The 144,179-nt window shown below is 42.2% G+C and overlaps 2 protein-coding genes and 1 long non-coding RNA gene across 5 annotated transcripts; 1 reads left to right on the top strand and 2 right to left on the bottom strand.

Annotated features, from left to right (window-relative positions):
• Positions 1-43,093: 43,093 nt before the first annotated feature.
• Positions 43,094-51,965, bottom strand: LOC114013330 (uncharacterized). Of its 2 annotated transcripts, XM_055791241.1 has the most exons (5): positions 51,709-51,965; positions 50,675-50,822; positions 49,023-49,114; positions 47,491-48,826; positions 45,800-46,099 (listed from the first exon to the last, which is right to left on the bottom strand). In XM_055791241.1, exons 1-4 carry the CDS (start codon positions 51,846-51,848, stop codon positions 48,589-48,591), a joined length of 618 nt encoding a protein of 205 aa, XP_055647216.1. In that variant the 5' UTR covers positions 51,849-51,965; the 3' UTR covers positions 45,800-46,099; positions 47,491-48,588. The 2 variants fall into 2 exon arrangements, 1 of the variants encoding a protein (XP_055647216.1); XR_008744826.1 differs by lacking the exon at positions 45,800-46,099 and adding an exon at positions 43,094-44,675 and having other exon boundaries at positions 47,491-51,965.
• A 2,936-nt stretch (positions 51,966-54,901) lies between these two features.
• On the bottom strand, positions 54,902-59,985 carry LOC114013313 (uncharacterized). The gene is made up of 3 exons (XR_003556225.2): positions 59,761-59,985; positions 57,993-58,053; positions 54,902-55,024 (listed from the first exon to the last, which is right to left on the bottom strand). It is a non-coding gene; the product is annotated as an uncharacterized LOC114013313 (long non-coding RNA).
• A 15,689-nt stretch (positions 59,986-75,674) lies between these two features.
• Positions 75,675-135,316, top strand: SLC1A1 (solute carrier family 1 member 1). Of its 2 annotated transcripts, none has more exons than XM_027792749.2 (12): positions 75,675-75,743; positions 91,551-91,691; positions 113,138-113,230; positions 115,159-115,273; positions 117,529-117,571; positions 119,343-119,450; positions 120,605-120,789; positions 122,831-122,938; positions 128,712-128,834; positions 129,368-129,562; positions 130,041-130,175; positions 133,182-135,316. In XM_027792749.2, exons 2-12 carry the CDS (start codon positions 91,565-91,567, stop codon positions 133,426-133,428), a joined length of 1,479 nt encoding a protein of 492 aa, XP_027648550.1. In that variant the 5' UTR covers positions 75,675-75,743; positions 91,551-91,564; the 3' UTR covers positions 133,429-135,316. The 2 variants fall into 2 exon arrangements, with proteins under 2 accessions (XP_027648550.1, XP_055647085.1); XM_055791110.1 differs by lacking the exon at positions 75,675-75,743 and adding an exon at positions 76,002-76,247.
• The last annotated feature ends 8,863 nt before the right edge of the window (positions 135,317-144,179 follow it).

Raw genomic sequence — 144,179 nt, 5'->3', positions numbered from 1 at the left:
ACTACTTTAGAAAAGTACTAATATAATCAAGAAAAGATTACACATGACAAATGCATTAGCTTTACTCAACAAAAGCACCTTTAGTTTGATCAACAGAAGAGTATTTCTACATAGCTTACACAGACCTACCAGCCCTATAAAATCCAGGTCAATATACAACTTGTGTTGTTAGTAGGTTGGTGTGCTTTTCTGTTCTCTTCCAGTAATATTATATCTTACAGTAAGTAACAGTGTTCTCAGCTATCGTCTCAATTTTATCATTAGCTGATGCTGGGTTTATTTTACACTTGAAGGCAGGCCTCTGGATCTGTAATTTCCTTCCTCATGCTAGTAAACTGTATTTTCAAATATAATGACCTGGAAGTCCAAACAAACAACCTTTTTTATGAAAGCAGAAACAATTTTTCTACAACTTCCTGTAGTCTCCTTCCTGATTCTATCATGAAAATGTGTAACGCTAACATGCAAATCAGTGCTTCCTTTCTCCAAAATATCAAAGCACCTTGGAGAGCGTAACTTTTCCCATTTTTAAAAAATTATTGTTATGTGGTATTTTCAATATTACTTACTTGTTCATGAGCAGCCTTTCATTAATTAGATTTGTTTAGTGTCAACTTCCATCATGATGTCAGGGGTTGTCAAGCATTGGAACAGACTGCCCAGGGAAGTGGTTGAGTCACCGTCCCTGGAGATACTTGAAAGACATGTGAATGCAGCACTTAGGGACATGGTTTAGTGGTGGATTTGGCAGTGCTAGGTTAACAGTTGGGCCTGATGATCTTTTTCAACCTAGATGATTCTATGGTTCTATGACCTTCTCATATCAGAGTGGCCAAACTGATTCAAACCAAAACAACAGATTACCTAGAGGTGCATTAAAGTATATATATAACCAACTAAATGCCAACTGGACATGTATTATATTCTAAAATTCTAACTGACTTTTGCATCAGTACATACATAGCTCCCAATTATAGCTACCTGTAATAGTAAAAAGACATGATAAACTTCTAACCAAAGTGATCTTGGAAACTGTAGGAATACAGCAATAAATACAACAGCTTATTTAGAAATAAGCTTAGAAATCCTGAACAGGATTGAAGCTTAATGTGCTATGTTAAAACACAAAAATAACACAAAAAAGGATACTACCCTGAGACTGAATGGCTGTGCTGACAAATTACTTTGTTCTGCCAAAGGAACACAAGCACTTGCCACCTTTTTATAAAATATTTCTGTCCATCAGTGAGATACTGTAGTGACCTTTTCATGCTCCCATGGATGTTAGAGGAAATAAAATTACATCCACTGCTTCTAAAGTCTCTTTTTTGTAAGCTAACATTACTCAAAGCTCTATGAATCTGCATTTATCAACAACAGCATGACAACATGATTACTTAAAATCCATAACAATGATTCATAAATTCACTTTCAGAAAGTCATGTAGTAAAACTAAAATTCAAGGGTCTGAAGCCCTGGAAAAATCCAAACATTAATCCTTCAGAAAGCAAAACAAAAGAGGAATTCACAAATCTGTGCCTGCAGCACAATACGCCATATACTCTACTTTTATGGTCCAGATTTGAAAAGTAATCAGAGTTGGTTTACCGCTTCACCCACTGAATTAAGTAGTAAGATACATTTCAACTTCAATAAAACCTGAATTACTCCACAGCAGAGATCAGTTTAAGGAATCGTAGTAAATCCAGCACAGAAGAGGCTTTCACAAAAGTAGTTATCAGACACTGGCACTTTGCACATAGGGTAGCAAGCAGTATCCCAAGCCAATGGGCCCAACTGAAAGACAATGAACCGAACAGTCCCTCCTTTCTATTCTTCCACTGGAGACACTTCACCTCTACAACAACTACCATACACCACAGAAAGCCAACATGAACCGTAACACCCTCTCTTGGGACTTGTGTGCTCAAGGCTATTGAGTGCCTTCCCTCATCACCATGGCCAGGGACAGCCAAGCCTCAATCCATGTTCCCCTCCACGATCTCCTTGGCACAAGTCCAGGAAAGCATTTACCTCCTACTAGGGCTGAGCTATTCACAAGGCCACCCAAAGCAGCTATCTCCCCTTTAAGCTCTGCTCTTCCCAGCCAGTCCTTCCCTCCTTTTGTGGCCATGGTATTTGGAGCATCACCTGTCAGTGGCACCATGGTGAAATACTCAGAAGTCACTCTCTCCGCTATCACACCCCTGATGAGTCAATCTGAGTGGACACAAGGACTTCCATAGAGAGGGAGAAAAGACAGCCAGCAAGAGCCACAGGGATGCCTCACCTCAACCTCACTGACCACTCACTGTCTACACAAATGGGGCGCTGGATGCTCGGGAGGTTTTTGTGTCTCACAACTGCTTGTGACAAGGACACACCCTAACACAGGTGTAAGCCACCTACTCAACAACTCAGTTTCTAAAAAGCACACACATACATATAGGAAGTGTTGGTATTACAGCTTTTTTACCGTTATCTGGCTATAGCTCACAGACCAAAGCATGCTAATAAATTTTTCTTTGGAAAGGAAAATGACACAAAGATTTAACTAGGAAAAAAAAATTGATAGCCGAGAGCTCAAAGCTAGGCTTGGAGCAATATGCACATTAAGGATCACTGCTGCAATAAAGGAAGACAATGTGCCTTCAAACCAAAACTACAAAATAAGCTTTCCACTCACTTTATAGAGAATCTCTTCCCCACCCTCCATCACAGCCAGCATCTCAGAAGTCATGCACTAGTGAGAATAATAAATTCCTTGCATTAGCATCCACTGCTTTGGTCATTTGTATCCATTTCTTGACAATAGTACTCTTGGACTACCACAGGGGGCTTAATTCCAAACTGCAGTACTCTGAAAATATCACATTTTTCTTAGGCCCAGGTGGCCAGCCAAGGAAAACTAGACAAGGGTCACACAATCTGAGAGTTTCTAGTTCTCAAACACCAGCAGAATGCCTTGTTAATACAACATCAACAAGCAAGGCAAATGAAAGCTAAAGGAGGTCCTCTACAGCACTGTGAGATAATCAGTCCCCAAACATGACTGAGTTTCTCAGAGCTAGTGTAATGAAGTATACTAATTACTTATTACTTGCATCACTATAATTCCTAGGAAGATTAGTCACAGAAAGGAATGCCTTTGTGTGAGGGACTGTACAAACACAGGGCAGAGCATAATCACTGATACTGCTGCAACTGCTATAAAAAGAGCAGCTGTTATCAGTGGACAGGATGATGTATATCCTAGTACAGTTGGGACCAAGCATTTTTACCATTCTGCCAGAAAAACCTCAGGTTTTTATTATGGTAATTAAGATCTCCTAGGCTTTTTCTGTATCAGGACTGTAAGTGTCAGAGCTGTGCTACTGCAAGCAATTGCTGTAACAGAACAGCATGAGCTTTCCAGGAGCAATGTTACTGTTGTTAGACCTAGCTACAAAGTTCAGACAAGCTGCTTGAAAAACCCAGTACCAATCTGGCTGCACAGAGGAACAGTCAGAGGCATGCTTTCTGTTATGCTGTCACCAGTAACGAAAAGCTCCTGCAAACCTTGCCTTGTGCACCTTTTACTCACACTGTTGTCCTGCTAGCTTTGCTTGTAATGACTTTGGTCTTTCCAGGAGCACAGCCACAATTGCTAACGTTGCAGCATCAGCAACAGGGAGAGCTTCAGTGCATGCAGAACACGGGAACCCCCCAACATCGTCCCCAAGAGAGGTGGGGGCAATGCAGAGGCAGAGGGCCAGCACGGGCACCTGCCCTGTCCTGGTGCCCTCGCTGTGACTGCTGCTTGTGGGGCACTGTGGGCACCCACCACACTGCAGGGCTGGCAGCCTGGGAGATACCCACCGCCACCCTTCATCACACCATGGCTTGTGCCACAGACCTCGCAGCTGAAGCACCAGCAGCTTCCACCAGGACCAAAGGCTAACAGGGGTCTCAGGAGCGGTGGGCACCGCTGAAAGCCATGAACTTCAAGCCTATTACGTTTAAGAGACTGGAGTTACCAGCAAAACACACAGGCCCGTGAATGGGGCAGAGCTGTCACCTCCCTGGACACAAGTCCGGGTTTTGTGCCCGCAGGGACACTGCCTGGATGATGACAGCAAGCCCCGGGCAAGACACTGCTCGGGACGGGGGCCATGGGCCTGTGTGGGGCAGCCCCACCGGCCGCGCATCGCTCTGGCCGGCACCCCCGGCCGGCCCCGGGCCCGCCGCCCGCGCTGCCCGCTGCCCTCCCGCTGCCCCCCGCGCTCCCGCCGCCGGAGGGGCGGCCGGCGGCAGAGGCTCGCCGCTCGGCAGCCTCGTCCTGCGGGTACCTATCTCCGCATATTCATCAGCGGGATGACAGATCTCCCGGGCGGGTGTCTGCCCCGTCCTCCCAGCCAGCGCTGCGTCCTCATCTCCGCGTCGGGCGCGTCGGCGAGGTGAGTAACTGCGAAGCGACTTCGCCGCAGGACGGTTTGTTTTGCTCTTGCTTCGCCTCCCTCCCCTCCCGCTCCGCGCGGAGGCCGGGACCCGCCGACTCACCCTCTCCCCGCCCGGGCCGGCGGCGGGGGGCGCGGTGCAGCGGAGCGGCGGCGGGGCCCAGCCACCCCTCGCACGCCCGGGCGGCCGGAACGGGCTGCGCGGCACTCACCTCCGCCTCCCCCGCCGCCGCCCCCGGGCCGGGGCTGCACCGCCGGCCGCGAGCAGCTCCGCGCAGAGCCCTGCCGGGCCGCGCCGGGCCGGCCCGTGCCCCGCGGCTGTCATGTGCCCGCCGGCCCCGCCGTTAACCCTTGCCGCGGCCGGCCGCGGTGGCCCGCAGCGGTCGCAGCTGCGCTGGGCTCCCCTCTCCCCGCGGAGCGGAGCGGCGCTGGCTCCGCCGGGCGGGGGGCGCGGGGAGGTGCGGCCGCCAGCGCGCCCCGTGGCCCTGCCTTGCCCCGCGGGGCGGGGGGGGCGCTGCGGGGGACGGCCGCGTCGGGGCTGGGGGACGCGGCGGCTCTGCGGGCGGTAGAGGTGGACCCGGCGGGGTGGCTTTGCAGGGGCTCGTGGAAGACGCTGGGGGGGAAGCTGGGGGGCTGCACCGGCGCTGTAGGGGCTGGGGGTTGCCGAGAGGCTGGAGGTGGTCGCACGGGGGACCGCGGAGGGGCGGCGGGGGGAGCTGCGGGGCGTGCGCGAGCGCTGGAGAGGGGACGTGTGGGAGCGCCCCAGGGACGGCGGGCGGGCTGGAGGGAGCCTGGGGGCTTCGTGCGGGCGTTGTGGGGAATTGCGGGGGGGCTGTATGGGGGCCTACATGGGGCCTGGAAACTGTGTGGTAGGGCAGAGGAGCAGGTAAACACTGCGGGTAGTACCTTGGGGTGGGGAAGAGGGTGAAAGGGCTTGATGCCTGGTGTCACTTTCCCATGTGCTTCTCAGAAACCTGGTGGTGAAGGCAGGACCTCTTCTCAGTTATAAGGTGAGGATCCTGCTTGCAAATACCAGAGGACTAGAAGTGGAATAAAGAAAAATTGAAAGGAAAATATTCAGGCACATCTGCTGCCTCCATCCCCAGGGATATTTAGCTCCCAGGCTGATGATCAGCCTCTTGCAGAGACAGTTGCTGCCCAGAGGTATGTGCCGTGAAGAGTACCCGTCACTCAGGAGGAGTCTCCTACCCATTGAGAGGCATGGCCCAGTAACTGAAATGTTGGTTGTTTCAGTTCCCATGGGTTTTATTCCCTGCTGCTGTAACTGGGGAACTGGGAGTCTAAATGAGTTGAAGACAAGCAGCTGAAAAGCCACGCACAGACAGCAGCGGCTTGCCCCGTTAGTCTAATGGGCACGAACATGCAAACCTCATGGCAGGGCACCCTGTCAGCAGAGAGGTCTCCATGCAGGAGAGCCCACCCGCATGCATGGGCACTGGAAGAACGCAGCAGGCTCAGGCCCTTCATGCAAAGCAAGATCAGCCCAGCACTCAGAAAATACGTTAACTGCAGTTTTCTAAGAATGAGAGTGGCGCTGTGGCTGTTGTGATTGCTCCTCCCAAGGAGAAGGGGAGTCTGTGTCCCTGCTGCACTGCGAGGGCCTTTAGGTGGAGGGTTGTGGAGGGGGGACATGTCATGGTGTGCCCAGATCACTGGGCTCCTCAAGGCCAGCCTTGATCTCCTTAGCAGAATAAGCTCTTCTGAGTTAAAGCTTCTTTGCCGTTCACTCATACTACCTCAATTTAATGTGACTGTGAAGTTGGTAAAAGAACACTGTATGTTCTTTACCCACCCAGAAAACATAGTGGAGATGTTGAGGCTTCAGGCTTTCTTGCAGAGTTACACTGCTTTCCAGGCTTTTTGTTTCTGTGTGTATGGATGTTGAGGCAGTGAGTCACTTCTAAATAAAATTACTATAGTTAGCCTATTTAGAACAAAAGTATTTTTAAGCTGTGCCTCACTTTAAAAAGCATATTAGAACTGATAACGGAAGAATGGGTCTTTACCATTTGAAAGCACAGAATTTCCTTGTGAGCCCAATGACTTAAGGTATCCATTGTGTTTACTGTCTTTTTATTGGTACCACATGTCAGAATTTTCTATGCAACTACATATTTTAATTGGAACTCATCACTAAAAATTTCAAGGATTATCCCTGGACTGACATAGTAGCTACTGTAATGATAGTGGTAGATTTACTCATACTGCAAATGAGAATACAGGTTTAGCCAACAAAAAGGCTCGTTAAAAAAAAAGGAAATTGTCAAAGTACTCATTGTAATTCAAATCTACCAAAGCAACTAAATAGCTTGCTTTAAATAAATTGGTTTACATAAACACTGTCAATATTGTCAGAAAATGAATTTGACAGCCATTAAAAAAATACATTTTCTTTATTGAGTCATATCAAAAGCAGATTGCCTCAGTTCTTCAACTGAAACAAGTGATGGATCCTAGCTAGCAATGTACCACCTTGAAAAACACATGGTCTAAAACACAAGGTAAAGGCAGCCTTTAAACACAGGATAAGAGTCTTTGCTGGTGTGATTCAAGTCCACTGAGAAATATCTTGAGGAGGGGACAAAAAGGACAATCCAGATCTCTTGTTTCCAAAGTCAACATTAGACACTGCAACTCACATCTAAAGATCATCCTTTATTTTTTGATGTGCTGAAGAATCAAGTGAAGTTTATACAAAATAAACCAGGTAAGACTAGTAAGTATATTAATAGTGACTACATATAAAGTTTTCTTAGTGGGTAACACCATTGCATGTTCATACCCATCAGTCTAGGCCCATACTTATTCCACACATCATCCATTTTGATGATGAAAAGGCTATGCCTTAGTCCTTCAGAAAGGACTCTATTACATCAAACTTGGTTTTCTCTATTGTAAATTTTCTTCCCTATAGTTAAGAGCATGTATCTAATGGAGGTAGTGGATTCAGAAAAGGACTCATTAAAGTTCACTGTGTCAGAATCCACAGGAACATCAGTGAAGTTACTCTGTCACCCAGCCAAGTCCTGAGGGTAAGAATTGCTTGTTGTCACTTCAGTCCCAACTACATTTTCTGAGTTCAGTAATATCTTTTGGTTGTCTCTTGAGGAAACGTACAGTTACATGCTATATGAAGGTACCGTGAGCCTTAAATCAAGCCTTCACAGAAGCATTTTTACACAAAATTTTTTGAGGAAAAAAGTGCTCTCATTTTTCTGTGTCCCCCCCGCCCCTCATAGACTGCTGGAATAACACAGTCTTCAAAAGTTCTAGCCCAGTCTCTTTCTAGCCTGATTTGGGTTGCATTGTGCAGTCAGGTTTGTTGTCCAAAAGAGTGTTACTACCAGGCATACTGGAAAAGACATCTGCTCATATAATCCTTGTTTCCTTTGTCCTATAAAAAGACCATCTTTCAGGGTGAGCCCTGGAAGGAGATGCTGAGTGGCTAAAGATGACTGAAAAGAGCTTATTCAATGGGGAGAGAGAAACTGCATGAAGAGAGTCCTCATTTTGTTTGCTGGTATTTTTGGAGGGCTATTTGAACAAGGGAATGACTCTGGCCAGTGAAGCATGATTTATGGAAAGTCAAATTATTTCCTTGAGGGCCTGAGGAAAATCATTGTAGCAGAGGGAACAGAGAACAAGGAACATGACAACCTGAGGATACGGCTGGTTTTAGTTTTCCTCATCTCTCTCTTCTGTGTACCAGCAGCTGTACTGAGTTCTTAGGAGAGAAAACTAAGCAGAAAGAATATAACACAGATTAATTTTGTTGCATTTCTGTAGCAAGACTGATAGAATGTTTTGGACCCCAGTGCTTTGGAAACAGTGTCAGTCAGGCTAACTGGAGGACAAGATCACCTCTGAAAACCAGGAGAATCCAAGAGAGTAGCTACAGTACAATTATACTTGGTTAGAGAAAACTAACAGAACTAGAACTGTTTGCTTCTTGATGCCTCAGACAGACTAGAATGAATCTAAGTTTGAACATTCACTGCTCAGATGCAAACAGATCCACAGAAGCTTTTTCAATGTTTGTAGGGCAACTGAGAAAAAAAATCTCACCAACTAACAATTTCAGTCTAATTCTTTAATTTTTCCTCAGATCTTCCATTTCATATCTATTCTATTTCCATAGTTACTGTGTAACTCAAAACAGTATTTTTGGTAGTTGAGGGGACATGACAAAAAAAGTAATCACTTTTGCATCTTGAATAATATAATGTATAACAGGTATCTTGCGCTGACACTAATATATTTGAATATCATAATATTGGGGTTTCCTGGTTTAGCTGTAAAAGCAAATCTTGCACCTCCCCCATCTTAGCTTAGGCTGACTCCCTGGCAAGAAGGAGCTCTGCCAGCATTCTCTGTTTCCCGTCATCCATGGTCCAGCATCTCAGGGCTGATACCCCTTTCTATTTAGTAGGAAGATGCAGCAGAGCGGGTGGGATCTGGAGATCAGAGGTCTGGAGGAACAAGTTGTGTATCGTGGGCATCAGTTCTGAGCCCAGTTCGTTTTTCTTCGTCTTTCCAAACACAAGTCAAAGGTTGTATTCACCCACTCCTCATATGAGACCAAGGAGGGCTGTCTGACACCACCATGACACAGCAGGGCCACTGAGCTTTGTTTTCTATGTAATTCTATTTCCCATTTCTATATCTGTATTTCATAAATAACACTTTTCTAGTGAGTTTTACTTGCTACACAGGAGACAAGGCAACATATTTCTCTTCCCCTATGCAATACACCAACACTATGAAAGGCATACTGCTAAGATTTCCAAGGCTCCTAACAGCATCTAGAGATCCTTGCAACAAATCAGTTCCTATCCCTGTAGCTCCAGCAACTTGTCCTGCACTGTGATGTGAAGAGATGTATGAAGACGGTTCTATTAACATTTTTGAATGTAAGCTGGCAGGTGGAAAGAAAGTTGTCTGTGGAATAAATACTAAAAAATATATGCATTCTACTTACCTCCTCAAAGAAACAGAGTTGTATTCTTATACAGACGAAACTGGCACTGGTAAACAGGATTCATTTAACTAAAATGTAGTCCAAATATATATGGTATGAACATAGGTGCAGAACTGTTTCAGGACAATGCAGTCACTTTGTGTAACAGCATCTGGTGATACTGTGCAACTGTTTAAAGTCAGAAACTAAAATTATAGGTGAAAATTAATTGCAGGGGAGTTCTAAGTTCCTACAATGTGCCTGAAGAAGCTGGAACTGGTTCTGATGCATAAATTTTCCAACTCTCAAAATAATGTAATCAGGGAAAAGACTTGATAGCAGCAATGCAGTTTAGCTAACACAGTCAGATATTGGTAGTTAACTGACACTTTTCACTAGGTATTTCTTACAATAGTTCCGTTCACAAGGTGTGAACATCACATACATCAACAAATAGGTGAAGAGAACAGAGAGACCACATTTGCCTGGGAACCTCCGTCCTCATGCCTGAACAGAATTTGAAGTCAAATTAAGTTTGATGTGGACCAAATTATAGTAAACCAAGCCTAATTTCCATTCAGAGAGTATAAAAGATTTCAGTATCAAGAGCTGGTATGACATATATTCCATTCCCTATTATCTATTGGCACTGCTACAAGTAGCATGATAGGTAGGATGCTAACTGAGGGTGAAGTAAGAAGCAAAGAAGGAAATTTCCCACGGTCCACCTAGAAACCTTAGAAGAAAATGCTGTGATAAAGTGGAGCTACTGTTTGTTTGTCCTGCAGTAAGATCTTCTGATATTAATAATGATTTCTTTTGTAGGCCCCAGCAATTTAAGATTGAACAGCTGATAAGTGCAATGTTGAAACTCACTTTTCTTGTTTGGAGAGTAAGCATTTTATTAATCACTTTTGTGGCATGTACATACCACTGCAGTTTTTATCCAACTCTTGTTTCTGTGCCTGCTCACTTCCACGCTGATTTTTCATGTTGAATTATACTTCATACCCTGTAATAGATACCTACACGTATGTAGTTAGCTTTCATCAGTACAGTGCCTTAGGATTTTTCCACACAAGGAAATAATGTAGTTCAGAAAATACTGGTGGAAAGCACCTTAAAAAGTAGGTCCTTCATCAATCAGAGGAACAATTCACTCCAAGCCTGCAACACCCACATATATGGCTACTGATGGAGAGATCTGTTCCCTTTTTCCAGGTAATGGGCTTCCTGTGGCCATACTATACATGCAACAGCAACAGCTTCATGGACATGCTTTCCCCAAACCCTTTTTTAAATTACTTGTCATCTTTGGGAAGAGGCACACTGACTGCTGGAGGTAGCCCCAGATTTTCAGAAGTCTGCCCGCTGGCAGCAGGAGAAAGTTGTTATGATCCTTTCACACTGTCTAAGATATGTACAGTCTGACCGTGCCCATGTAGCATAGGTTTTGCCTGAAGCCCTAGAGGGAGAACAAGAGTGGGCTGTCATGTCAGGGAACTGATTTGAGATGACCAGTCACCTTTCCTGTGTTTAAATACAGTAGGAGAGGAACACAATGATGTGTCATCCAATCTGGTAGATGAAAAATCTAAAAGGTGTAAAATTAAACTTTTTGGTGGTTTAGGAGCAGAGAGAGGTTAGCCTCATTATAAATAAATATTGTTTCTCAGGCTTGTCCAAACAAAGCTAAAACCCAAGTAAAAGGTGTCTTCACTTTGTACTTTCTACCATGTCTTTAAGAAAATTACCCAGACTCCCTTATTTTCATTGTTTAGTATGTGTCCACCATGGGAAGATGTGCAATTTAAAAATAACGTGAATAATTTGATGCTACCTTTTTTTTGTTCCATTTTACATGCAATTGATTCCGATGGATTGGAAGACTAACTTTTTCCTAGGATCATGTCTTTCACTGCCAGAATTTGCTTCTCTCATGTCTTCTGCTTCTGCATGGTTGAATATACTTCCTGTATTTTTTATTTATATAATAAAGACTTCTGTAGTCTTTATTGAAGTTAAACCAAGTACTAGATATGGGGCTTATCACACAGTATTCTCAGAAGTTTCTGTTTAGACATATGATAGAAATTAGAAAGATGTCTACATGCTAGCCAAGTCTCAAAATACTGACTTTCCTGACTGTTCTTACAACAGTACACACTCATGTGCCCAGCACTATTTATATAACTGTGTAAACATACCTTAATATTTAATTAGCTCTATGAGTATAAGAATCTTAAAGTACAGGGATACAGTGGTTTAGAAACCCAGATCCTAAGTCTTGCCTTGATCTTTGCTTGATAAAGCAACACCAACAACTTACCTCTTGTCATCCATTTGTAGAATGGATATTAAACCAGCTGTGGTGATCTAATATTACAATCTTTACTTAATTCCATTTTCATTTTGTATTGTAAGTTGAAATAGTGTACATTGCATAAAAACCATGTAGCTGTTGCTAATTCCCTATTATACTACTTTGTTCTTGTTAAAAGGACCCTAAACAGAAAAGAGTAAACAGGTCACATGCTCCACTCTTGCTAGGGATATGATGTGTCTCAGAAGTGACCAACAATCCACAAATGCACCTAAATTTATTAGTAAGCTATGGATTATTTAGTGTGACATCAGTAAATTTGGTATGTTTAAAATTTAATACTGTAGTATTCTGCACTGCAGAATTGCAGAAACATAGTTTCTGTAAAAACAGTGAAATAGATGTGTCGTCTTTTACAATAATTTCAAAAGTGCAAGAAACTTTCAGAAATCCATTATTTCCAAATTTTGGGTTTTTTTCAATTGCAAAGGCTTTCAGCTTAACTGTGGTTCAGCACATTTGCATTACAGCAAATACTGGAGATTAGATCCCACTATTCTAGTTTATATTTTCAGACTTCTACACCTATGTTCAGCCTATAACTCTGAGAAGCCATGGTGGAAAGTACTTCACAAGACTTCTAGGCAACAGCATGAAACCACATGTTCATGCAATGAACTTGAAAATTTATCTTAGTCACTTCAACTTTTGAATGCTTCCTGCTGCATTTTTACTTACTATTTCTTACACTACACGAAATTCTGGTTTATGATATGTCTATGCAATTCACTAACTTCTGTGAGCATGACAGTACAAATCCATAAGCATAAGTTATTTAGCTACATTTCTATCCATTTTCTCCATATTGCTAAAAACATATTCTTATCCCTCTAATATGCTGCTTTTTTATGTACTTAATTTATTCTGTAAGGACACTTGAAGCTCACTTTTAAAATCTCTTCATTCAAAGTTACTAGTTTTCTGTGCTCTGTAACTGAAGGGGTTTGCACTTCCTCTGGCATTCATAGATTTAAGATGGATCTGACTTGGAAAAATGACATTGTCAGAAAAATTCTACAATATAAGGATTAGAAAAACAAATCTGGTGAACTTTAGCTTTAGAAGAAAACTCTTCCAAGCTCTCCAGAGAAGTGCTGTGATACTTAATGAGATATCTGACCTTTTCTGTTCTAGGTTCCCATTTATACCTGTAAGGAAGACAAGAATCAGAATGCATGCAAATTATTTCTTGTGCAGCTGAATTCAGACTGCCTGTTGTTTCTGGGTAAGATGCAAAGTGTAATACATGCTAAAATGTTTTTTTATTTCTAACAATTCTGACAACACACAATGTTGCATAGCCTGGGGACACATAAATTGTGGAAAGACTTGACCACAGAGAAACAGGAAGTTTAAATACTAATAATCTTTAAAAACCATAGTGTCACCTTTTTCTTTCCTATTAGCATCTGAGAGCTCTGGCTCAAGCTATTTTTTTTCAAGAAGAGGTACTGTATCTCTAGAGGGAATATATACACACATATACACATATATACATTCAAGAATCCAATCAAAATTATTCATATTGGTATCTAATGCAAGCCTATACCCATTCAAATAAAGCAATAGTGCATGTCGCTAACAACTGGCAATACTTGTGAACATTTTTGTTGCAATGCATTGCTAAAGTGCTGGGGTTTTTTCTTGGAATTTTCACAGCACTGCATGTTACTATTACTGGGAAATGTTTCTGAGACCTGAAGAAGTAATAGAATTGGTTTGGATTTCAATACAAAAATTGGAAAATATTTAAAATTAAACAAGTTTTAAATGTTTAGCTGGATTGCAGCCATGATTTTCTGTGCCTCACAAAGTAAAGATGCTAGCAAAGAAGGAAAATAAAGAAATATAGGCTAGCTAGAAAGCATGGGTGAACTGAAGGGCTTTTCTCAATCTAATGATTTTACAGAGCATTTCTGTTTATGTACTAGCATAAATCAAAACCTGACTTCTCAAGTAGATGCTCATTAACTTTCATTGCTGTGTCATGAAGGGTTCAGGCTGGTTCGGGCTCCTCACTCCATGGAATATATTTGCCCAGGTAGGACTGTCCTACAGGACCTGATATTATTGGGAAGGAAAGACAGTAAGAAAAGGGCACCCAAACATGAGAATGAGGCACTGGGTCTTCCATACTGAGAGTTTGGCATCACATTTTTTCACTCAGGTCTTACCGGAATTCTTGAATAACTGTACCTTCAAAGACCATACCACTTCAGGGCTTAATAGAATGACATTTTACTCTCTCTTTGCTTTGGATGAGTTATTTTGGAAGTTGGCCAACTATTAAACTTCAATGATGAATCTTTTTAAAATTACAGATTGAACTGATAGATTAGTAATATAAACCACATGGTAAAAAAATCCCAGCCACCTCTGTCTTCAATGCCCGTATTGTAATCACAGGTCCTAAGATAATTTCTGTTACATAGCATAATAAGATCATTAGGTGATTTCTCAAGTTCCTATGATTATACAGCTCAAGACGGAGCAGCTGTTACATGATAGCTTCACTCTGAGATTGATCTGCTTCTTACTCTACACCCATTACTGCATGGACCACAGAAGATGGTGACAGCTCAAATAACAGGTGTAAAATCAGTGGATTTATTTTTGCCTGATATTCAAGCATGGCAGACTCTGGAATCACCCTTTGTTATTATAAAGTGGCTATATTCAAGTGTCTTTTTTCAACATTCTGCATTTCACTGTACATTTATTTTTTTTCTATGCTTTAAAGCAAATCAAAAACCAAGAGGGTTTATTATTTAGAATCATAGAATCATAGGATGGTTTTGGTTGGAAGGGACCTTTAATGATCATGTAGTCCAACTCCCCTGCCATGGGTAGGGACATCTTCCACTAGGTTGGGTTGTAAAACCAGACCTTGGACACTTCCAGTGGCAGGGCATCCATAACATCTCTGGGCAACCTGTTGCTGTGTCTCACTATCCTCATCATAAAAAAATGGGTTTTTTATATCCAATTTAAATCTACACCCTTTCAGTTTAAAACCATTGCCCCTTGCCATATTACAGCAGCCCTTGGTACATTGTCTCTTTGCATTTTTCTTACAAGGCTCCTTTATACATTGAAAGGCAACAATGAGGTGTCCCAGAACCTTCTCTTCAGGTGGAACAGCCCCAACACTCTTAGTGTTTCTTCACGGGAGAGGTGTTCCATCCCTCTGACTGATTTTGCGGCCCTCCTCTGGACCAGCTCCACGTCCATGTCTTTCCTGTGCTGAGGACCCCAGAGCTGGGCACTCTACTCGAGGTGGGGTCTCACAGAGTGGAGCAGAGGGGGACAGTCACATCCCTCAGCCTACTGGCCACACTTCTTTTGATGCAGACCAGGATACAGTTGGCTCTCTGGACTTCAAGCACACACTGCAAGCTCATGTCCAGTTTTTCACCTACTCTACCCCCAAGTCCTCCTCTGCAGGGCTGCTCTCAATCCCTTCATCCCCCAGCCTGAATTGATACTGGGGATTGCTCCAACCCAGGTGCAGGACCTTGCACTTGGCCTTGTTGAACCTCATGAGATTCACATGAGCCCACTTTTCAAACCTGTTGAGGTTCCTCTGGATGGCGTCCCTTCCCTCAGGCATGTCAAACCACACCACTCAGCTTGGTGCCATCTGCCAGCTTGCTGAGGGTGTACTTGATCCCACCGCCTATGTCATTGATGAAGATACTAAGCAGTACTGGTCCCAATACAGACCCCTAAGGGACACCACTTGTCACTGATCTCCATCTGGACATTGAGCCATTGACTACTACCCTCTAGATGCAACCATCCAACTAATTCCTCATCCACCAAACAATTCACCCATCAAATCCATTTCTCCAATTTAGAGAGAAGGACATTGTTGGGGACCATGTCAAAGGCCTTACAGAAGTCAAGACAGATGACATCATAGCTCTTCCCTTGTCCACTGATGTAGTCACTTCATTATTGAAGGTCACTAGGCTGGTCAGGGAAGGCTTGCCCTTGGTGAAGCCATGCTGGCTGTCTCAAATCACCTGCGTGTCCTCCATGTGCCTTAACTAGCTTCTAGGAAGATCTGTTCCATGGTCTTCCCAGGCATAGGGATGAGGCTGACAGATTGGTAGTTCCAGGGTCCTCCTTTCTACCCATATTAAAAATGAGTGCAATGTAGCTACCAGGGACTTCACCTGACTGCCATGACTCTTCCAGTATAATGGAGAGTGGCTTGGTAACTACATCGGTCAGTTCCCTCAGGACTCTGGGATGCATCTTGTTGGGGCCCATGGACTTTTGTATGTTCAGGTTCCTCTGGTGGTCTTGAATCTGATCTTGTCTTACAGTGGGAGGGACTTTGCTCCCCCAGTTCCTGTCTTGTGTGGGAAGACAGGTTGCCAGTGAGGACTGAGGCAATAAAACTATTGAGTACCCTAGCCACCTTCTTGTCTGTTGTTACCAGTTTGCCAGTTGTGCTCATTGGGGCTATACTTTCTTTGACATTCAGCTCCCTCGTGGGAGGATACAGAGAAGGCAGAGCCAAAGTATTTTCAGAAGTGCACATTAGAAGATGAAAAGCAAGAGACACGAGCTGGAGCGTGGGAAGTTCGGACTAGAAATAAGTGAAAAGTTTTTCACCATGAGTGTGGTCAAACTCTCAGGAACAGAGAAGTTGCGGAGTCTGTCCGCTTGTACAAGGTTGTGAATAACTTGGTGTACTTGACCATGGAGGGTAGACAGGGTGATGTCCAGAGGTGCTGACCAGCTTCAGCCACTGTGGTTCTTTGAAATGGCTTCTACACAAGATCACGCCAGGAAATCAACACTGATTTTTTTAATTTGCTGCTCTTTAGCACAAACCAACAAAAAGAAATACCTATGCAGTTTCTAACTCTAGATTCTGAGAACAGAAGTGCTGCACTGGCAAGTACCATGTGCCTCATGCTTGTGAAACGAAAAAACTTCAGGCAACACTGAGAGTTCAAAGGCTATAAATAACTAAAAGAAAAAACGTTGCATACTTTTCCAGTTGTAATTATCATGAGCAGGCACTCAATTTCAATGAAGATATCCTCAAGATATACTGAATTAGGAAATGCGTATTGAACTGAGACATCTATATCAATCTTGCTTTTACCTCCAACTATGTACCTTAAAAGGTAAGTCATATCAGTGCTGAAAACCCCTAGAGCTATTAGGTGTATTTAAATGCTTTTTCTGTTGAGATCACATCAATTAATGGCAATACAGCTGGTGAAAGGATGATCTGTATTTACAGGATAAAAGCCTGGCTGAGCCTGGCTGTATTTACAGCCTCTCTCAGCAACCTTAAGGTCAGTACTGCGGTCTTTGCCTTGAAAGCTACCAAGGAGCAGGTCTTCAGCAGTCACCTATAACATGAGCAGGAACAGAAAAAGCTAGGTTTTTTGCATCAGCACTTATCTTGCAATTTCACATCATCATGATTCACAAAGTAAATTGCTATTCCCACAGCCATTTGGGTGATCATAGGAACAGGGCGCACACAAGAAAGAAGGGCTTCCTGCAGCACATAGAATCACAGAATGGCCAGGGCTGAAAGGGACATCTGGGAGATCTAGTCCAACCGCCTGCTAAAGCAGGTTCATCTAGAGCAGGTTGCACAGAGTTGCGTTCAGACGGGTTTTGAATGTCACCAGAGAAGGAGACTCCACAACCACTCCAGGCAGCCTGTTCCAGTGCTTGGTCATCCTCAAAGTAAACAATTTTTTCCTCATATTCACATGGAACTTCCTGTGTTGCAGTTTGTGCTGGTTGCCCTTTGTCCTGTTGCTTGATACTACTGAAAAGAGCCTGGCCCCATCCTCTTGACAATTTCTCTTAAGATATCTGTAGACATTGATAAGGGCCCCTCTCAGTCTTCTCTGCTCCAGGCTAAAGAGGAAAGGCTCTCTCAGCCTTCCCTCATAAGGGAGATGCTCCAGTCCCCTCATTGTCTTTGTAGCCCTAACACAGGAAACTGGTGCCTGAATCTTGTTGAAGACCATGTATCTGTTCTTGAATCAAACCCTGTCTCTCCGCCTCCACAGACAAGCATGGCAACACCAGCACTGTCCACCCAACAATCTGGATTTCACAGCCTACCATGTTTTCCTTTCTGCCCAGCACCAACTGGGCATTATCAACACATCCCAAAGACCTGCATAATCAAATAGCTCTAATCTCCTCATCAGCCATCAAGGCAGAAGCCCACAACGACATCCACTGAACACAGCCTACTTGCATGGCTTGTACATGAACAGAGTTGCTTCATGCCATTTTGTTCCTTTCCAGCCCCTGTACAGGACACTATCTGGTCCCTGCCCAAGCACATCCCTATCAATTCTCCCACTGGCAGCAGAAGGTGCTGCACCCAGCTGCACCACCGCTGAACAGGCAATAAGCTCTTCACACAGCTGTTGCTCACCTACATTGACACCTACAGGCCAGCTGAATAGTGGGGCTTTTTATCTGAATAAAATACAGGCCCATGCCTCCCATACTTTCTCACGAGTTAGTCAGGGCTCCACATACAAGGGCTTACTGGTTGGAGGGATGTTCCAGGTTGTACATGAAAGAAGTGACTCAGGAACAGCCAGACTCTGGAAGACATTGGCAGGGATGCCACAAGGACTAGTGAAATAGAGGCAGGACAATGTGCCACAACAAAAGATGCTCTATACGGTACATGGTGTTGGCATTGACTAGGGTGACGTGGAAGACTTCAGGGGCTTCAAAAGTGAACACCAATTTCAACATAATGCATACTCATTGGGCTGCAGGTATGATTGGTGAAAAAAAGTGTGGACAGAGAAATGCGTCCAGGGCCATAACCTGTTAGCACAATTCACTTAATAGTGCAAGAGGTGGAATTCAGAGATCCAATCACTTTCACAAGTAATCTTTTAGTTTGTTTGCACACGACTGATTTTTAAAAGCTATTCCTTTCAGAGCTCCCGGGGTTTTTTTTGGTGGAAATAAAATGTTCTCTTATCAATAAAATGAAGTTACTCAGCAGACTGGGAAAACAACTTGGATCTCTGAGCATAATTTTCCACATTAGAACAACAGATCCACTAATATGTTATTCTACCTTAGCTGACAAACAAAAATATTAAGTTTCTAGTTTTAGTTCCTTTGACATTCAAATAGCCTGCAAGTAGGAATGCTTCACAAACAGCTTATGGTGACCATCATATCTGAGACTGGGCAATGCCTTACTCAAAGTTCCCACTGTGGAATAAACACTCGGCTGATCCTGCAGGAATTTTTCACATTAGGTTCATATCCTCTTTTCTGAGTGGTTGCCTACAACCCTGGGAAGACCAGAAGCCCTACCTGGCCAAGTATCTGAGGTCTGTCCCCTAGCCATGCCCTAATCACATTTATACGGTGCACCTGTATATGTTTCAAAACAGTGTTTTCACTTCCCTGCTGCTTCAAGCTACCTGTGAGACAGCAGTAAAGCCTTCCCTAAATGCTGTTAACTTTTCTTGAGCATCATTGTTCCTAGAGATAATCTCACACTTAATGCTCAATTTCACAGCAGATCTGTATAAAAATCTTTGTAACTTGTCAAACATTTAATATAAAAATTTTCTGTTATATGTTTTAGGCTTTATTCTTTTTTTATTATTTTGTATGGAGACTGCACTGATTTAATGGCTTTAAGGCTAGGCTGTCTTTGTGTGAACAGGTTGGAGGTGGTGTTAAATTTTCTTTACTCAGAAACTGAATTACATCTTAGATGTGGCATAAATGGGGATCCCTGCATGGACAAATAGTGACAACACGCAGTGGCAGAAGTTTGAGATATCTGAGATGGGAAAGACACTCCTGGCAGGTGAAACAGTCCCTTTGATAGAGTAGAATGGGGAAGGTGTCCAGCCTGGAGACTCATCTGTACTGCAGCAGCTGACCTGATACTCAGTATGCCTCTGTCAGAATTCTGTTGTGTCATTTTAATTTGATGCTGTTCCCTTCATAGATTTAAGAAAGGAAAAAAAAAAAAAAGAGGAAGAAAAGAAGACAAAACTTTATATAAACCAAGTGTTGAACAGTTGGGGAGGAAGGTGTTTCCTTGTCAAGCTAGAGGAGGAGGAAAGTAACAGGAGAGGATGCCAGAATCTACCATTTAGCTCGAGATTTCTCAGGTAAACCCTCAGAGACACTCCTTTAGTTACGTAAAAAGTAACAGGAACCCAGGTATTCCTGACTCATTGCTAGCTCCTAGCTCTCCCATCCAAAAGGAAACACCTAGTACCTGGTGCTGTTCCATTGCCCTGCCAGGCAGTGTTCCCAGCCCTGCCTCTTCAGAGGGGCAAAGAGCAGCTAACCACTGCAGCAGTTGCTTTTGCAGCTGTGAAGTTGCCAGCAGGCCTCACTGACTAAACAGATTTGGAAAGTAATCTGTTAGTTTTCAGCTGCTCTGACACTGTAAACATCCTGAGGTAAATTCAAAAATCCTTCGTACGTGGTTTACTGGCATTTCTTCCCTTGCGAATGGCACAGTGTGACAGGCGTAAGCAGTCAGTATAAGTGCTTAAATCTGTATGTGGGGTAACATATACTATTTATCGTTCTCAGTGTTACGTCTTTGTAGACCTTCAGCTTCTGCAGCTTTGGAGAGCTGCTGTCAGGCAAGGAGGAGCTGAAGGGAGCCATAAGGGTGTGGTGTGGCCCCATGGAAGCCCCAGCAGCTTCTAATGAGCATGATCTCTTGACCCAGAGTGCCTCAAGCCTTGGTTGCAATGGCCTGTTAATTAGGCAGGGCTAAGTGCCCTTTTAGCTCGTGCTTAGTTGAGGCTTAGACCACAGGTCCCAGGGTACAACCAATAGGCACAGCAGTTTGTAAAGAAGAGGGCCTAGGCTGAGTTTGTACCACAGCAACAGCCTCAAGACATGGTACCGACATGCCACAGAGCGCTTTCCCCAGCAGGTGTTGGAGTAGTTGTCCCTGTTAGGGTAGAAGCTTTGACGCAGGCTGAGCTCTGGACGGCAGGTGGAGTGCGTCTCTATGATGCCAGGTGAGATGGTTCTCTTCCTGCAGGAGGTATGCTGTCTTGGAAGATCTGTGCTGCCAACAGGAGGAGTTACAGGAGGAAGTGAGCAGGCTGCACAGCATCAGGGAAGAGGAAAGGGAGATAGAATCTTCTCTGAGACTCAACAGCTTGAAGAACCACAACCCCTAGCTGCAGTAGAGAAGCTGGCAGTCTTCACCCCTAATATTAAAGTAAGTGCAATCTCTGGAGAAGGGAAAGGATGGAAGCTGGTGACATCTGGCACAAAAAGGAAGGCTTCTACCTCACCTAAGAGCTTGCAACTACAAAAGAGGTTAACCACACTCAAAGATGAAGAGGAGCCTCAAGTGCCTTGAAGCAAAGGATCTGGCCCACCTGACCCTAAATCATGAAATACCACTAGATATTTGTATTGGGTGACTCCTTGCTGCAGGGGACAGAGGCACCCATCTGTTGACATGACCTGTCAACTAGAAAGGTTTGCTACCTGCCAGGGGCCAGGACCCAGGATCTTGTGTAGGGACAGCTAAAGCTTGTCTGACTCTCTGACTACTGCTCCCTGTTGATCTTCCATGGAGGCACAAATGATATCACTAGGGGAAACTTGAACAGTATCAAAAATGACTACAGAGCTCTGGGGTCCCAGGTGGTAAAAGGAAGAAGAGGAAGAAGGCACTAAGGGTACATGTCAATAATTGGCTGTGGAACTGGTGTTGGCGACATGCTTTGGGGCTCTACAACCTGCAACCCTGTTTGCAGATGATTCTCTGCTGGGGATAGACAGGATCCACATCGCTAAACAGGGCAAAGCTATTTTTGCCAATAGAGTGACGGACTTCATAAGAAAGGCTTTAAAATCAACAAAATGGAGCATAAGTGGGGTCACATCCAGCATTTGCATATAACCAAGTAACTGCGGACATGCACAATTATGGAGTAATCCCCCAAACCCCTTCTAGGAAGTGAACATGCTGGGATGCCTCTCTAAAGTGCATACTAATGCATGCAGTGTGGGGAATAAACACAATCAATTAGAGATCCATGTGCAGTGGCAGGGCTATGATTTTGTTGGGATGACAGAGACATGGTAGGATGGCTTCCATGACTGGAGTGTTGCAATGAAGGGATATCAGGTCTTTAGGAAGCACGGGAAGAAAAGATGAGAGGCAGTTGCCCTTTACATGGGAGAGCAGCTGGACTGCATGGAACTCTACCTGGGGGATAGATAAGAAGCCAACTGAGAGCTTATGGGTAAGGATATAAGAGTAAAAGTAAAGATGATGTTATACTCTGTGTCTACTACCCACCACCTGACTAGGAAGACCATGTGGATGAGGCCCTCTACAGACAAATGGGAGCAGCTTCACATCTGCAGGCTCTGGTCCTCATGGGAGACTTCTACCACCCTGATATCTGCTGGAAGGACAACACAGCAGTACATGAGCAATCCTGGAGGTTCCTGCAGTGCATTGATGATAAATTCCTCTTCCAAGTAACAGAGAAGCCAACAAGGAGAGGTGCTCTGCAGAACCTCATACCCACTGACAGCTTGTTGGGAATGTGAAAATCAAAGGCAGCTTTGGCTGCAGTGACCATGAGATGGTGGAGTTCAGGAACCTGAGGGGAGGAAGAAGGGTAAAAAAGCAAGCTCACAAGCCTGGACTTAGAAGAGAAGACTTCAGCTTCTTCAAAGATCTTCTTGGAAGAGTCCCATGGGATAAGGTCCTGGAGGGCGGAGGTTTCCAAGAAAGCTGGTTAATACTTGAGTGTCACCTCCTCCAAGCTCAAGAGTGGTCCATCCCAATTAATAGGAAGTCAGGCAAAAATACTGGGAGGTCTCTGTGGATGAACAAGGAGCTCCTGACCAAACTCAGGCACAAAAATGTAGCATACAGAGGGTGAAAGCAAGGACAGGTAGCCTGGGAGGAATATATTCTCCCAGAGAGACACATTCTCCGACCATGCAGGAATGAAGTTAGAAAAGCTAAAGTCCAATGAAATTGAATCTGGCTGGAAATGTGAAAGAGTGTAGAGGAATGAAGCTGGGTTAATTAGCATTGATAATGTACAACTGTGGTTTGGCTTCAGGGGCGGTGGGTTGGCCGATGTAGATAAGGTGCAGGTGTGGCTGGTTAAGTTAAGTCGTTGAGAGCCAATGAAGAGACAGAAGCCAAGGAAGAAGCAAGAACACATGTCTTGGATGAGATGAGGAGAAGGCAGCAGAGGGGCTGTATGAAGAGTGTGTTGGTATGAGATGGTAAAAGACCTTGCTGTAGCTTGATAGTTTGGAGAGTGCTGAGACAAAAGAGTAAGAAGAGCTCCTGTAAGTATATAGGTGACAAAAGGAAGACTCTGGAAAATATGGGCTTATTGATGAGTGAGACAGGACTGGTTACACAGGACATGGAAAAGGCTGAGGTACTGAATGCCTTTTTTGCCTCAGTCTTTACTAGCAAGACCGTCCTTCAGGAATCCCAGAGACCAAGGAAAAGATGTGGAGCAAAGAAGATGTACCCTTGGTGGAAGAGGATCAGGTCAGGCAATACTTAGGCAACCTGAAATATACCAAAGTCCATGAGCCCTGATGGGATGCACCCATGAGTATGGAGGTAGCTATCAGATGTTGTTGTGAGGCCATTCTCAATTATCATTGAAGATGATCTGGAAGAGCAAGAAGAAGGACCAGGGGACCTAAGGCTGGTCACTCTAACCTCGATCACTGGGATGGTGATCGAACAGCTAATCCTTGAAACTTTTTCTAGGCACACGAATAATGAGAAAATCATCAGGAGTAGTTAGCACAGCTTCACCAAAGGGAAGTCATGCTTGAACAACTTGATAAACTTCTATAATGTAATGACTGGCCTGGGAGGTGAGAGTAGTGGGTATTGTCTACCTGGACTATAGAAAAGGCATTTAACACTGTCTGCTATAGAGAAGCTGTTAATGTGTGGTGTGGATGGGTAGATTGAAAACTGGCTGAATGGCTGGTGTCAGAGGCTGGGTACTAGTAGGCCAAGTTTAGTTGAAGGCCAGTAACTAGTGGTGTACCCCAAGGGTCAGTAGTGGGTCCACTTCTGTTTAAGATCTTCATTAATGTTCTGGTTGACAGGGCAGAGTGTACCCTCAGCAAGTTTGCTGATGATGCAGAACTGATACACCAGAGATTGTGCTGTCCTCCTGAGGGACCTCAACAGGTAGGAGAAATGGGCTGACAAAAGCCTCATTAAATTCATCAAGGAATGAAGGGCAAAGTCCTGCACCTCAGGGGGAAAAAAACCCAACAGGAACCAGCACATGCTGGTGTTCATGTTCAACACCAAACTGAACATGAGTCAGCAACGTGCCCTTGCAGCAAAGGCAGTGAATGGTATCCTGCACTGTGATAGGAGGAATGCTGCCAGCAGGTCGAGGGAGGTGATCCTTGTCCTCTCCTCAGTGCTGGTGAGGCCACACCTGGACTGATGTGTCGAGTTCTGGGCTCCCCAGTACAAGAGAGACATGGACATATGCCAGTGAAGGGCCAGGAAGGTGTTGAAGGGACTGGAGCATCTCTGCTGTGAGGAAAGGCTGAGAGAGCTGGGACAGCTCAGACTAGGGAAGAGAAGGCTCAGGGAGGACCTCATCCATATATATCAATACCCGAGGGAGGGTGCAAAGAAGGCAGAGCCAGGCTTTTCTCAGTGGTGCCCAGTGACAGGACCAGAGGCAATGGGCACAAAATGAAACACCCGAGGTGCCCTCTGAACATCAGGAAACGCTTTTTTACCATTAGGGTGACTGAGCCCTGGCACAAGTTGCCCAGAGAGGTTGTAGAGCCTCCCACATTGCACATATGCAAGAGCCATATGGACACAGTCCTGGGCAACTGGCTGTAGGTGGCCTTGCTGGAGCAGAGGCATTGGACCAGGTGACCTGCAGAGGTCCCATCCAACCTCAGTCATTCTGTGAGATTCATAGGCCAAATCAGTAATATGTCTTTATAACAGAAATGACAAATAACTTCCATTTCTTTTTCAAACTTAGGCCTCACATGATGATAAAAGGCCTAATGCTGAAAATGTCTCTAGCCTCTTTAACCAGTTTAAAGTGCCATAAGAGGGAGCAGCATCAGGCCAGTGAGCAATCCTTATTAGGTGATTTTGCCATTGCTTTCAACGGGGCTAGTATTTAGGTAAACATCTCTGAGAGTCTATTTTGTAATTTACTTCTGCTATCAGACCTAGATCAGATTGCTCAAAACATGAGCAGTTCAGACATGTAGTATTCTGTGCACAAACTATAAGATATAGAATCCCTGATTCTAACACTATTTTTTTTTTTTTTTTTCCTTGTGGTCATGCAAAAGCTTTTGTGCAAATGTTTATCTTAATCCTTCTCTGGATTTCTGGTGTTCCCAGAGCAGGGTCAAGTACTCACTCATCATACTGTTTCTGTATATTATATGTTCTCTCACTAGTAAGCCTAGAGTATTTCAGCCCTATATACACCGATGCTTTCTTTAATGTTAGGATGTTACTGGTACCAGCACAGACTGCTATTCCCACCAACACTGATCAGTTAATTGAGCGCTTGGGCTGTGGCTTGGTAGGGGACACTTCAGAGGTCCTCCTCATTAAAATTTCAGCACCTAACTGAAATCCAAGACTACACTGATGTTGCAGGCATTGCAGTTCATGTATTGCTAAGCATAATGCCTCTGGGGAGCTCTTAAAAACACTTCTCAAAAATACATTGTTTGCCCTTGTATTAACTCACAGAGTCAGGTTTCCTTGGTCAGTATTCCTGGGAGCTGCACCTTACTTCCCATTGCCATTCCTAGCCCTCCCACATGTCACTCAAAACATATAGAATGCCAGTGGAAATTGGCTGGAACAACAATAAAAAAACCCCTTAACCACTTTTCCTGAAAGGGCCAGATAAAGCTACCCATGTCACTATGACCATGCTAGGCAGCCAGAAAGTTATTTCTCTTGACAGTTTGGCCTGCTTAACTTACAGTGACACTTCCTTTCTTGTTAGCGATCAGGATAATGTATTTTGGTTTAAGATGGCAAGCAAAAAACTCAGTTTTTTACAGGCTTCATCAGCTGATTTCTCTGTACTGTACTAATGCTGATAGTTCTGGTATACAGTGCGAGTCTGATGTTAACTTTTGGGGAGCACAAAATATCCAAGTCATTTTACTGTAGCCAGATCACACACAAGATAGGATGCTTAGGACTGTGACATTTGCAGTCTCCTTGGTTTGGCAGCTACATAAATAGCTCTCCATCTATTCCATAGCTTTATTAACCAGTCCTCTTCATCAATAAATGTTTAGCTTTCCAGGTATGAATAATGAACTTTCTGGTACACATTACTTAGAGCTATAACTGGTTTGAATTTTTTTCCTCCTTTCTATCTATGGCTGGGGTATGAGATTTCTTTTGACTCTTAACTTACACAGAGCTATAACAAACCAAAGGAAATTTAGCAGCATAACAGGCAGAGAAAAAATTTATTTTCCCAGTATCTGCTGTCTATTAATAAATAACTGGCAGCCAGAAGGATGAAAAGTTTTGCCTAGACTGAGGATGTAAAGGTGTGAAACTCATTTAGTAATCCCCTGCATCAAGTGATCTATCCTTGAAGTTAGTTTGGTAGCATCTCCTAGCAGTCTGAAAAACAGGAAATCTAGCAGAACATCAGTAGTAACTTCAGGTGCCTGTAAGCATTTGGAATGCCACAAGCTGCCAGACTGCTGACTTGACACAGCTGCCTTCCAAACCAAATGCAGTTCCTATTGATTTAGATGGGAGCTGAATGAAGGCAGTGCTGAGGCGGTCATCACTGTTCAGCTGATAACCAAAAGAAGATAATCTTTTGGTTATCTTCTAAACAAAACACAGAGATCTACACAAGCCTACCAGCAATCGCGTGGCCCATGTTAGTATGTTAATAAGCTTATACTAAAATGCTGGCAAGTTTTCTGTCCAGGGACATAAAAAGTATAAGACCTTGCCAGTTTTCACATAATTAGTACCTTTTTGTTACACAGCTTTTATACTGTATCTAGACAGTCCAGCCTGGAGGCCAAGTAAACCCCAAACTACGGAAGAGACAAATCTGAGGTTCCAATTTTGATTATTTTCCACTAAACACAAGCACATCCCTGTTGTTTATTCTATAATAAAAGCAAAACAAAAACAAAAATATGGAGAACACTGTAGGGTGCTTGCCAATATATAGACGCCAGAAATCAGCTGTGACGATTCACAGGCAATAACAAAGCATACCGAGACACTTAGCTAGGTCTTTTTCTTTCCAGTGACCTAAACCAATTTTACTTGTCTACTTTTGTTAAAATATGTACTATCTCACCAGTCTGAAGTTACATACTCCACTTTTATCAATTGCAGAATACCATCACACAGCAATAATCATGTCTCTGCAGAGCAAGGACAGCAAAAGCAACAGGTGTGATTTACCATGAGTCAACTTACCACAAGATGTCACCAGTGTCAAATATAAGAAAGTGTAAGACGACACAGACTTCTTCAGCAACTGTATTTGCAAAGCTGATTTACAAAATACACATCCTGTCAAAATCATCATTATTGTAAGAATCAGGCCTGTTAAAGGAAGAATTTTTATATACGTACAAGTGACTGATGGTACACCAATGTATATTTTTTTTCTAATTCTTTTTTCAATCTTTCTACTGTTGCCTGTTTACTAGGCCAAAATGATTATAAATGTGGTGTTTATTATTTATGCATCCTGCTGAGTACATTCACATGGTGTCAATAATACCGTTGCTGTGAATAACTAGAATAACTAAAAAATCCACTAGGAATGGAAGTTCAAGACATTCAGGCGCATGAGAGGCGCATTTGTTAGCTGAGGGGAAACAGATACCCATCTACCTCCCAAGTTTAAGTAGAAACGTTCTCTTAACTGCATTTTAGATCTGAAAATTTACTTTGGCAATACTGTGAAGTGAAACGATTAATTTTTTTCTAGAATTAATTTGGAAAGGGCAAAGCATATTCCTAGAACAATTTTTAGGGATGAAGGGTGAAATATTTTTCAGTGGTGGATTATGGTACATCCCATTAAGGTAACCATTGCCTATTCACAGTGGTCATCCAAATCAAATTAAATGCTGTTCTCCTGAGGCGTTTGCTGGTAAACACTGCATTCAGTATCACTCAAATTTATTTGGAAAGCACAGTGTTGCAAGGCTGTGGAAAATTTGTCATAGTCCTGAGGTGCTCAGCATGATCACTATATCTCAAGGCTTGCATCTTTATAGGGAGGAGGCATCAGCCACCAAATGTTGCCTCTCAAACTGGCAGTCTTGGTCTTTTTGCAAACCAGCAAGGCAGGGCACATAAGTGTCATGAACAGGGAAAGCCGCAGGAGTGCCTCTTTTCTTTGACATTTGTCTTTTCTGTCCCATGACCTGGTTTGGAGTTGTCTTTAAAATCTCTTTTCCAAATGCCCCAGATACAGTTAAATTGCACAGGGTGCAGTCAGACTGTTTGTTGCTTCCATGTGGCAGCTTGATGAAAATCTAATTCTCTCACCCTTTCCTGATGTCCTAATTACAGCAACATTGTTTGTTCCATAAGATCCCCTATTAGGTATGTTTCCTCCCTTATCATCTACTAAGGAGATATTCAGACGTAAGTTTTACTGACTGAAATTGTCACAGAGGGCCATAATATACTGTGAATACTAGCAATACTGGAATTAATTGGTTTTGTATGAATAATGGGGTGGAAGTATAAGCAACATGAAAGCCCACTTGTAGCTTCGAAGCATAAGTATTCAGCTCTGCGCTGTTCAGCTAGGCACTAATGATAAAATACCTGGGTAGTGTACAGTGGATGTACTGTGGAGCAGTATGTATTCAATTGTAGTGAAACTCTCTTAAACTCACTTTTCCATATGCTTCACCTTGTTGTTGTACATATGATAGCACAAAGCACAAGCCTTTCACCGGTGCTGCCAGTTTTGTTATGAAGTAATAATCTAATTTTGGAGAATGTAAAGTGACAGTGTAAAGAGAGCTTTTGCTGACATCAGTGACAGACACAGAGAAGAATGCAAAACTTGCAAAACTCTCAGGTCTAGTCCCTGCAGCCTATTACTTACAGCAGTTCTTGGCATTGGCTTAAGCAGTCACCAATCTCTCCCTCTGTCTTTTCTTCTTACCTGAGAGGGAGTCTTTTTACAAACTCATCTTCTTAAAACAAACTGCATACTGCTTGGATGAATATACATTGGCAGGAATATTCTCCATTTTCTGCAGGTAAAACTGTTAAATAAACATATAATATTGACATGAGAGGTGTTTTTTCCTTTTTATTTGCATTATACTTGTTTTTGAATTTATTCTGCCAACAGGATTTACTAATGTATTAAATAGAAATATTCAAAGTTCTTGTTGCTTGTTTAGGATGAAGCTAAATGTGAGGATTCAGAGAGTTGTTCCAGTGTTCTTATTCACATGGTGGAGCTGCCAAATGGACATTTGATAAGGTAAACACCTTATCAATAGCATATACTCATCAGTCTCATTCTGTGCCCAGTCTTTCTCCTAGCTTCTGACCTCAGAAGGTAAAATGTTAATGCATTATAATATGCAGTGAGAATGATTTATCTGTGCAGTGCACCGAGGAAAGAATACTGGAAGGAAATAACTGAAATATAAGGCCAAAGTACCAAGAAATTCAATAACTGGATGTTAACATCAACATATACTTGTGAAAAAAGAAAAAGGAAATCCCATCCACATACTGTACAATAAACTTCAAAGAAGGAAGGATTTGCAGGTACTGTACCATTTCTTGTCACTTTGACTAAAAGAAAGCACCCAGCCATAAGTTGTTGAAAGAGTAGATTCTGCAGTAATCTCTGATCTTCTTGAAGGAAGAAGAAAGATGCAGAGGACTGTGAAATCAAGCTACTAAGAAGTTGATGTTGTATGAAGGACAGAATGAAAAATTTTGCTCTTTCTTGCAGAGGAAGAAGCCACCCAAATTTTGCAAGTCAGTGCCAAGAATCACCAGATATTTTAGAAGTTCCAAGAGCTCACCAGTCACCATTGCTGATTTGCAGGATTTAAAATTGGATTTTAAATGCCTGACTTGCCTCATGTGTGTCATAGAAGTATGCGTGATCTCATCAAACCTGTTGTTCTGCTTTTCTATATCTAGGTATCTGTAGGAGCTCATTTCTCAGCACTGCAGATAGCTAGACCAAGGTCAAATCATGGGGCCTTCATTGACTCAGCATTTCTAGATGACTGGCCTGATCTCAGCTAGCAAAGCTGTGAGGATACTTATTCAGCACTACTGCTATGATGGGTGAATGCCAACAAAGAGGTCTTTGTGAGCCAATTTGCTGAGCACCATCAATTTACTACTTGAAAGTCAAAGGGATTTGAGATGTGCCTGGTTATTGTCTCAAAAACAGTGCCAGTCTCTGGTGCTATGTCAAGAAAAAAAAGATGTAATGTTGTTATTGGACTGACATATAACATGGTTACATGCCCCTAAATTCATGGACAAAGTGATACAGTGTGATTGCTATGAAGTTCATTACTTCCTTCTCTGATGTAAGGGAGGATGCAGCACCAACTTCTTTCCTATTGGTTTCTTTAAATTTGAGTTGAAGAAGTTGTTCAGACTTGAGTTGATGTTTCTTTCAACCTTGAGTTGGTCCATTATTTCCATTATGCTCACTTTCCTAGGGGTTTTGAGCTTTTTGGTTGTTTTGGGGTGGTTTTTTTTTTTAAAAAAAAAAAAAAAAAAAGTCATTCTGAGAGAAACGCTGTTTAGGAGTTACACAGATTTCCTTACAACAACCAGGCTGAAGAGTGGCAAAACACTCAATGTATTCCAAGCAACTGTCCAAACTAGTTCATTGTTACATTAGATTCATGTGACCCAGATATTTCTGCTTTCCACACATATTTTCTTTGCTTGGTATACAAGAATTTAGTTTACAGTTGCTGCTTGAATCTAAACCAGTTTATTGGTTTTGTTTTTAACCCTTTATCACTTCCTAAAATATGTCTTCAAGATGAAATACTGACCTAACAGTACTGTGAGTAGCCAATATTCATTCTGAACATTGTGCGCTTTGTCAGTGAATTTGTTTCTGAGCATTGGCTCTGTGAAAGATTCTAAGATCTATTAAGAGGATTTCCAGAGTAATGTCATAGTAGGAAAGATTTCCTTTTTTTGTAGGCTTGTTTGGGGTTTTCTTTTTTTAAGCGATGTATGCTATGTTTGGAGACACTGCTTGACATCTTGCATTTTAAGGCATTTACATCAGCAGAGTTTGACGCATTATCCCTCTAATCTGCCAGTGGTTTGTACCTGCATCGTGTTAGTAAAGTGAAGAAGACATAACGAAGATGAAAGGTTGTGGAGTTACAGTCAATCTCTTTACAATTCCCTTCTTCCTCTTATATTTCTTTCAAATGGGGGCAAATTCCATGTAATAAATGCATTGTGTTTAAATAATAGCCCTTAACTTAAACTGTACCTATTTGTCTCCATTACAGAGTTGTTCTATATGAAAAGTCATCATCACAGTCATTTTAGTGGCGGACATCTCCATTTTTCTTTGCTGTCATATAAAAATAGGGGAAATAGGGTAAACTGCTCCCAGATGGATATAAACAGGACCCTGTCCCCAGCACTGATCCATCAAATGACTTGAAAGGGGAGGTTCTTGTTCCGCCAGCAACTTCAGCAGGCAAACCAATAAGTTAGAATTCCAGGAATGCAAATATTGTTGTTCTACGTCTACTTTGAAGTCTTTTTCTTCTTCCATACTTTAAGCATATACAGTCATCTCAATAACCCTCAGTCTTTTCAAAACTCTCCCTCTGGAGGGTTTTGATTCTTATCATCCTCCTTGTAAAGCACTTTGAAAAGTTATTTCCAATGGGGCTGTGCACATCTTTCCATGAAGAGTGTTCTCAAAAGGCACTTGAACATTACAGCTCAAATGGAGATTCGGCTGTACACATTTCTGCCACCAAAAGGGGATGTCCCTGTCTCTCCATTTGGGTGACATGCTGATTTATAATCATCATCATCATATGACTATGCTGATCCTCAAATGTAATGGTTAAGTATTGAGATATTTCTCCTGATTTTAGAGCTACATGAACCACTCCAAGGTGATCAAAAGGCCAAAAGCCAGAGAAGCATCACTGAAGCAGGAAGTGTATGTGAAAAAAGTCAGGAGCCTCCAGTACCAGTAATCTTCATATCTAACTGAAGATCCTGCAGTACATGACTGGCAAGAAGACATAATACAGACGCCTGGTTTCATAGTAAGATATAGAGCAAAGCCTTGCATGAGTCAAGGGCCAGGGACCAGGGCTCTTGGCTATGGAGAGTACTTTGAGTCTTTCATCCTACATGTCTCTATGCCATGTCTCCAGTGTGGGGTCGTCTGCTACTTGCCTGAGGTCTGGAGGTTAATCTTTCCATCCTGAGCCTGGAATTCTCATTTGGAACTGAGTTCATGGGGGACTGGGCTGAAGTGGATGCAAAGATAGCAAATCCACCTGTACTGCAATCACTGTCACAGACTAACTGTTCACTAGGAAGAGGTTTTTTGGCAGTCACATGTACTAGTCAGAGCTCAGTGGCTTTCTCATTTCATATGGGATCACTGCAGGCTACAGTCCTATTGCTTTTCCTTATTGTTGTCATGTGCATGTTCTTCTGAAATTGACATTTTATTCTGCTTTTCCATTATTGCAGAAAGTGTTGCATCTTGCAGAACCATACAAAGCCCCAAGTCTGCCACAATAACTCTGCATGACCAGCCTCTAAAGCCAGATGTGGGGGCCTCCTGGTTCAGCTTACTTTGCACATAATGGGATTGCACCAGAGGCCCCTTGGTGGCCTCTTGGAAGAGGTCTGTAGTCCTCAGCTATGTTCTAACATGTTTGTATCCCTCCACCTATTCATAGCCCTCTGCTCTCTTGATGTCTCCTCACCCCAGACATGTAGTGCTTGTTATGGTGCCTGGTAAAGTTGAGAGGCATGAATCCTCCTTTTACTTTTCCACAATTACTTTCCATTCACATTTGTACTTTAATTATTCATTTCATTAGCTATTATTAAAGAACATTTTATCCATTTTATTACTATGCTTTATGGTTATATGCACATAAAAGGTCTTTACCTTTATAAATATATATACACATACCTTTATAGAGGTGTATATGTATAGAATAGTGTATCTAAGTATAAGTAAAATATATATTTATACTATTTTGTACACTATATATGCTTGTACTATTTTGTACACTCCATTATATAGATACATTTTTACATATGTGTAGATATGCCTTGGGTGCTCATGTGTCTCAGTAAGGATGTGGGTGCACAGCAGCCCCTTGGTACCTAGTCATGGCTAATCTGGAAAGACCAAAGGCCCAGGCTTTACTAGACAGCATGATGTTATATGGCATGGAATAGGCTAACTTTAGTTTGATGTCCCAGCTGCATGCCCTCCCAAACTCTTGACTATTCACTCAGGGACATGCAAAGAGAAAACGCTCTGCGTTGACCATGGGATAGACATGGTGGAGGCCCAGAGGCTAAAGCCTTATGCCACCTTCCTTCCATACATTGATGGCATACCATCAGTGCCCTGCTTGCAAGGGGATCCTGCCCAGCCCTCTTCTCCCAGGGTGCAACCAGCTTCCCCCCTCTATAGGGCATAACCATCCCAAGGTTTCTCTTCTTGCTTATGGTCTGGCCATGCCCCTGGTTTATCGACTAGAGATGCCTCAGCCCAGGCATCACCACCATGTGAGTAACACATGCCTCTGGTGTGGATGTGCTCAGCTGTGTTCTGCAGTGGGTCCACTGGAGCTGGTGGGACTGGCTGTGTCTGGCAGGGGGGCAGCCCTGGCCTCAGCCCACAGAGGGTCCCTCGGCAGTCCCCCTGCTGCCAGCACCTGGATGTGGACACCCAATACACTGAGCGAGGGTGTCTGGAGCAGCGCAGGTGCTGGGCGGGGACAGGCAGCAGCCTTGGTGGAGGGACCGCAGCAGATGGAGGAGCCAGGACAGGAACATCTGCACAGGCCTTCCGAGGCTTGTCTTCTGGCCAGGGCTTCTCTTCGCTTGCATGGTTTCTGAATTTCAGTGGCATGAAACTGGCTCCTGAATTTTGCTCACATTGTTCCTGAATTTTATTTGGTCTTCTGAATAGAAACTTAAAAGGAGTTCATTTATGACCTGGGTTTGGGTATTACCTTAATTTCCACAGTGCTAATGGCAAAGCTTCTGTCCATTTCAGTTGAGATCTCTGCAAATTTTTGCCCATTTACTCTTTGGATTACAGTTCATTCTGTCTACCTGTACCAAGGATTGGGGGTGGTAAGATGTGTGCAGTTTTTCTCAAATTCCTTAAGCTTTTTACACGTTTTCTTATATTGCAGCTGTAAATTATGTTCCTTTATCCCAGTTTATTTTTACAGGCACTCAAAACCATGGTATGATACCTTTCATTAAAGCTTTAACCGCCACTTGAGCAATTGCTTTTCAGGTAGGGAATGCCTCTACCCAATGGGATAATTTATCAGTAATAACCAGTAGGTGCTTTTGTCTGTCTTTGGACATGTATCTGTGAAGTCATTTTATAGTTGCTGGAATGACATCCACGCCCAAGGGTACCCTCCTCATCCATCCCCCCACCCTCCATTTTTGGTTTGGGGTTTTTTTGCCTGTGTTTTAGACTTTGCTTTATATTCTGCACATATCTAGCATACTTTTGTGACTTTGCTTGGGTTGATCCACATGCCACCTATGATTGAGACCTGATTTTCTAGATAAGATTGTCCTCCATGTGTCTGACAGAGAAGTTCTCTGACCAAAGGTATCAACATAGGCCTGGGGAGAAAAAGTTTTCCCTCTCATGTCCAGATTCCATTTACTTGCTTTGCTCCCAACCTTCAATTTCTTCTGTGGGTAAGGTTTCATGTTCTCTTTTTGATTCTTCTTCATTTATGGTCACTGTCATTTCTTCTTGTATTTTTAGTTGGACCTGTAAGGTTTATAAGGCTGTAGTCTTAGCCCCACCATTGTTGAGACTGTTTTCTTCAGGCAGATCAGAAGTATTTCACTGGTGGGCTTTGTGGTATAATATTGCTACTTTTTTTGAGTTTTCCAGAGCATGCAGAAGGTCCAAAATTTGTTCTTGTTGTGCTGGTTTGTATCCTGCTTACACTAGAAAGCCTCTTTCTTTCCAGATAAGTCCTGTTGCAAACACCACTCCTAGAGCCTATTTGGAGCTCTACATAGATATCAGTGGTTTGATTTTCTGCCAAAACAAGTGCTTGAGTTAATGCTATTAATTCTGGAGCTTTTGCCGTGAGGTGTCCTGGAAGAGCTCTTGCTTCTGGCACCATAAAATGCATGGCAACAGCATATTCTGTAACTTGTCATCCCTTTCCATATAGAATGATCTATTGCAGAATAACACCATGTTCGGGTTATCTAGGGACTGTTCCTTTGCATTTGGCAGCAGTGTTGCTTTCAATTCCAAAATCTTAATTCAATTTCTAGGCAGTCATTAAGGGATCCCTGTCCTGGCTGTAGTGTTTCTGGCAGTTAACACATCACACTGTTCTAAGGTAATATTTGTTTCAGTTAGTAGTATCAATTCATAATGGTGCAGACATTGACAGGTAAATAAGTGATCCCTCTGATTTAATACAGCCTTTGCTACATGGGGTGCCATTAGTTGTTACTGGGTGCTCCAGGACAGTTTTTCATGCTTTCTCAATCAACAAAACTGCTGCAGCAACAAGCCAGAGTGCATGAAATCCTGACTTGAATTACAGGGTCTAGTTGTGCTGAGTATGCTATGGCTTGGAGATGTTGGGCTGTTTTCTGGGTGCCATGTCATTGGCTACTCCTTTCTGTTCATGTAAATATAATAGAAAGTATTTTTTGTAATCTGGCAGGGCTAATGAGGCAGCTTCCATGACTGCTTATTTTAGATCTTTACAAGCTTTTGGGGTTTCCGGAGTCCGTACAGTTTGGTCTGCCTCTTCATCTTTAGGTTATGTTGTCAGGGGTTTTGCTTTTTCCCCAAACCCAGGTACCTAACCTCATCTATTAAATTCACCTGCACCTCAGAATGCTCTGATCTGTCTCTTTATTTGAGGCAAAGGTATCTTTTGTATTGCCTGTATTCATTCTGATGATATCCTTTCCCCAGGCTGAATTATTAATGTACTTGTTACTGCCACAGCTGCATCCTGGTAAGGGAGACTTCATGACCCTTTTCTGCTAAGGCAAATACCGTCTTGGTGTCCCATAAACAAACATTACAGTCTTTGCTTGCAATTAACAAATTATCTACATACTGTATTAATACAGCGTCATTCAACAGCATTATTGCCTGTAAGTCCTGCTTTTATATTAGTGAAAAGAGTGTGGGAGAACCAGTGAATCCCTGCAGCAGTCTTGTCCAGGTATATTGTTGTCCTTTCCAGGTGAAGGCAAAAAGGAGCTGTGATTCTTCGTGAAGAGGTATACTAAAAAATGCAGCAGTTAAATCTAAAACTGTAAAACAGTTTGCTTCAGAAAGTATTTTGGTGAGTACCTGTATTGGATACGGTACCACGGGGCACAGGAGATCTGCTCTTTTGTTTAGTGTTCCTGGATCCTGTACAAACCAGTACACAGGTTTTCCATCTGGCCTTAGCTTTGGTCTTTTAACAGCTAATACTGGAGTGTTGCATGGGGATATGCATCTAACTAAAATTCCATTTTCCATTAGGTCGTTAATTACAGGTTCAATCCCTTGTTCAGCTTCTCAAGGAAGGGGTATTGTTGTACTGATGGCCAATCATAATGTTTTACCAAAACTTTTACAGGCATAGCTGATTTTGATAGTCCAGCCTCAATTCCAGCTGTAGCTCATTCTCACTTAGGGACATCTTTCAGTTCTTCGGATATTGGTTGGAACTTCTCAGCCATGATTATCTGACCAATTACTTCTGGCAGTTCCAGCAGTACTCCCTGGTTTTTAAAGATAACTTCTGTCTGTAATTTTTCCACTAAATCCCTTCACAGTAAATTAATTGCACTGCTTTCCATTATCAGAAACTGATGGTATAATAAATATGGACCTACTTCTACTAGTAAAGACTGTTATCCCCAATGTCATGAGGGGGACCTCAATTCCCTGCACTTGTGATTTCTCTTGACCTAATTCATCCAGATGCTGATTTAGCATACAGCAGGTCACACCCATGTCTATCAAAAATTCTGAAGTGTGATTACTGACTTTTGTCATTATTTGAACACAATCTCCTACCCGCTGGTTTGCATGCTGCAAGGGTTACAGGCTCTCCCACCATCAGTCACTGCTGAGAGTCATACTGAGGGAATTCTGCCAATTCCTCAGCATTTTTGCTGCTTGCTGGTTTCCAAACAGGAGGATTCCAAGTCCTCTGGTTGGTTGTGGCTGAACTAGACATCTCTCTTCCAGTGGCCTGGTTACTTACAGTAATGAATTTGCTGTTACCACACCCCTCCTCGGTCCTGTCCTCTCATACTCATTCCTCTTTCTCCCCTTACTAGAGTACTTCCCAATGATACCATCAACATACTTACTTCTTGCTTTCTTCTTTTCTTTCTTTTCTTTTTTTGACCTGCTGCCATACACATAGACTGACAGATACGCTATCTTCTGTAGATCCCCCCCTGCCATCCCAGAGTATGCTTTACAAAGTATTGAGGAGTGTCTAGGGCTGTCTGTTGAATGAATACACTCACGGCCAATTTTTCCTTACAATCATCCTCATTCTTTCCTTCATATTGCAACCATGCTCGCCACAAGTGATTCCAAAGTCGCTTGGGTGTTCACCTGATCTTTACCTCACTTCCTGAACTCCTTCTCAGTTAACACCAGTTTGTCCAGCAGCCTTTATTGTGAGAACCAGATAATGGCAAGCTGTTTCACATACAGCTTGGTCATTTGCATGGTTATAATCCCAGTTAGGTTTTGCTTCTGGCCATGTCTGTCTGTTTCCATCACAACTTGCTTATTCTTCATCTTTTTCCAGTATCCACTCTTTGTCTCCAACCAAAATATTTGCTGGTACAGCACTCAAACATCCCTCCGACAGAAGTGATGTCCCTCTATTATTGCAGACAATAGTTGGTCAGCCTTTTCCAGGTCTCATACTTGGGGCATCTGTTGTGCCCATTGAGCCAAATCTCCTGGAGCCCATGGCCAATAGACATGGGCATGTTATGGAGCAGGTGGTTGCCGTCCTTCTGCCACAAGCATTCCTGCAGCCAGATTAGCCATCACCAGCATGGGAGCTTTCAAAGCAGAGTGTGATTTTCAGGTGGAAGCAGTGAGTACAGCATAGGCACCTGAGAAGCAGGAGGAGCAGGCACAGGGGCAGAGTGAAGCAGAGCAGGGGCAGAGTTTAGACTCGAATATCCCAGCATTTGCTGTGCTAGCATCTGCCTTATCTTAGCTGAATCCCAGCATCCCTTGATCATTTAAAAGCCCAGTTACCCCAGACAAACCAGTAGTCCATTTGCTGAGGTTTCCAGTCCTGCAAGCGTTGACACAGGAAGGTCAACTTACTCATATCACATGAACCTTCCAGGGGCCACTGCTTAGAGGGTGTACCCTCCCGAGTCCCAGCTAGCCACTCATCCTGACAGAATACTATGGCTCAAATTTTGCTGCATCCTGGAGTACAAACAATTTCGCACCAGTTTTCCAGAATCTCCACCAGCCACTAACCCCGTTTTATCTTACCTATTGACACCGCCCCACACACACACCCCCAACTTATTCTGCACCTAGTTTTAGTACCTCTCTGATTAATGTGAATCCTGCAAGGACAATCAGGTGAACTCACCCAGTACCAGCTGTGTCATATGCAGTAGCCATGCTCACCAGGTTGGGAACCTGCACAGTCTCACCTGGGTCACCAAACTGTTACCAAAATGGATTTGCTTGCATTTTTCTTTTCTTCCAGGTCGTGCATGGGTACTGGGAAAAAAAAAACAGACAGCAGAAGTATGCACTAGCTAAACCTTCTTTTTATTACAAAAAAAGTTCCTCTCAGCTGGGAGACAAGGACCCCATGTTACAACTCTTGATTCTTCATATGCAGTTTTCAGAATATTTACATATTCGTTTTTACAATTTACATAATCAATTGGCTTTGGCCATGATACCACCATGAGTTACCATTCACTTTTTACTATTTCTACATGTGAACCCCCTGTGCAAGCACTCTAAATGCATATTTATTAGCTGAGGTTGCATGATTTTGTTGCAACTTTGCCACTTTCAGCTGGTTTGGTCTGGTTTCTTCTAGCAGCAAAACCACTTGTATAGGCAAGGTCACTCTCCATCAAATTCTCTCACACATGCCTTCCAACCATCTTTACATTTGAGCTGTTGTCTGTATCTTACATAACACTGGCCCCAGAGCCAACATGGACACACACAGATGTAGGAAGCGCAGCCAGGAAGATTCTTTCAGACAGGTCCCTTCTGTTTTGGACAGGCTACTGCAGAAGCTCCTGTAACCCATGGGCTTCCTGACCATGTCCAAGTCACTACAGAACCAGTGGTCTCCCAGCCGTGCTTCTCCTTCTGTGCTTGCCCAAAACCGCTTGCCTGGTCTGCAAGCCTGTGAGGGGAGGCTTATGTCTGCCCAACTTAGCTGGCATGATCAGAACATGCACGAGAAAGACAGACGGGCAGAGACAGCAGGAACAAACAGCCTGTGCAACTGTAAGGGTAGGTTGGAGAAGGTCCTTCTCTCTCCTGGAAATGAGTGCCAGGTTGTAAGCCCATGCAGGGACAGCCCAGCTCCTGGGATGGTCTACAATGGGTTCTCCAGTAGCCCCTTGCTCCGAGGTGTGTTGGGAGATGCAGAGACAGCGACAGACAGACAGGGCCAGACATTCCCGGATGGCTTGGGAAGAATAGCTGAGCTGAAGTGAGGCTGGCATTGGTGCTCAGCACAGAAGAGAGGGGAAATGGGGCATAGCTGTGGGGCATTAAGCACGCCCAGAAACCAGGAAACTAAGGAAAATGTCAGCATTTGGAGCCTAGTCATCTCTCTGTCTATTCCCAATGTTCTCAGCAAACCTTTTGACAGTTTGGTATGGGAAGAGACTCTGTGACTACGGGGATCATTAGAAATCTTAGTCAAATAACTTTTTCAGTGACATGAATTACATCTGGTTGCCTGCCTGGGCATGCAACACTACTGTGGCAGAAAGATGGGACATAAGCTTGGAGGAGAGCTTTGTTTCTCCCCAAGTTGAGGAGAACAAAGTGTCCTGCAAGAGCACAAGGGGAACTGAGAGCCCTCTGAAGCAGAGGCCTCACACACTCAGTCACAGGAGAGCTCGGCCCTTGTTCTGCTGGGCACCTTCAGCCCCATGCTGCTGTGGCTGCAGGGTCCTGGTGAGTCTCAGCTGTGGAAGAGGAGCCTCAGGGGGATGTTGGAGAAGGATTGGGGTGGCAAATTTGGAGAAGGGCTATCACTCCCCTATCCCCAAAGAGCACCAGGCCTTCAGAGGGGGCAGGTTGGTGCTATGGGGGCCAGGGATGGGGGGAGCTGGTGTAAGAAGTGGCTGTGCCACTCTTACTCTGCTGCTTCTTCTGCCCTGTCTTGCCATGGTGGGGATGTCTCCTGGCTAGCTTCCCAAAGCCCATCTTCTGGCCAGGGCCTTGTCTCATGTGGCATGGAGGCAGTGCAAAACTGGGCTCCCATCTTTTTTCCTCCCATAGGTGCAGCCCCTGTCAGGAGGCCAAGGACACCAGTCAATGGGGGGCCATCATACTGTTGTGCCAGAGAAAATGGGAGTGGTGGCCTTGCCGAGCCACACGGTACTGTGAGCCACCACTTCCAGGCTGGGAGGAGCACACAGTGGCTGTGTGCTCATAGCAGATGCCCATGCCCCACTGTAATACTTTTGGAGCTCTGCCCTGAGTGGCCTCCTGGGGCAGACAACACTCCTGCAGCAGAAGGAAAGGGCATCATAAGCCTGCATAAGAGCTTTGTGTCTCCTCAAGATGAAAGGAGAAAGGCTTTTCCAAGAGCAAAAGGGGCATCAACAGCCCTCTGAAAGAGAGAAGCCAGCAGCAGCCCCGCCAGATGTGCAGTGGGGCCCACACAGCTCCTAGAGAACAGGTATGTGCATTTACTCCTCCTGGGGACATGAGCAGGTTTGTAGGGCACCCCCCCCCTAATGCAGGGCTGGGGGAACAGGACAGGGAAGCTGGGCAAAGCAAGAGACGTGAGGCTTGGGAAACCAACTGTAAGTGCAGAAGAAGCTCAGCTCTGCCTGAACTCAGCCTGAGAAAATGAGCATAAGTTCAGCACTGCCTTTCATCCCACGTTTGCACCAAGCCCGCCTGGCTCACCTGGGACCGATGCTCCTGCAGAACCAGCGTCATCCTGCCTGGAGCCACCTAGCCTATGTGACCATGACAAAGCTGGCTACCATGTCCATGTCTACTGCAGTAACCTCAGGATGCCCCAGTACGGTAGAGGCCAAGAGGCCAAAGATTCATCCACGCTCCCTCCCCAGCCATGCCATCAGTGCCCTGCCTGTGAGAGGATGCTGCCTGGCCCTCTGAACCTGGCTCCCAGGGTACAGACAGCACCTGCCCTCTCCAGACCATAACTCTGGCCCTGCCCCACAGGGAGGGAGTGTGTGGGACCAGCGCTCACTTGACTGCAGGGGCCTGGCACACACCCTGATAGGTGTCCTTAAGAAGGGTCCTCAGGGTCTCCTCTGGTTTCTTTGCCCAGGGTTGGTCTTCCGCATTGCTTACAGCCTGGCAGTGGCCATGCTCTGTGTCCAGAGATGCCTCAGCACAGGTATCTCCACCTGTGAGTACAACATGTCTGGAGTGAACAGGAAGACAGGGGTTCTCCATGGAGTGGATAAGGGTGAGCAGGGGGAGACTGGTAGTGGTCCCCACCAGGAGACACTGGCTCCTCCAGATTTGCTGCTTTTCAGCTTGTAAGATAAAATCTCCCTGTGCTCTGCCTTTGAACATTGCTAACATCAGGTCTTACTCTTTTTCAGGAAAGATCAGCACCCTGAAAAAGGAAAGGCTCTTCACTATCCTCTTTTTGAAGAGCTTAGGTGCTTTTGGTGAGTATTTGCACACTGACAGCAGAGGCATGGAGGCGTAGGGTGCAAGCTTCAGCATGAAGGAATGGAGCTGATGAAAGGAAAATGAGCAAACAAAAACATTGAATAAGATTGTCACCTTCCCTGTTCAGCAGTGCAGTACTGTGTAAATCTGTCTGAACAGAAGCATGGGCTGGGCTGCATGGTGGTCCCTTCTAGGGCCATGTCCTGAGACAACTGGTCCGATGATCCAGTGTCAAGACTGGATCAACCTTTTCATGCCCTTATTCTGGGTTAAGAGTGCAAGCAAGTGCTTGAAAAATATCTTAGTCATCCCTGCAGCAAACGTTTCCTCATCAGTGACCCATTTTTCCTAATGAGGCTGTTTTCACATTACAGGTTTAACTGAGTATTGAGGCAGGGAGCAGCACCACCATCTGGGCAACACCCCATCAGCCACAGTGGTTTATTATGCATGTAGTAATACTGGTCTCAAAACCTGCTGTCTGTTTTGAGCAAGCTTAAGATACTAGTTTATTTTTGAAGATCATTCCACCTCTTTTTATCGTATTATTTATTGTTTACAACATGGAAGGTGTTCATGTTCATAAAGGTCACCTTAAACTCCATTGCAGTGAGTAAGAAGGGCTACATTGCCTTCAGAGGCATCACAACACAGGTTTGGTGCAGGTTGAGTTGCAGTTTTGTCACAAACTCTGCAACTAGGCAAGTGGCTTTGCAGTCACACTTGAAGGACAAAATAATAGGACTGAGCCCTAGGCAAGGTGCAAATAATCCCCAGACTCTGAGGGTCCCAACTGGTAGCAGTACATCTCAGTGTCTTACAACAAACTTTTCCTTCTGCATTCCAACAGCAGGGCAGGAAAGGCAGGCACATGCTGCTGGGACACAATAAGCTCTGCAATGCAGGCAGACTCACCAGAAACAGGCATTTACAGTCCACAAGTGAGTTCCTAGGTCATCTCTGATCTTTCATCCCACTCCTTTCATTCCAGAAATTACACCCAACTTATTTCAGGTTGGATAAAGACTATAAAATGGGGAGTTTCCAAGGAAATTAAAAGGAGATAGCACACTAGTCTTTGAGGCTGTACAGCGTTTTATTATAAGCATGAGATAAAGCACATTTTTCTTAGGTGCATCAAGTTTTTATGACATTCTGCTTAAATAAAGACCGGTCATACAATGAACCTTTACAAAGAAACAACTCTGTCTAAACAAGAACTGCCTTTTCCAAGCCTTCAGGTACCCTGTTTTGTATTGGCATGACATTACACACAGAGCTACACACACACACACACACCCCCCAAAGAGTATGTTAGGTCATTGAGTCAAGCCTTCAAAAGACAGGAAATAACTAAAATCAGGCTGGTAACATGGGCAACTATTTCTGGAAAATAATGATGAAAAGTTTGAAACCAGGTGTTTAGTTGATGCCAGGCTGCTCGTATGCAGCCTCCCATAGTGGCAAGTAATTTTGCATTGAGTCAGACCTCTCACCCACTCTGACTGTCTTTCCTATCATACACTTGTCACATGCAGAGTTAAATATTACAGATTTTTTTTGTAATACATGAGAAAACATGACAGTGTTGAAATTTGGAAGGTTATATGTTGCAACATTAAACAGCATGAATATTGTGGATAAACAGTTCTGGGTACAGAACGCATGACTTAGGGCTTTGCTATTGCCCTGCTTTTGTGCTAATTAGCACAAAGATAAAGAATTAAACTGACATGTTCCAGGAAGTTTTGTACTACAATCAGTGATAAAGATGTAACTTCAAAGGCATTGATACAAATATCTAAAAGCAGTGTTAACAGTGGCACAGTGCAGTGTGTGGCTATTCTGTTCTGTTTCCTTTCTTAAGATGGTTCCAGCGTGTCTTTTTGTAGTACCGATGTGACATTAGGGACCAGTTCAGCCACTGAACAGAACGGCACAATACAGAAAACAAAACCAAACCCTACATCAAAAGGTGTTTGAGATGTAAATCTCAAGCACTCAGAAGTCAGTAAATACCCACCCTGATTATAGCACCTGTATGGACTGCTTCCCTTCACTGTGGGTGTCCACACCAACAAAAAGCACCACATCTACATTGTGACTGAAAGCACAAAAATGCCTAGCCCTTCACCCCTGTCTGCAGCCTCCTTTTAAACACCACACGTCCAAGAATGTGGGTGTGGAACTGGCCCAGCATGGTAAGTACGTTGTGCATTTTTCTATTCATTGTGTGCAATGATCCACAATGAACCACTTCCACAAATAAGCAAACCTTGACAGCATCACCTCTCTCTTATTTTTTCATTAGCTTCATAGATATTCTGACAGTTGTCACTGTCACATATCAGCAGTTACTCAACGTTTAAAATAACAATATACAATTGGCATTGTGGGTCCCTAGGGAGAAAAATTTTAGTTTTGAGTGAATTTTGTGGACTCACTGTTTAATTGTCTTCTTTCACACTGGACAGCACATGAAACAACTTAGTGTTAAAAAGTTGCTAAGTCTCCAGACTCATGCATAGCTTTAGTACAAAAGTTTGGAAAAATAATCAGCCACCATGCTGTCTTCTGTTCCCAGAATTGATAGTCATGCATGGGAATGCCCTTCCAGTTCTCTTCATCAATTATGTCTCTTCCCATTTTCATACCTGGTTTGCACACCAGTGCGGGAGAGGCAGGTTAGACAAAACTGTATTGCAAATGTGTCTTTGTATGAACCCCCTTCATTCACAGCCATCTAAAAAGAACTGCAATACCATCAAATTTGCTCTTTGCGCTGCCAAACTATAAATGGAAGGCTACTTTCTAATGCATCCTGTGACAGCAGGAGGTGATGACAAAGCTATACACAAGTAGAATTTGCTTTCAAATAATAATACCTCTTGATGGCTGCAGAAGAAACCAGGAAGATCTAAGCAGGATTCCTCACATCCTTGTGCCTTCCAAGTGCAGTGCATGTAGCCTGGAGGTGTGCCACACCACAGGGCTGACAGGGAGCTCAGAAGGTCATGCAATTCCCCTTTCTGCCTAAGGCCAGCATCAGCAATGCCTAAACCACAGGTGCCAATCTTGAAAATCTTCACAACAGATTCGAAGATGAGCTATCACAAAGGAATGATGGGTTAGCTGCCAAAGTCTCACTAGTAGTAGTTTGGAAACTTGGGTGTTTCCTCAAAACATGTAGCTAAAACCAAGAGGGCATAGCATAAATGCTGGCTGAGAACCTACCGTCTGTCAAGAATAGAGACCTGGATGCTTAACACTGCGAGGAAAGTGACACTGCACTTGGAATTAGTTTCACAGCCCTACCATGACTGAAGCTATAGCTTTATCCTTTTCTTGTTCAGCATGCTACCATAACTTAAACATATAAAAATAGCTACAAAAAGACAACCACTTACTGAATTTTGCATAGTGTAATACCACCTTTATTGTCTGCAGCGCTGGCTTTCAGGATTTTCATAGGAATTGTGATGCACAAGAGATTTTAATGTTTATTTGGCAAAACCGACATGCCAGATGGATGAATCATGTGAAGACAGTGGAGCTGTTGTTTACTCTGATGGGAAAAAGTGTTTGATTTCAACAGCAGCATCACACAAAGCTCACAGGCCAAGGGAAGAAGTGATAGCAATTGAGGACAACATCATTTGGTTGAACCAGTGAAAGTACAGTAACATACATCGGTGACTAAACATTAATTCGTCCCTGTATTCCTGTTGAGGTACTGCATTGAACTGTCACGATCTCTGCTCACACAGGAATAGCACCTGACACACTGTCCACATGACTGCAGTGTGGCCATCTGCTGAGCCCTGCATGACTGCCTGGGGAAGCACTGCAATGGGAAAGCTCTGCTGCCTTATTACTGGTGAGACACTGGTGAAAGAAAAAAACACCTGACCAAAAGGTACTAGGAGCAATCTTGCTTGCCAGCTTGCTGCTGGGCTGTGTTCCTCCTCACAGCATCTCTTGTGAAAAAGAGATCCTTTGGTTATTTCAGTTTGCTGATGTTATTTCCCTCTCCCTTCATCAGGGCATGTTGAATTACTGGAATGGGCAGGAGTGCTCACTGTAATGTTTGGAAAAAATTCACTGACAGGGGAAAGGGTGGAGGCAAACAGAATGCAAAAATTATAGAATCATACAATCGTTTTGGTTGAAAAATACCTTTAAGATCACAGAGTCCAACCGTTAACCTAGCACTGCCAAATCCATCACTAAACCATGTCCCTAAGAGCCACATCTACACATCTTTTAAATACCTCCAGGGATGATGACTCAACCACCCCCAACCCCCCACCCCCCCCATCCCCAGGCAGCCTCTTCCAATGCTTGACAACACTGTCAGTGAAGAAACTTTTCCTAATATCCCATCTAAACCTCTCCTGGCACAACCTGAGGCCATTTACTCTTCTCCTCTTACTTGTTACTTGGGAAAAGAGACCAACACCCACTTCACAGCCTCCTTTCAGGCAGTTGTAGAGAGCAGTAAGGTCTCCCCTGAGCCTCCTCCTCTCCAGACTAAAGAAACCCAGTTCCCTCAGCTGCTCCTTGCAAGCCTTGTGCTCCAGACCCTTCCCCAGCCCCGTGGCCCTTCCCTGGACACGCTGCAGCCCCTCTACGTCCCTCCTGCAGTGAGGGGCCCAAACCTGAACACAGGGTTCGAGGTGCAGCCTCACCAGTGCCGAGTGCAGGGGGACAGTCCCTTCCCTTGCCCTGCTGGCCACACTGCTCCTGACACAAGCCAGGGTGCTGCTGGCCTCCTTGGCCACCTGGGCACACTGCTGGCTCATGCCCAGCCGGCTGCCGACCAGCACCCCCAGGCCCTTTCCCACCAGGCCCTTTCCAGCCGCTCTGCCCCAGCCTGTAGCGCTGTGTGGGGCTGGTGTGACCCAGGTGCAGGACCCGACACGGAGCCTTCTCGAACCTCATCCAGCTGGCCTTGGCCCATCGGTCCGGCATGTCCAGATCCCTCTGCAGAGCCTTCCTGGACAGGATCAACACTCCTGCCCAACTTGGTGTCATCTGCAAACTTACTGAGGGTGCACTCGATCCCTTTGTCCAGATCATCAATGAAGATATTAAACAGGACTGGCCCAGCACTGAGCCCTGCGGAACACCACTTGTGACCAGCCACCAGCTGGATGTAACTCCATTCACCAGCACTCTTTGGGCTTGGCCATGCACCCAGCTGATTTTTTTTTTTTTGGTTGGTTGGTTGGTTGGTTGGGGTTTTTTGATCAGAAAAAGGAAGTATTTTGCCTTTTAGCATTTACCCTTTCCCTGCACACAAAATAGCTGTGCTTTCTTGCTGCATGTTCCAAAGTCAGAAACTCTGCCCTTTTTTAATTGGTGTACACAGCCTCAAACTGTCTGTTGACACAGCTGGCTGAGAGGTTACACCAGGGTAAAAATGGGATATTGTCAAACAGCTACAGAGTAGAAATCAGGAAAACTTACCATCTGTCTAGGTGCTTGCATTATACTCATCTGAGCTCCCAGGCTGTTTCAACACCAGTACATTTCAGGGGGTTGAGCCTTTGCTACATTGATAGAGAACTCTAAAGTTCTGAAACTTCAAAATGCTTCTGCCCCAGCAGATCCCTCAGAGAAGGTGAGACAGGCTGTTTCTCAACACCTCTTCCTTGAGGAGTTCCCCAGCAAGACTGTCATCTTCATGCAGGACTTCCTTGTAGAGCAGAAGTGATAGACACTATAGGTGATCATAGAAAAGATCTTTGCCAGCCCTTTACTGTGAAATTAAACTGTCTTGTTCAAGGATAGTGTGTCGAGGGCATTCTTCCTTCCCCAAAGGCACACATAACATCCTCCACTCTTAGCGCAAATCAGTTACAAAAAAAGCCTGTTGGAATATGAGGCTGAGAGTGCAGATTAGTTGACCAGCTACTAGGAATGACATCAGAGCATTCTAGTCACTGTGGCAACAGTCCCCTATTAAGAAGCATAATTGTTCTGATCAGTGGAAAATGCTTTCATTTCCTATACCAAAAATCCAATCGCCATTTTAAAAACTATGGCTCGTGACTTTCTTACATCTTAACACTGCTCTATTATGAGCTGTCTGTTATTAAAAAGACACAAGCTCATCATTTACAGCCAATGTCTACATGTTCTTAATACTGTGGGTTTAATTCATAGCATGTATGTAATCACTGTTAGAAAGAACATAAATTAATTAAAATAATCATTTAGACTACCTACAACAAATCTGAAATCCAGTGTTTACTCATCTTACTAGATACTAAATCTAGAAAATGGCTGCTAACTTGATTCCCACTGACTGGCATTACTTTCTTTCCAGATACACTCTCACGTATCATCTCCTACACAGCACATTGTTTATATTTTGTTCCCTTATACAGTCTTATTACCTTGCCTTGTAACTTCATAAGCCAGAGCCATACAGCCCAGTTTGCACATACTTGGTGCAAAAGCTCACTTAATAGCAAGCCATTCCTCTGCTGTCATTGCACTGGGATGTTATGCTGTCATCATCTCTCTGATTAAGAAAAAAAGGGAGGTTTTCCCCCCTTCTATTCACAATTCTTCTGATGTTGCATCGAAAGAGTTACATTCTGCATATGTAAGGACCTCGTTATCCAGTCTGTACTTGGGAAAATCCCAACCTAAATAGCTTGCATGAAACTTGTAATATTTATCTCCTGCCTCTCTGCCCTGCATTTCACCCCTTCGCAGACGAGTGTTGTGCAGCCATCTTCCTGAAATGGGACTTTGAGGGTCAAGGCCACTGACCAGCCTGTTGTGCCAGCACTTCCTGGACAAAAAGGACAAAAATCAAGAGGGCTGGTTTGTGGTTCTGGGCCATGAGTGAGGGCATGATACATATGAGGATCTGCACTCACACAAGCCCCACTAGAAAACTCACTCCCGAGGTGGAGCCTGGCTCCAAGGCACAAATTTAGGCACCAATTTTGCCATACTACTCTGTATTGTTAATAGAAAGTGGTTACCTTCTTTTGCTTCTAGCAGTAGCAGCTGTACAGACCGGTGATGGGTGGTACCATGCCCTCTGAGCAGCAGCCAATCCTTCCAAGCAAACAGACTCAATTTTTGGGAAAAAAGAATTAAAACATAAGTGATAACATCTGATTGTCAACACTCTAAAAAAACCACTGATATTCCCACTCATATACACATAACAGGAATAATTCTGTCCATAAGCTTATCAGAAGACTTCTAACTGACCTTAAGTGCAAGCACATTTTTTTTCCCGTATCTGTGATACAGTTTAGAAATGTCAATGAATTAACCTTATTTAAATGATAATAACGTATGAATTACAATGAACATTTCTTACATGAAAGCAAAATTTATGGAACAAAATGTTTTGCAAGGTAGGACAGAGTCAACATAGGATGAAGCAAAACTCTGCAGACCAACTTTTGCAAGCTTCCCAAATAACTCTATTTACTTCACTGAAATACTTTTTGAAGATGTAAATTACCACAAATTGGGGTTCTACACATTTACACTGAAAAAGAGATTTGAATGGATGAACAGTATAGTTCATCATTTCAGCCAAAATAATTGTTACCTCACACAAAAAAAAAAAATAGTGCTGAAGACAAGGAAAATGCCTGAGGCAAGACTGTCATTTTGGAAACAGTGCTTGGAGGAAAAGTACGAACCCCACTCTAGGATTATATCAAGTTCTTCAACAATAGAGAATGTCACCATCTTCAAGGGTGAAAGTAAACCACTAAGGTGATGCCACATACCAAGGACACTCCTCTTAACAGAGTAAATCAAAGAAGAGTATGCAACTGACATATCCAAAGCCAAGAAGTTCAATGATCTGAACAATTAATGAAGCCTCACTTCTTATGGATCTGTCTTACACTGTTTCCCCAGCAGGGCTCTGATGACATGTGTCTCTCACAGACACACAGCATCATGACTCTTGCAGGAATTTTGTATACTGAGACTGTCTTAGCATGTAGCTGGGATCGTCAAGGTGCCAAAGTCATTCCAAGAGGAGAAAAACAAACAGACATACAGACACATACAAACACATTCACAGACATGAATGCAGGACCAGATAAGCCTTATCCTCTAGGAAAGAGAACAACCAAATATGTTCTAGTGATAAGCTCCACAGAAACTCTTTTAAATGAATTAAACAGATGAGCTCTTCTACCCTGATTTTGGTCAAATACCAGTCCAGTTGTCATCTGATACCTGTTTAGTGGCCTCCAGCCCATTTCTACTGAATGGTGGGCTCTAAGCTTCATGAGCTTCAAAAGCCGCAATAGGTATTCTGTTAAGTTATAGCACAGAAAACAGGAAATCAGTGCAATGAAAAGTCAGCTCCCCTTTGCCCCAACATGTCAGGCACCACAGGGTTCCTAACATTGATTGATGTGTCTGTTGGACATAGAGGGTGACACCCCCTCCTCATCTCCCCTGACTGTTTTTCCTGAAGAGCCTGTATCCTTCCATTCCAACATTCCACACATGGGAGCCATCCCACCACATGTCAGTGATGCCAGTAAGATCACAGCCCTGCAGACATGTGCACATCTCTAACTCCTCATGTTTATTCTCTGTGCTACAGGCATTTGCATAGAGGCATTGAAGCCAGGCCCCGACGAAGCTGACTTACTGGCTGGAGTGGCTGGAATTCCTCCGTGCTGCTCTTCAGGTGCTCTCCTGCTGACCTGCAATCCCTCTCCAGAATCTGGGCATCTCTTGCTGGCAATGGCATCAAAATGGTAGGAATGGGATGGACTGAAGTTCCCCTCCACCTGCAACTTTAGTTTAAAGCCCCCTTTGCCACCTTGGCAAGCCTATGACTGAAGAACTCTTTGTCTCTGACAGATGGACCTCATCAGCCCCCAGCAGACCAGGTTTCTCAAAGCACAACCCATGACCTAAGCAGCTGAACCTCTGTCTGTGACACCTGCCCTGCAACCATTTGTTGATTCGCTAGATTTGACTGGTCCTTTCAAACCCCCTCCCTTTGAATGGAAGGGCTGATGAAAAAACTATCTGTGCTTCAGAGTCCCTTACCACCACTCCCAGGGCTCAGTAACCCCTCCTGATATTCCTCTGGCTGCTCCTGGCTGTATCACTGGTCCACCCACATGAAACAATTGCGGCTGATTAAATAGTGGACTGCATGAGGCCTGGCGGCCTCTCGGTGACTTCCCTGACATGCGCCCCTACTAAGCAGCACACCTCTCCAAAGAACACACCAGGTCAGCTGAGGCGCACCTCCCAGGAGAGCCGCCTCTGCTGTCACCGTCGCCTCTCCTTAGCTGCGCTGGCCGTTACACAGGGAGCAGGCCGGGCTGCCTCAGGCGGCGCCGCCATGTCTCCTGCGGTGGCCGCCGCGTCTTTCCCTCTCACTCTGCAGAGTGGTGAGGTGGCCCTGACAAGGCACCGCAGCCTTTGGGGGAATCTCTCCCTCCTGCAGGTCCCTGCTGTTGCACGCTTCCCTTCTTCAGTATCACCGGCCCCCTCCGCCCCCTCTGCGTGTGCCAGCAGGGGTTTTCGGCTGTTACGCCGTGGACCCGCGGCGGACTGCACCGGGAACCAGCCATCTAACCCCGCCTCCGCCTCCCTGCCCTCAGGCTGCCCTCCCACCGCCTCCTGCCGCTCAGCCGCCCGCTGCGGGAGGGCTCCCCCCGGGCACACCTGTCGCCTGTCCCTGCCCCAGGAGGCGGCTCCAGGTGCCCGCTGCAGGCTCTGCCCTCTGCGGCTCCCGAGGGAAGGGCGGCGGCGCAGAGCCCCCCAGCCGGAGCTGCAGCCTTGGCTCTCTGAACAATGCCCGCCATTCTGCCTTGAGGCCCAGGTGGAATGAGCGCCCGTCACCTGCGCAGGTGGGCACTGACCGGTGCCCGGCTGCTGCCCTGCGCGCACTTCTCTGCCCCGGCCTCCGGCAGCCGCCCACGTCTCGTCAGCCGCTCTCGCGAGAGCTGCGGCCGCAGGGGGCTGCGCGCCGCCGGGGGCGCAGGGTCCCTGTGCGCGCCGGCCGGGCTGCTGCGCGCGGGGACACGGCTGCGGGGCCGGTCGCCTAGGGCAGCGGCTGTTGGTGGCGCTGACACCGCGTTTAACCTGCAGTCTGAACCAACACCAGATTTCGGTGAGACAGAGCTCGGTCTGGGTATAGACCTCCAGAATGCCATGGTTTATCACCACCTGCAGTTGGAAGAATAATTCACAGTTCTGTCTGTTCTTAACTAGCTGCCAGCTAGCTGCCAATATTCTCCCAGGTCCAAAAATTTTGGATCTGGGACCTTTATGCCTTTGGAGAAATTTACAGGCTAGTTATGGCACACTTCATCAGTCCTTCACACATTGAAAACAAAGAGCCAGCAACATGGTCCTGGAACAAGGTGAAAATAAACACCTTCCCTCCTTGCTGCCTCTCCTCTGCATTGAGCAGCGCTACAGAGAGCTGGCGCACTGAATCGTTTGGCCAGCTATGTTAGCAGCAAAGGTTTTCTCCCCTCAAACTGGGTGTAACTGGAGAGGTCTTAAGTCTGGCCCCACAGCAAGCAAGTGCATACTGATGTTTAGAACGGGATCTAAGCACAGGTTGTATTGCTGCCGCTAAGCATACACATCTCAGTGGTTTAAACTTCCTAATTTAAGCACCTTTGCATGATCTTCTGTATTGGAGAAGGGTAAGTTTATTATTATCTGGAAAATTTATCATTGTTTTGATCTGGAATTTGTAACTTCTGAAATAATTTACATTTAAATGAAGGACTAAATAGCTGCAGAACATTTTCTTCCCATATAGATAACTTAAAATAATGAATTAGACTTTAAAGTGCTCGTGCTGGTCTTACATTCACCATGATGGAATTTTATTTGATGGAAACTTCAGAAGAATCTGTATAGGATTTCTGAATTTGTTTCCCTGTCAAGTCAGCTAAAAATACTTTCTGCGTGACACATTAAAGAAGCAGTAAAAATGAAGATAAATATATCCTTGGAAGAGAGGAGCCATAAGCAGAAAAACTCCTTTCCAGGACTTGTGGTTTCCATGCTGAAAGTACTGGCCCTCAGTCTACACATTCAATTTGCTCTCAGAACACCTGAGACAGCACAAGCAGGAGAATGCATTTGTCACTACTGAACTGAGCACTGCTATCCTTTGCTTCTTTTTTTACTTCACCTGGAGCACAGAGACATTTAAAATTTAGAGCCACACTCAGTAGCCCTCATTTAGCTGATTTGGTACAGAAGGTGTGAGATGTAATGCACTAGGTGGCAGACAAAGAGTATAGACTCAGGTCTGGTTTTCCACAGTAAAGGTAAGCTGACTTGGCTGTGCATTATTTTCCCTTCCTGCCATTTCCTCTTCAGCATCTTCCTGAAGTGTTCATATTTACAAATAAAAGATCGAAAACCCTTCCCACTCTGTAAGTTATTATTCAGCTGGGTTAAGAGGATCAGGAAATGCAGCTAGGGCACTAGTACCTCCCTCATCACATAAATCACAGCCTTCAGACAAAGCAGCATGTTGCAAGGTGACACCTCCTTCTAAATGCTCAAATGTAGAATAAAGCCTGCCAGCCCACTCTAAGCCATTACAGATGGCAGGTAAGAGCCAAACATCCTTGAGACAGTATCCACAGTTCTGCCTTGACCTTAGGAGATTCACGCAAAGACAGCTGAAGGATGCAGAAAGGATGCTGTAGACTTCTCTTCGCTTCCACGCTACACACCCTTTCTGTGGCTTAGAAACAAGTTTAGCAAGTACTGACCTTTTCTCCTGCTTTCCCATGCATGAAGTTTTGATCGGTGTCTATAAATATAAGAAAAATTTACCTCAAATAAATGCCCCTATAGCTGCAAAAGCAACATTAATTTATGTTGGCCTGAGCCAAAGTCAGCCATGCACACCACTCCCTGGTACAGTGTTTTCTTGCAAGATTAAGAGTAATTGGTGTAGAGAACTGAGCAGAGGCCGCTGCAGTGCCAATGGTAAAAAAGGATATGCATCCTTTAACCTTCAGAAAATGTCTTAGTAAAGTACAACACATCTGTCTCCAGCTTTCTTTAAGCAGCTTTGGCCCAGTATTATTTTCTGTCAAACCATCGGGTCTTTTAAGCAGCACAGCTCTCACCTGCTACTCCTTGCACTTAAAACACTTTACAACTAAGCTAATAAGTTCATTCTTCCCACAAGCTTGTTCCATAAAATACATTTTTAAATGCTGTAAAGACATGAAGAGACACAATAGTGGCCAAAACTATACACTGTGGACTGGTACCTTGCTAAATTAGCATGCCTTTTCCCATTCTGATGACCTGGCTTTCAGCTTTTCTAGTGCTATTTAAATTTAATCACGCAAGCTGAAACTGTATATACCAGCTGTCTGTCAAGGACTGATAATTCTTCTTAATTTTAATGACAAAATTTTGTCAGAAGTGTTTTGTTATTTCTAAGAATAGGACTAGAGAATGTGTTGCTTTGCTGAAGTTAAAAAATGCTGGCAACACATCCACGGGGAACTTTAAACTCTCCCTTAAATGGAGTAGAAACGTAGTATGTTATGGGTAAAAGGGCATCAGAAGAGAAGGCATATCACAGAACAACTGTCAGCCTGTTTCCCAGTCTTGATGACACACAGTGAGGCAAGAGCTTCTCACATCTGCTGCTGAAGAGCTTAGTCAAGCTGTAGGCACAGCAAGTAAACTGGTATTCCAGCAAGGAAAGTAACCTTCCCCATTCCAGCCAGTCTCAACAGCTTCCTCTTCTGCCCTAGGAGACATGTAATGCTCTCTTTCATACCAGGTAGAAGATGGCCAACAAAAAGAACAGGAAATAAATACAGCTGATAAAATTAAAGCCTTTCTTAACACTTGCCACTGCTTCCATGATATGTTTTTTGCTTTCTATGAACCGTCAATACAAATTCCAAAAAAACAAAAGGTGGCTGTTGGTTTGGAGCAGGCCAGTGCTTGTAAAGCAGGTCTGAATATTTGACTGGAAATGCTGTGAAGAGAGATCATCATATTATTATCTGTGCCTTTAGAGGTCTGTTTATTTCTGTGAAATCACTGCTCTGATGTTCTGTAGGAAAATACCACATCATTGCAATTAAAAACTAGAAAGGAATCAAAGTCCAGTGGAAACTAATCCTGGAAGCTACTGGCTTTTGAAGCTTGATTATGCAACTCTAATAAAACTCTGATCGGGTTGGATCATGTAGCTATAATTGAAAATTTTGGAGGTACAATATTTACTGTATTTGAAGATACATGTATATAAACTGCTCTGTTGTAGTAACTGAATCTGTAGAAATTGTGATTTTTTTTGTTGTTAGTGATAAGCATACATACATACACACACTTCCTTCATTAGCCCACTCAAACACTTCAGTATCAATAGAAACAGATACCTTATCCCAGGTCCACCCTTGAAATCCCTATATTGCAACACAATGGTCTTCCAATTAATTGTCATTCCCTTACCTTATCTACTCAGAGTCTGAATTCATCCCTGGTTAAGCTTGTTGCACTACATTTTGTTTGTGAGGCATCCACTCTGTGATAACCAGCTGTTTAATGATGTCCTACAAGAGGATTTAGGTTCATGGATTTTTGACTGCGTCCTAATTACAAGCTAAACACTGCCTAAAATTACAGCTTTGTTTCCATAGCACAAAAATGGACACACCTCTGTGAAGTCCTTTCCTTACTATGTCACAGCATTCATAAAAATGTTACATTATAATCTGCTCACAGTTAATTGAGAGTTGTTTTGATGCTTTCTGTTGCATCTGCCTAGCAGTATGCTGTGGTGTTATCAAGCAATTTACTGTCTTTTGTGTGTCTTTATTTTATAAATTTTAAAATCACTCATTGTTTTACTTTATGAAGTTACACTTTGCTATCACTGTTTGCTGGGTTAAAAACTGGATGGATGGGTGGACCCAAAGAGTGGTGGTGGATGGAGTTACATTCAGCTGGTGACTGGTCACAAGTGGTGTTCCCCAGGGCTCAGTGCTGGGGCCAGTCCTGCCTAAATCTCTATCAATGATCTGGATGAGACGATAGAGTCCACCCTCAGTAAGTTTGCAGAAGCCACCAAGTTACAGGGAGAGTGTTGATCTGCTTGATGGTAGGAAGGCTCGGCAGAGGGATCTGGACAGGCTGGACTGATGGGCCAAAGCTAAGGATCTCTGCTGTTCCTCTGTACTATAATCCATGTCTAAATGTATTTAAGGTGATACTGGGCAGGTTGCATTTGGCAAGGTAGGAACCTTACAGAGAAACTGAATTAGGTAGGAGTTTATTTTCACAGAATTATGTTTGTTGTTGAGGTTCAAGAAGGCTCAGTGCCAGGTCCTGCACCTGGGTCACACCAGCCCCACACAGCGCTACAGGCTGGGGCAGAGCGGCTGGAAAGGGCCTGGTGGGAAAGGGCCTGGGGGTGCTGGTCGGCAGCCGGCTGGGCATGAGCCAGCAGTGTGCCCAGGTGGCCAAGGAGGCCAGCAGCACCCTGGCTTGTGTCAGGAGCAGTGTGGCCAGCAGGGCAAGGGAAGGGACTGTCCCCCTGCACTCGGCACTGGTGAGGCTGCACCTCGAACCCTGTGTTCAGGTTTGGGCCCCTCACTGCAGGAGGGACGTAGAGGGGCTGCAGCGTGTTGAGGGAAGGGCCACGGGGCTGGGGAAGGGTCTGGAGCACAAGGCTTGCGAGGAGCAGCTGAGGGAACTGGGGCTCTTTTGTCTGGAGAAGAGGAGCCTCGGGGGAGACCTTACTACTCTCTACAGCTGCCTGAAAGGAGGTTGTAGGCAGGTGGGAGTGGGTCTCTTTTCCCAAGTAACAAGTAAGAGGAGAAGAGTAAATGGCCTCAGGTTGTGCCAGGAGAGGTTTAGATGGGATATTAGGAAAAGTTTCTTCACTTTTGATAGGGTTATCAAGCATTGGAAGAGGCTGCCTGGAGGTGGAGGGGTGGGGGGTTGGGGGTGGTTGAGTCACCATCCCTGGAGGTATTTAAAAGATGTGTAGATGTGGCACTTAGGGACATGGTTTAGTGATGGATTTGGCAGTGCTAGGTTAACGGTTGGACTCCATGATCTTAAAGGTATTTTTCAACGTAAACAATTCTACGATCCCATGATGGGTAAAAAAAATAATAATTATTACTTTTTTCAGTATAAGCAAAGCAATTTAGAATACTGCTAATATCAATGTCAAATAAACAGTTCCTTTTCTCCACAACAAGCATTTGATGTGTTCGGAAAACAACAGAGGTTGTAGTTCATTTATATTAATAGAAAGCATGAAGAAAACTGTCAAAAGCTTCTTTAATGATCGTTCCCTGCTCTTTCCCTTCCCACCATTGCTACCAAATAACACAGTCCAGTCGCTTTAACGTCTGTCAGTATGGTTCTGTATTCAAAGCCCAAGAGAAAACAGAATACACATTGGATAAAGACCACTCTCTTAATCACTACCTGCCTTTCATTATAGCTCTTTCATGCTTGTTTTGAAAGCATCTGTTGATTTCTCTAAGCAATGAATAAAAATCCTTGATATTTTTGCAAAGAAATAGAACCAGTTAGTGAAAAGGTACTCCAGAACTCATAATACCTTTTTTCTTGTCTATTTGGATCTCAACGAAGAGACATACGATATAAAAATATAGATGTGTTTTAGCTAAGCCACGGGAGGGAGCTGGTGCGTAGGCTGACAACAGCAACGACAATCCTTTTCACTGCTTTTGCAAGGCTGTTCTTACTGATGCTGCTTGCACACACACTCAAAATCAGCCTTCTTTAAGGAAATTTCCTAGAATTGCATGGAAATCTGAAGAGCAACGACTGCCTACCTGCTCACAGCCTCCACCCTGAGCACATGGATCACACTCCTTGAGCACACCTTCAGGATCACTATCTCTCAAAAGAGCTTCAGGGCAAAATGTAGTTTAAGGCAGCACAGGCTAACTTGCACTCACTTGGAAAACAACCAGCGTAGCCTGAACCTGATATTTTCTCACTGTGTGGAGGAAGGAAGACCTGAATGAGACAAAAAACATAGTTTTTACTTAGGTGTGCACTATGTACTTATACAAAGAGATCTATTTCTGAAATCTGACAACATTCCCATATATGGAAAATACGGATATATGTTTCTTATAAATGTTATATAGAAGATTGTGCAATAAGCACAATTGAAATATACACAGATTACAGGAATGGCTTTGCAGTTAATGTCAGCCTGATTGCCAAGGTCTTGTGAGAATGTTGACAGTTTATATATCTGGCAACAGCAGCATGACTGACTCATTACTTACAAAAGTATTCCCTCTCATTTGTCCTCTTTCAAGTCTGAAGCACATACAGAGGATATCAACTCTTCAACCAAAATCAGATGCTGTTTTCAAGTACTTTGTAACTGATCCCACAGTTAATTCACAATCAGATTCTCTCTTTCTCCAAAAGAACTTGGATCAAAAATAAATAACAATAGCCAAGGAAACATCATTCTGTGAAAATAAACTCCTACCTAATTCAGTTTCTCTGTAAGGTTTCTACCTTACCAAATGCAACCTGCCCAATGTCACCTTAAATACATTTAGACATGGTTTATAGTACAGAAGAACATCAGAGATCCTTCCTGAGTCTCACTGAATAAAGAATTTTACACTGTAGGCGCTAAAGACTTTCTAGTCCTTTGAAACATAAATCTCTTAATCAGGCACTTAAAGAGGTCAGAATAATAGTAGAGCACAATCCAGCTTGCTGAAGTTAGAGACTTCCATGGCAAAATCAAGTGTGGGACTGCCTTGTCTCAAAGACATTCAGAAGAATATACTTCTTTCTTACTGTTTTTAAAGTAGGATGCCTCTGCAGTTATTTCTTAGAACAGCATTATTATTGTGATTGCTTGTGTAAGCTGTTGCGACGCAGCGAGGTGAAACAAGTGCTTGACGGTATAAGGACACTTTCACTGGCCACGAAAAAAGACAGACAAATCCATCATGCTTAGCCAGCAGATCCAAGTGCACAAAGCAAAGTATGCTGAAAAACCTACCACACATGCTAATAAAAGCAACAAACGAAAGCACAACGGATATGCATGGTAGGAAAAAATGAGGAAAATACAGCATTAATGATCATCCCTACTGCTCTCAGGAAGGAGCCAAGGCACAATGGTCAGACCAGTATTTTCAAAGCAAGAAGTGGAGTGTTCAGTTGAAAATACTGAAGCCTAGTTTTCAAAGTGCTGAAGATTAGTAACTCAAAGGCAGGCATAGCATAACAGAAAATGAGCCAATCTAACTGCTGAGAACACAAAACGTAAGCCATTTTGAACTATTTGCAGTTGAGTCCCTATTTTCCAACTACTTAAAATTCCAAGGAACTGCATTTTTAGAGTCCCACTCAGCAATAAGGAATCTATTAAATGATAGGGAGTAATGTAAGCGGTTAGAAGAAGTCACCTTATTTTAAGATGACAGCTTCTAAGAAAAACAGTAATACAAATCTTACTCTTGCATAAAAGCATTAGAATTATTTTATTAGTTACAATTATGATTATATTTATTATCTTACAATTTCAGCAAAATAAATTATACCAAAAATTATGCTATGTAAATAATAAGAAATAAATCAGCACAGAAAAAGCCAACTATTTAAGAACTTCCTGTTGTTATTGTAGTCTTTTGTTGTGCATGCTTACATTTCAACTATATTAAAAAGGGTGGGGGCTAATATACTTACATAGAATTTTCTCTAGTACAATTCCAGTAATCCCACCGACAACAATGAGATTAGTTCTATGATAAAACTGGAAATCAGACGTATGGGACTGGTTCCTAAGCACACACAAAGTCTAAGAAAATAAAACAGGACAGACAAAATAAAATAAAACAAAATAGATACTAAGTTAATTAATATACATCTTTTAATAATTAATTGTAACAATGCCAAATAGTTGCTTTTATTGTGTGCATATATTCAGTGAGATTGTCCTCTCACCAAGAAAACAACAAAGGAAAAATTGATACCAGCACGCCTGCAGTGAGCAAGCCAAAGGAAAATATTTTTCTGTCTTCTAATCTTCTTGTTTAAGCTTTTTATTTCTTTACTTTTCTCTTCCGTGGCAAATCCCCTGTCAGTTTTTACTGACACTTCATCAAGGATCACATTGCTTTGCTACAGCCTATTGGATGCATGAAAGGGGCAAATGTGAAAAAGGCGTTAAGATCTTGATATATGCAATGGCAGAAGGCCAGCTGAACCCACAGACTAGAGAAACTGAAGGGTGGCCAACTTACAGGCACCATACTGATAGCTGTACACAGCCACAACTCTGAAATTGACTTGTCAGTCTGCAGCAGACCTGCAAAACCCATAAAACATTTACTGATAATTTAGTATGCAGACAACCCAGCTAAAGACTTTTCGTAATTCCAGCACTATTGGTATTACCCAGAAGGTATCTTCAAACAAATTTTTTATATTTAATTACACACAACAGCTTCACAAGAAAAATAAGTGACCCTGATATACTTACAGGTTTCAGATTTGCTACATTGGGCCTGCCAGAGCATGTCCTCACTCTACCAGCAGAAAATATTAAATTTCAAAGACAAGAAAAGTCACGCCATGTCGTTTGTTAAGGCCTTTTTATATGTAAGTGAGGACATGGCAAAGCTGAAGAAGACTGTGCTTTTTCTAACTAGTTCATAGGGAAATTTCTGCAGGGTTATAATGAGCAAGTCTGAAAAGATCTCTTCACAAAGTCTTCTAGCACTGTTAAGTCTATACCATGATGACTGCCCTCATGATACAGGTGTGATTTCCCTAAGAAAATTAGGACCATGTATTCCAACTTGAGTTCACTTGTAATGATACCATCCTTACATTACCTTCTCTATTTATAGCTGTAAATTAAGGCAAGCATTTGTAGGGACTTGCAATTTTCCTCTGGCTCCAGAGTTTTTTATGTCCCATCAGAGAAAATACCATTGCCTATCTTTCTTTGCTGACTAACTCCCACCCAGAGTGTTTATCTTACTTTCTACGTGTACTGAAAGAATAACATGGTCTGTCCTGTAGCAGATACGGGGGGAAAAAAGGGTTCAGTGTAGTCAGTCAAGCTGCCATGGACTAGTCCTCCTATGTTTTGGATCATACATGCAGACCGTGCACTCCCAAGTCGATGCTGACCCTCTGGTTGTTTGATTCACAGGAATGTATTGGTTTGACTCAACTTCCTCTGTTTCGTGTTCAGGTCCTTCTCTTCCAGAAGGAAAGAAGTTATTACAGAAAAACTGTAATAACAAACTTCCAGCACCACACTTACAGCAAAGTGACAGTTAATAGTAATTGGGAAAACACTTTAAACAATGAACTGCAAACCTCCTTGCCAAAAAATTGCCCCTACTGGATATTTAATGTTTCATTTTTCAAACTAGAAAAAACCTAGGCAACCCAATTCTAAATAATAATTAAAAAATGACTGTTTACTCCATTCAGTAGATATTATGGAAATTATTAATTATTTAATAATTAATTAATTATTAAATTGCCTAGTTAGAATAATTTTACCAATAATACTGTCATACAGATCTTCAGAACTTAACTGATTCTTTTAGTTGAGCATATTCAGTTTTTCTCTCAGGACATGCGCTCAGAAATCCCATGTTCTGCATTTTTCTGCCTTGTTCTGTCCAAGTTGAATTTTGCAACTTGTGATTGTAGTGGCACTGGATTTAAAAATTAAGTGACCAGCCCACCACTGAAAGTCCTTTAACTGAACAAACACCTCTGCATATATGTCAGAATTTTCTACTTACCTTCCTCTAAAGGTAACATGACAAGCCAGTAGAAAGGATTATCAGTCCCAAATTATGCACACATTCATTTACCACAAAGTAAGAAATCATTAAATGCTTATTTTTAACATACAGCCTTTTCCAAAGAAACTTAATACACCTGATTCATTGGCTTTTTCTTGGGATGGTGTCACAGTATAAGCTCTATATCAAGATCCTGCTGTTGACCTTCATACAAAATTTGAGACTAGGCAAGTCAGTGCTGTAACAGACTTCATTCCTGATACCAAATTTTTATTTGTAATGCAGAATGTACTTTTATTTTTAAGAAAACACATGGTCTCAACCTGAAAATAAGAGCATTTAAGGTTAATCAATATTTCTTTAAACTGATGCAACTGGAATACCCCACAGACACATTGAACGAAAAGGAGTTCCCCAGTGTCAGCCGACCTTAGAGGACCATACAATGAAATGGTTCCTGTGATGTGACTCCCACTTTAACAAAGAATATGTTCTTAAGAACTCTGTTCTATAGCAGGTGAAAAGAGGGCAAAAGTAGAGGGACACGCTGGCACAGAGGTCTCCTCACAAATTGGGCTAGAGCAGGGAGAGGGAGGCAGAGTTCAATGTTCACTGCAGCATACACACACACATATATATACACACGTATGAATTTATATACATATAAAGGAAAATGTGCAAAATGCTTCTTGAATACTTTCTGCTGCTGCCATGGGAAAGAGCCATCTTCTGCAGGCTTCTGAACTAGCTTCTGAACTGACGCTGAGCAGCAGTGTGGGGTCACTTTCATGCAGTCCTTTTGCTAGCACAGGACAAAATAAGCTGCTCACTTGTTAAAATACTTCTGAATTTCAGTCAGTTGAAAACCTTACCATGCATATTTGCTGGACTGCAGTTAAGTCCTGATGCATGGAGGGACTTTGTGTCCTCTAGGATGACAAAGAGATCCCACTGCTCCTTCTCAGAAGAGTTTTGACTTTCTAAAGGCTGTTTCCAGAAATATTTGTTCATTCTTAGAGGACATTTCTGTCAGAACTGGGAAAATTTGCTTAAACTGCCATGAATATATGTAATTATAAATGTTGCTAAAAACACAGGTTGAAGTCCTGTGGTGAGGTTCCTGCTGGTGACTACAAGTTTTTGGCTGGCTGGAAAATTCAGCTGCTTCAAGCCCAGCAGCGTTTCCGTGACAACATGGTTAAAAAACTTGTATTTTAACACTTAAAAAAATAAAAAGGAAACTTGTTATGTTTTTCTTTCTATCTCCTACTTTGTAGTTTACTGATGTCTAGCTAAAGCATTTCTTAGCAGCTAATTACCAGGTAGATGAAGGCAAAGCCTCGAGACTTCTCCTTTGACTACCATCGCTAATAAAGTAGAAATACCTACCCCTGTACGGCACTGTTCCCTTACTGAGTGTTAGGTGGACCTCTGGTGAGAAGTAAGCATCATCATCCTCATTTCACAGGCCTAAGAACTGAAGCACTGAAGGTGTAAACAGGATTGAAATAGTTACAAGGTAGAAAAGAAGGCACTAAGAACGACAGTAAGTCCCATGTGTCCTGTGAACTACTATCAACAATATCCCTCACATGATACTGAAACAATGACCATACCAGTGTACAAACTGCCTGCATAACTTGCACTAAAATATAGTCTCATGTATACTAACAGCTGTGTGTAAGATTTACTTACCACACTGACTGAGCATTCAGCTGGCTCCTCTGCACTGCACTGCATTCATTTCTCTTCCTTGTTGCTAGCAGGTTTTTTCTGCAGTTAATGCACTGAGACAGATGCTTGGCCATTTAAGGCAACCATGAAAATTTGGCCTGTGACTTTCAGTGCAGCTGAACCAATGCCCAAAGTCTAAACTTCAAATCTCAAAATAATATTGCCTCCAAACCACAGGAATTTTTCAAATACCAGCTATTCCCTTACAGCTACACCTACTGGTGTTCATTTCATCGCAGTTCCGGGAGGGCTGTAATTTGTCAGCCATCCCTTCACCTAAGTTTGTGGAGGCATGCTAACATGAGGTGGCCACCCTGTTCCTCCTGGGGTGATACATGCTTTGCCAGCTTTTGTCCCCCAGCTCTTGCAGAAATTCTGTCTTTCTCAGAAGAAGTTTAAAAGCATGGAGAATGAAAGCTGTAGGGGTCAGTTTTATCTTCCATTAGCAATCCTTCATAGTTTTGGGAGGGTATATAGAGTCTTCCAAAAGTCTCTGAAGTCTCTATGTTTTAGAGGAGGGCAGAGGTCTTTTCTTAAGACAGAAAAGCTGATCTGCTGCTGCTTCTCGTCCACCTTCCTTCTTTCTGCCATGCATGGTTCCCTGCCATTTCCAGAGCCGTGGTCATACCCTGGAGCTCGATGGTATGGTGTGAAAGTGTTAATACTTGTGAATATCAGTCATCGGATAAGATAGGGTCACAAAAATATTTTTAATGAGGAAATGTCAAAGGAAAAATCTGCTTCAGACCTCCCCTATAATTTGCCCCAGTAACAAAAGAAAAGAAAAATGGCTTCTCTGTTTTTCACTCATGTAGCCCTATTAGATAGGGATGCTGCTTCCAATTCCTGTGTGACCCTGACTGGCAGGTAACACTTCAAATGTTTGCACTGTTTTACTAATCCTTCTAGACCTACTTTGTTTTCTAGTCTTTCTGAAAAACACAAACAGGCAGGTATGACTCAATGGCACAGTTCCAATGCAACATCTTACACTCCACCTATGTTTATCCTAAATTTCGAGGATCCATAGTAACCCCAGCCTCAAGTGTACTGCTGAGTATTCTGCAGAAGTTTATTGTCAGAACCCAATTACACAATTTTTCTGAAATCTCCTAATTTTCTGTCTGTTGCAATTGGGCCATTACAGGTATATATTTTCCCAGACAAAAAAGGAAATAATATGCATTGAATTTCAACATGATTTTGCTAGTCAAGCTAGAATTTCAGTACTCCTGGGTGAATTCAGCATCATTTTTATTCTGCTGCTCTCCAATTTTTCTGCAAATCCACCTTCATGTACTGATTTCCTGACCTCTGCCATTAGTCAGTACTTGTCTATGCCATAGACATTAGTCAGTACTATGTCTAATAGCAGTGCAAGTTACATATTTTCCCCTGTACTGCAGGCCAAACTGTCTGCCAGAAAACAACATTATCACCCCTTTCAAAGACAAATAATATCTGCAAAATCATTTCAGCAATTAGGGTTTCCTATCGACCTCACCAGTTTCTTATGTTGATAATGCTGAATAAGTAAGGTATTTGGGACACAGAGGCCACTGCAAATGGACTTCCCCTCATTATTAGTTAGAGGATGTAGTAGTAGTAGTAGTAGAAGTAATAAATAATAATAATAATAATAATAATTATTATTATTATTATTATTATTGTTGCTGTTGTTGTTCTGAAAGTGCACCAAGACGCAGCTGTGGAGCAGGACTGTATTAGAAAAAGCAATACTTAAATACAGACTGAAGTGATGTCCCTTTCACAAAGTCTTTACTGTCTACAACATAAGACTGTCAAGAATAACTACAGTTCTCCAGATGTGTACAGAACAGGACTGCCAACCAAAAGTGTTAAAAAATTGTGATTCCGTAGAAAATGGGGAGGCTGGCTTAAACATCAAGAGATTTTAAAAAATTATAAAAGATGAGTTCTGCTTGCCTTCACAGAATCACAGAACAGTCAGAGCTGGAAGAGACATCTGGGGAGAACATCTAGTCCAAACCCTCTGCTAAAGCAGGTTTATCTATTCATCTAGAGCAGGTTGTTCAGGACTGCATCCAGGCAGGTTTTGAATGTCTCCAGAGAAGGAACTCTACCACCTCTCTGGGCAGGCTGTTCCAGTGCTCTGTCACCTTCAAATGAAACAAGTTCTTCCTCATTTGTGGTTTTTTTTGTGTTTCAATTTGTGCCCATTGCCCCTTGTCCTGTCACTGGGTACCACTGAAAAGAGCCTGACCCCATCCTCTTGACACTTGCCCTTAAGACATTTGTAGACATTGTTAAGATCCTCTCTCATTCTTCTCCACGCTAAAGAGGCCCAGCTCTCTCAGCCTTTCCTCATAAGGGAGACACTCCAGTCCCCTCATCAGCTTTGTAGCCTCTGCTGGACCCTCTCCAGTAGCTCCCTGTCTCTCTTGAACTGAGGAGCCCAGAACTGGACACAGCACTCCAGATGCAGCCTCACCGCGGCAGAGCAGAGTGGGAGGATCAGCTCCCTGCCTCTGCTGGCCATGGTCCTCCTCATGCACTCCAGGGTCCCAGTGGTCACCTTGGCCACCAGGGCACACTGCTGACTCATGGGCAACTTGCTGTTCACTAGAACTCCCAGATCCTTCTCCACAGTGCTTCCTTCCAGCAGGTCAGCCCCAGCCTGTGCTGGTGCCTGAGGTTGTTCCTCCCCAGGTGCAGGACCCTACACTTGCCCTTGTTGAACTTCATTAGGTTCCTCTCCACCCAGCTCCCCAGCCTGTCCCGGTCCTGCTGAATGGCAGCGCAGCCTGCTGGGGTATCAGCCACTGCTCCCAGTTTAGTGTCATCAGCAAACTGGCTGAGGGTGCACTCTGTGCCTGCGTCCAGGTCCCTGATGAGCGAGTTGAACAGGACTGGAGCAGCACTGACCCCGGGCACAGCGCTGGCCTCAGCCTCCAGCCAGGCTCTGCGCCGCTGATCACAGCCCCCCGGGCTCTGCCGTCCAGCCAGTTCTCAATCCACCTCTCTGTCCGCTCACCTGACCCACACTCCTCAGCTTACCTGGGAGGCTGTTGTGGGAGACAGTGTCAGAAGCCTTGCTGAGGTCAAGGTAGGCAACATCCACTGCTCTCCCCTCGCCTACCCAGCCAGTCACTCCATCACAGAAGGGTATCAGGTTGGTCAGGCATGACTTCCCCTTGGTGAATCCATGCTGACTACTGATAGCCTCCTTTTCCTTCACATGTTAGAGATGACCTCCAGGATGATCTCATCACCATTCTGGGGATGGAGGTGAAGCTGACCAGCCTGTAGTTTCCTGGGTGTCCCCCTTCTTGTTCTTTTTGAAGACTGGAGTGACACTGGCTTTCCTCCAGTCCTCAGGCACCTCTCCTGTCCTCCATGACCTTTCAAAGATGATGGAGAGTGGCTTAGCAATAACCTGCCAGGTCTTTCAGCATTTGGGGCTGCAGCCCATCAGGGCATATGGATTTGTGGGTGTCAGGTTTGCTTAAGTGATCTCTAACGTCATCCTCTTCAACCAGGAGAAAGTCTTCCTTTTTTTGGTCACCCTCTCTTGCCTTCAAGGTCTGGGAAAACTGATGGCTGACCTTGGCAGTGAAGACTGAAGCAAAGAAGTCATTCAGTAACTCTACCTTCTCTGTGTCCTTTGTCACCAGGGCACCCATCTCATCTAGCAGTGGGTCTGCATTTTCCCTAGTCATTCTTTTCCTGCTGATGTACTTGAAGATGCCCTTCTTGCTGTACTTCAATTCCAAATGGACTTTAGCCTTCCTCAATGCCTTCCTGCATGTTCTGACAACATCGCTCTATTCCTCCCAAATGGCCTGTCCCTTTTTCCACATCCTGTAAAACTTCTTCTTCCACTTGAGGTTTGCCAGAAACTCCTTGCTCATCCGTGCAGGTCTCCTGCCCCCTTTGCTTGATTTCTTACTCATAGGGGTGCACCAATCTTGACCTTGGAGGAAGTGATGCTTGAATATTCACTAGCTGTCTTTGACCCCTTTACCTTCTAGAGCCCTAACCCATGGGATTCCTCCAAGCAGGTCCTTAAAGAGGCCAAAGTTAGCTCTCCTGATTGGAATCCTGCCTGTTGTCCTGCTTCCTTCATGCAGGATCCTGAACTCTTGTGGTCACTGCAGCCAAGGCTGCTCCCAGCCTTCACATCCCCAACCTTTGTTTGTGAAGACAAAGTCCAGGAGCATGCCTTGCCTCATTGGTTCCTCCACCACCTGCATCAAAAGGTTATCATCAATGTTCTGCAGGAACCTCCTAGACTGTGTGCCTGGCTGTGTTGCCTTTCCAACAGATATCAGGGTGGTTGAAGTCCCCCATGAGACCCAGGGCCAGCTGACCAGGAGACAACCTCCAGTTGTCTGTAGGCAACCTCATTGACTTCCTCTTCCTGGTCAGGTGTCCCCTGACAGTGTCCCCCATGTTAATCTTTACTCATAAGCTCTTGACTTGTTATGCACCCATCCTTAGGGAGAGCTCGATACTGCAGGTGCTCCCTCACATAAAGAGCAATTCCACCACCTCGCCTTGCTGGCCTGTCTTTCCTGAAAAGCACACAGCCATCCATGACAGCATTGCAGTCATGCGAGCTATCCCACCATGCCTCTGTAATCGCAATGGGGTCATGGCCCTGTGACCACACACAGATCTCTCATTCTTTCTGTTTATTCCCCATGCTGCGTGCATTGGTGTACAGGCATTTCAGAGAGGTCATCAAGCACGCCTGTTGCCCAGGAGGGGTGCAAGAGGATCCACCACAGCCACACGCACCATTGAGGTGGCTGGCCACCTGGCACTCATCGTGGGAGACAGCTAAGGCACAAATATTGCTGCTGTGGTTGGGACCGCTTATTCCACAGTTGGATGTGATGGCGTGAGCATTGCCACATTGGACACCAGGTCCTTCAGTATAAAGCCCACCTCATCAAGCTGGCCAGACTGCTGCCAAAGGTTCCTGTGACTCTTTTAGACAGATGGATTCCATCCCTCCAAACAGGCTATAGTCAACGAGTTTCCTGTTGTCATAGAAGCCAAAAACCAACCACAAAGCCAGACGTTGATGTGCATTATATGTCTATTTCTGGCAAAGTGTTTACAGTGCATTACCATTATATCTTTCAATTTTTTCTTTACATTCTTTCGGGCTAGAATCTTAGTTTACAACTGGATATTAATATTCTAATGTGTTCAGGCAACTAAAAATGCTGAGGCTTAGACACAGCCTGCTAATACTCTGAATCTTGTGATAAAATTCCTGGTGACAAATTGGCAATGCAATGATTGTTCAGCTCTGGCTAGAAAGGATGTCAAGGGCACCAAACATTTTCAGGTTCTTGAAATAAGCCAAAAAGCTCAAATAATCTGCATCTAACTCATTTTTGAGGATTGAATAGCCAATAATTCTGAATGCTTTTCTCCACTTCACCCTCCAGATCTTTGGGTATGTAAGTTAACCTATTTCCTTGAACATGCTCAGCATTCTCCAAATTAGTGTACCCGCTCATTCATTTCAATGTGTTACCAGGAGACTTGAGCCTTAAAATCATTGGGTCATTTACTCTCATTATCTTCTGTCAATAAAGTGTTCTGCTTCATTATGTCTTAATTACAATAAGTCTCCAAATGGCGTGTGGGTGAACAGAGCCCTTCAATTCCATTTATTCCATTTGTGAAGAGTGGTAAAGAGCAGCTGTCTGCAAGAATCACTAATTTTGTAATTACATATGTATTACAGTAACTACATGTATGATATATCACATATTGAGTCATTCTGCAGAACTGCTGGAGCAGCAGTAGAATATTATCCTGTATTTTGCCCTTTGTTTACTTTGCCCATGTATTAATGCATATGCACTTTGCACACTATGGAGATAAAACAATGTTACTCCAATATGGCAAGTCAATATCATCATCATCATTTGGGAAATAATTTATTATTCTACTAATAGAATGGTATTGGTTCAACATACTTTTACCTCTCAGTTTTTCAGGATGGAAATAGCTACTTATGGGTACAGTGAGTATCCAGCCTTCTCAACATGTTCCTGGAGGTCAGACGCCAGTGCTGCTGTGAAGTAGCTCTTGCTTTTAGGTGGAGATGCCTTGCAGGTATTGGTGTGCCAAACATCAATATTAAATATCTTTCTTACTTTGCAACAGCCAATAGCAAGTCACATCTTCAAACAATAATGCCTGATCCATGGCCCAAAAGTCTTGGAAACATGGGTTAGGGGCAGTTCAAATTCCTTTTAGTCATTTGCCTGAAGCAAGAAAGTGTACATTTCTGAGTCAGCAGGTGGCAAGCTATTGCAGATGTCAAAAGGTTGGCCTCCATTCCAGATGTACGTATCTTCTCTGTCTGAACTTGTCTTACTCAAATCTGGACCCACCCATCAGCTGAGGACAGAATCTTTATGGATTTCTATGAACATTTTACAATTGGTTACTGAATACAAGTTTGCCCATGAAGACATCACCCTTCCACACAAATCTCATCCTTGGCATGCTGATATTATCTGCCAAGCATTTTTAAATGCCTTGAAGAAACTCAGAAATTTTTAATCATCATGCAAAATCAATAACTTTCTTTTTACTAGCAGAACTTCTCACATGAGGCTAAAGAAGAGTGCGGTGAGAAATATGTATTGTTCATAGCCATCCTTGACATTTTGTGTAATTAGGAAGGAAAACTGTTTGCGATCATGTTGGTCTACCTCTTTCCATGGACACCTAATTGGCTGAATGATTTTTAAAAAAGGGAAGAACCATTTTTAAAATCATTACCACAATATGAACCTGGATTTACAAAGCTGCTGGCTCATGATCACTTCACAGCTATGTCATCATACTTTCTAGGCAAATGAAAACTGTTGGACTTTCAGATGTATCAAATGTATCTACCCTTGACGACTTTCAGAGCATGCCTTTCCTTCAACCCTCTCTAAATGGTAGATGGCTACCGCTTAGATCTCCATTTGTGAAACACTTTTATGCCACCTTCCCACACTGCTTCCTTTCTTATAACATAAAAGGTCTGCAGCCAGGCAAATGTATAAGCATTGTATGAAATGTTTACACTACTTAAAACAAGAAAAAAAATCAAAACATTTCTCACTGATACAAATTCCTTTAATTATCACAGGGCATGGTCTCTTCCAGCTTTCATCAAAATCTGTGACAACATTCACAGTATTCTTACTGGGACCAGAAACACAACTTAGAAAAAAATAGAAGTGATCTAGAACATAATGTTCCAGGTTTTGAAAGTGTTACAAGTGCATCATTACCAAGGAATTCTCATAGTTTTCATCATTACTCTTTTACATTAGTTGAACACAGGTGGGTTGTTCTGATTTCGCAGTGAAAAATGGCTGATAAAACACTGATATTTAGTTGAGGTGGAACAAAACTAGGGTTTGGTATGAACAAGGTATTCAGCATTAGAGGACCATAAACCAGCAAATAAAAATCCCATCTGTAGTGGTCATCTTCCTCCCAGTTGTGATCCAAGAAAGTTGGATCCAACTTTGGAATGGCTCTAATAAAGTTAATAAATCCCATTGATTTGGCACAGGATTTCATTTAATTAAAAAAAAAAAAAAGAAAGAAAGAAAAAAAAACCCCTCCTTCTTTATTTTAGGCCAAATCCAGACTGTTTTACTTACAATTAATAAATTTTGACCAATAACTCAACAATCTTGAAAAATCTCGTTTGAGGAAAATACAGAGAAGAATGGCTGATTTTGTAAGGTTTAGAGTGTCTTTGGTAAGACAGTAGAAAAAACTATGCAAACAGAAGATAAAGCATCTACTGGTAGTCTTACTGGAAGTTATAGGTAGGTAACAAGGATCCCTCTGTGTATTCAGAACCATAGAAATAGATCTGCCTTCAAAATTAATGGAGTGTGTTGGATTAGTTAAATACACCAATAAGGATCTGGTAGCTTATCTACCTACACTGGATTGAACAGGATCTCTGTGCAAAGACATTACTGCCATAAAACCAACATCGGCTCCAAAAATAAAACCCAGCACCCCTTCAGCTCTGCCCCTGGGGACAGTCAGAGCACCTGTCAAAGAGGTCTTGTTTATTTATTTTACAGGTCAGCTCAGCACCAGAATATTCTTCTTTTGGCTTATCCAGCTATATTACATAGTGTATATGGCAGTTAAGCTTCAAGGTCAGATGTCAGGAGGCACAGGTTCCAGGCTATAAAGAAAAATCCAGCAATTTTGGGTGCTTAGTTACAGTATTCTTATACACATAAGAATATGCATTTCCCGGAGCCTCATTTGGCTCTTCACTGAACTGCATCCAGAATCACACTTTTCATTTCCATCTCTAATTTCAGCCTTCATATTGGGCTAGAAAGCTAAAGAGTAGAATGAAAGCAAGGCAACTTTGCTAATAGCCTAATTCTGGAATTCAGAGATAAAAGCATTGTGCTTGATGGCTCATGCTTAGTTAACTCCATAAAGATTTTACTCATCAACTTACTGTATTCTGAAGACAGAAGAATTTTGGTTACTTTAATGATAAAAGAAGCCAGTATAGCAACATGGTCCAGTGCCAAAGGGTGACAGCTGGAAATATTCACAGTACTTAGAAATACCATCCTTTTTATTAGATAATTTTCTTATTAAGATGAGATATATTAGACAGGAATTGATCACTCTGTGATTTGAAATTTTGTATGTGCTCCCTGGCTTCATGGTATTAAAAGACAGTTGCAAGCTTCTCATCTGGTGGACTAGCCTGAAACAAAAAAGGCAAACTCAATTATTCTGTCTGCATTCTAGGTGAATTATTAGCACCTTTTTTTAAGATCTTTGCTAAATACTGTTGTTTTACAAAAACATTTAAAAAATGCAATACCCACAGTTTCAGCAATTCTCTGTGATGTAATTTCTTACATATGGTCACCATAAACTATAAGGAAAAGTCACTTAATTAGTTTTCTATGGAGCAAATCAACTGTCATGAAAGCTTATACAAATGACAATAATAGACTGACCTAGGTATAAAAAGATGAAGGACTAAATGAGTAAAACTCAATTGGTTTTTCCTCTCTTAACTACCATGTCTGAAGATATATTTTAAGGAGTATGAAGAGGCAAGCTCCCACTTGCTACACTGTGCACTACACTGTACTGTACATGTTCCTGTAGGAGCTCTGCCTCTCCCAGCACTGAAACACTCAAATGCCTCAGCAGAAAATATTCCTAGCCAGTGAAATTACTAGCTATGTTTCTAAGAAATTCACTTAAAATGTTGTTAAGACGGCACTACAGATCAGAAATGAATGTTGAGACACAGGTCTATGTACCTATCAGGTCACCATGGGGCAATAACTTGTCAATGTGTTAGTTGTTTATGTATTTATGTATGATCCTAGGTCTGCAACAAAGTAACCTGGATTAGCTTAGCCTTCAAGAAAAAAAATCATGTATGTAAATGCATGTCATTTTTTCCCAGGCAAATGTTCAGATCTTCAAGACTGATTTCTCTGTATGATTCATTAACATTAAAAAGATTCTTAAACACAAAAAATAAAACCGTATTGTCACACAATACTATCTTACCCATGATATGATCTGAGAACAGTGAGCAGTATAGCTAAACAATGCATTCCTATCCTCTATACACATGAAGTGTATTGACATTTTTTCACACGTGCATTCTATTAATTTCATAGTTATCCCAAGATGTTTCAAAATGGCACAAATCTAAAAATGGTTTAAACAGAATTTAGATTTTTGTTTACTTAGCCGCTGTACTTTGTAGCTGTCCAGGCAGCTAGTCCCCCAAACTGTTAGTTCCTCTGGTCTTTTTTCATAGCTGAGTTCATTTTTAAAATAACTTCAACATTGCAAGAATGATCCACGGTCTTGGGCTACCTTTAATTCTTTTCCATTTTATTGGGACACTGTTATTACAGGTTGTTTTTTTTTATAGCTCCCCATACAGAAACTGCCAGCTTGACTCTACCTCCAGGATCAAAGCCAACATCTGTCATTCTATAATAGGAAGATCAAATTAAAACCAGCTTGCTCATCAGGATGTTTAAAACATCTCTATTTCACCTGCCTAAGTCTTTTTTAAAATGCTTCTTTAAGTTTCTATGGATGCCATAAGCTGTCAACTTCTTTTTTCAAGGTCACGTCCATGGAATTACAGTTGATGAAGTGAAAAAAAGAAAGACAACTTACTAAGAAAAAAACCTAGAATTTTGGTTTTATTTAAGAATAATTTATTTAAGAATATTTTTTCTTAAATATTTGTAGGGACAAAACACTAGCAGAAAAGAGCAGAAACTTTGTACTTGGACAGGAAACAAAAATATGCGAAGGTCTTCAATACAAGTCAATATATATTGTTCTACTGTTGCAGAATATGGAAATAACCTATGTCTTTAGCTTTCACAAATTTTATAGCATAACTGTATTATGTTTTTTCTGAGGTTGCACAACTCCTTTAAAATATTGCAAGCCCCAGGTGGGCATATATCAGCTACAGTCACATTGCTTTGTACCAGTAGGAGAACATTTCTTTTGTGCTAAGAGTGCTGCAGACAATTCTAGCTCCTCCAGAAAAGGACTATCAAATCCTAAATGTGAAAAAAGGATACTTACAGCATTAAGAGAAACACACAAATGATGGAAACTCCATGGAAGAAGAACTCTAACTTTATTTTAGCTAGTTACCAGGAACCGTCGTTTTGCAGTTATCACCTCTAGCTCACCAAAACAGCTCAAAAGAAAAGCAGACTAAGCTGCTGGAAGGGATGCATGAGAAAGTGAATAGACAGAAAACTAAAGGAAGGCCTAAACTCTGAAGTTGTCTTGCCACTGGTTTTGTTGTTACTGTCCAGAGACACACCACCTGACCACCTCCTGGGACAAATCAGACCATTTATCTACTGAAAGCAACATCTGACATTCCCAATATATGTGGGAGAAAATAAAAAAATCTCACTTTGGCAGTGAGAATTAAGCCTACAGCTCTTCCGCACAGGGTAAGCCTGATCCTGCCCATCCTGAAACTATGTGCGCCTTTTTCTTCCTCTGCCTCTTCAATGCCACTTACACTGCCACATTTCTATTCCAAAGTCTGGACATAGTCATGGTGTTTCTTACTGTTTCTTTCAATTAGTTATTTTTGGGTTGCTTTTTCTGTGGCTTTGTAACATGGTAGCATGCCAGCTTTCCTTTTAAGTGGTCTAGAACCTTTTATGATTTAATTAAACTAATATGATGCTTATTCATCTGCTTCCTTTCTAACCACTAGGCTTCCTTTTATTTTTTTAATTAAATTCTCCTGATGGTGACAGATGCAGACAAATTACTGCAGTTGCCTAACACATTTGAAAAATAAGGCCACTTTTTTAGAAGTCTTTATATAAATTTATGCAGCTGGCTCCAGGTTTTAACACTTGGGATAGATGATGGCTCTTGCTCCTCATCCAGGTGGATTTCAGTGCTCGTCCCTGCCTCAGCAAGTCCGTATTTGTCTCTTTCCCCAGACTGCCACCCAGAACAGCCAGGTCCATGTGACAAGGTTTCAGCTGTGGTTTTTGCTGATCAGCCCCAGGCCTGAGTTACCCAGTCATCAGAGACAGAAACCATGCAGACCTCACTAGTGTACATTTTGGAACGGATGGTGTGAAGTGTAATTAAATAAGACAGACTTTCATTCTGCACTCTCCTTCATGTCATTCAGCAGGACAACAGCAGTCTCAAACCACACACATACCCCCTTACATTTACCAGTTGATCTCCAAGTTTGAAAATCGTAATCAACAAGGTTATAAACAGATACTGAGAGCCCTGCCATAATCCCACAGGGAATCGGGTCGCAATGTTACACACACCTTAACCGTGCTTATGGGTGGGGAGGGGGAAGGAGACCAGTGCCAAGGAGTTGCAAAGGGAAATAAATGAATCTCCACAGTTTTGGTGTTTAAATTTAACGGGATAAAACCCCACCAGGAAATCCTACAAACCATTTCTGTACTCTCCACCCCCAGCTTTCCCACCAGGAGTAGAGGGCAGGGTATGTCCCCTTAATATTTAACCAGAGATGATCCCCAGCCCAACCACTGGTGGCTTTCCAGCAGCCACCAACACCACCCAGGAACAACTCCTCTGCCTGAGGTGCGGGCCCCCACACCGCCCGCTGGTGTCAGAGGGGTGAGGGGCTGCCCTGCCCCCCGGGAGGGCACCGTGCGCCCCGCACCGCGCCGGCGGGCGCCGGGGGGAGGCCGGCGAGGAGGGGCGGGCCGGGCGGCAGCGGCGGGCCCGGGGGGCTGGGAGGCGGCGGGCCGGCGGCGGGCCCGCGGCGGGGTGGGCCGGGCGGTGGGCGGGCAGCCCGGGGGCGGGCGGAGGGCCGGGCTGTCCCCTGCCAGGTGAGGTGAGACACCGCTGCCGGCCCCCTGGCAGCGTGCGGCAGTGCGGAGCGCACGCAGGCGGGCGGCGCGGCTGGGCTGGGCAGGGCTCGGCTCGCCTCGGCTCGGCTCCGCACGGCGTGGAGCTCCCTAGGCCCGTCGCCCCCGCCGCCGCCCCCCGCTATGGCGAAGGCGGGCAGGAAAGGATGCGGCTGCCCTGGCTTCCTGAGGAAGAACTGGCTCCTGCTGAGCACGGTGGCCGCCGTGCTGACGGGTGAGTGTGGGGGGAAGGCGGGCGGCAGAGAGGGAGTGCGGCGCCGCCGTACCCCGCCCGGCCTTGCCTGGCACGTTACAGCCCTGCCCGTCGCAAGGCCGGCGCGGCGCCAGACCGGGCCCCGCAGCGGAGCGCCCGGCGACGCCAGCGAGGGGCGCTCCTTGGCCGCGGGAGCGGGCGCAGGCCGGGCGGTGCGGGACGAGCCGCGTCCCCTCGCCGCTCGCCGGTCCCGCCCGCCGCCGGTGCCGCGGCAGGTTAACGGCCCTAACGGCGGGCGAGGGGGCCGGCTGCCCTCCCGCGGCGGCCCGCAAGGCCGGCTGAGGTGCTCCCGGGCGTCGCGTAGCCGTGGCCGCGGGGGACGGGTCCGCAGCGGCGCGGTGCCGAGGCGGCCGGTCCGGAGGGGGTTTCGCGTGTGAGCGCGCAGCGGCCCCCGGCCCCTAGCGGTAAGGCCGGCAGCGGGCCGCGGGGTGCCCGGGGCCGCCGGGGCCTGCCCCCCTGCAGGCGTCCGTCCCGCCTGTGTGACAAAGGTCTGGTGATCAGCAGTGTAAACCCGTGCTAAGAAAAGCCTGCCCAGTGCACCGGGACACGGTGCGCCCTTGGTGCGTGGGTGCTGCGGGTCCCCCCGGCCGACCCGAGGCAGGCTGTGCCCCCGGCCACGTTTGCGGCGACCGCGGCATGCCGCGTCGGGACTGACCTTCGGCTGGTGTGCTGCTGGCGGCCCCGCAGAGGTGGAGGCTGCAGGGCAGGACAACAGTGGCAGTGGCATTGGGTGCTTCTGATGGCCTGAGCCAAGCAAGGCAACTGGCCAAGTTCAGCGATGCCACCCAGGTTTCAGCAGGATTTTCAGGGGTGTCACTCTAAAGAGAGGGGAGTTCTCTGCTTGCTGACCAGTTTCTGGGGGCAAAAGGAGTCAAACACCATCTTATTAAGAATATAGGTGGGCAAAAGGGCCAAAAGAAGCCATCACATGACTTGGCCAAAGAGACTTTTCCATAGGATGTAATTTTGGTCACACACCCTTTTCATTTTCTCCTGGTGATTATTCTGATGCTAAGCAAGGAGAGCTTAATTTGCATTATTGCTCCTGTAGAGAAGTGTGGCTTTGAGTACTTTCATTTTCAGCACTAGCTGCTTGATTGGTCTCTTTCAGATTACTTTTCTGCCGATTTGAATTTTGACTGGAACGTATCTATTTCTGTGCCTGTTTGTTCAGGAGATAATTACTCTTTTTGGAATTCCACCAAGCTATTTACAAGCTGAAATCAGGGGTGTACTTATGTATACAAGCATGTTTTCCTCCACACATTCAGTATGTGAAAAGATTTTTTCACCTCTTCAATAAGTGGAAAGATTTTTGTGAGTTCTGTATACCAAGTGCTGAGGGCTTGCTTTGAAAATCTGGTTGTGCAGTTGGAGGGGTGTATGTGTGTGTCTCTGTGTGTGTACAGTTGGTTTTCACGTCAGGTGTGTTTCTATGAGTTGACATACTTCCTTCTCAATTACAGGAGTGGTTAAGAAACATTACCCTCTCATTGTCTTCCATGAACATAGGTAAAACTGAAGTGTGTGATGTGATCTTACAAGCTGATCAATCTGAAATGAAGTTTCCCTGAGAGCCAGATGGGAATTCAGGGTGGGAAGGTGACAGGCAGCCAGATACCTCCTATGTCTTTGGACTTCTCTGCCTGCTACACTGTAACTAACAGTCCAGAACCCAGGGGAGCTCTGTAACACGGCAAAGAGAGCTTTGATAAAAATTTCTTCGGTTTTGGTCCAAACTATATTTTGCAAGTAGCTGTGTATCTGCTACATATTCAGTATTTCTTGGAGGTGAAGTAAGTTACACAAGGAGAACAGTGAAACCCTTGTAAGGATGGGTCAATTGAATTGTATGTTGTCTTTTCATTACAGGAACTTGAGGAAAGTTTCTATTATACCTGGAGTCCACAAACCCTTCATAATTAAATTTACTTATTTATTCCTTTAAAATATATACTGGGAAATTGCTTTGAGATTAATACATCTACTTTGTTTGGAGGAACAATGTAACGTTCGTGGACAGAAGAGTATCGCATCATTTTGAAAGCAGAAAATACGTTTAGACTTTTCAGAAAAGTATGCATGAGTGAGGAGTGGAAATACCAAATGCAGCAAGCTGTGGCAACGCACTGTAAAAGCTGTCCAGTGTGCTGCAAAGTGGCTGATATTCCAGCAGTATCATACGGAATCGTGGGTTTTGCTTATCATTATCAGAGCCGTGGTCAGCATCCTAGTGAGATTTGCTTATCTTTGCTAGTAGTACCCTTACTAATTTGAAAAGTTCTCTTGATTACATCTTGTGTGTATCTCTGGTAAGAAGATACAGAAGCAGACAGACCCCCCTCAGGAGTCCAAGCAATTGTTCCTAAGAAGAGTAAGGATAGAAGCAATTATTTTGTGTGTTACATTTGAAGCATCCAATCATTTACCTGTCACATTCTCAAAAACATTGGAATTTCTTTTATAGCAGTTGGGGGAGATTATTTAAAATCTGTACACAAAATATATTAATGTCACATCTTTTTGGTGGAAACAAGTGTATGTATTATTAAAAGAAAACAAAACTTGAGACTCAAGAGGGTATTTTTCTTCCCTTAGTGAGATTGTGTTTCAGACCACCAAACTGATTTAAAGATCTTTGAACTCAGATTTGGAGTCTGAAACTGACTGGATTTCAGATTCAGGGCTAATTCTGAGGCTTGCAGTTTGTATAATTTCAGTGATAGCTTTACCTGAACACTGGGCCTGAGGAACAAGTTTGTTGTTCATTGGTTTGTAGTGTATACTGAGGGCATGCAGTGGGTCAGCTGTGCTGACTGGTGACACCTATATGAGGTATAGGAGAGATGTGGGCTCATCTGTGCCTCCCCTGGGTCACTGCCCTTCTCTAGGAGGCAAGAGGGGCAGGATAGTAGCAGTCTCATGTAGGTAACTGCAAAAGGAGGGATATCTTGCATCTTTTTGCTCTGCTGGCCTTATTGAGCCCAAAGCAGATGAGCTAACAAAAGCAATTTAAAAGTCAACCTAATACAAGTGCTTCTTCAGGCATTAATAAAGTTATATTGCTTCCAGTTTGCACAATCAAGTCAAAGTAAACCAGAAGTATCCCTGAAATTTACTCATCCTGAAACAGGTGTCTAAAGGACAATTACAAAGGGAGAGATTAAGTCACACTTCATAGGATTCTGATAGAGCATCTATTTTTTATCATCACTTTGTCTCCAAGAGATCACTGCTGCAATGCAACCAAACCAGTTGTGAGGGTAAAAGGTTGATGACGTGTAAATACTTATTAATTAGTCTGCTAGTCATAGCCTAATAGCTTGTAGTCCTGGGCAATTCTTCAGCACAACAGCTTTTTTCTTACAGTGGAAATTAAAATGTAAGTGATTTGAGTATGTATGGCCTCAGGCACTGAATTTCGGTAGAACACTGTACTACAGCAGAGATCTTTTACATACTCAGTAAACACAAATAGGTTGGAATTTTTTTGAGTAGTCACAAATTTTGTAATCTGTTAGACCATTACCTTTTTGTAATAGTTTTGTGGCTGGGGAACATGATTGAGGGAATCAGTTTGCATAAATTTGCAGGTTACAAGTGTTTTTCTTTTCTTGTTGCTTAATGGAATGTCTGTCTGTCACTGCCTAAACAAATCCAGAACTTCAGATACCTGTAAGCCTGCCTGTCACTCGAAGCTTTTTCTTTCAACAGCACGTGTGTGGGACACTAAATACGGCATTTCTCACATCCTCCTCATGAACAGCTGAACGATTTCAAATCGATACAGCCATCAGTCACAGGAGATTGTGAATGGCAGGTATCCCTTCTCCAGCCAGCCGTAAATCGTGCTCGTCGAAGGCGTGTAAGCGCTGTTCCTGCGTGAGGCCGTGACGAGCGCTGTGCGCTGCCGTTAACTTGCTCCTTCGTCCTCCTCTTCAGGTGTACGGGCGTCTCTCGGCGCCCTTGTGTGCGCCTCGGATCTGCGGAGCGGCGCGGGGGGCGGCGGGGCGGGGGGCGGCGGCGGGCGGAGCTGTCCGAGGTGGCTGCGCCCAGCCCGGGGAACGGGCCGAGTGCGGGGCAGGGAAGCGGCAGCCGGTGGTGTGAGGCAGGGGTGAAGTGACTGAGGGAGGGAGGGAGGTGGACATCTCCGGCATGCCCGAATACCTGGCTTTTGCGCCTCTGAAGTGACGTGTGTCCTGCCTGTGCAGGATCAGGCACCTTGCTTGTGCAGTTCCTTTGTTGGAAGATTGAGGCTGGCATCAGACCTCCTTTTCTCTCTGTGCTTGAGAGCAAGATTGAAATATACATAGTTCCTATCTGTAACACCAACCCTGCAGAAACTTTGAGTGGTGCAGCTATAGCTATTTGCCAGGATTTAATGAGTGATGAACAGCCACTGGAGCTTCTGTTTTGTGCTTTATGGTATCACCCCAGTAATCCATATGTCAAAAATTGATTCTCTTTAGTTTTGATGAAAATTATTATTTTACATTATAGTATTAACTAGTAATATCTCCCTATAAGAACACTTTATGTTCACAGGCTTGTGATTAAAAAGAGGAAACAAAAATTGTCCAGTGCATTCACAACTACTAACTGAGGGCTGGACACTGTAATCAGATACAGGGAAATTGACAGCTGCTTTTATAAGCACTAGTTCCTTCTAAAATTCATCCATGTGAGCAGTGTCAACACATGCTAGCATTACTGGAAGCTAACCAGTGCATTCTTACAGGAATGAATGTCTTGCAGGGCAAAGATAACAACAGAACAATTAGTAACCTATCACTCTATTGACAGCCTCTCACCACATGGAAGGCCACCCTGAATCCAGGGAGCTCACCATACTCCTGAGGATAGGAAGTTTCTTTTGCAAATGTGTCCTGAAGCCTCTAAACCCCATGAACATATAAAGTCTTTCAGTTTCGAGCAAATTGTTTCTGTCTCTTGACAAGTGTAATTTAAAAATAAAAAGCCCATTCTGGATATGGAGTAAAGCTTCACTGTTTTTCATTTCCACTTCCTTGTACCTTTACCAAGAAGTGGCCTGTTAGCTTAGTTTAGGCTGTCTTCAATACCATTTCTCTTTGCTTGCACAATACAGTATGAAGGTTACAAACAATGAAACAGATTTACTGCCTCTTGAAATACACTAGCAAAACCAGAGCTCTTTTCTTCACAACAGGAAAAAAATTAAAGGGTATATACTAAAGCAAAGGAATTATTGCCCTGTCAGTTTTTGACAAGTATAGTTATAAAGCAAACATCTGATTCCTTTCTTGAATGCTGAAGCATAACATTTTATTAGTTTGAAATTTATAACATGTGAAGACCAGACATCCTGAATAAACTGTGGTATCATGGAAATTTAACAGAAGAGTCTGGTTTCTTGCTGTTGTGATTTAGAGCTGCATAAATGATACTAGCGGCCTTTTATGCCTCTTTTAGACAGTTGTGATACTTGTCTGTGTGTTCTTTTCTGTTACACTGCATACAGTTTGATACAGGATGGGGTCTGTTCAGAAGTTTGTGAAATGCAGCAATTCTGAAAGAATGTCTAAGTTTAATTTTAAAGACAGAAAGTAAAATGCGGAGTGGCTCAACACTTTGATATATTCATTAGTTTCAGAATAATGATGTTTCTGCATGTCACTGTCTGTGTCTCTTTAGTTTCCACTAAATTGCCTTTCCAGCTGCTTATCTCAATTTGTTACAGTCAGAATCATTCCACTGCCCTTTCAGCAAGGGTGTAGCTAGAAAGTGTGTCCTGTGTATTGTCCTTTCCTCTCAACAACCTTCCAGCAAGGAGATAGCTAGAACAGTATGTCCTGTCTGTTGTTCTTCCACCAAGGGGGCAGCTAGAACGGTATGTCCTGTTTATTGTTCCTTTCCTCTCATCACAGTTTAAAATGGAGGCTGTAACAAGGGTCAGAATCTGGCAGATATTCCCAGTTACTAGCTTTTCACGCTTCTTATACCATTGCCAACCCTTTAGTTTCTCGTGTTTTTAAGGGTCTTAAATGAAAATATATTTTTCCTGATGTGCTGTATTGAGCTAGTATTTCTTGGGCTGTGTAGGATGCACAAGCGTGTTCATATAGCTTTGGGATACCAGACAAATGTTGTGGAAAGAGAACAGAAGACCAGTGGGCTTTTACAGAAAAGAATGAGAAGCTCTAATTTTTTGGGTGGCATCAGAATTGTGACATTGGTGTTGTAATATGTTAGGCCATGTAAGTGAAATGTTAGACACTGGAACTGGACACATGACAGTATCTGAAATGAGTGACAAAAGGTGTCCAAATGAAAGCACTGTTTTATAAAATTGAGTGGATTTAGAAACGTATGGAAGCAACAAGACCTGTATGTGTCTGGATGACTGCAGAGAGGTCGTAGTTATGGAAGGCTCCCAAGTTACAGATGGGTGAGCTGAAGGAGAATGGTTGTGGTTTCAGAAGTAGCAGCTGAAAGGGGTCATGGGGAAGGTCTTCAAAAGAAAAAGGGCAAGTTACTGTTGTCATATTACATTCCATTTTTACTGTAAAACAAAGGAATATGGGATAGAAATATACCTCCTGGGTGATCATATCTAGTCTACTGCTGCATCAGGTTACACCATTTTACATAAACTTCTGTAACATCTCATGCTCCACTTTAAAGCTGGATAGGCTTCATTGTGCTGCACATCCTCCTAGGAAGCTATATTGATCACTCTGATTGTTGAAAGCCTTACAATTTCCAGTCTAAGTGTATTCAGGATCAATATGCATCCGTTTGTTAAAACATTGCTCTTTCTCTGCTATTCTAGCTCACTCATCCCTGTTGGACAAACCAAGCTCTTTAATCTCCTTTCAGAAGGTAGTCTCCTCATTCTTTCCATCACTCCACAGTCTGTCTTTGTGTGTTGCAGTTTGAGTTCACTTTTGCTGAAGCCTTAAGGAGTTTCACATGGTATTTCCCAGCAGAACAAGGGCTTTCACCAGGACACATCCAAATTTGTGAGGAAATGTAGGTTGTTTAGCTGCTGGGAAAGAGCTGTCTTTTTCCCCAGATTACTTAGTTTATGATATAATCTTGGTAATATGGCCTTTGTTATCTCAAGGTTGTAAGTGCTGTACTTCACAAACCTAATGAGTCACCAAGTTTGTTGAAAAGCTGTGAAAGAGGCAACTTGTATTTCTCATACAACTTATCTTAATAGAATTAAGGACTAACCAAGGAATTAATTCTTTGCAAAACCTGTCTGTATTTTTTCTGTTAATGGGCTGTCCCTATAGGTAGGTTCTGTATGGCAGTTTTTGCTAGTGTATTGAGATACATATACAGATGAAGTGCAATTGAGAAGTTTTTTTCTTTCCTTCAGCTGTATTCTTTTATCCTGGCTTTCTCAGATAGAAGTTACATCTGCATATGGTAAATATTTGGAAGATACATACACATGAAATTTATCTACAGCATATTTAGATAAATGAGAGGAAAGTAAGGGTCCAATAGGAGACGCTGTTAAATTACCAAACAGTTGAGTACATTGGTGTTCTGGGGGAGCACTGCTTCAGCACCTGGCAGAACTGTGGTCACTCATAGTGACAGGAGAATGGCCACTATTTCCCTTTTCCTGGCTGAATGAAGTAACTGCCCTTGGTTTGATTAAGGGTGATGTGGGTCCTGTGCAGGGCTGCATTGCAGAGAGGCCGCTCTCTGTTATCAGTGACTGCTACATGCTGCTCTGTGTTACCAGCCCTAATACAGACCACTGCAGCGCCGAAAGCAGCAGGAGTTATATGACTCGGTCAGCTGCAGCAGGCTTCACACATGCTGCAAGGCGAGTACCCCACACTGGAGAAGCTGTTTTTCCCCCCTCTGGGCAATGCCATTCGTGCCTTCCCTTCATTCCTGAAGGTCCATCACAGGGAGTCACTGTCCACCTGAACTTTCCTCACACTGCAGTCAGATGACAGTGTGTCTTTTGTGTGAAGGAATTTACAACTACTGCACTGTCAACAGGTTAATCAGAGAGGACACAGGGGCGTCTCACTGCAGCAGAGGAATGAGCACACCTTCCTGTAATACATTCCTACTACAGATTTTTCAATACACCAAGATCTGACTTGGGAACTTTCTTCTGGAAGATTTCTGAGGGAACTTTTCTTCATGTATCTTTGTAAGCAAGCTGGTAGTCTGGACACCACCAGCATCCACAGAGTTAAGATCAGTTGCCATACAATTATACCCCAGAGAGTCTAAATCCTACCTCAATAGTTGCCTGCAGTTTTCTAAGAATCTTGTTTTTCCCAGTAACATCAGTATGTTTATTGGAAGGAATATTAATTGTCAAGTAGAGTGTAAACCAGTAAAATGAATAATATTTAAAAATATTAAATGCAGAGACACCTGAATTAATAAGCTGAAATAAGTTTATAAGTGTTATTATAAGTAATAATTTCCTCTACGTCCTCTATTTTAGTGTTCTGTAGTTGGCACTGTGTATTTCATTGTAGTTAAGAGATAGCCAGTGATAGTACAGAAACTTCAGAGAAACAAAATGGGTTTTATAAAATATTACTAGAGGACTCGGACTGTATCACAGACTGCAAAAATCTTGCCTGCCTGTGCTGCAATTGGACATATTTGTATTGAATGTTTTGTATTGTGTTTCAGATCAAGTCAGTGAACTTTGTTAGCCTTGTCAGTCCTATGAATCATCTACTGTAATGATAATCCAGTTAAGACCCACCAGTATGATAGAAGTCATTGTATTTTAGTTTGTAACGTGAACAGCATACCTTGTGAAATTATGAAGAGCTTAATCACTTTGTTATTAGCACAAGCCGTGTTGCTGCAGTACAATTAAACAATATCAGGTTTGAACTATGAGACGTGCCCATGTTTTTTCTTCCTTCAGTGCTGTATCAAAGCAAAATTTCTATAATTCCCCCAGTGTCCGTCAGTATCAGCCAGAATCACAACCTTTGCTCCAGAGAAAGAGTTTCTACATGCTGGAATTATATGAAAACAGGAAAAATAAATACCACAGCTGTTTACAGAGAGGGACGTGGTGTAATTCAGAACAGACCATTTTGTGAAGCAGTTTTAATTTTGTCCAGAAATATGCACAGGATTTTTTTTCTCATTTTCTTTATGGTTCATTCCTAAGGATCGTTCCCATAATAAAGTCAGTGGGAGTTAAAGGTGATGTGCTGTTTCTGTGGTGTCATGCACACTGACGGAGTGAGAATTCCCTGCCAGTTAACACTGTGCATCCCATACACATTGTCATTGTTGTCATTCATGAGTGAAAATAACACGTTAGGGAGTCCTGCCAGTTAGATACTGATTTCACCTGCCTTATATTCTCTTTCAGTGAGAAATAGGACCAGGTATGCCTATGTGTGGACTTCAGTTACTGGTTTCTAAATTGTGAGTTGTTTTACCTGTGAATGAAGGTAAAGAAAGTAAAGGTGCATAGTGTCATGCCATCTTGTTATCAAAGATGTGATCAGGTTCTGAAAAGTATCTAACCCACAGTGGTAATGACATTAAACAAGTAATTACAGACACGTCATACTGCATGTCCTGAACAGATTTAGCTACCCAGGTTTTCTGAGTTTTCAATTTAAAGATCTGAATTGTGTTGACCCCACATAATTATACAAAAAAGGCTTCAGGATTTAGCCATCACTCCCTGAAAAACTGTGAATAGTCTCCACGTGTGGTTGCTCAGGAGGCTGCTGAGAGGGCAGCACATTTTTATGAGTTTACAGTGTTGTGGGACAATCTGTGACACTCCTCATGTGTGCTACTACAGATGAGCCCAGAGATTATGGAACTTGTCTGAACAGGTTCTGTGTTTCTTTTCTTACTCATTTCCAAATATGTGTCGTGAACTCCAGTACAGTACTTGAAGAAAACTATAGTACTCCTGTAGTTGCTCCCATGCAAATAATTTGCCTTTTTCCTGAAACATCACTTCAGAAACAACAGCAATATGCAAAAATACATACTTTAGATGTAGGGCAGATTGTGATAAATGAGTGTACACCAGATATCCAAATGTCACAGTTAGCTTTGCAGAATGCAGAACCTGCAACGTAATGGTCTCCCAACACACATTTTACTTAATTTCTGTGGTTCACTCACTGGATGCACATACAAGGCCAGACTGGTTCTGCCACATTGCTACACACAGCCATCATCTCCTGGGCCTTAGAAAGCCTAAGGCTTGGCAGATGTGATGGATCGAGTGCTGGCTACATGCAGTGCAGCCAGTTGCAGGTGCTATCCCCTCGCAGTGCTTCCTGCTCCTCCTTCCCTGGGTAACACAACAAAGAATGGGTCATCCCCGTACAATTGTATTCCCTCTGATTTTTCATGCTAGACTACCTGAAAGATGGGTGCCAACAGGTTTCTCGTGGTGTGCTCATGTTGAGTCATTTTCTTGAGTTCTGCTTTTCTTCTCTTGTTCTTCTCACCTTCACCCCTCATTTCTCTTAGTTTGCATTTACAGCCTTTCTTTGAAGGATTTTCTGTCTGTTACCAAGCTTGCGAAAAGACTGTGTGCCACCTGGGAAAGTAGCACCAAGCAGTCAAGGCATGCGTTGTTTCATATGGGTTCAGACAAGAGAATTGTCCTGTGGCCTCTTCATCCATTGCAATCCCAGGGACCCAGACTGCACCTTCCACTTTCTGTGTCTGGCTGCTGGGAGAGAAAATGTAGACACCATGCTGTACAGCGTGTGCTGTACTATGTGCAGTTGCAAAGGGTTATTTGCCTTAGAAAATAAAATTAAAAACACATGATTGTACTGTTTTATCCACCTTAATTCTTCCCTTCTGCCCAGCATGCAGAAATCTGGACCTTGAGCAGTACATAGCATTGAGCTGTAAGTAAAGGATTGCTTTTGTGGTGTAAATCAGAACCTGACTTAGCAATGTGAGCAAGAAGGAAAAGCAAGGAGAGGAGATGGAAAAGAAACAACAACAATTTAGCGTGGACAAGAAGAAAGGTGGAGTAGTTGAAACTGAGGAAGGAAGAAGAGGGCAAGCAGGAAAAGTGAGGTTTTGCTCTTTAAAAAAAAGCAGAATTAAATCATTCCATAAATGAAAGAGACAAATGAAAAGAAAGGAAAAATCCTAATATATAGTAGCAGCCTTGCCTACTATAGGGTGTTTTGTGGTTGTTAGAAGTAATTACACATACAAGAATTAGTTCCAGAAATGGTGGAGTATCAGTAGCATTCATGTAGAAAAATTAACATTTTGTAAGACTTCCATCTATGCTTGCTTATGGCTGCAGTAATCAGTGTGATGTTAAAAGCGCTGGTGACCATGAGAAATATGTTTATAGTGGGCCACATTTTTTCCTGTGCATTTTAATTCCCAGGAAGAAAATTCCAGTTGAACTTGATATTGAGACCAGGATCAGGAAGTTCTATATTCGTCCATTTCCAGTACATAAGCAAATTTATTCTGCTAAATTTCTAACCTTTTCTTGTTACAAAATGAAATTTCTTCTTACAGTCATATGGTAAATTCAAGCAGCATGTGCTAGATGGTAGCTCCAATTAAAAGGTAGCTGCATTTTACTGTATTTTGGCATACTACCCAAATTAATATAGATACAAGTGCTCTGTCTGGTAAAGGAATAGTATGAACAAGAAAGTGAGAGCAATAATGTATTTTCAAGAGATTGTTGGAATAAGGAAGTCTATTCTCAGTTACTGCTGCTAGATAAATAATACCCTCACAAAAAAAAAACCCACCCAACATTAAAGGGATATAAATTTATAAGGGAAAAAAATTAAGGAAAACCTGCTAAAATTTTGAGAGCACATGGAAGGTTTTTAGAGTAAAATCTAAAGTGGAAAAGAGAACTCTGAAGAACAAAAATGAGGGTGAATCTTCCTACCTGGCTAGTAATCCTGCTAAACGTACAATGATCAAAGCTCCCAGCTTCCCACAACAGTCACCACCTAGAATGAAAGGCACATGGTTAGAACGTGTCCTAGACACACCTTTGCAAAGTAAAGTGGCATTACACAGCTTTTAATAAACATACAGTGTAGTCTTGCTGTAATTTAAGCATATGCCTGCTGTAAGCTGTGTGAATAGTTTGAGACATGGAGATTACCCGTATGCTTAGATTCAGCTATTTGTGCTGCTGTTTTCAGGATCAAAGCCTTGGTAACATACTTCAGTACATGTAACCATTTTACAAACAGAGGTTTATCTTGCTGGGGTTTATTTTAAAGTGCAGGCTAATTACTTTCCACACTTCTAGTTCAGTCACTAGATTGGTAATAGACATCATTGTGTCTTATCATTCACTGATCAAATACATTTGCATAATACTGCAAATACCTTCAAGGCTATTAAGATTCAAGATTGACGCAAGGAATTTAAACTGTGCGAGCTCACTGGCACTGTAATGGGTTTGCATGGTAAGGTATTTAGGGGTGGGCTACAGGAGTGGCTTCTGTGAGAAGATGCCAGAAGGTTCCCCCATGTCCCATGGAGCCAATGCCAGCTGCCTCCAAGATGGACTTGCCATGGGCCAAGGCCAAGCAATGGTGGTAGTGCATCTGGGATAGCATATTAACGGGGGTGGGGGTGGGGGAGGGGAGCAGGAAATATATGCACCAGCAGAAGAGCGGAGTAAGAAAGACTATTGTGAGAGCAACAGCTCTGCAGACACCAAGGTCAGTGAAGAAGGAGGGGGAGGAGGGGCTCCGGGTGTTGGAGCAGAGATTCCCCTGCGGCCTGTGGTGAAGACCATGGTGAGGCAGGCTGTGCCCTGCAGCCCATGGAAGTCCATGGTGTAGCAGATATCCACCTGCAGCCCATGGATGTCCACAGTGGAGCAGATCTCCGCCTGCAGCCCATGGAGGACCCCACGCTAGAGCAGGTGGATGCCCAAAGGAGTCTGTGACCTGTGGGAAGTCTGCGCTGAAGCAGGTTTGCTGGCAGGGCTTATGACCCCGTAGGGGACCCATGCTAGAGCAGTCCATTCCTGAGGGGCTGCACCCCATGGAAAGGACCCACAATGAAGCACCATGTGAAGAATTGCAGCCTGTGGGAAGGACTCATGTTGGAGAAGTTCACGGAGAACTGTCTCCCATGGGAGGAACCCCACACTGGAGCAGGGGAAGAGTGTGAGGAGGAAGTGGCAGAAACAGCGTGTGATGAACTGACCACAGCCCCCATTCTTCTGCACTGCTTAGGGGAATGAAATCAGGAATAAGTTAAGCTCAGGAAGAAGGACGGGGTTGGGGGAAGGTGTTTTTTTGTGATTTGAATGGTAATAAACTAATTTTCCCAAGTTGGGTCTGTTTTGCCCGTGATGGTAATTGCTGAGTGATCTCCCTGTCCTTATCTCGACCCAAGCGCCTTCCATTATGTTTTCTCTCCCCTGTCCAGTTGAGGAGTGAAGTGATAGAGTGGTTTTGGTAGGCTCCTGGCATTCAGCCAGAGTCAAACCACCCCAGGCATAGATGACATCTAAATCAGAAATTCTAGTAGTTAGTTAGAGCAGCCTATTTGCCTGAAAAGTTAACTTTTTCTTTTTTCATCTCTTTAATTGCAGGAAAGACTTGTTAGGAGTTTATAATCTGCCTGTTTTCTTTCAGCTTGTTTTTGCAGATGCAGATAGAGCACAGAAGAAATGTTTCATTATCTTTTTGTGCTCTCAGAGACAAATTCTGTGAAGCTATTAGTTTACATTTCTGCATCAACTAACATGCAAATAACTGTGTGAATTAGCATGAACCACAAACATGGTAAATCTTTAGGGAGAATTTTTGCAAAAATCTTAGTTCCTAGAAAAGAATGATGAGTTTCTTTCTTTAGTAGAAAATTGGGTATGGGATCCCTGTCTGTTTCCTTCAGTATCAACAGTAGAGACCAGTTGTCTGGATTTGTCTAAAATGTGGTTTTGAACCTGCTGGTATTGTCTGCCTCCACAACTTCAATCACTTAAAATAAGGAATGTGTCCTATAAGCCTGTGTAGTCAAACTTTACACCAGCTTCTTGAGCAACATCTAACTTAAATGCCTTGCATGCCATCAAAAAATAAAACTGGGATAAGAGGTGTATTTGGCTTGGGCAATAGCAGCTTTCCTGGGATGCTGCAACTTTACATGAGCCACTGAGGCTGGTAAAGGTAGGCTGGTAGCACCTTTTTGTGCTGTTGTAACGATTGTGCTGCAAAATATACACCATTGATGTCATTAAAATATGGAAGGGTGTAAATAATTCCATTCACTTCAGTGAGGGTATTCATATGAATAAGACCTTTCAGCACTCTGTGGATAATGAAGGGTTCAGAGTTGCTGTGTCTTTTACTGAATCCAGTTAGAAATTGGATCTGTTGATACTCAGTTTGGCCAGGACTGAAGCATTACAAAGTTCATATGTGGAACAACAGTCATAATGCTTTCTCAACACTGATCAACACATTTCCTATACCAGTGATTTTCATTTGAAAATCATGTTAAAGTGGAAAATAAAAGTATTGCCTGTCAGACTGAAGATATTTGTCTTTCGGTCTATAATTAATTTTCTTTTGGTAGAACTCTTACCTGTGGTATGTCTCAGAAGCTAAGCTGTCTGTTAATTCATCTAATCCAGAGATAAGAGGAAGTATCAAGGTGCCTTGTGCCATGGCTCAGTCACTGATAACCTTATAGTATGGTATTTTGTAGACTGGTCAGGTAGTGGAATGTGTGTGAAATAGGCTGAGTGTGTTTTTGTTGATCAGTTTCCTGGAAATTAATTTAGTGATTGTGATCACACTCCTCTTTAATTATATAGAGCACCAGTTACTGAAAGTATTGCTGCTGGGTAGATATATTTTTGCCAGTACAAATTATCTACAATATTTATACCATTTACTTGCTTTCTTTAATTTTGGTAGTGTCTATATACTATATTGATTTTTTCTTAATGCCAGTTGTAGGTCTTCTAGAACTAGTGAAAGCAGGTAAAAAGTCACTGCTAGACTGGACTGATTGAATCAGATTTGTCCAAAGATACACCTGAAGACATCCTTCAAGTTCAGAATTACATGTGTTATTACTGTGCCTATTATCAATATATAGAACAGAAAAGGAAGCATCTCTAATTTGCTTTAGAAGTTCCACAATGGCTGTAAAAAAGTGTCTGTTGCTCGCTCTTTGTGTTTTACTGTTCTTATCCTATTTTTCCTCCTTTTCCCCGTGTCTGTAAAGTACTGCTAATTTATGTCACATTTTGTATGTGCTTTTTAGGTATTGGAGTTGGCATGCTGGTACGGGAATATGGCAAACTGTCTAACCTGGATAAATTCTACTTTTCCTTTCCTGGGGAAGTGCTGATGAGAATGCTGAAACTCATCATTCTGCCATTAATCATATCAAGTATGATTACAGGTATGACTGGAAATGTACTGTTAGCTGATGAGATTATCATTGTGGTTTAGCTTTCTTTCTAAAAGAAATAACCTTTAAAAACAATATGATGGAACTCTATAATGAAACGTATAGATTGCATATATGTAGATTAAGCTTTTGTGTGTATAAGAGTGGATTTGGAAGGCTTAGCACCATTATCTGGTAATTAAGTTATAAAGAGCTGTGAGATAACAACTTACATGTTTATAGATTCTTCTGTCTCTTTTCTCCCCATTTTCAGGAGTGGGTTAAACAGTTGCAAATTGCAAGCCCAAAGCTGCAACTGCATATTCTCAGGTACAGAGTTAACTACTGTAAATATTCTCATGCTGCCATTTCACAAGAAGGGGAGAGCTGATCTCATAGTTTACTGATGTAAAAAGAGAAGATCCTTCACTTACACTTCCCTGGTCTCAACAGACTCCCACAGGGTACCTTGCATGAGCTCTGGCATTTGCTGGATCCTTCTGTGAATCCATTCAATTCACTGACCTGACAGAAAACCATTAATGAGGACAAAACCCCCACAAATCTGGTATGCTTAATGCAAAGGAGTTGTGGGGAAGTGCAAGAGAGTGGGGAGGGAGATTGTGTGGCCAGGAAGGGGTTATGGAAAGAAGAGCAAAACTTCCCTCTTTTGCAAGGAACAAGCAAGCCGCTATCTGGAACCCCACCATGGCATGCCAGAATTTGCTAACAGCTCACACAGTAGGGAAAGATTTAGAAAGATTTGCCAAAGCAAGCCCAAAGCAAAGGAATGTCAAATAGCCTTTCTTAAAAAAAAAAAGGTAAAGAAAGCCAAACAAACTTGTCTTTATTCTTTAAGCCTTTGCTGAGGGAACAAAGGTTGTGGCTATCTTGTTTTAGCTTCCTACAGTTCATCAGGACACATTTGTCACTATACTGTCCCCTTTCAACTCCACAAAGCCTCTATTTCAGGAACATATTCATTTCCAGGTGTTTGTTGTTTGGTTGGATGGTCATGGAAATACATCAGACATTTGACTACAGAAAAGGAGAGCATCTTGTCAAAATGAAAGGTGAATTTAGATCATGCTGTGAAAGTGCTTTCAGAAATAGGATATTGCATACAAACTCCCAGTCTCCTCAAAGTTCATGGCCAAAAGTATCACTAATTTCAGCAGCGCGCCCCAAAGTGGGCCTGTGACAGGAAGAGCCTAAGGGAAGCTGCCAGGGCCCTTGGGGTGTACCTGTAATGCATGATGACAGGCACCCAGTGTTAGAACTGAAATGGAGAATTTCAACAGCTGCAAGACTGAGACATCCAGAAAGGAAAGCTGCAAGAGGCAGAGTGAGAAGTGGCAGCAGAAAATAACCAAGGGCTGTGTCCAAAGGAATGAAAGGAGATGGAACAATTTTTATATGTAAAGGAGAGAAGAAAAAAGACAGGAATAAAAAGGGCTTGGTGTTTTAATTAATAGAAAGGACAGCAGCATTTTTACAGAGGAGGAAATGAGACTTAAAGCAAAGGAAAACTGAACTCTTACCATGTTGAACTGGAGTCTGTGACAGGAGATCCAGGAGAAGCTACCAAGATAAGACTAATGTATTACTTTTTTCAAGCAAGCCTTTATTTGTGATTGTAGTTGGGCCTATGTCTTCAGAAATAAATAACACCTATATAAATTATATCATTATTAAAATAAGTTGTGTCATTAGCATAAATGTATCCCTGTCCAGCTCTTGTAGGGAACAAGAATTTATGCTGTTAAAAATACTGTGCTGCTTTTTAATATTTAACATTCCAGTATGAGTAAACTGCATTTGTAACTGCTAACCAAGCTTGGATTTTAAAGATCACATATCACAGGAGTTAAATTCATATACAGAGATGAGAAGGAGATGCTCTGATTCTGTCCTTGACGTATCCAATTTATATAGAAAAGATGAGCTAATTTTTTCTGCACTTTTATGTTATGTTTTTAGGCAAGAAAAAAGAAACAAGATTGATAAAGAGCAGAAGTTACTTCAATAGAATATGTAGAGCTTTGCTGCTTTTGAAGAGAAAAGCACGAGCTGTATCTATGCAAGTAATGCTGAAATGAGTGACAAGCAAATGGACTAGGCATGTCTGTGTGTGATGGTTTTCACTGTTCACCTGTGTCTTTCTTCAGGATGTTTGACATATTTTGCCTTTTGTAAAAGAAATGTGGTAACCTTCCAAGCATCACAAATGCACATTTGAATTGAATAAGTAGGCCTGTGTGTAATCGTAATGCATGCTAGACATGTTTCCTCTTTCAGAGAGTCATACAGAATGGTTGAGGTTGGAATGGACCTCTTGGGAACATCTAGTCCAACTTCCCCTGCTCAAGCAGGGTCAGCTAGAACATGTTGCCCTGGACTGTGTCCAGTCAGATTTTTAATACCTTTCAAGCATGGAGATTCCACAACCTCTCATGGCAACGTGTTTGACCAGCCTTACAGTAAAAGTGTTTTCCTGTTCAAATGAAATTTCATGAATTTTAATTTTTGCCCATTGCCTCTTGTCTTGTGTCTGGGCACCACTGAGAAGAGTCTGGCTCTGTCTTCTTCATTGCCACCTATCAGGTATTTATACACATGAATAAGGTCTCCCTGAGCCTTTTCTTCTCCAGACTCAACAGTCCTAGCTCTTTCAGCCTTTCATCATGTGAAAGATGCTCCAGTCCCCTAATCGTCTTCGTGGCCCTTCACTGGACTTGGTCCAGTAAGTCCATCTCTTGCTGGTACTGGGGAACCCAGAATTGGACACAGTACTCCAGGTGTGGCCTCATCAGTGCTGTGTTCAGAGAAAAGATCACCTCCTTCCACATGCTGGCAGTGTTCTTCATAATGCTGTCAGGAGGCTGTTGGCCACCTTTGCTACAAGACGTTACTGTATCATGGTCAGCATGTTGTCCATCAGGACCTCAGGTCCTTCTCTTCAGAGCTGTTCTGCAGCCCGTCAGCCTCCAGCATGTACTGGTGCCTTTATTCTTTCCCAGGTGTAGAGCTTTGCATTTATGCTTGTGGATCTTTCTCTCAGATGAATTCCCTAACCCATCCAGGTACCTCTGAATGGCAGTATAACCATCTCACGTATCAGCCACTCCTCCCAGTTTTGAATCGTCTATGAACTTGCTGAGGGGGCACTCTGTCCCATCATCTGGGTCAATATGAAGATGTTAAATAGTATTAGCCCCAGTATTGACCTCTGGGGTACACCAGTAGTGACTTGCCTCCAATCAGACTTGTGCTGGTCATCAGAACCTTCTAAGTCTGGCTGTTGAGCCAGTTTTCACTTCACCTCACTGTGCAATTATCTAACCTGTACTTTGTCAGTTTTTCTGTGGGGATGTTATGCAAGACAGTGTCAAAAGCCGTACTAAAGTCAAGGTAGACAACATGACCTCTTTGCTAAAATTCTGAATTTTAGTGCCAAAGCAAAATTCACACTTCAAAAAAATACTGTAAAGAATAGTACAGAGGTGAATGAAAGATCTAAGGAGGATCCAAGGTGTGTCTTCAGCTATGTCTGTAAACAAGGCAGGCACCTCACTGTTAGTGGCAAAGGCACATCTCTGCATTTGGCTGTGAACCTTCCCTGAAATGAGACAGAAAAGTATTTTGCTCAAAAGTAACCTCCTCATGATTATCTAAATGCAGGACATATAAGGATAGCACCAGAACCTGCATGCAAGTTGCCTTTGGTGGTACCAAATGTGTTCTGAATATCCACCTCCTGAGGATTTGCATATTATGCAGTCCCATATAGGGCTTATATCCAGTGATCAGAGCTTCAGACCTGTATGTGCACACATGCCCAGTGGCAGACATTTAGGGCCCCAATACGTAAAAGTTACTGCAGTAAAACTAGTGACAACACATCAACTGGTCCTGAATGACTGTCTTTAGTTCACAAGCTAAGGGGATGCTACTTACCTCACCATGGGAGAAAGTTAAACATTAAGTCATGTTGTTGTGCCTTTGCTGCAGGCTGAGTGCACGCAGAGGCAGTTGCAGTGGCTTATTTGGTGCATAACTGTAACCAGACCATGGTGCTGGTTCCAAAGGCATCTAGGAAGTTTTGATGCCTACAGGAGACTATTTTGTGAATGTATGTGATGTCAAAATATTGGATTTTGGTAACTAGTAACACTTTTGCACAAGAATCACCAAGAGGTTGAAAATACAATCTGTAGTTTTATTTTTTAGGTTTAGAATGTCTTAAAAGGTAATGTTACATCCTGAAAAGCATCAGCTTTTAGGACAGTGAGTTATGCACAAATGCATGTCCCATGACCAGATCCATGTCCATTTGGACATAAAGATATAAATCAAGCATACAGCAAAGACAGTGATGGGGGGGGGAATCACTACTTGAGATTCCAGGAATATCTGCAAAATTTAAACTATTAGTAATTTTCATTTTGTTGACGAAAGTCCTGTCATAGTGGAAAAACTCTCACTGACTTCTTCAATTAAAGCAGGAACACTTTTACTCTATTTTCAAATTGAAAAGGCAAAATTCTCCCTCTGGTTAAATAGAGGGCTTTGTAGAATATGGTTTTCCTTTGCAAACCAGGTTCCTCAGAGTGTAAAAGAGGGAATACATTGTTTACATCCTTATTTTGTGTAGCCTACCTGTTGCAATTTGTGAAATTTTCCCACTGGCCTGCCTCAGGCTGAACTGTAACCTAGTAAAAACTAACATAAGCACTAAGCGTTTATTTATTTGGAAAAATTTTAAAATCATGGTTAATAGGTCCTTGCTTAGGGGACAGAAGAGTCTGAGTAGTGCCATGCTCTTTCAAATTATTCTTGGTTTACCTTACAGCCAAATTTTAATTGTTCTGTTATCATAATTATTTTAATGGATGGCAGATGTAATTTTAATTTACTCAGACCCATAAGTCCAGAACTGATAATTCAATTCAAAAAACCTAGCTCTTTTGGATCTTCATGAGATTTCTATCTCTCAAATTAGTTAATAGTACACTAATGCATCATGCATGTGAAGGAATTATTTGTTTCCTCCTGTAGTGACAAGAGAAAACTGAAAATGAAAATCAAAAAGATTTTGTAATTCAAGACCATTGCTGTGACATCCAGAACTACACCTGTACTGAGTGTAATATTCCACACTCCAAATCCACTTCTTTGAAGTAATGCTCTGAAAGAAGAAATTATTAGGCAAATACCAAATATATATTATTTTTAGGTGCCCTGCAGGGAGAAATAATTGAGAGGAATCTCTTGTGTGCTTCCTGGGAGTTTTGAGGCTTAAATCTAATCATTCTGGGAGTACTTAAAAGCCTATAAAATGTCTCTGAAAGTCTTGGAAATTCAACACTCTCAATTTCATTCAGAGAATGAAAATTTTATAGAATTCTGCAGTACATTTTTTTCATATCTGCATACTGAGCAGACTAGTCCCCTTTAATCACTTTTAACCTTCTTTTTAATGGACTGAGATTCACAGGGTATGTAATGGCAGTAATGTTTGCAGGTGTGTTTTCTGTCTGGATCGCGTCAGAACTTAGGCTGGAGACAACTGTCCAATTTCCTGAACAGTTGTTCCTCTGTACTTGGGTACAAGCTGGCACAGTGAAGCTGGGCCATGTGACTTTTCCCATTTGTAGAGACTATTGCTTTCCCTGTGGAAAGAGGATATTGAATTGTGGCTGATGGATGGGTATCTTGAGTAGGTTATTTGTTCTTTTCCATTGTTCAAAATTCAAGTGTCAATTTCCTACCTTGCATCTATATTTGGGAAGTTACTAGTTTGCTTTATCCCAGTGCCACCGAGTTTAGTTAATGGAGACAAAATGTACAAAATGGGAGACAAAGGAGCTGGAATGCAATGAGAAAAAAAGCAGAATAGAGTATTAATCAGTTTGTTCTTATTTCTCATGTGTATCTATCTTTGAAAGTCAGAACAGATCAGACTTAAACAATTTGGGATTGTTTGGGGTTTTTTTTGTCCGGAGTTAAAACACACTGAGCCTCTGCCTGCGCTCAGGAATAGACCTGCTAGTTCCATTAGATGCAAAACATCAAGAGATTTGCAGTACTGTAAAGGAGCACAGACAAGGAAATGGTGGGAGAACAAATCTGTTTTGTTTCCTATAATGCAGGGCTTCTAAATCAATTTTCCTTTGGTATCACCATTCCTGGGGTGGCAGTTGCTTCAACAGTTTCCATTTCTGCAAGTCCAAGAAGCACAGCTATTGAGAGGTGCTCTGTGACTGAGGCATCCTTAACAGGCCCTGTGCATCACCAGCAATTACACTAGTTTCCCATTCTTGGGGAATCCTTGATCTACCTTGACATACTCAAGAGACTGTCTCTTGAGATACCTATGTGTTCCTTGCTTGCTTTTCTATGTTTCTGAAGCCAAAAGAACCACCAAGAAAGCAGGTCCTATGTATATTAGTAAACTAGTTATCTGGGCTCAGGTAGGAAACTCACCTTGTCCCTTTGTATCATGTACATTGTGCAAAGGACAGAAAATATTACACCACTGTTAATGAGTTTTGACTTCAGTTGTACTGGTGGATGCTGAAGGTCCTGTTCCTGCTGTCAATGTGCAGTCATTGAGGCAGGGAGGACTGTGGAGTCATGGGCTATTAATGGACAAGGCTTTGTGCCCATCCTCTTTGGATTACTTCTATCACAGTCATCTACTCCTTTCCCATCAATATCAGTTGACCTTATGCAACTGAGACAGCCCTTACATTATTTAAGGTTTTAAATTATAGTCATAAAATCTCAAAGTGCACTTCTGGTTCATGGAGCATGATTACCACCAGCTCTCAAGGGCAAAGAGCCCTAACACAACAGCCATTCTGTAGCACTGGCAGTCACTGCCTCCTGTTCCAGCCATAGCACTGGGGGGTTGCTGGTGGCACCGCTATGGATGTGTCTGAAGTGAGTTGGTAGCTTCTTCCTTTCTGTTCTGGATCTAAACAGATTCTGGATTTAAACAACAATTCCACTATATAAAACACATTGCATTTGCTTTTTTCTCCATTTACTGGTGTGTGGACTTTATAATCAATTAAAAAATGTAGTCTCATGTTAAAGTTTTCTTTTTAAGAGTCCGGAAGCTGAAACTTGTCCACCTATGTTTTACCACCACTAATTTTGAGGTAATTTGAGTACTTCCAGTACTTCGGGTTTTCTGTATTCACTCCATATATATTTCACTGCAACAGTGCCGAGTCTATATTTCTGCTACATCCAGGAACCGAACCCGAGTTCTGTTATGAATGTTGCTAGCCTGTCCATCTTGGCAGATTGATGTGTAACCTTCCTGCCTTATCAGCTCTTATTATATTCCACCTAAAGAATATCATATTTCCTGAAAAGGCATTAACTTGAGATTATATAACCTCTAAGAGCTTTCTAGAGGAAAATTAAAATTTTCCTACAAGTGATAGTTCGCAAACAAGAGTACTAATACCTTCTTTCTAGGCAATGTACTCCAGTAAGCTGTCAAGGGAAAGATGCTGCAGCACTGATTGTGCCAACTGCCTACAGGGCAGCACAACCATCCCTTAGCAATCCAGGGTCAGAAATTTTTCTTTACATCTTACCTGAACTTCCTTCCATTTTATAATTATTTCATCCCTTTCGTTGTCATAAACAATGTATTAATTTCCCATTTATTTCTCCCTTTCTATCTATTATTTAGAAAGGCTCGTAACAACTGCTCTTTCAACCCCATCCTACTTAATCCAGGACAGCCCTTTCGGTATTTGGAATACTCTTTGCAACTATTAGTGCATTCCATTAATTAATCTGGGTTTTTAAAAATAAGTTAGTATTTTTTCAATGCCTCTTCAAAGTTAGAAGACCAATATTTATCATGCTAAGCCAGTGGTAGTTTCACTAGATCGTACAAATAGGAACTGAGAATTTGCTCATTTAAACTTTTTTTGTGGTATTTAAATGGAACTAGCAGATGCTTACTTGTTATAGATGTATGCATCTATCTCTCTTCCTCCCTCTCCCCCCACCCCAGTTTGCTAGTTTTCTTCAGTTCATTTGAAAGGCATTTTTCTGTTGCATTTACACAACAGTACTAGTGGAATAACAATTTTTGCTCCAAAGAAGAGATTTCTATCAATCTATTGAAAAGGTAATTGCTACAAGCTGTCATAGAAATCTTTTTCCTTTACAGTAACAATGAAATTTGAATAGACAGGATAACTGCTGTTATAGAGGGACTGGCAGCATAGGAATGGAAGACTCTTAGTAACAAACACTAAAAACACAGGTAGTGGGTCACCAAATATCTCATTTGAGAAACTGCTTGTCACAGTGTCTTTGGGGCTTCCGTTTGCCATAGCTTCTTCATTACCTGATCTTCTCTGCCAACATCTGACTCAAAACTGTCCTCCTAATGAGACTACAATAACAATATGTCATTGTTAGCTAGTGGAAGACTAGATACAAGAGATAATTTAGAGCCCCATGACACAGTAAACAAGGAGGATAAAATAGAATTATATGAGATGCAAGTGCAAGATGGTTGAAAATGCTCTACAGGTAATAACAGGTAATTATTACAAGTATAATATAACAGGTAATATAAAAAAATACAGATAAAACCACCTGTTTCTCAGATGATGCTCAGTGAAGTTGTGCATAAATCTGTGCTGTGTGAAGTTCTGAATGTGGGCAGTATTTCAGTAGACAGATGTGAAATGCTTGTTCAGTCCTGACAGTCCTGTTCGTACGCAAGGGATGCAGTACTGCATTTCCTAGAGAATTACACAGAGCAAAGTGAAAAGGAGCAAAAGTTTCACTGTTCAGCCCTTGGAAAGGCAACAACAGTATTTCCTGTTGAACCTGATTTTTAAACTTAGATTTCAGGGAGAATATGAAGTGAGCTTTCAGGAGATTAATCACAGTCAGGGTAAACTTGTACTGTAAGATCATCCCAACTAAAGGGGTGGAATGGGGGAGAAAAGGCTCAGAGTCTGGAATGGGAAGACGGAAATATCACAGATGAGTCAAAGATGGCTTCAGTAAAGTACAGGGTCTGAATTCACTAGTGTTATGGTGATTCCCCCTGCAGCAGTTATTGTCTCAAATGCATACAGCACTGTTTTGCCTTCAAAAAGTGAGGATAGGCCAAGGACAAAGGGACAGAGGACAGCTGGCTTTGGTGATCTTCCTTGTTTTTCAGAAACCCAGAGAGGAGCATTTTTCACACAGGAAATGAAGAGGTAGTAGTAGGATTGCCTTGCGAAAGCAGGCGTCCAAAGAGGATATAGCCATATCACCAAGAGACTGGATGGGTCAAAAAAGTTTGGATTAGTTGGCGAATTTGACTTTTAGTCTGTCCATACCCTTTCTGAGTCTCAGGCAGTGTGACTCCAACACGTATCCTTGTTGAGGAAGAATCACTGTAGACTAATGAACCACAAGAGAGATTGCATAGGTGACACCAGGCACATTCAAAAATCTCTCCAAGCCTGACTTGATGTTGAACTGTCCCCAATTCGTAGAACAGCAGAAAGGACCTTTCCCTGCTGTGAAAAGGAAACCTCCCCACTTGTATCCATCACGTGGCTCTCAAACAGTGATAACATTTACATGGAAATAGGATGAAATCTAATCTTAGAAGTGAGATTCTTTGCTTTCCTGGCAATAGCTGATTAAAGCTGGAGGTAGCCCATGAAACAAGAATGCAAATTTGGATTCTCTTAGACACATAGAGGAAGAAGAAAGTAAACAATAAGCTTGCTACACAAGTCAACACTGGAGCAGGAATTTGGTGTTCAGTTCCTCAAGCAAAAATTACATGTCACTTCTGAAGTTACAGGCCAAATACTGTTTTAGTATTAGTAGTGCTTCCCATTGCAAATAGAAGAAGAGTATGGCAACTAATTCAAGATTGTCACTTGCCTCTAAGAAAGATTGCTGTTATGACTTGGCCACCAGCTCTGTGATGATTGGAGGATTCAATGAGAATGGCCAGTACAAGGTAAATGACATTCTGAAAAAACAAATTAGAACGGAGAGGTCATACCACACAGTCAGATGCAGTTGAGGTTTTGATACTGCTCATGCCAAACGCTCCCAGCTCCATCTTTTAAAGCCAAGGAACTTCATGCATTTCAGTCAGCTATCCTTTTATCAAGGGCATTGTGTCTGCACTGCTTCATTCTCCTGCCCCCAGTGTTTTTCAAAGAGTAAATCTTACATTTTTGCATCAACACATAATATAGTGCATCCCTGACAATAAACCAACATTACTATTTTTATATGAAACATTGTGGTCCCCTTAGAAGGATTGCTTACTGAAAGTCTCTATAGGCATTTTAAGATTCTCTGATGTTTTCGTATTTTCATATGTCGGTTGTAACATTCTGTAAAAAACTTTTAAATGGACCTGACTACCCTGGATGTCCATCATATCACTTCTGTGGTCTAGTGACTGCACATTACAGGCCAGAAGAGCCAGGACGGAAGGGGAAAATTAAAACATGTACAACTCGGAGAAGTTGAGAGTTCTTTTGTGATTCCTCTAGCGTCAGCAGAAATTTCTCAGTTAAACCAATAAGGCTGATGACAGTTTGAAGCAGTTGAACTGTATTTTGACCTTGAATCAACACCTTAGTTGTAGATGAGAAGGTGTAAAAGCCATAGTGTTCTACTTTTCAGGAATTTTTGTCACTGTATTTTTGTGACAATAGTGAATTAGATGTCAGAACACTGGGAGAATTGTGTACGGTTGATGTGTGCTATACTTCACTTATTTCTCCTGTCCTGGTTTTGGATGGGATAGAGTTAATTTTATTAGTAGCTGGTGCAGTGCTGTGTATTAGCTTTGGTGTGAGGTCAGCGTTGAAAACCACTGATGTTTTCAGTTGTTGCTAGGTAATATTTATACTAAGTCATGGACTTTTCAGTTTTTTGAGAAGGCTGGAGGGGCACAAGGAATGAGGAGGGGACACACAGGCCAGCTGATCTGAACTAGCTTAAGAGGTATTCCATACCATGGGATGTCATGCTCGGTATATAAAATTGGGGGTCGATGGGGGCAGACTGATGGTTGCTCAGGGACTGGGTGGGCATCAGTCAGCAGGTGGTGAGCAGCTGTATTGTGCATCACTTGTTTTCTTTCCTCCTTTCCCTTTGGATTTTATTCTTTTTCCCCTCTCCCTTCTTTTCATTATAACTTTTATTATTATTACTGCTCTTTCATTTGTATTTTATTTCAATTATTAGATTGTTTTTATATCAACTCTCGAGTTTTACGTTCCTTTCTGATTCTCCTCCCCATCCCTCTGGGTGAGGTGAGAGTGAGCGAGCAGCTGTGTGGCGCTTTGTTACCAGCTGGGGTTAAACCACGACGGCCCTTTTTGGTGCCCAGCATGGTGCACAAAGGGTTGAAATAACAAGAAGTCTAATCAGATTGTGTTAGAACAAAATTGTTGTTGGTATTTATTGGATTGGATTAATAATCATTAGCCACAATGCTGATTTCTCTGCTCTTGAAGTTGCTGCCCATGGTCTCAGGGTTGCATTATTTAATTTGCTTACAGTATATGTTCCCTGTTGTGCGGTTTGTTTTCCATGGGACATGGCCTAAACTTATCATAGCGTTGTACTATATAGTAGTGTTTTATGATATGATGGACTCAATGGTTATAAAACTAATCTGGTCTGTGTACTCAGTGTTGTTGTTGCCCCTGTGTGTCAGGTGGTCCCTGGCAGGGAATGCCAACAACTGCATCTTCGACTTTGTTTTCCTGGAGAGTCAGCCTGTGGGTGGGGTCCACGACTCCCCCTTGTCCCCAGAGCTAATTACTGAAACATTTTGGATTTTTGGAAATTCTGAATATCTTTGGTCCATCAGAAACACTCTAGCACAGGTCCTGACCCTCTTGCTAGGAATACTGAATGCGGAAAACTCTCCACCTCCTGAATCCGGTGAAGATACACACAATCGGTTGTAACTACCCTAGCCTCAGGGGCAGAAACAACAGCTGTTACAGCCCCTGCGGCCACTCCAGCCGCATGACAGGCAGCAGCTACTCCAGCCCCTGTGGCAGGCACGGCACCACAACGAGTGATGCAGAAGACCAACCTGTGTCAGTGTCAGTGGCCCCTATACAGAAGAAAAAAAATAAAGGGAGAGCAGCTTATTTGGGAAAGGAGGACAATGAAGCAGGCCCATCACAGGAACAAGATGAAGACAAACAAGAGGTAACCTCTTGATCCCTATGTCTGAACGAACTGCGGGATATGCAGAAAGTTTATGCCTGTCAGTCAGGTGAACACATTATCACCTGGTTGCTTTGATGCTGAGATAATGGGGCTAGTAGTATAGAAGTGGAGGGTAGGGAAGCCAAGTAGCTGGGGTCACTTTCTAAAGCAGGGGGCATTGACAAGGCAATTGGAAAAGGAATGTGAGCCCTCAGCCTTTGGAACCAAATCCTGTCAAGCCTTAAGGAAAGGGATCCCTACACTGAGGATATTACATGTTGCCCAAGCAAGCGGACTGCACTGGAGGAATGTGTCTGGTACTTGAGTGAATTAGCTGTGAAAGAGATGATTTATTATGACTGAGGCAATCCACAGTCACCCACAGATCCCACTGATGTCCTATGCACACAACCCGTGTGGCAGAAATTGGTACAGAGCGCACCATCATCGTATGCCAGCTCATTGGCAGTAATGGGTTGGAAAGGCAACGCACGACCAATTCCAGGACTGCCTTTGCCTGAAGCAGGAATGACCCAAACTGTTTTCCCAAACATATTTTTAAGGTGTACTACAGGAACTTTATCCCCTTCTACAGTATTTGAAAGCTTTGACTGGGCAGGGCCAGCTCAGCTGGCAGATCCTCTGGTGTTGACTAACCAAGTGGCCTTTGCTAAATGTATCTCCCCGTGTTTGAAAGTTCCACCACCCATTGCTTTCAGTGCAGTCCATTACATTGTTAAATTTTCCCGGAGGCTCGTGCATGATAGGGGATGTGATGTATACACTCAGTGCCATGCTCTTTGGCCAAAACGTCTATGAGATTGGTTCAGAAAGGAGTTCCGTTGCCTGATTCAGTTCTTTCTGGGGTGCCATGTCACCACAAGACTTTCTCTGTCAAGGCCCAGGATAGTGTTCTGGGCAGTGCCATGGGGCACAGGGTATGTTTCCAGCCATCCAGTGGTTGCTACCACCATTGTAGGCACATGGCGCTTGCCTTGGCATGTCTGTGCAAGTGTGATACAGTCAATCTGCCAAGCCTCCTCATATTTAAATTTTATCTATCATCCTCCATACCAATAAGGCTTTAACCATTTGGGTTGCTTAATTGCAGCGTGTGTTTCACATTCATGGATTACCTGTGCAATAGTGTCCATGGTTAAGTCCACCCCTCATTCTGGGGCCCATCTATATGTTGCATCTCTTCCCTGATGGCCTGAAGTGTCATGAGCCCACCGAGCTATATATAATTCACCTTGATGTTGCCAATCCAAATCTACCTGACCCACTTCAGTCTTGGCTGCTTGATCTACCTGCTGGTTGTTTAGGTGTTCTTCAGTGGCCTGGCTATTGGGTACAGGAGCATCTACATGATGTCCTTTTACAGCCAGGTTCTCCACCAGGGCAGCAATATCTTGCCATAATGCAGCAGCCCAGATGGGTTTACCTCTGCATTGTCAAATACTTTGCTTCCATTGCCATAGCCACACACAAAGGACATTTGCCACCATCCATGAGTCAGTATAGAGGTGAAGTATTGGCCATCTTTCTTGTTCAGCAACATCTAAAGCCATCTTGATAGCTTTCACCTCTGCAAACTGACTTGATTCACCTTCTCCTTCAGCAGTTTCTGTGACTTGTCACAGGGGACTCCATACAGCTGCCTTCCAGCTGCAGTGCTTTCCTACAATACGGCAGGACCCATCAGTAAACAAGGCATAGTGCTTCTCACATTCTGACAGTTCATTGTACAGCGGGGCTTCTTCAGCACATCACATCTTCCTCTGGTCACATCCCAAAATCTTTACCTTTCGGCCAGTCCATAATAATTTCCAAGATTCCTGGACGATTGGGATTTCCTGTTCAAGCTTGTTGCGTCATCAGCGTGACCCACTTACTCTGCATAGTATCAGTTGCGTGTAAAGGAAACCCTCCCTTTAAACACCCAGCCCAGCACTGGTAACCGGCACACCAGGAAGAGCTGCACTTTGGTACCAATCACTTCTGAAGCAGCTCGAACCCCTTCATTAAGCTGCCAGTATCTCTTTTTCAGCTGGAGTATAGCGAGTCTCTGGTCCTTTATACCCCTAACTCCAAAAGCCCAAGCGTCAACCTTGAGTCTCCCCTGGTGCTTTCTGCCAGAGGCTCCAGGTAGGGCCATTCTCCCTGGCTGCAGTGTTGAGCACACTCTTTACATCTTGCCCAGTCCAAGCTGGCCCAAAGGCTACTGCTTGAACTGACTCCCGTTTAATTTGTCCAAAGGCTTGTCGTTGCTCAGGACCACATTTGAAATTATTCTTCTTTCAGGTCACGTGGTAAAGAGGGCTTACAATCATAATGTATGGAATGAGCATTCTGCAAAAGCTGACTACACCTAAGAAAGCCCGAGTTTCTTTCTTATTAGTGAGTGGACGCATAGCTATTATTTTGTTGACCACATCCATTGGGATCTTATTATGTCCACCTTGCCGTTTTATTCCCAATTCAAATACTCCAGTACACTAATTCCAATTCAATACTTCCCATTCAGAAGGGTTTGGAGTATTTTCTCCCCTTTGTCAAAAACTTCTGCTGCTGCATTGCCCCATGATGTTATCAATGTCTTGCAGATGTTGGGGAGCTTCACCCTGTTCCAGTGCAGCCTAGATAAGTCCACAGCAGGTGGTAGGGATGTGTTTCCACCCCTGGGGCAGTTGATTCCAGGTGTGTTGGACACCCCTCCAAGAAAAGGCCAACTGTGGCCTGCACTCTGCAGCCAAAGGGACTGAGAAAAATGCATTTGTGGTACTAGTGGTGGCGTACCACTTGGCTGCCTTTGATTCCAGTTCACATTGAATTTCTAGCATATCTGGTACAGCTACACTCAACAGTGACTCCATTCAGGCCATGACAGTCCACTGTTAGCCTCCCTTAGGCTTTCGCACTGGCCGTATGGGGCTATTAAAGGGTGAACAGGACCTGCTGGTCACTCCTTGGTGCTCTAGTCCGCAAATCAGCTTATGGATGGGAATCAAGGAGTCTCTGTTGGTATGCTGGTATTGCTGCCAGTGTACCGTGGTAGTAGCAGTTGGCACCTGTTGTTCTTAGACTTTCAGTAACCCCACCACAGAGGGGCCTTCTGCAAGACCAGGCAAAATAGACAGCTGCTTGATTTCCTCTGTTTCCAAGGCAGCTATACTGAAAGCCTATTTATACCCTTTCAGGTATCACCCTATAATAATCTGGATATCACCCTATAATTCATGGATCACACAGTTTCAGTTTCAACCAGGGTTGGTACCTGTAGTACAGAGCAAATGTTCTACCCCAGACAGTAGATCTCTCAAGTGTTGGTAATTTTTCTGTGATGATAGCCACTGCAGTCAGTCCCTTGGCTATCCATGCTGTGCTGTATAAAAACGTAGTTCTATAATGGATTTTATTATGAGGTTCCCAAGTGCTGTTACCAGCATAAAATTTCTATTTTATGTGGGAAATATAAGCCATTCCACCAGGCAGGAACAAAATAGAAGGAGGAGCTAATGGGGTAATAACCTTTCAACATCTTTGAAGGTTTATTAATGCACATCTTTGAAGGAAACTGCTCTGCAAGTGGTTTCCTCTCCTGCACTCTGTTAAATAAAATCAAGATTAATATTAATGAGTACTTGTTTTTTTCACCTTACTTCATAGGTTGCTTCTCAGGAACTGCCATCAGTTCTGAAGTCTGTGTTAGAGGTCAGCTTCAGAGAAAGATAATATCCAGATGCAGAATAATTTCACATCACAGAGGTTTCGGTGTAATCTAGTAGCTTGATATTGCTATAAACAGACACAACTGGTTTCTTTATCTTTCATGTTTTGTTAACTGTTGTGATTTTGGATATTTCTACAACGTCTGTATAGGTTCAACACCTCTGTCTCCTGCTTAGCTCTTGGCCTCAGCAACACACAAAGACAACACAGTCTGCAGTTTAGTTACACAGGTGATGAGAGGTGTTTCCTTACAACTGGTTTGAAATTGCAGCTTGGCAATGTAGCTAATTGGCGGCACTTTCCACTGCTCCTGTATTAGGAGAGGAAGATAATAGAAATTCGCTGTTTTCCAAATAAATGCCTCAGACATAGTGAGTGTGAAGCACATTGCTCTGGGATTTGTTAAAAAGTCCACCATTCTTTACCTGATACAGAGAAATATAATTACACTGCTCCACAGCAGGTTCACTGGCACACTAGTGCAGGCTTCAAAAGATCCTAGCTGGATTTTTATTCAGTAAGAACCTGTGGGTATTTCAGATTTCAGGGTCCATTTGGGAGTGGTGGACAGGTTTTTTTGGTGCCTATGAATTTGTCTGAATTCAGTTCACCAGAGACTAATACCTGCAGAGTTTTTCGATCAGCTACTTGGTTTCTTTTACCTGAAATATTATGTATTATTTATATTCCCAAAGATCTGAGTAACTGTTTTTGAAAACTAAAAGGAAATTACAGAAATCATTGAGAATCTTACTACACTTCCTAGGAAACGATAAGAAAGCTGTAGACCAACCTGGAAACAGTGAAAAGAAGTTGACACTGTTGGCAGTTGACTAAAGACACTCATATTTAATGGGAGTAGACGTGTCATTAGTGTCAGAAGAGAGGACAAAGAAAGAAAACTTGAGGACTGGTTTGTGTTCAGAATGTTCCAAAACAACCTTTCTAAGCAGCAAGGCAAAGAAAAACAAGTGTTTATCACAAAAAAGTTTAGAAAATCAATTTCCTGTATTTTCATGAAGCTTCAACCGTGTCGATACCATTTAAACATATTTCAGTGATTTTTCAAGACTTCATTATAACTTTTCAAGCACATTCAAAATTATAGTTTTGTTTAGGAGCATTCTCCGTTCCCTTGTGACACCAAAACAGGAAAAAAAATAGGTTCTTGTCAGAGAGAAAATGAACAAGTGAATACTGGTATTTCACAAAGTGTATCCTTGTGTTACGCTTGTGTTAAGTCCATGAGAAACTGAAAGAATGATTCATGCTTTTGTTAGTGGCTACTGGTAAAAAATTCTGGAACACCATGTTTCATATTTAGGCTCGGTTTTGTTTAAATCAGACTCTTGGGTAAAGTAGCTTTATAGAACATCATTTCAGGGAAGCAGCTCTAAATATGCACAACAAAACGTGATTATGAATGACATTTTATAGGGACTTCAAAGGTTGCGGAAGGCTGATGGCACTTTGATGAAAGCACCTAACAGGACTCTTGTTTTGATGTACTTAACTAGGTAGATAGGGATGCTAAAGTATGAGTCAGCAAACGAGTCAGCGAACCTATGTGTCTAACCTTGGCAGCACAACATATTCCACATGCAAAAATCAGTAGTTGAATGGAAGGCAGGATTAAACCGGTTAATTGTAATCATTCAATTTTTCCACTTCTAATTTTTCGCAAGTTTCACAATATTGTCCTCCTTTCTGGTTATTTTTTAAAGAGGAAAGTCCTGGGAATCCTCTAGTAATAGAGAAAAAATAACAGCTGTAAAAAATAAATTAAATTGACAGGCTTCCTGGCAATACCAGCCAAAAGCTTCAAGTAAAAAAAGACTGTATGCAGAATAAAAAATAGTTATTGGAATGTGAGGAACAGCTGGATTATTTTTCCCCAGCATTTAAAGTGGAGTATCTATATATCTTACCCAAAAGTATGTGTCTTTCCTGTTCTGTTGAGGGTCCTGTTTCATCCTCATTCCTGTTGTGCTTTCATGCCTTCTAATACTCTGTCAAGCAAAATTATTAACATCAGTCTTGTTATTTATGCTCCCATCCTTTCCTCAAAAAAAAAAAAAAGAAAGAAAGAAAAAGAAAAAAAAAGTGTATATACAGTATTTCATTTTGATAGGATTTTAAGGTCCTGGGACATGAAAAAGATGTGAGAGACTTATTTCACTGATTGTTTCCTTTTTTATTCTTTTGCAAGTGTACGTGTTGCAAATAAAAGAAAACTGGGCAAAAAGAGAAAAACAGTAAAAAGAGCTTTGAGTTGGAGACTGTAACATAGAAAACACAGAAACTAAATTGCAGAAGGCTGGGCAAGTGAACCCCAAATTTGGCTTCAGCTGTTAAAACCTTAACTCTGTTCTGCTAAAATAATATGGGCAAAGAGGTGATAGATAGATAAACAGATTTTACCACCAGTGGATTTCTTTTGTGATCATCTCCCTTAAGTCTTTTGTATCACAGCCACAGAACTGCATTCCATGCTTCAGTGGCTGTAGCTAAATTAGAACATGTCTTGTAGGAAAATTTAAGGAACAAATCTGAAATACTTCAGGTTTGAAATGCCCAGGTATGGAGAATTCATCATGCCTGTTTACATTCTGTACAGTAGACTACATTTAGTTCAAACCTGTTTAAACAATTTAAAATGTGGGCATAGGCCGTGGGAGGGAAGAGCAAATAAAATGGTTATAAAAGTTGAGTGATAATCTACAATAGACACCCAAGATTAATTACACTGGTTTTGTGATCATATCTTTACTTGCAACACTGCAAGCTTTCCATTTTGAGTGGCATGTGTGTCATTATAGTTTGAGAAATAAGTTTTCTTATGAACTGAAATCAGTGTTAGTTATATGCTTTGTTTAATACATCTTACATTAACTCTTTCAGTTATGCCCAAAGAAATTATAAAGCCATGATATTATTTCAAAGGCAATTTAATTTTCAGTTGGCTTGAGAAGGTGACCAGTAGCTATCAATTACATTAGATTATCAATTGCTCACTGGTTACAGTTAGGTATATCTGGAGGGAAATTTGGTTTTATATATTGTGTTTTCCTACATGTAACAAGCTAACATGACCAAAATTAGCAGCATAAAGCACCCAGTGCAAAGCTGTGTCTGTGGCAGTTGTAGTGAATGCTACTTCGTTCTCTAAACAGAAGCATAATTCTGAACATAGTTTTGTTTCAGAGTACAGCAGTTTTCAAAACAAAAAAACCCTACACCTGTCATCCTCAGAGCGTGCTCATACTTACTCGCCATGTCTGATTTGTGTGTTTTTATGGCTACTAGCAAAGTAGCACGAACATGATGGTGGACGCACAAGCTGGATTCTAGCACAGCTCACTCACTAGCAGGATCATTATACAGTTTAAAAAGGCAGGGGCAAATTTGTCCCTTAATTATACAGCTGTAACTTCTGTGAGCATAAGAGTTTGCAAAGGGATTTCATTTGGAGCCAGAATAATGTTGTCACAGTGTCATACTAATTGTATATCTTTATATATAGATCTTGGAATCTTTATAACAGTACTCCAGAGAAATAACCTTGCATGATTATTAGGCTCTTGGCTGAGTCAGCAAGACTGCCAGCAAAAAAAATCTTAAGGCAAGCTTTGTAAAGTACTCCATCCCATGAAAAGATTGTTATCCTACCTCCACTGTGTATGTAACCACTATCAACAGTCAATACAACGAGTTTTAGAATAAAATCCCATGTTTTCTAATTTTTATGAACTTTTCATTAAAATGGAACTGTGGCAATACCAGTTTGCTAAAACATTGTAAAGTCTTCTAAGTAAATACATCAGATGTAAAAGTTTCAACATTGACAGCCTTTGAAACCAGCTCTTCTATCGTCCACAGAATCCATTATTTATTACTATCCATTCTCAAGAGTTATCACTACCATAATTTCCACAGCTGAGCCCACAGCAATGCAAAAGACCTCTTTTCTACCTGGTTTTTCCCAGTTCCCAAGGTCAGAAGTAAAAAGGACAGCCCAGATTGTGTCCATTTTGTTGTTTGTGCCTGAAACAATATCATTAGTGCTGACAGCCTCCTGTGATAGCTGTGGTGTTGCTTTTTTCTGTGCACTGGTCTGTATTCCCTTGCCGTGTGAACAGTTCTTTTATTATCCTGATTTGCTTTAAAAGTGAGATAATCTTTACATCATTATTTCTGTATGTATATGTGGTTCTTCTGTGCTCAGTCTGATGATACACTGTCCCATGAAAGACCCCCAAATAATCAAATAGATGGTGAAATAAAATAACCTTCGTTCTCCCCTCCCAGTACTGTTTGCATTTTGAATAACAATTAACAGAACAAGTAAGGCATTATAGGAATGCTCTAGGCACAAGTTGTTACTGTTGTTAATATACCTTCTGAAAGAGACATCAGCTCACGGTTGAAGTGTGCTGGCTAAGATCCTTTTTGAGCTCAAAGATCAGTAAGTTACTATTGTGTCAGAAAGATCTTTTGATTTTTCTTCCTTAGCTTTAGGAACTTTTTTTTTTTTTCCTAAAAATTATGCCTATCTGAGGTTAAATATCCTCTTGGTATTTTTACTTTTCTGTACAAGGGAATCTGGCCAGTCTTTGATAATTTGACTCAATAAACATGAAGATATAAATGGATTACAAATGTATACTAAAGAGATAGTGGTGAATTATTAACTAGCATGGTTATAGACAGTCCAGTTTTACAATTACAATGTTCATTTTACCCTGGTTACTGAACTGTATGTGTACAGATGTAACTGTGAATCTTTTAAACAATTAAAAAATACTTCATGAGTGGTTTGGTGTAATATTGTTGCCACAAGTTAAGTTGACCTCATTATAACACCTGCCTCAGCACTTTCCCTACCTTCATTAACAAAAACTGCCCTCAATTCCTGGCAATGGCAGATACAGGCAAGAGTGGGAACAGCTCAGACTTCAGACAAGCTTTGGTCAAAAAAAAAACCAAAACCCAAAACACCTGTTAATGAAGGCAACCCCCCTCCACCCACCCAGGAATGAGCCTTAGGTGTCTGTACATGCCTTTGAGCAACCTGGGGTAACAACCTTGAGCAGCTTCCTTCCCATGGCTTTTAGTTTTAAAGCCAAAGTGTTACAGATCTGAAGAAAGTGAAGCTATTATTAAAGTGAATATGGAAATAAATTCTAACATACTTTCATAAACCAAAGAAGTCTAATTCATCACAAACATCAGGGAATGAGAAATGTTAAATTTTCTTTTTCCTAGAAAAACCCTAGGAAACTGGATTTTTGCAAAGAAGCAGAAGCAAACATGTTGGTCTGCTACAGAGTTTTCAGAAGTGCAACTGGCAATTAAGTATTTTAAAATACCTTGATTAAGGAAAAAATTCCTGCATAGACATTAAAGACAATAAATGTCTCTACAAAAATAACAAGTTTCTTCTGAGGTTGTTTTATAGTGGTTTGTTTTTGTGGTTCTTTTTGCAGGTGTTGCTGCTTTGGATTCCAGCGTTTCTGGGAAGATTGGTTTGCGAGCAGTCATATATTATTTCTGCACTACAGTCATTGCTGTAATACTAGGTACTCTGTGATACTCTAACTTTTGAAACCATCAGCATCACTTAATTACAAGCATACAGCACTGTGACATTACTAATTTCACAAGACAGGATGGAGAGAAGAGACAGGAGTCATACCAAACCTCTTGACATACTTTTAGCCAAATACAGGGAGAAGTTAGTCCCTCTGTTCACAAGTTGGGCTGTATTCATATCCAGTATGAAGCCACAGGCAATTTCACCATACATTTCAGCTCAGGGAAGGTTAGGAGCTGTCTGCTTATGTGAACAGTGACCAGCAGCAGGAAAGCTGAATGAACATCAAAGGCCAGCCTTAACTGCAAGGTGAATCTCCTCAATAGCAAATTGACAGGTTGTTACTTCTTCTCAGATGCGAGAATGTATGTGTCTCACCTGGAAGAATGACAGAAAATACTGCTTTCCTTGTAGTCTCATTTCCTTCCTGAGAGGTTTTTGTCCTCTCTGTCACTGCCTGGCTCCACTCCTGTCTCTCTGAAGTCCACATCTCTTCTTACATAAAGTTCATTCCCTACAAGCAGCCGTGAAATCTTCCATATTTGCTTAAACAAACATATTTAGCCTGCCTTCTTAAATAAGAAATAAAATTAAACCCTCTTCTGCCAACAGTCACATGTTTTGTGGCCTGTCTTTGTATTTTGTTGAGCCTAAGTGAATGCTGTGCCTAGATACCCACTAAAAAGAAATATGTATTTATTTGAAGGACAAAATGTACATCATACGTGGCCTACTTGTAAAGCAAAGCAGTATTTAAGAATAGAAAAAGAATCACATACAGACATATAAGGCCAGATTAATTTCTAGAGGCTGCATCATAGAGAATAATATATCACTGCAGTTACACCATTCAGGCTAGCCCATCAGTCTGTGAATTTTCTGTGAAAAGAGAGAGAAAAATTAATAAAGACTAACATTAATATGTATCTAGCTCAGTCTGTGAATTTTCTGTGAAAAGAGAGAGAAAAATTAATTTAGACTAACATTAATATGTATCTAGCTTAGAAATTGTCCCGAGCCCCCAAGTGGGGGATTAAACCAGACAATCTCCAGAGGTCCTTGCTATTCTAAATTATTCTATGATACTATGATATTACTTGTTTCATTGTGCAGGGTTACACAAATTCATTGCTGCTTTTATTCACAGCTGTCGTTAGAAAGCCTTGTTCCTGGCTGGTTGAAGGATCATCCAAATGCCTCTTTTTCTCTGCATTGAGATTTAGTAGTTTCATTTGCCTTAGGTTTGTTTGGACTTCGGAGATTAAATAAATTTAAAAAAAAATGTATATTTGGAAAGGTCTAGTATTTCATAGAATAGTAAAAATTCCTGAAATGAAGCTACTAAGTTAAATGGAAAATTTGTCACTGATTTCAGTATCCACAAGGTCAAAGCTAGTATTTCTTGCCCATAATTTTTTGTTTGTCTATTTCTGAAGCCCTTGTCTTTAACTTGATTGCTAACTAACTTTACCAAAACATCCTGTTGTACTTTGGGGTCACAGGACAATGCACTTGTATTCCTATCTGAAAGCCGTTAACAAGAGCTGCAAAGGTAAAAGGTAAATAGCAATTCAAGTTATTATCATGCAAAAGTTGCAGAATGCTTCAGCTGAAACCCAGCTGAAGTAATTTACCCTCTTGGTGAGCAGTAGCAATTTATTACCATACATGCAAAAACAAAGCTAGATGCTCAAGTCCAGTGGCAAGACCACAAGTAGCTCCTGTGTTGGGGGAACCGGCACATTTAAGGACACCACCTGTAGACTTCTCTTTTATGAACAGCTCTACATGAGCACGCAGGGAAAACATTTGTTCAGTTTAGCTCATGAACAGTTTAGCTACACGGGATAGCTAAGGCAGGGCGCACCAATGCTTCTGCTTGCACTGTAAGCTCTTCTGGTTCTCCTTCTGCAGGGATTGTCTTAGTTGTGACCATTAAACCTGGAGTGCCTCAAACAGCAAATGAGATTGACAGGGTGGGCAGTACCCCAGAAGTCAGTACTGTTGATGCCATGCTGGATCTGATCAGGTGAGTTTTTCTTTTTTAGTTTCCATACCCTTGTTGCAAAAGTCCAAACAAATACAAATAAAGTTGTGATGTGTAATGCAATAAGAATGCTTTCTAATGTTGTTTGGATGAATAAGGAGAAAATAACAGATATTCCAACAGGTTAGGCATTTTAGAGTCTATTCAAAGCAGTTCATTAAAAAAATTTCTCTTTACGTGATAGACTTTGGTTAATAAACCAATGACAACAAAAATTCCCTCCTTTGAAAAAATTGATATGCAATATTTACACATTATGAAGAAAGTATCCAGAAAAGATTGAATGGTTGGCAGGTTACTGACTGGCAGCTTCTGTGTCATCCAGCATTGACAGCCAGCTGAAATTGCAGTTTTGTGTTTCCCCTTCTCAAGGCAGGGTGCAGAGTAACAAGATGCAGTAGGCAAAGGTTTCTTAAGGCTGCCCAGTCAACAAGTTTGCTGCATCACTAGTATCTAACCAGGTATCATCACCTGGAAAATGATAGACACTTAAAACAGTTGCAAGAAAAGCCCTAGAAAAGCCCGAAGAAGACCTGAGCAGATTTTCAGAGTTAATGTGTTCAAGGAATAAGAAAAAAATTCACAAAAAAGAGCTGAATTTCCAATAGTTGCTAAGTAGTTCCCTCAAAAATGTTTTCTCTGGATTATCTTATTTGTCCAGCTGCAGTTTGTTCTATATCACTATTCCTGCCCACTATTTTTTTTTTTTTTGCAGAAATTTTACTTAACCTATCATGTAAGAATCAATTGCCATTCATTTGGCTTTCCCAGCATTTTTAATTTCAGGAAATGTGACTGGCATTTGCAGACACAACTCCAGATACAGTCTTTGACATTGGTAAAATAGACACATGGGTATACATTTATATATAGGTATATGTCCGCCTTGAAAAAAGTTACTGTCCTATTTAATAGCAAATGTCTGCTGTCATCTGGGGCTTCTCTGCCCCGGCACAGATCACGGCAGATGTCTTTAAGAATGACTCGGTTTCTCTGAGGTTTATATACAAGGTAGTTAAACCCAAAGCCCCATGTTAAACAATCCACAGCTCTTCCCAGCCTCTGCCCCCTCCTGCCTGTGCATGACCAGGATGGCAGCACCCTGGGTGGCTCATCTCATTCGTTATGGTCACTTGCCCAGGAATCAATAAGAGGAACTGCCATCAGCAGTATTATAAAACCTCATGCGGTCTGTTACCAGTAACTTCCACATAAATATTTCCACACAAATTCAACAGGGCTGATATAGTTCCATGCATTAAAAAGTCTTCCTATAGCAAGAAGTGGTGTGAACTGTAATTCAGAGTGGTCTAGGGTTTTGCTACAGTTACAGCTCAACTTCTTGTAAACAAGTTTAAGACTATGAATTAGGAGTTTGAGATCTGAAATACTTTTTAAAAGGAATTATAATTACTTTTTTGTATTAATCAGATTTAAGATCCAAATCCAGGAAGTCTTGTAAAGATTAAGGAAATTCCCAGGCTTGTACAAACTACTCTTGCCTTTGAAGGAATTTTGCTGTGAAAACTTGAAAAACAAAGTCAAGGGTTTGTGAAAGATCTGGAAGGAAGATAGAGACCTGCTTCAATATATAAACTACCTTTTTCCACACTGGACTGGGTAATCAATAAATACCTAATCAATGCTATTTTCTGCAATTGTTTGAAACCGGAATTGGCAGTTGGCACACAACTGGATTGCACTGATTCTGATCTAATTTCCTGATTTTTCAGTGTGCAGAAATGGTTCTTGACCCTGGAATGACATGTGGAAATCTTCCGTCAGCCAAGATTAATTTCTGGATTCAAAATTAGAACAGAGCACACCACATATCTGATTCTTCCAGCACAGTGTTTATATGAGGGGTTTTATTTTCTGCCTATATTTGACAAATCCTATAAAAACAGTGTGTCCTGTATTCCTCATGCAAATGATGAAGATGATACAGTAGAGAAAAAAAACACTGGGTTTAGTAGCTTACCAACAGAAATGTCCAATACTGAAAAATAAGCCAAAAAATCCAACTGTAGGAAAACAGTGAACTGGTCGTTAGGAGTCCTGAACTGTTAATTTCTTTGGGCTTTATATATGATGGTGCTAAATACACTGCTTTCTGGTTAAAGGGACACAGCCTGATCTGCTTTTCAAGCAGCAGATTTTATTGTTTTGTTTATATAAACAACTTGTTTTACTATGCTGTTTCAACTAATGTTGAAATGCTTATACCTTTTTAACAGGAACATGTTCCCAGAAAACCTTGTCCAGGCCTGTTTTCAACAGGTAAGTTTGAACATTGCTCTTTCCTACTGTAGTTTTTATTGCTCACTGCAAATTATTCTTGGTTTATGTCCCCAAAAACTATGTCAAGTAAAAATTATTTCTGAGAAGTCCAGGAGTATCTTAATCGCCCATAAAAAGACTTACTTTCAAGGCATCTTGGTTTCATTTCCGTTGTGATAAATGCTCTATTTTCAGCTATTAAGTCCTTAATCATCCTTTGCCAAAAGACACTGTTAGGAGCTGGGTGCAGAACCCAAGATGCATGTGAGAGGATTTTTACTTCTGGGATGGGTGTGAAAACCCTCAGTGTCTAATGAAGTCTGTGTAACTAGCCCTCACCCCGACATGTCTCACATCGGATGCCCATTGCCAGACCTGATAATGATCCGTCTTAAGGAAAAGGCAGCCAGTTGGGTTTGTTTGAGACATCTTTTGGAGAAAGTGAGGTATGCAAGATGAAAGAGGAAACTACTGTCTATGTATCAGATTTACTTCAGATTCTGTCATCTTTATCTGTAAATATATCAATCGTTTTTTGTAATGCTCTCTGCTTCCCTTTTTAGTCTTGTCTAGCAGCTGCCTACCAGTTTATCTGAGGATTGTATGTGAGGTAGTTAACTTTTCCCAGGAAATTATGGTAACTGTCCTGCTGTGCACAGCACTGAATATATTTCCAGTTTATAAAACTTCTTCATATAGTTCTTCTTATATGTTAATTACTGTCACCTGACACTAAGGCGACAGATCATTTTAGGGTTCCTTTGCAGAATGATGAGGGCACTAAATTGTAGTTAGAATTAAAGCTTTATTTTCTTAACAGGATATTATGATTAGTATAACACAGAATTTATAACGAGAATAGCACAGGTTTTCTATAAACAGGGTCAGTGTAGTACAATATTGTAACAGCAGACTGGGTCAAATCTTAGTGCTTGGTTTACTGTATCAACATAGACTCAAAGAACATATAAAAGAATACAAATCCGTCATTCTGCAGAGGAAGCAGATGGCAGCAGAGGCATCCCTGGCCACTGGGAGGGTCCTGGGACTCTGTCCAGCAGCAGCTCCCGTCCAAGTTTCCCCTTAGGACTTGTAACAGCTTGGTTTTATAGACAGTGCTCTGGGTGCTGTTTTACTTCTCTGCTCAGTGGTGGGTGCCTGGCACCTTCAAGGCTGGTAAGGAGAGGACCAGCCTTGAGGCTGGTGGGAAGGGAAAGAAGAAAACTGGTTCATCTACTTGGAGCACAGGACCTTCAAGGCCTGATAATAAGGGGAAGGGGGACTAATAAAAGACCAGCTCGACCACAGAGAATGGCTTTGCCTTATATAATGGCATTAGTAACACTAACCACAGTACTAGAGATCTGGCTGTATCAGGTGCACCTGGCATCTGCTCTACAGACCTTTCCTGGAATGGCTGTCAGCAATTTTGTCCAGAATGTTTGTCCTTGCAGAAAGTCCCCTTTCTATTGTCAGGCACTGTATCTCATCCCCCAGAAGGCTGCACCAGGTCCACAGGGTACCCAAGAGCCTGGGGAGCAGAATTCATAGCATGTTATCTGTGAATCACTTGTTTGATCTACAGCATCCAAAGTACAAAACTGTGATGGCTCACATGAATTGGGAAATAATGTTTATCTATGTTTGCTACCCTCAAGTCAGATTGATTCCTTTTCCCATTATTTTTAATGGGTGAAGGGAATGCCTTTATTCATTCTTGACTTTCCTCATGTTTCTAAATAAGTTCTGTTTTTAAAAAAAACTTTTCCAGTATAAAACCAAACGTGAAAAGGTTGAAGCTACAACTGGCGTGGATAAAAATAGCACCACATTTACAGAAGAACCCATTACAACTGCTACGACAGCAGAGACTTCAGAGGTGTGACCTTTATTGTTTTATTCCTTTGTAATGTATGAAGTAGGGAGAAAGAACAAAGAATAAATTTGGTTTAGTTGGTGTGGTTAGTGATTGGGAAAAGGAAGGAAATGGTACTTAGATTTTAGCAAGGGCACAAAACTTAATAAGTAAATGCTAGAGGATAGTATGAGGATCTTCTTCAATGGAAAGCAAGACAATGGAAGGCATTTTTAAATTAATAGTTTATTACTCTGCAAGAAAAAATGTAAAGAGACAGAACTGAAGAAGAGGTTTAAGAAACATCTGATTAGAAGTGTGGAAACCTGGGTGTTGATGGTTTATAAAACCTAGACTTACACTGGAGGAGATGGAGAAAGGAATTAAATAGAATATGAACACAGGCTATGAACAGTACCAAATCACTATGCATTTTATTATACTTCTTCCAAATTTCATCTCACAGTAATGAGAGCATGGGAACATGAGCTATATGAAAAGATAATAATTGAATTCTGAAGCAGGAGGTAACAAAGAATTGCACTCTTTCTTTCATATGTTCATACTGCACAAACACAGAGGAATGCGTGAATACCTACCTATTTAGTAGGACTTTCATGTTATGTGCATCCAATTCTGCTATAAATTATGCAATTTCACTGGTTTCAGATGATCAATAGATTGTTAAACTTGGGGCAAAACTGGACACTATTGTCTCAGTTCTTATGCAACAAACTATTTCTCTTAAATCCAGACACAAACCCTCAAATTCCTCAGAAGTAACTGCAAGGATTCTACATCAGCTGTGGTTTTTTTCTCCATGGTAGGGATTAAGTCTTGAGTGTATTGAAGGTATGACTGTGGATACCTAAACTTTGCCATACTTTGTGTTGTAAGTCTACAGAAAGGGCAACGTAAATTAAGAGGTGTTTTATCCACTGCTAGGGTTTGGTCACATCGTTGCATAACTTTAAAATACAAAGCTTGGAAAGATAATTTAGTTCTACCTTCGTTACTGAACTTGCCCATTTGGCACTGCCAGAAAGGGAATAGAGTGACTGCAGAAGAGTTCTGTGTCTTTTCAAAGAAAGATCTAAATATGTTTTAATTTTAGAATTCTTTAAATTCAATTCGATGTTTTCAGATAGTAACATTTTTCTCTTGAATCTGATCTATAGAACAAAACCCAAGAATACAAAATCGTGGGCATGTATTCTGATGGCATCAATGTGCTGGGGTTGATCGTCTTCTGTCTTGTTTTTGGAGTGGTTATTGGGAAAATGGGAGAGAAAGGACAAGTGCTGGTGGATTTTTTCAATGCACTGAACGAAGCTACAATGAGAATAGTTCAGATAATTATGTGGTAAGTCCAAGGACACACTGGCATTTGCTAACAACTTACTTAAGTGGGTTTTGTCATTGAAGAGGTAGGAGAAGACTGACACTTCATGTTTGTTTTTCTATAGTGCTTTACAGCAAACAACTTTAAAAGAAAGGCTGGTAAAAAGTTTCCTTTCTACAGAATTTGATCCTTTTGAGGAAACTGGAGATAGAGCTTCCACTTACTATATACTAAAGAAACAGTCCTATTGGTATACAAGAAACCCAAGTTTTTCAAACATTCTTGCTAGAGGTTTAGATCAAACCAGTACAGCTGCACTAGTGATTTCAGGACTGTAGAAGCATAACCACCCACATGCTGTTCTCAGTCTGGAACACTACTCGTCGATAGCCATTATGTTCCCCGGATAGCAATCCTTGGAGCTAAGTTCCTTTAGAGATATAAACTAATATACAAGCCACAGCACAGAGCAAAATCCAAAGTGGTATGCAAAATACAACTTAACATCATTTACCTTCTGCTAACAGGTTTTGTGATAGAATATTCTTGCAATATTCTTTCACAATAGTCTCAGATGGGAAAAACAATTTAAAGTGTAATAACTCATCTGACAGTGGTTGGACTTCACTGCCATTCACAGAGCTTTTGTTCGTGCAGATCACAATTATGGGATCAGAGCTATAAACACACGCAATCCTTTCCAGAGTTTGATCCTACATGTCGTGTGCCTTATGCCATTTACTACAATACTTCCCTCACATCCGTATGTTTCACGTAAAGAGTAGCTTATTGGATCTGGCCCTTCCATGGATTTTTCTTCTGTCACAGCACACTGAGATGCCTGTAAAACAGCAAACCTGTCCAGGGTTTAGTTGCACACTGCTTGCTGCCTTTAAAAAAAGGTAAATCAGTTCTAAAACTTTTGTGCTAGGCAGCTGGTTCAGTCCCCAGCTGAGTTACAGCCCCATGAAACAGGCTGCCTCCCTGTGCAGCAAGTTACCACTAATGAGGCACAAGAGTCAGCACATGCTACAAATACAGGATCCTACTCAGCAGCTGACTGTCTGTTGTCTTGCATGTGCCTGAAGCTGTGGCTACAGGCTGCCTGGCTTTCTATAGATGGGGGATCCATTGTCTTGAATAAGGTGAAGTCTGATGCTGGCAGTGTTGGCATTAGTTCTGCTTTTGCCGAGTCCAGGGTTCCAGAGGAACTAGGAGTCCCTACTTTGCACAGGGACAAGGTACTGTTTTATTTGTGAGATAACACATGCACACTGTATTAATTTATACTTTTAAATGGATACATTTTACATATCCACAAATTTATAAATTAATTTATTATTACTCAAAGCTCTGAAGTGACAGCTTGTCTCTGTGACAGCCTGCTCTCTGGTACCAAAAGGAACGCAGCGCAGCTGGTGCTAGTATAAGTCCTGATTTTTGCCTTGAATTTTCTCTAGGCAGTAGCCCATGCAGCTATTCCTGTCTGTAAGGCATGGTCTTGTGTAAGTTTACCGGGGGATGGAGACCTCTCCATCAAGCAACACACTGATGACTGTATTATCCCAGCATACTAAAATCACTCTTTATTTTGTGCAGGTGACACATATATAGCCCCTAGTGCTGCAGGGCAGCAGCTGTAAGCACAAGAGACCTTCCCTATCTGTGTGTGATTGCTGAATGCAGATATTGGTCTCAGCCCTGCACACTTCCACCTCCAAGTAAGCTTATGGCTATGCATAAACATTTGGTGCAGTAGGGCAAAGCCCATGCCCCTTGCCAGCTTCTGTGTATTCTGTGATACCAGGTCATGCAGTAGTTCTTCAACTACACATATTTACTCTGGTTTTCTAATTTTTTTTTTTATCACCTCTATTGTAGTCTGCTGCAAGTGACTAAAATTTGTTGTATAATAGAATACATAAAAAGATATTCAGTTGTGTAATAGAATATTTAAAAATCTACATATTTTGTAAAGTTATACTGTATGAGATATTATTCTGTGTTGAGCACTCAGTATTTCTGAGAGTGCATTTTTAATCGCTTTATTTTTGCTTTCTAGGTATATGCCAGTTGGTATCGTGTTTTTAATTGCTGGGAAGATAATAGAAGTTGAGGACTGGGAAATCTTCCGTAAACTGGGTCTTTATATGGCTACAGTACTAAGTGGGTATGTTGTTTGTTAACGATGAAATAAATGTGTGCAGTTTTTAGAGCTCAGTTGATTACAACTCAATTAACCATAACATCCAGCGTCTTCTATGTCAGAGATAAAAATCCTTGTCAGTAAAAATTATGTGAGAATATTCTGAATGCACGTTTTGCTGAATGTATATTTTTTTTTAAAAAAGTCACTGCCTTGCATTCTGGGGGGAAAAAAAAAAACCCCAAAGGCTGTTCTTGTATTCATTGTTTAGTTTTCTCAGCTTGGTACTGAAACAGATAATACCATTGTATTTTTGAGAGTAGTAATGCTTCTGTTAGATACTAGAAGTTGGAAAAGTGTGAGGTTGTGAATTATGGCATATTTGGGATTGTCAACCTATTGAATATACACTGGTATCTGGATTAAGTTGGGAGCCTCCATGGGACCTGTGGGGCAAGGTGTACCAGCATAGGCACAGCACCACTGTCCAGCACAAATGCCTGTTAAGTGCAGGGCACAATAAATGATGTCAAAGAGGAAACTGACCCTTCCCACCTCAGAGCAGAGCAGGCAGCTGACATCAAGAGAAGTGCTGGGGGTTGCACTGTTAATCCCCTCAAGGCAAAGGTAGCTGGTGAAGCTGCAAAAGCGGCAGTTGCTATCTAAATAATTTAGTCAAGAAACAAAACATTTTTTTCTAATCTTTTTCTAGACCTGTGGCTGTGTAGAACAGTCTGGGCTGGAGGAGGTTACACCTGTGCTATGTGGAACCTTTCAGATGTGGAGACTTAGAAGGGCAATTTACTGTTCCAAGTGATACAGGTTATAATACTAGTTCATTATATATCTCTGAAGACTATCCTACAAAGAACCCTTTTGATAGATAAATGGATATTACAGTCCAAATAAGTTAAATGCATTTAAATTTCTGGTTCCAATTCAGTGAAGCGTAACTTCTAGGTTGTCTTGGTTCATTGCCTTAGCAACCACTTCTGTAATTCCTTCAGTATACTAAGGATTTATTCATGTTTTGTCTAGAGGCTAGATACAAAGTCGTTCAAGAGCTTATTTCCCCCCACGTTATGCATACACGTGCTATTCTTCTGTTGTCACTCATACACTTTCTGACAACCAAGCAGAAAGGTAATATGTTAGTATGTATATATATATATATATACATAGACTATATAGCTCCATAAATAGTGAAGAAGGAGTGTAGTTTTTTTGTTGGTGGTTTTTTTTTACAATTATCTGTGTCATGGTTTAACCCCAGCCAGTCATTAAGCACCACGCAGCCGCTCACTCACTCCCCTCTCACCCCAGGGATGGGGAGGTGTTGATGCAGAAGGCTCAGAAACAACTTATACAAGCAATGCGATCAAGTTAGTGCCACTTTAAGGGATGCACAGCAATTTATACTTTACAGATGCTATTAATAGACTCACAGCAATTTATACCCTCAGCTAAAAACACACATGCTACGCTGGCTTGTTATGTAAAAGGTGACAGGTTAAAACTACTCATTCACACGCTTCCACCTCCCCTATGACTGGTCCCAGTGTGGTGCCCACACACTGCTCCCCCCTTGCGCAGGCATCCTGTTTTTTCTCATCTTTCTGTCCAACTCTTTTATTTCTCTGCAAATACACGGTTTCTTTGTCTCCCTTGGCCTTACATATGTTCTTCATAACACCTGCAGCTTGTTACAGCCTTGGCCTGCTATTACAGCAAAGTTACTTGGTCTGGACTGCTCATAATATGTCCGTTGTCTTCCAGCCACTCCACAGGGAGGAGAGGTGGAAAGCAATGTAAAACTCAAGGGCTGAAATAAGAACAACTTAATTGAAACAGAATAAAAATTAAAGAACAATAATAACAATGATGACAATAACAGTTATAATGAAAAGGGGGAGGGAAAGAATAAAATCCAGAGGGAAAGGAAGAAAGGAACACGTGGTGCACAGTGCAACTGCTCAGCGCCCGCCGGCCGATGCCCAGCCAGTCCCTGAGCAATGACCTGCCCTCCCCAGCCAACACCCCAGGTATATATTCCAGGCATGGCATCCCATGGTATAGAATACACCTTTGGCCAGTTCGGGTCAGCTGTCCTGGCTGTGTCCCCACCTTATTCCCTGTGCCCCTCCAGCCTCTTCGTTAGTAAGGCCTGAGGAACTGAAAAGTCTCACATCAAAGCCAAAACGGCACTGCACTAGCTCCTAAGTAGATGATTAAGTCCATCCCACCTGAAAGTAGGACAATTTGCTAGATAATTGTATTTATTTAAAAGTTGTTTGGGTGGGTTTTTTTTATACATAAGCCAGTATGTTTAGACTAGTTGTTAAAAATCATTTGAGGTATAATGACTTCCTAAGTAAAAATTACAGCTCCAGAAATAGTACTGGATCATGGCTTTTTCAAAATGTTACAGAGATGAGTGCAGGTTAATATTTGTCTAATGCATAATCCAGTTTTTTGAGTTTGCATTTAGACTTGGAAAACAAATCAAATTTTTAAAGGGTGCAAAAGCTGATGTTTGCCAAGAGACTGTAAAACAAAAGACTAATAGTTCTATATAAAATATACATGAGACCATGACCGCAAGTAACGTAGGAGTGATTCATAGAATGACAATGTATCACTTCTGCAGGTTTGCTATGTTATTAATCAGAGGAGGAATATGTTGAATGGATTATTACTGCCCTTGGACTTAAGTTTTAGATCACATAGCATGTTTAATGACTGTTTACCGATCAATGGTTATTATTTGTACTGTGACAGAGTGTATCTTCCTTAAGATGTGTGTGAAGATACAGTGCCTTCTCCAGAGTGCAATTGTAAAGTAAACTAACACCACGTATTACCATTCAGCTGGTAACCATGGGCTTGACAGGTACAACAATTTAAAATAGGTTCTGAGGTGCAATCAAAAAGGTTGTAAATAATAAGGGTGCCCACCTGCACATCCTTGGAGAGAAAAAGCCTGTGTGCCACCAAACTCCCTTGCACATGCCACAGTTTTCCCTGACGGGTGCTAGCATAGATCTTTGCAGCATTTCTGTCTCTTACAGAATGGCCTACAGCAGGTGATGCTCAAGGTGTTGTGGAGAAGGGCTAACAACAGCACATTCTATGCAAAACTGGTGATTAGGGAGAGCATGTTGGAACTGGATCACAGGAAGAAAGATGACAATGTATACACAAGGCTTTAGGCTTCAGGGGAAAGGTGCTATATTTTCCAGCTGGCAAGAATACTCCTTCTCCCACCTCGCAGCGAACAGAAGTAGTTGTGCTCTTTTTTTGTTTTGTTTTCTTAAACACTGCTGTTCCCACCATCTTTTTAGTTTTCATCCTTATTTGCTTGACCTTTCCTGTTTGCAGGTGTTCTATTCATCAGCATCTTCTGTAGCTGTCCATCATCCTGTCTTTAAGCTTGATCCTGAGAATTACAGGTTATTTTAAACATATTTCTTGTATTTCAAATCAAGAAAAATGTACAGGAGCATGAGGGCTGGTATGTCTTATCCTCCTCTTCCTTTGCTTTAACTTCCCTCCCCAGCTCATCTTCTATCTCATCTTCATGCCAACTTTATTATTCATGACCTTTCACATTCTCAGCTCGATCAACTCTCACCCACTATTTTCTGCAATGCATCTCAGCCTTTATGTCTTCTTCAGATCACCATGAGAGAACAGACTTCCCCCAGTGCCTCTGCTCCAGTTGGCCACTAAATATCTTCAGCCTCTCACTTTTAATAGTTGCAGGTTTTTAATGTCAGGATGAGGACATGTTAGCAGTCACAGAAGAGGAAGATCAAAGTAGGAGGCATAATACAAGTGCCAGAGGACTCACAGCCTGAGGTAGACAGGAGGAAAATAAAGAAGGAAGCTGCAACAAGCCAACTCTGTCTTGTCTATGCCTTTGCCTCTTCTGAAGCGGCAAGGCAGCTGCATCTCTGGACACTAGAAGGAATGCCAGTTTGAGATTCTGAGGGACAAGAATCTTCCTATCTTAAAATTGAACCTTATTAGAATTTCTTTTACCAGTTGCTGATTATGATTTTTGGTATAAAAATTTCTGCTGCTTCCTATGAGTTGCATTTCATGCATGAAACTAAATATTACTTTGAGTTTCATGAAAGTCAGTAGTAGCAAAACAGATATGCACAAATACTTTATTTTGGATAATGTCGTGTTCATGCTGCCACTAAAAAAGTGCAGATCTAAATTTTTCAAAATACCTACTTGGAAGTCAGTGTGCTCCTAGATGTAGGTATACTTGAAATGTTTATTGTCTTCAACATTTATTTAAGATGCTGAATGGCTTGATTTTTTTTTCTTTATGTTCTGCAGAATTCAATTTCTGAATGCCTGTTCTCAGGCACCATTGTATAAAATGTTACGCTTCTTTCTAGAGTTCTTTACAAAATTTTATCAATGCATGTTGCATGCTGTTATTTACATTCCACTAAATAAATAATTTGTTCACGTACGGAATGAAAACTCTTGTGCCTCTTGCTTTTAAAAAGGTAGTCTTTCCAAGGAAGCAAATAGTTAGGTTTTGTGCATGATTTTTAGTTCTGTTGTGGATTTCTGTGCTGTGGCTACTGCTCTCTTAATTGCCTATTTTTGGCTACCATGATTTATTGCTATCTTTATCAGCTGCTCTGAAATCATAAGGCAGTATTAAAACACAGTAATGTTCACAAGAACATCTTGTGAGGACAGAATAAAAATCCTAAGATCATACATGACAACAGTTCTGGGCTTTATGTTTCCAGGCTATCATAATTTCTTTTCACAGGAAGCTGATGTTGCTGTAATTGCTTGCAACCTTTGAACAAAGGAAATATATCACAGACCCTTCATGTATATTTCATTTCAAATATATTCACAGCAGGCTGTTTGCCTCTAACTTTAATGCCCACAAAGATCTGTATTCATATGTATTCAGGATTAATGCACAATGTTCAAAATTAATGCACAAGTTGAAGGGTGTATTTGTCCCTGAAACCTACTCAAATATCCAGTCAGATACAGCTGAGCAGCTAAAGGCAAGAGGACAATTTGATCTTTCGCATGTCAGCACACTTAGTTTCAGAAATTAATAGTTTCAAAAGACAGTATTTCAGTATTTTGCAACATTTAAGATGGCAACACTACATGTATCTCATTTATACACTCTGAAATACCTCACTGCATTTTAATTATAGACATAAGCTTACACAGTTTGCTACAAAGTAAGTGGATTTTTTTTTAATAGGATCATGTTTGAAGTTTCTGCAGAAAGATGTGGACTTCATCTGCCCCTGACTGGGAACCATACTTACCTTTAACTGCAAAACAAGTTCTATAATAAAGCCAGAGAAACTTAGAAAAATAATATGATTTGTTTTTCTGATTTGTCTCCAGTCTGCATTGTAAGGATTTGACAGGAGAGTGGAGTGATTTGGTGTTGTTTCAAATGACCCTCTATATATCAGTTTTAAAATTATTACTTTAGTTTTCTCATCTTCATCTGTTTACAGTTATTTCCAATATATTTCCTGTTCTACTTTGGAAAGAGAGACTCTCTCTCCTTTCCAAAAGAAAGTTTAGAACAGCACTAGTCTGCTTTTTTTTTTTTTTTTTCTTTTTTACGAAGGCATACTCTAAATTTTAAACATAGGTGTCACTAAAGTCACCTTTAGTGTTTCATAAGTGTACTTGAGGGCAGAACTAGATGCATATTATCAACATCTTACTAAAACAAGGCAATGAGATGGATCCATTTGTTTAACTAGTCTATTTTATTTTGCAGACTTGCAATCCATTCCACTATAATTCTGCCACTGATCTACTTAATAATAGTAAGGAAAAATCCATTTCAGTTTGCTATGGGGATGGCTCAGGCACTTCTGACAGCCCTCATGATTTCCTCCAGGTAAACAAAAGAAACATTTATTTTCTGTAATGTTCTTAGTAGTGATTGCATTGTTTGTGCTCTGACGTTATTGTTAGCTCCTTTGTTTCATACCTGATTTTGTCTGGACAATTCTGAATCCACTGGAGGTCGAAATACCACTTTCATCGTTATTTCTGTAGTACCCAAAGGGGCACTATAGGCTGCGCTGGCCTTACACCAAACAAGCATCTGCTCCTCCCAGGAGTAGGAAGTTCTTTGCTGTTCAGTTCATTAATCACAGACTCTAGTGAGTTTAAGCTGTTGCACTTTTTCTGTGACTACATACGTCATAATGATTTTACCATGTAATTTTAAGGATAACTAAGACTTTGTTATTTCTACCTGTAATTAGAAGAGATAACAGAAGATACTTGGTTTTTCATGGTGCAGCCTTCCTGCCTACCTTAGATGTCCATTTGAGCCTTAGAGCAGATCAGGCTCTGAGGAAAAGTAAAGATAAGGGAAGTGGTATACTGTTGCCTGCACTTACTTTGTGTTTATCTGTGTGCCAGTTCAGCAACTTTGCCTGTCACCTTCCGCTGTGCAGAAGAAAAAAACTTAATTGACAAAAGAATTACCAGATTTGTTCTTCCAGTTGGAGCTACCATCAACATGGATGGCACAGCTCTTTATGAAGCAGTAGCAGCTGTGTTTATTGCACAGCTGAATGATTTGGAACTGGATATTGGCCAAATAGTTACCATTAGGTAAGACTAAAGCCATCATAAGGGTTTTTATAATGAATGGTACATTAACTTTAGATACCTCGTTGAAGCTATCGTTCACAGCACGGGGGGTAACAAACATTTTCACTTCTTGGTTCAAGGCCTTGCCTGTGCAACGTGGTGAGGAGGTGGGGTGGGCCAGGACACACATCTAGTATACAGCATGGTTTTGAAAATTGCTATTATTCTTCCACTGCAAACACTTGCCAACCCACCTTGGCCTCTGCCTCTGTCCAGTTTGATGGTTAGCCATGCATTGCCTGTTACTCTGCAGTGTAACTATGGCAGTGTCTATACATGACTTGAACCGTAAACCAGTTGAGTAGATACTATTCAAGACAAAAACCGGAACATTTGGGCTTCTTCTTGCAGTGAAATAAGTCTATTTGTGCCAGAAAATAAAGTTTCTATAAGCAACATGTATTCTGAATGCCTTTTCTGGGCTTTATTTGGGATTTAGTGTCACAGCCACAGCTGCCAGCATTGGGGCTGCAGGCGTCCCCCAAGCTGGACTTGTCACCATGGTGATTGTATTGAGCGCTGTCGGTCTGCCCGCCGAAGATGTTACCCTGATCATTGCAGTTGACTGGCTTCTGTAAGTTTAAGGCACTTGATATTGAATTTTGTTTGTTTGTTTGTTTTTAATGTTTACATAAGCTGTGTGGGAACATGTAGGTCTGAGAAAGCAACAAAATCATTTAGGACTGTTGCTGGATTTGTATAAAGATTCTTGGCTTGTTCGATTGAGTTGAATGCAGTAGCAAAGCTGGTCCTGAACTCCACATGCACACACATGGCAGCCTGTACATGGGTCTTTGCTGCCAGCATTACTTTGCTGGGGCTGTTCCTCACAGAGAGTTTCCTAAAGACCCAGTCCCTTGATCAACAACGATATGCATGCAAACTTGGAAAGCATTCCTTATGCCTGATCCTAACCGTCTCACCTCGGAGCGCATCAAAACCCCTCAGTCCCATTAAGCCACTCTTTCTGGAGAGAAGCATTTTGACCTGAAAACTTTTCTGTTCAACTTAGCAGGGAAACATCTCTGTGTTTTTCAAAATACTTCAAAAGACTGAAGAATCACAGAGTGTAATCTGGAGTTCAGAAGGACATCAGCATTCAGTTTTATCCCATGATTCACTAGAAAGAGTAACAGGATTCACAAGTCTGCCTCCTAAACTGTGTGAGCTTTAGTGTTCACACCAAGGTCTCATTTGCCTGCAGTAACTCAGCATGGATGATATTTCACTGGTATCAATGCAGAGATCTCAATCATTTTATAGCCTCTGTATGTCATCTTCTTAGACTCATATTTACAATCAAGGTAAATGCATTCCCGTTCCTCCCCCACGCTTCCCAACCATTTTCTTGGAAGGATTTCCAGCAGCAACTTAGGCCTTTCACAGTTTTTTATAATTTATTTGATTATATAACTCAGTTTTGCAAGCTGTAGAGAGAAATACCAGTCTCCAGAAAACCAGGGCTGTTCAGTGGATCCAAGAATCAATTCAATTTCTGTGTAAGCATCATTGCTCCAAAGAAACCAGCTCCAGCCACAGGTACATTCTCCCCATCAGCTGTCTGCAATAGAGTCTAATAGATTTGTTTGTGCTGCACAGTAATTTTGTTTTCTCCAAATCTTTTCTTTTCTGAGTGGGCATTTAGTTTTGTTAAGGATGGTGAAGATCATGACAAACTACTGGCTCAGAGCAGGTGTCTACAGAAGAGTAAGAACAGAACAAATGTATATTGGTTCTTTTCCCAAGGTACTCTCCTAGACTCCTGCAAATTGCAGATCTCACAGTTCCTGAGCTAGAGGTGGTGTTTGCTTTTAAGAGTTCTCAATAGATTTCTTCTTTTAAAAGCTTTTTAAAAGCTTTATTGCTTTTAGGACCCATATAAACTTCTAGATTTCTCTAAGTTCTGAGAGGAATTCCACAACCTAACAATATGTTGTTCAGAGACATATTTAATTTTGTTTGGTTTAATCTACATCCTAATAATTTTATTTCATATCCTCTAGTTATTTGGCCGGGGAGGAGGAGAACAGTAATCTCCTGTTTCTCATAGTAATCATAATTTTATGGATCTGATTTCGTCTTTACTTTGAAAGTCCAGAATTAATGTTATTCTTGGGCACAATACAAATACAGTGAAGCTACATGTTCCACCACAAAATAGACAAAGAATTCAAGCTGTTTCTGATTCTAATTGAGATATTTTACAGGTTAATGTGTCTTGCTGTGTAAAGCAAATTAAAGATTAATGTCATGTACCAGGGATCATTGCCAGTGCATTTTGCACCTCAGCAAATGGAACGCACATCATGATGCTACACAGATTATTAACACTTTCACCTTTTGTACTTACTGCCTAAAAGGTATTATTTTGCAACCTGCTAGCAGTGGCTTATTAACAACTTCTAGTTAATTCTGAACTTACCAAGATTTTATTGCATAGGCTTGAGGAGTACTTCCATGCTTTTAATGAAGGATAGAAATATTTTGAGAATAGAAATATTATGAAGATGAGTTTTCAGTGCTGTTGATTTTCTCACTTGTCACACTTATCCTACTAGAATTTTACTTTACCCCTCTCTCTTTTTTTCCTACCATGTATTTCCTTTCCACATGGAGAACACATGGCACTTTCTAGCACTGGAGTTCAGCAGTTGTAGTAGAATATGTGTATGACACATGCCAATTCACTATTGTTTTTGCAGTCACTTCTATTTGAGAATATATTTACCTCAACATCTCTGGACAGGCAGAGTAACTTGTTCTGCCATAAAGCCCTTGAAGTGGTGTGTAGCTGACAAGACAAACAGGGAAGCATGACTTTCCACTGTCCCTGCCTTACTTCCATGCCGATTTTCAAACTTTAATACATTGCATGGTTTTGTTTCTCGATATTTAAGACCTGCAAGTCACATTTCTTTTGGGGAGAAAAATCAACAGTACAGAAGTGTCATATTCCTGTAAGTGACTTGTTTAATACAACTTTATACTTCAACCCTTTAACAATGAAAGGATTGTTAAAATAGCTGACTGTTAAGGTAACAGAAGATAGCCTTTCCCATTTGCAGCATTTGGGCCAGAATACTGAAAATACTGAGCTAGGTGTTCCTCTGGCTGGGAAATAACTGTTAGAAAGACAAAATGCACAACACAGACTCTTTTGCTGCACCCTACAGTCTCTCTTCCTGACAAAAGCAGTCTGATCACAAAGAGAACCAGCTGTGTAGCATACTTCAGGACCTGAGATGTGATCCCTACAACATTTTGTAAGGCTGTGCACAGCAGTGTGATTACTACTATAACAGACTAGTGATGTGACTTGCAGCTTTACAACACTTTACAAAGTAATTTGTCATGAAAATGACTCCAGGTTTGTTCAAATACATGTGCGAAAAATTCTGTTTCTTGCGAAAAATTCTGTTTCTTGTTCTACAACATTTTTTTCTTTTAATTGCAGAATTGCTTGGAATCTGCACTGGGGAAAAAAACCAGATCTGCATTTGCTAGAGTAGCTTACTTTCACTGAAAGGATTTTCTAAGGAACATAGAGAATGGTTTGTCTGACAACATTTTTGTTCCGTAGGGATCGATTCAGAACAATGGTGAATGTCTTGGGAGATGCCTTTGGTACAGGGATAGTGGAGAAGCTCTCTAAAAAGGAGTTGGAGCAGATGGATGTCACCTCTGAAGTCAACATAGTCAACCCTTTTGCCTTGGAAACAACAATACTTGATAATGATGAAACAGAGACCAAGAAATCGTACGTCAACGGAGGCTTTGCTGTAGATAAGTCTGACACCATATCCTTCACACAGACATCTCAGTTCTAAAGCCAGTAGCTTTCAGGTTAAACAGGAGCACTAAAGGACATGGCCATATGCAATATCTCAAAAAGCTTAAAGGGTAATTAAGAATTAATTACATCTCACATGCATTTGATTAATACACAGACTCTGATTCTCCTTAGGAGTTCTGCCCCCTTCTCATCACCTCTCCCAACAATTTGAACTCACTACTTTTAGTCCTTGCTGATAGGTTGAAGACAGTTGTAAAATACTTCTGTTTGTTTGTGTGTGTGGTTTTTTAAAGAGTATACACTACTGCTGAGGGTATGAAATGCCTCTTTGGAATCAGCATGCTCATAAATGGGTATCTTTGCTGGGGCAGCCAAACTTGTTATACTCAGGAGTAGCACAGCATTTCGTGTCTTATCCACATTACAAAGCACCTGTATGAAATCCCTTCTAACATCCTTGCCTTCTAAACAGATTGCACTGTACTTGATATCTACTGTAACTTGATCATGTGCCAAAATACTCATTTCTGCAGCTGGGAGGATACCACTTGGGTGATTCAGGAAGGAACAGACCAGAAAGGCCTTGTAATAAGTATTTTACTATGAACAGGTTTTTTTGTTTTCTTTAATTGTGAAATAACTGGGCATGGAATAATTTGTAGTGTTTATGTAGCTAGGTTTCCCTATGTCATTCATGTGAATGCCAGCTGCTGGGATTGGCCTTCAGCTGTGAAATAAATTGCTGTGGATTTGCTTTTCTGGCATTTGAAGAGTTTTTGTAAAGTGATACTTCACTGATTTAGGTCGGCTTTGATGGCCTCCTAGTACATTTCCATCAGAAGCAGAAATAAGTCTGTTTACTGTTGTTCACCTTTGACTCTAACCAAACATTAATCAGCCCAGAAGTAGGTAGAAGTCATGAAGATGAAAATAGAATATATAGTAACACATAGTGCAAATTCTAAACATTTCCTCCTTGGAATAAAACCAGATATAATAAGAATGTATGAGGCATACCTTTTTCTAGAAAGAAGCCACTGTTGTCAAACCTTTTCTACAGTCTGGTTGGTTTTTCACTCCTTGGTTTAGTTTGCCAGTTGAACATGCAAGTTTGTAGCTGCAGTACTACTACAGTCCGAAGATGTCAGTTAAACTGTATCTTATGATCCAGGACCCAGAGAGTCATGTCTTCAGGTGGCTTGCTATAGAGTAAGAAGCACCAAGAACTTCCTCATAAGAAATCTCCATTTTCTAACACATTTTATACAATATTTCCATGGTGCAAAACACTCCCAAAGGAGGAATTGCTGTAACAAATTTTTTTGCCTTGCACATTAAAGTCATCAGCCATTTTATATGTAAACTGAAATTCATATGCAGTTCTTTGTTTGTAAATAAGCTTGTGGTAAACCTAAAATTGCACTCGTTTGCTAACAAAAAAATCTTCAAGTCCTTGCAGTGTTACATACTCAATTCAGTCCTACACTTTTTGTATTTAAATAAACCAGAAGCGTGCCAAAGAGAACTGATTAAGAAAACAAGAAATATTTACTGTAGATTTTGGTAAATTGCACCTTAAATCAACAATTTGATGAGACATAATACTGTATTTAAATTAAACATTGTAAACTATATGGAAGTGTTAATCTAAGTATTGGTACGTTTATAAAAAATGAAGAAAATGTACAGATTTAAGTAAATCCATGTTTTACCTGTGCAGAAATAGTGTGAGACAGCCTTGTACAGCTTTGCTTATGAGAAGAAAAAACCCCACCAGTTTCCACAATTAGCCTATAATCTATGCATTGTCTTTGCTTTTTTAAGTCACCCTTTTATGATCACTTCATTATACAGTCACTCTGTTATGATGTACTGTGAACAGTGTTCCTAATGTGTTCTATAATAAATAATTTCTCTCTTTACTTTTGTTTTAGCCTACCATCCTCTCCTCACTGTAGAATATTCAGTTCTTTAGCTATAGCAAGGAAAACAAATTTAGGATTTATGTTATCTTCACTAGTGACTTGGCTGTAGCTTTAGCAAGAATTACTCTTCTTCCAATAAAATAAACGCTTAAGAGCACAATGCTGAGATTGCAAGAAGGCCCTCTAACTACGGGTGATTTGGGTTGGGAGTATACTATTAAACACACACTACACACAGGATTATTTATTTATATGGATCAGATTCAACTAGGCAGGGGTTGATGGTGGTGTTTTGCTACTTATTCACCACCAAGAGACCAAACCAGATGCTGTTAAGTCCAAGGATGCTTCTCCTGACACAGTATTCTGGGTATGTAGCTTCTGTATATGTGGAAACATCCTGCATGGGCAATGCATCCTCTTTTCCATAGTCTCCTGGTCTGGAAGCTTTGGAGAGTGGTGGAGAGACTCCCATCAGAGAAACACCTGCAGATTTTGGTCCTTTAAACCATGTTATGTTCCTGCAGGGTCTTTGCGGCTGCAGAAGTTATCACAGGACTGGACCCTGCATTTTAAATAGCATGTGTGCCTTTAAATTATGGAAGACATGGTTACCCACTCACATTCCTGCTGAAATACTCAGGGATTTGTAGTCCACTCTCAGCACTGAGAAAAGAAAGCACCTGGACAGAAACATGCACGGGTCAGCTGTATCCTCTCCATAAGAGTTTAAACTGCATTAAAAAGTTATGATACATGCAGTTCACTTGTTCTTTAATCTTCCCTGACAAGAACAGAAACTGTGCAGTTTGATATTTTCAAAGACGCAACCAACCACTCCCCCAAACTCATGATTAGGTTCCTGTCACAAGTTACAATTTCAGGCCCCATATGACTAACTACAATGTACCTTGGAGCATCTCCTGTCACCAGCAAGTGTGATGCCAGACAATGGAGCATGCACAGCTGTGCAGAGCTACAGCCAGGCAGAGTTCTCCTGTTTTTCCTTTTTCCATGTTTTCTACATGCAGCTTTTCCTTGCCGACACCTGGTGCACTTGGTGGACTGGAGAGCACAAGGCAGGCAGGGTTGCCAGCGCATAGGAGGAAGACCAGGCAAGGAGCAGCAACAAAGTCACAGCACCATTACCACCAAACTAGTATTGCATGCTGAAAGTGCAGAAAGTGTAATATACTCTTTCTGAAAGCCAGTATCTCCATTGGCTGTTGGCAACGGCAAAATCTCTTGCACTGTTCTTGCCTCAATTAGGCCCCCCAAAATAGTTGAATTTATGGAGATAGATATATATTATAAATTAATGTATCTAATATATATTGGCCCCAAAAACCTACATCACCACCACCATTCAGAGAAATGCATGAGGAAGAAGGAGCAGCACAGAGGAGCTGTTGCAGACTAACCCTAATCCCCATTCCCCATCCCTCTGCACTGCTCAGGGTGGGATGGAGGTAGAGGTAGAAGACTCAGGAATGAAGAGGTGAAGTTGAACGTGCGAAGAAGAGGGATTGGGTAGGAGGGTGGTTTAGATTTTGTTTTTCACCATCCAACTGTATTTGTAGTTTGCAATAATTAAATTAATTTTCCCCAATTGGAGTCTGTTTTGCCTGTGACAGTAATTGGTCAGTGATCCCCATGTCCTTACCTTAACCCATGGCCTTTCCCATCTTGTTTTTCACTCCTGTCCTGTTGAAGAGGTGTGAGAGAGTGGCTGGGTGGGCAGCTGGCAGCTGACAAAGGCTAACCTACCACAATGATATATACAGTATATACATATGTAGAATTATAAAGGGATGTGTACATTTTTGTAGATACAGGTTTTATTTAGTTATACATAGATACACTATACACCGTACTACATGATATAGGTACTACTACTATCCTACACTATATAACATGCACACATTTATCAATATACAGAAATGTATATAGCCCTAAAAGCAAAGATATAAAACATTCTTTAGTAACAGCTAATGGAATGAATAGGCCAGGTTGGGGTCCTGCACTTTAGCAAGCTGCAGAACAAGCACTACATGCCTGGAGTGGGAGGATTTGAAAAGGGTAGAGGGACACCAAAAGGGTGGTGGGGCACAGGCATGTTGGAATGTGCCTGAGGGCAATGGACATCTCCCAGGAGGCCACCAAGGTAGACCACCAGCACATCAACACAATCAGCACTGAAGTAAACACTGACCAGCATAAGCACATCTCATTTTCTTTTGGGTAAGTGATTGTAGACTGCATCTTCATCCCTGGAAGTATTTAGTATTTTAAGAAACCATACTGAAGTGGTAGTGGTAAAAAATTACCGGGATCCAGCCTTGCATGTGAATTATTACAGAGCCCAGGCTGGCAACAGTCTCCCTGGTTGTCAAGCTGTTTGTGTGAAGCATGGTGTGGGTGTTGAAGGTATATTCTGTAGCCTGTTTAGAAAGACCGCTCTGCAACTGAAAAGGGGTTTGGAAAACTTAAGCTACACATTAACAGCACCACTCAGGATACTGCAAAACACATCCTGGGACATGATTCCAAGGTTGTCCCAAACAAGTTGGAAATGCCAGCAAATCAGGAGGGCTTAGGACATGTTTGTATTCAAATAAAAAGCCATAAAATAAAGAAATGCATGCCACACCCCCAGAAGAAAGGAAAAAATCCAGCCCTTTAAAAGAAAAAGGAAGGGGTACACCAGACAGTCTGATCAAGGCAAGAAGAAAAAGAACAAGAAGCCAGGCTGAATGGTGTGAAATGAACAGAAAATCCAGAGAAAGAGGTCCTATTCTACCTATAGAAAAGGCATACGGTTTAAGAGGAATGACTTTCAGTCATGGCGGCTCAGAAGAATGTGCCAAATCCAAGCTGGATTTGTTTGAAGTATCTGCAACAGAGACTTGCTTTGAGAAAAGCCTTTTTATTGAGGTGCCTTCACTTTTTACTGTTGCAGAAAGTTGGTACGTCTGGACTTTTTCATAACAGAACGGGGAAGATTACATAGGTCTGAACGACACCCTGCAGTACCTCTTCTGCAAGATCGTGAAAGCTGACAGGTTCAACCTTTGTGCTGGTGATGCTGTGGGCCTCGTGAGTTACCCACTGGACTCTGCAGCTAGCTGGACATCACGCTGGGGGAGCAAATGCCACACCCTCATTGAGTTGCTTCTCGGCACAGCCATGACACACTGTCAGCACATTTCTCCATGGGGTTGTTCTACAGTGACAGAGCTGGGCAGCGGGCATGCTGGATCACATTGGCAATCAGCAGTTTAGGCAACAGTCAGCTCTGGTGGCCCAGAGTAGGGCTGAACTATTCGGACTGCTCCGTGGTGATCTGTTCTTTCAAGGCAAGCTTTTGTTGAATGGTGTGAATGTAAAAATTGAGCTGATGTGCATCGAAGACAGCTTTTGCCTGATCAGCTCCCCAGCAGGGAGGAGTTCCTTTTCACACTGTGAAGGAAGTGTGAGTGGCACCTCGAGTGCATTTGTGGCACACTGGGGCATTACTTATGGCTGATGCAAAACAGCTAGTGCCCCAGATGGGCATGAAAGTGTCCAGTGTATGAGCCACCAGTCATATCAGCCACCAGCAAAATTCATCTCTGGAACAGCTGCACAAACTTCTTGTTACTGGGTTCACAGATAATGATTTTAGCATCTATTATGTGAAGAACCCTTTCAGTTTCAAGCATTATGATGTAAGTTTTGTGTCCCTGTATGTGGATGGTGAACTACTGCCAGTGAAACCTAATGCCAGTGTGGCAGCCCGATTTTGAGTATGTCCTCTGTGTGAGAGTAGATACGGCTCATTCAGATGACTGGCAACCATATGAAAGGCCATTCCCTGCTGGCTGGCAGGGAAGAGTTCACCAGTGGCTATACCCAGTTTGCCTTTGACCTGTCTCCAGACAAAGTATGTGCTGATCACTATTCCTGGACTAAACCAGGAGACCTGAAAGGAGAAGTACACTTTGCAGGGGCCTTGATCACCACTCTTAATATGGTTGTGTACAGGGTATTTGACATCATAGAAATAAAGCAGTGGAGACACATGCTCCTTGCCTGTGTGTGAGGATGGACACTGAACAGCTTCCTTGGATTTTTCCAGCAGACCCCTATGCCAAAGAAACATTTCTAGGGGTTTACCTGAGCAACTGGCTCCCTAGAGACTGCGTTTCTCCAGGATCAGCGAGCACGGTTATGAATAGCACAACTTCCCTGGTTGTTCCGGGAAGAAATACGCTCCTATTGCTCTAGTGTACTTATGCTTTCTTCTGATGCTGTGTTTGTACATAATCTAACACCTTCTGAACTACAGGGTCAGAGGCCTCAGGAGCCTCAGAGGGCTTTTCCACTTCTGTCTGCATAGGAAGAACAGGGAAGAAACAGCCCACAAGGCAAGTGCACCTTTTCTTTGACAGTCCCAAAGCAGATTGTCAGGTTGTCAAAATTCTCAAAAATAACTCTGTAGAGTCTGAAAGACTATTGTTTTAGTTTGTTGATGAAGGGAGAGAGGCTAGTAAAATCACATAAATTTATCTTTTTGTGAGCTGCTTTCTTATATGGACAAATGCTGTTTGTCCTGCCACCAAGCAGCACATCTCTGGGGACCAGTAGTGCGGGCAGTTTGGTCCTGGCTAAGAACTGGGCAAGCTTCCCACGTGGTTTTGTCATGGCAACCTACTCATGTTTCCATACAGATCTGATGTGAAAACTGCCTCTCTTTAGACAGTCCCTCTTTTATTGTGTTGAGTAATATATACATCCAAAGGTGCTCCCTTCCAGACGGTTCTTGTCATTTTCATGGTTGTATTTGATACAGCCACGGAAAAAGCACGCATTAAGTTCAAAAGCTGTTGGCACCCCATCAATAAATGCATAGACATTCAAGAAGTAGGATCCTATTTAATGTTTGCCACTTTTTAATGACTGACAGATTTTAAGAGTTTCTTTTTCAGCCCCATACGTGTGCCGTTGAAGGGCATTGTATCTCTCTTTTTCTTCAAGTGATAGCCATCTAAAGGAAGAGAGCTACTATGTTAGGTGTAAGAAACATCAACCAGCGTGTGGACACACAAGTAGAGGCCAGTGTAGTACACTGTAAGGGAACGTTACCTCCACCTTTTCACTGTCTTCTTTCTCATCGAATGTGCGATGGGTTATCAATATAATGTCATTCCCGTGTGATTTCGAAAGTTGTTACACCCTGCTGACAAGAGTAATTCAGTTGTTTCTGCAAGTCAAAAACCTCCTGACTAGCTGTGTGAGAACTGCTTTTTTCTCTTCGAGCATCATGCTGTCCACCCCATAGCATTCCAGTGGTGGGAGAAGCATAATATAAAAATCTGGTTTTCAGTAGTGTTGAAAAAAATGGGGGAAATAACTTTTGGAGCCCCTGATACCCAAAGCCTGGGGGGAAGCTGCTTAATTTCATGGGCAGAAAATTTAAAGAGTTAATGAAACATATGCTGAGGCTGGGTACTATGCTTAGGAATTCACCACCTTGGGTGATAAACTGCACATGCACTCTTAGGTTCAGAAGCTGACTAACAACGAAGTAGCTGTCTCAGCGTTTGGAATGTTCTAGGGAAGTGTAGCCCCAAAAACTTTATGTCCACAAAAAACTGAATAAACTCCATAACACATGTGTCCTCACATTCTCCTTTGGTGTTGCTTTCTACCCCTTCTTCATCCCAAGGGGCATCTGGTGCTAACTCCATGGCAAAACTGTAGATGGGGTGATGTGTCCCAGTTTCCTGCATACATTCCGCATCATAGATAATATAGCCCTGCCTTGCCTCTGGATCTTTGATCACAGACACCAAACACCAGCACTGGTTTGTGTTACAGATCTGTTCACAGCACAGCCCACATTTCCAGACTTTGCATTTGTGCTGTTTTCCTACATAGGCTTTACAATTTTCACAGGAACCTTGGCCAAACAATCAGTTTCTTTTTTAACAGCCAGGGCTTTGTGCCTCTGCAAACATTTCTGACACCTGCACAGCATCTGCCAGCTGAGTACCTAACTTACGGTCTAACTTCTCTAAAAAAAAATCCCAAAAACAAGTGAACAGAAATTCCCACTAAAAAAACCATGACAAAATAAACAAAAAAAACCCCAAACCCAATTTGGCATATCTGTAGGCCAGGAGTAGGTAAGCATACTTATCTTCTCTAACCTTTAGTTTACCTGACTTGCGTTGGTATACATGAAAACAAGGAAGTTGTGTTTCTGAGCACAAGTAATTGCTTGGGGTTTTGGTAGGGGATCTCCTGGGGCTGTGCTGATCATCTAGAGAGGTTCTTTAGCTTTCCTCCTAAAGCTGCTGTGGAAGGAGATGGGATACTGGCCTGTGAGCACTGTTGTTGGTCTCACCCAGCATTACATTTCGTGTATGTAATAGTTAAGAATATATATCTACTGTCTTGACCCTAAATGTTAAGACTCTCTTGCATATGCTAGACTGTCTCAGTACTGTAGGGTGAATTTTGTCTCCAGCTTCCATTTGTATTTATGCAAACAAATGCTTGGTATGTTGGCTTTAATTAGGTTTCCATTAGAAATATGTTCCTAGCATCTTTAACACCGTAACAATGTTAATCGTGTAAAATTAACATTTTACAGGAATGCAGGTCTTGCAGTACCAAAGACCATCATTTCCCTTAAAAGTCCCCCAACCCTTTCTCCCTTGTACAGGATGATGAGTATATTTACACGTTGCAGGTTCTCAGACAAGGAGATGTCACTCAACATGACCTTCCTGTGCACAGCCCACCCCAGTTTGTCATGTCGCTTTTTTGCTTTGCTGAAACAATTCTGCATCTGTTAGATCACTCCCAGCCTTAAGCTCTGTGTAAGGCTCCCAGCGAAGCAGAGAATATTGTGACTGTTATTTAGGTGAATTAAATAACACCACTTTTTTTCCATAATTCTGGAACAGAAGATAGACTGTAGGGTTCTGCATACCCCATTCCTAATGGCTTTTACAGTAACAGTAGCTAGGCAGAAAGACTGATCAAAACACCATTCTCTTTTACTTTGCAAAACAGTATTGACAATCTAAAAATTTCACAGCCTTCATATAACATAAATCAATAGTGTGAGACTACAAAGAGTTAGGCATGCTGGCAGTTTCAAGACAGAGCCAAACATAATCACCTGGTTGAAACAGATGGGTGCAAATGATCAAAAATCTGCTCTACACCCCAAACAAATGTTACATAAGGTTCGTGTCGTGACACTTCACCTAAATCAGCTAAGCTGTATTCTTCAACATATTGTCTACCCTTGAATCTTGGAATCAGCAGTTGAAGGCTACAAAACATCAGAATCCAACTACAGAGGCTGTGTTCAGAAACTGCCTTAAAAATCTCCCATCATTGTCGCTGTTGAAACGGTGTCACAAAGGTTAGTAGCTGGAGAACAGTATAATAGCCACTGGTTTAGTCATTGTCATTTAACCTTGCCCAGAGCACATCTAGCTGAAATACTGAGTAACTCTCACTGCCCAAGCTGTACTGATGATGGCAACAAGACCATTTTTCAAGAGGAAAGTGAGAGTGTTCCCAAGACAGGTGTTACACTGGCTAACTCAGCGTAACAAAATTTGGTCTATGATACTTGCAAACGGAATAGAAGAAATTTTGGACAGAGCTAAACATGGTTGGTGAAGCTAACACAACAGCAACAGCAAAAGATACGTATCTTTAAGAGAGAAAAATAATGGTGCATCTTGATGTGGACACTGCTGAGCTGCACCCAGGGGTGAGAAAATGGTCGTGATAGTTGGAAGACCACTACTGTTCTCTGAATTAAAGGCAAATTAAGGAGCTCTGAAATCAGTAGAAGCCCTTGTTCACAGAATAGCTCAATAAAGGAAGGACACCTTTTTTCTAGGTAGGAAGAGGAAAGCAGTACAATGCATTGTAAAGATGTAGTGAAGAACTATATAGCGGAAAACATGTAGTCTCCAAACCGGTGAAGAAACCACAACAGTGGAGCAAATATAGACTGCAAGCGCAATCAAAGAGAATATGCATAGCAACCCGGTTGCCATGGGCGGTTTGTGGAGGGCTACCTGTCCTGCAGCTGTTGGCCGGAACACCAGTCTTACAGACACTGATCCCAAGTAACCAAGATTCAAGTTTGGTATGCTAACTGCATGACACATTGGCAGGACACACAGAAAAGGAAAAGAAGGCAACAGTGTACCTCACATTTACTCCCATTTCAAGACTGACTATTGGCACCTACTACTCTAAATATACATGTTTTCTGGGACTCCTCCAGACCCAGAAGCATCTGTACCAAAACTCTTTTTCTGGTTTCTACCAGTTAAATGGAAGCTGTATCTGCACAAAGCCTCACCCCTCAACTTGACCTCTCCGCCTTTTCACACATTCTCTCTGTTAAGTGCCAAGATATCCTTTTTCATAACACTCCAACTTCTTCTCCTAGTTGCTCAGCAAGTGACTCATTCTTGCCAAAGACATGAGTTAGCTCTGCTACACTCTTCTGCCCGAAGTTCCTTGTAGGATGACGTACTCTCTTTCCCCGTTCTCACAGGTCCTGCTCAGGCTGTTTGATTTATAGGCATATGTACAAACAGCCTCTTTCGGTCAATACGCTTTTCCTGCTTCATAAATCTAAGCATCAAGGGCCTAGCAAGGTAAATTTTTTTCTTCATTGGCATTGTTGCAGACAGTGTATCCCAGACCACTGGCAGTATTAGGCAAAAATACGGCTCTCCTCCTGTTCAGCAAACTCAAGAACTGCAGTGCACATTAGCGGGAAGGGCACTGACCTTCATTCACCCAAAATCCTTTGATATAAAATGCAGTGACTGCA

The sequence above is a fragment of the Falco peregrinus genome, chromosome Z (assembly GCF_023634155.1).
Source record: "Falco peregrinus isolate bFalPer1 chromosome Z, bFalPer1.pri, whole genome shotgun sequence".
In the NCBI taxonomy this organism is placed as follows: domain Eukaryota; kingdom Metazoa; phylum Chordata; class Aves; order Falconiformes; family Falconidae; genus Falco; species Falco peregrinus.
This window is presented reverse-complemented; position numbering and strand designations above follow the sequence as displayed.

Excerpts from the sequence above, each read along its gene's own strand:
- LOC114013330 (XM_055791241.1), bottom strand. The coding sequence starts at position 51,848 with ATGGCGGGCATTGTTCAGAGAGCCAAGGCTGCAGCTCCGGCTGGGGGG. Across the intron at positions 50,823-51,708 it reads GGGGCAGGGACAGGCGACAG|TTGCAGGTGGAGGGGAACTT; the intron begins GTGTGCCCGGGG and ends TTTAAACTAAAG. Across the intron at positions 48,827-49,022 it reads ACTGCTAGAAGCAAAAGAAG|GAAGTGCTGGCACAACAGGC; the intron begins GTAACCACTTTC and ends CTTTTTGTCCAG.
- SLC1A1 (XM_055791110.1), top strand. The coding sequence starts at position 76,157 with ATGGCGAAGGCGGGCAGGAAAGGATGCGGCTGCCCTGGCTTCCTGAGG. Across the intron at positions 117,572-119,342 it reads TCCAGGCCTGTTTTCAACAG|TATAAAACCAAACGTGAAAA; the intron begins GTAAGTTTGAAC and ends AAACTTTTCCAG. Across the intron at positions 130,176-133,181 it reads ATTGCAGTTGACTGGCTTCT|GGATCGATTCAGAACAATGG; the intron begins GTAAGTTTAAGG and ends TTTGTTCCGTAG.